This window comes from Xenopus laevis, chromosome 7S, assembly GCF_017654675.1.
Source record: "Xenopus laevis strain J_2021 chromosome 7S, Xenopus_laevis_v10.1, whole genome shotgun sequence".
NCBI lineage: Eukaryota > Metazoa > Chordata > Amphibia > Anura > Pipidae > Xenopus > Xenopus laevis.
Window position 1 is genome coordinate 26,227,012 of NC_054384.1, and position 144,179 is coordinate 26,371,190.

At 39.6% G+C, this 144,179-nt stretch overlaps 3 protein-coding genes across 7 annotated transcripts; all 3 read left to right on the forward strand.

Annotated features, from left to right (window-relative positions):
* Positions 1–55,545: 55,545 nt before the first annotated feature.
* Positions 55,546–66,010, forward strand: got1.S (glutamic-oxaloacetic transaminase 1 homeolog; the record flags this gene model as incomplete). Its single annotated transcript, NM_001087074.1, is given in 9 exon segments — positions 55,546–55,695; positions 60,339–60,520; positions 60,643–60,766; positions 61,238–61,350; positions 61,808–61,912; positions 62,584–62,734; positions 63,311–63,476; positions 64,960–65,102; positions 65,200–66,010. Coding segments are annotated over 9 exon segments (1,236 nt in total). The 5' UTR covers positions 55,546–55,583.
* An 8,246-nt stretch (positions 66,011–74,256) lies between these two features.
* On the forward strand, positions 74,257–83,086 carry LOC121396246 (aspartate aminotransferase, cytoplasmic-like). The gene is made up of 7 exons (XM_041571025.1): positions 74,257–74,458; positions 74,582–74,705; positions 78,878–78,982; positions 79,662–79,812; positions 80,387–80,552; positions 82,036–82,178; positions 82,276–83,086. Exons 2-7 carry the CDS (start codon positions 74,655–74,657, stop codon positions 82,413–82,415), a joined length of 756 nt encoding a protein of 251 aa, XP_041426959.1. The 5' UTR covers positions 74,257–74,458; positions 74,582–74,654; the 3' UTR covers positions 82,416–83,086.
* Positions 83,087–92,867: 9,781 nt separating this feature from the next.
* hps1.S (HPS1, biogenesis of lysosomal organelles complex 3 subunit 1 S homeolog) lies at positions 92,868–112,247 on the forward strand. Of its 5 annotated transcripts, XM_018227522.2 has the most exons (20): positions 92,869–92,991; positions 93,562–93,755; positions 94,979–95,131; positions 95,806–95,916; positions 97,106–97,240; positions 98,167–98,309; positions 98,476–98,584; positions 99,260–99,420; positions 100,744–100,843; positions 103,236–103,305; positions 104,445–104,506; positions 104,686–104,853; positions 104,994–105,173; positions 107,096–107,163; positions 107,881–108,012; positions 108,338–108,403; positions 109,039–109,183; positions 109,560–109,673; positions 109,951–110,033; positions 111,038–112,247. In XM_018227522.2, the coding sequence occupies exons 4-20, from the start codon at positions 95,806–95,808 to the stop codon at positions 111,198–111,200; spliced, it is 2,010 nt and encodes a 669-aa protein (XP_018083011.1). In that variant the 5' UTR covers positions 92,869–92,991; positions 93,562–93,755; positions 94,979–95,131; the 3' UTR covers positions 111,201–112,247. The 5 variants fall into 5 exon arrangements, with proteins under 5 accessions (XP_018083010.1, XP_018083014.1, XP_018083011.1 ...); XM_018227521.2 differs by lacking the exon at positions 93,562–93,755 and having other exon boundaries at positions 92,868–92,991; XM_018227523.2 differs by lacking the exon at positions 93,562–93,755 and having other exon boundaries at positions 92,908–92,991; positions 95,019–95,131.
* The last annotated feature ends 31,932 nt before the right edge of the window (positions 112,248–144,179 follow it).

Consider the following 144,179-nt stretch of genomic DNA (forward strand, 5'->3'; position numbering starts at 1 on the left):
TTCTATCCTCAAGCCTAATTTTATATCTATCTATCTATCTATCTATCTATCTATCTATCTATCTATCTATCTATCTATCTATCTATCCATCCATCCATCCATCCATCCATCCACCCACCCATCTATCATCTATCTATCTATCTATCTATCTATCTATCTATCTATCTATCTATCTATTATCTATCGAACTATTATCTATCTATCTATCTATCTATCTATCTATCTATCTATCTATCGAACTATTATCTATCTATCTATCTATCTATCTATCTATCTATCTATCTATCTATCTATCTATCTATCTATCTATCAATCTATCTATCATCTAATCTATTTATAGCTCCCCCCTCTCTTTATCTAATTTTCCCTATCTGCATCTGGGTACATAATTATGTCTGTACACTGCATACCTCCCTATCTTGGTCTTTTCTGACACAGATATAGAAAGCAACAATATTTTGCAGAATGGTGCAAAAGAAGAATTTAAATTACCACCATTTTCCATATTATTTAATAAGAAATGCACATTTCCATTAATAAATTGAATAAATTATTGGACAAATTATTTTCCATGTCATTATGTCATGTCAGTCATTAATAAAGTGAGCTCTCTCTAAACACAGGGAAGAACAATACAATTACATATTTAGTGGCTATAGATTTGCAAAGGACTTGGAAAAAACCCCAGAAAACTTGTTTGCCTTGCTAGAATACTTTTAGCTGGGATGGCTATTTAACCTTGTAATGTCTGTAATGTCTGTAGAAGATTTATGCAATAAATAGAAGTGAAGAAATAAATGTTATTAAAGCACCAGAGGGATTCCAGAAACATGAAAAGGGCACAGTGCTAAGTCAACGAAAAAGCAGCAATGGCTAGTAGTAAGGACAAAGCTGGAACTAGGGCTAGGCCGGCAGAAAGTTTGGGGGCGCCAGGCACGTGACGTTCCTCATATGCAGCCTACCCCTAGTCCGGTAAGTGGGTGCGCTCTCTGAAGTCAAAGTGCTTTTTACAACTTGGTTTAATTCGTATTTTCCTTCTACTTTAAATATCATGTCCAATCAATCTGTGTTTCTGGTGTATTTGTATGTTTATTATAAATAGATGATAGATAAATTGGAGACAGGGGTTAATAATAATGCTGTAGATAGATGGTAGATAGATAGATAGAAAGTAACATGGTATGTTACAATGTCATATACAGAGACAGATACATAGAGAATACATTCATACTGATGATATCTAGTAAAAGAATATAAATACTTATAGATACAGATACATGTTGGAATGGATAGATGGATAGATAGAATGACAGGTAGATATACTGATCTACCTCTTTAGAGGAGTGAGAAAAAGGCAAATATATTTATGTCCTAAATAACAGAGGGGAACCTTGCTCTCCTTTGGGTGATCAAAGCTAACTGTTTGCAGTGCTTTACTATATAGGGGTACAGTTCATTTATGGCACTTAAAGACACCCTGACACCGGTGAAGATAATGTGCTATGAGTTTTTTTCTGTTTAAGCCTGAAACATAATTAGATTTTTTTTATCCATTTTTTCATATGCACTTCTTCCTGGTTTCATTATGACATTGGGCAAATTAACCAATTATAACTATAAAAAAAAAAAAAAAAAACTACAATTAAGGCATATGGCACACTGCTGATTTACTTTACTGGTGTAAATATGTAGTATAATATCATATTTGGCATATAAAATGTATTATTCATATGCCTCAGGCCTGGACTGGCAATCTGTGGGCTCTGGCAAATGCCAGAGAGGGGCTGCTATAAGGTGCCACAGAAAGTCAGTATTTAATGGGCTGGTGGGGTCTGTTTGGGCCTCTGAGTGGGCTGATTGGGCTTCTGTGTACCTGAAATGCCAGGGCCTATTTTAATTCTCAATCCGGACCTGATATGCCCTGCAACATTTTTGGCTGCTGCAAACAGTATCATCATGCAGTTCAAGAGCTTGGCATAAATGGCTTTTCACCCGCACTCCTCCTTCCTCAATTCTCCTGTGGTGGGAGCAGGGTTGGGAAAAAACCCAGTGGGCCCAGACCCTCATGGGCCCCAGCCAGGCCAGACCCCATCTCCCGATATGGCGATGTGTGCGCATTCGCTCCCAGCGGTTCCTTCGTGCTCGGTGCGTCACAGTAAGGGAGCGGGAGGGGGCCCTGGACAGCAGTCCCGGTGGGCCCCGGCACCCCTATTCCGACCCTGAGTGGGAGCAGAGGCGTATCTACAAAGGAATCAGACCCTGTGGTTGCATGGCCCCCCCAGAAAGTATAAGGGGCCCCATAAGGCCCAAATACAGAGCCCTTTCCCCTTATTTTGGTAAAACAGGACAGCCTCTGAATATGTTTGGAGCCCTAAAATTAATTTGTTGTGGGGCCCAGTAACATCTTGTTACACCACTGTTTGGAAGGGTTCATTTCAGATCACTGACTAAAGATGGCCAAACCGTGCAAGACCTGATCATTTGGAGATGTTGTCAAATGAGCAGATTTTGGCCTGATTCGGCCAACCACACACACTGGACCAAATTGGGCTGAGCCAATTGGCCATATGGAGACTTGTTGAACAAGAACAACAGCAATGTGCCAGTCTGACAGGATTTTGAAATCTGCACAATTTATATCTGGTCAATTTATAGCCAAATATCGGTTGGGCAGGCTCTAAAAACTATAATAAAATCATGACAGTTCACATTTATTGGTATTCTAGTTTCCCATTAATAAGAATTTTAAAAAAAACATGATTGGTATGCATTTATTTTCTATTTGTAATAATATTCAGTAAACATACTGGCACTGGTATTGACTAGTTCAAGCATAAAGATGGCAGGCTAGGTCTATCTAAAGTTGGCCATGCACAAGCACCTTCAGAATGAGTTGTTGTCAGCTTATCTGCACGTGTATAGGGCCCACTTTTTTCTACAACGGGCTTGAATACTTACAAGAATACTAATTTGGAGGTATTACATAAAAAACTCTCTTTATATGATCACCAATTATATCGCAAAGATTCAATACAAAGCAATATAATACATACTACCACAATGTGAACAAAGTAATCAAGTATATAAAGATGATACACTAGCCAAAAATGAGAATTACCCTGATGTTTTGGTGCAAAGCCTTTCTCAAGGGAAATTCTGATGGACCTGCCTGTTGATATCAAGTGGAAAATGATCTAATATAAATTAGGCAGGTTTAAAAACCCATGAAACGAGGAGCAGGTCAGACCATGGAGTTGGTCCTCGTCCAATGAGCCCTAATGGATGAACATATTATTGGCCTTTTGGATCAGTCTGATGGGCATATTGGTGCATTTCTTTAAACATTAAATCAAATCCATAAATCCCAATGAAACAGTGCCCTTAAGTGGTCCGAATGTCATGAATAAATTAAGGATATTTGTTGGCTTTACCAAAAACAACCTTTGAACTAAGCGTCTTTCAATCATGGGTTCAGTCTTGACACAGAAAAATCCCATTCATAATTATTGTTTAGGGCAGTATATTTGGTCCCTGTAATAATGAACTCGAAGTTCCCATGTAATGGCAGACAGGAGATGCAAGCTGGTGGAGCTATATTGTGCTTGAGCAGCAGATCAATGGCCACTAACTAAATATAGACATAAAGGAAGTGTTCTAGTGTTTTGAATACGCAACTCCTTTGTAACTGAGTCTATCTTAAAAAAACTAGCCATGCGGAGATACTAATGCCTCCATTAGTCCTAGGGGTGTCACCTATTGCTCCATAATTGCAGTTAAAAGAAGCCTTTGTAAATTAGCCATGCTAATGCCTATAAACAAACAAACCAAGCCCTGAGCCTGCCTTCAGCTTTCAGCCTTGACTTTTTCCCATACTGTGTTCTTCCTGCCTTGGATCAAACATTGCTGTGCCTTGCTCTCTGTCTGCTTCATGTATAATCCCCACTGCAACACTTCCTCAGCTCCACTCTATCTTCTGCATTATCTGCCCTTTAGCCAGAAGCATTTCGTTTTCACTTTAACCCTGCTGGCTCCAAGTGGCTTTACCTTTTGTTTAACTCACCATTGCAATGAAAACACCTCAATGGGGATTTAAATGATAGATTAACAAACAGAAAACAAACTGGGGGTGTACAACTACACCATTGAGCTATTGTAAACATGATTTCAATCTTATGAGTCAGGAACACAGGCACCAGCCTAGACAACACACTTCAGTGGGGAAAAATGGGGTAGGAAGTCACTGGCTGAGAATTCTGGGAGTTGTAGTTGATATCAGCTGGAGGGATGGTTTTATTCCCCTGTCCTCACCCACATATATTTCTATAGGAAAGAGCATAATTTAATTTGCAATATTTTCTAATCCTTCAGTTGCTACTTTTTTCATTCAAGTCTTTTAAATATAAACACTGATTTTAATGGGAGGCAGGGTTAGTACAATCTGAAAATGTAGTGATATACCTAGTAAAAAGGTAATACATTCTACACCCCAAACAGAACCCATGCAAATTTGTTGTGAAATGATTTATGAGAAATAACCAAAGAAAAGCCAAAGTAAAACAGTTATATTTACCATTTAGTGTATAACATTTCCTCGGTTTTTATTTGTTAGTTTAATGAAACTGATGAGACTCTTATAATAATGTTTTGTACAGAGAGAATTCCTAAGGAAATTGGAGTTTATTTATTATCTCTCTGCAGTGGAAATATGTTTTGGTTTTCTCTCTCCTCCATTTCTAATTGCGGAAATCTTCACATTGTTAATACCCTAACAAGCAGTTTTGACAAATAATGGTGTTTACTTTACAAGCCATAAAGTAGTCTGTGGGCAGGGGGAGAGGTGCAGGCTTTCAGGCCTCCTATAAAGTATTTTACTATGTAAATCTGGACAGCTGGGTGTGTCATCCTGCGTTTCCCTTGTCCTGGAGAGCAGGGAAGGAGCTGCCGGACTAACTCCATTTGCTCTTCTTTGCTGAGTTCCCACATAAATCAGGGAATCTGCGTTCCCTGTAAAAAGGACATTTTTCATCCCGAGCTGGGGCAACTTTTGACAAGGAACGAGAAACAGAAGTTGGCTTTAGATAAACCATTAAACAAAAGCATTTACACAAGAGCAGCCTTAGACATGTTAATAGTGTGTATGGAAGTTTTGCTGAGTGCTGCTTTTCTGTCACCTATGACCCCTGCTGAATTTTACATTGGGTGCATATAGCCATTATACAAGAGATGATTCTTATTGTCTCCCATTATGGCACATTCTGAGTCAAATCATCTTGCATCATGGAAATCGAATGCAATCACATTAGAGCTGATCAATCATAAAGAAAAATAAACTGTAGCACAGCCTATTTGCAACATGGCTTTTTGTCTACTCTACTCTTAACTACATTATCCAGAAATCCCATTACACAAGCCATAACAACCAAAGCAACCAGACAATACTTTGGAAAACCCAAGACAGGGTCCTAATAGTTTGGTATGGCTTTGTGAATGCAGGGATATTCCCCAGGCTCCACTTTTTTTAAATCTTGGAGCCCGTGATTAGTATAAAAAATACTCGCCCCCTCCCTCCCCCTTTTTCTCCCCATTTCCCCCCCATATGTTATCAAATGTAGGGGGGAAAGAGGGTACCCCAAAAAAAAGTTTCTATCTTTTTCAGCTTATCACCCTGTAAAAAGGAAAAGACGCCAAAAAATTTTCTATCTTTTTCAGATTATTACACTGTAAAAAGGAAAATACGCGTATTTTTTTTTCCACAAAATTTCAAGTAAGTCCTATCTACTCTATTGCACTTCACCTGGTCTGAGGTGGCGAAGGCAAGTTGGGCGATAGAGGTAACGGCCAGTAATATCAAAAACGTAGTGAATTTGCGCAGTAACGCTCTTAATCCAGAGCGAGGAGGAGAATGATTCCTAAACACAAGGTCAAACACATATTGATGCTGCTAAATAGCATTATTCAGGGGCGTAACTACCGGGGGAGCAGGGGGTGCAAATGGGCCAGGGCCCGCACCCCCGCAGGGCCCCTCCGGAAGATCGTGCGCGCTGCAGCCGGCTGGAGTCGGCTGCATTGGCAGAGAAAAATCGTGCAGACGAGGGTGGGGGCGGGCCCGTCTGCACGGCCCGCACCCACCAAGTTACGTTACTGGCATTGTTAAAACAAATTTTACATTTTTAAAACAGGTATGGGACCTGTTATCCAGAATGCTTGGGGCCTAGGGGTTTTCTGGGTTCTTTCCGTAGTTTGGATCTCTGTACCTTAAGTCTACTAAAATCATTTGAACATCAATTAAACCCAGTAGTGTTTTGCCTCCAATAGGAATTAATTATATCTTAGTTGTGATCAAGTACAAGGTACTGTTTTATTATTACAGGGGAAAATGTAATAATTTTTAAAAAAATTTAATTATGGAAAATGGAGTCTATGGCCGAATTGTAATTTGAAACTTTCTGGATAAGAGGTTTCCTGGATAACCAATCCCATACATGTATCACAAAAAATGTGAGTTATTCATTAAGATAAACATTGGGCAAAGGTTCTGAATACTTCTACAATCAGCTATATTTATATAAATATGTGTCATTTCATTACCATTACCCATTAAGCTCATCATAGTTTTTCAGCCTTTAGCAGCAGATCTTCTCAACCAAAGTTTTTACTCTTGTACTTTTATATCTATTATTCTATAAAGACGTTTTTGCTATACAAAGGTCACTTGTTTCAAGTGTACTATTTTTATGAACAAAAAACATTGTTTTTTTTTTTTTTTACTTTTAAACAATAAGCAGACACAAAGCGTTTGGAAACTATCCCTTTTACTGCTTGACTGCCATAGAATGTCAATTGCATGGCATCAACTGCCTATGATATAGAATTTACATTTCCAGGTCTCTCTTTGCTCTCTGCTGTGTATTTACTGGCAACACACACCAAGGCAAGATCAAAGTGACCCGACTGTTATAAGCACAGGTCTTTTTTTTTTTTTTAATTTTTAAACACGGCACTAAAGAACCCCCTGCCATGGAGATAAATGTGAAATGTCTAAAGTTACCCAAATACTTGGCTTTTAAGCCTAAACATTTTTGTTGCACATTCCCTTATACAGAAAATATCTACTGGCAAATGCCTGAAATCAAACCCATGTGCCATTGTCTTAAAGGAGAAGGAAAGTTACCAAGGCAGTTTATTGCCAACAGATTAGCCACAACAGTGCACGCTAGAACACCATTCTTATTCTTTAGAATGCTTTTCCATACCTGAGTAAATAGCTCTAGACACTGTCTCTGTTTGTTAAGATAGCAGCTGCCATATTAGCTTGCAGTGACATCACTTCCTGCCTGTGTCTCTCTCTGCTCACTCATAGCTCTGAGCTCAGATTACAGCAGGGAGGGGAGCAGGGAGGGGACGAGGATCCCACTGAGCATGCTCAAGCCCAAGCCCTGGAGGTTTAAGTTGAAAACATGAAGTCTAATACAGAAGCCCATGTGTACACAATAGAAGGAAAGAGATGTGGTGTTTCTTTTGACAGAGGACTCAGAGCAACATTACTTTTAGGGTTTACTGGTGTATTTATACAGACCTTTCTGATAAAGCTTACTTTGATTAAGGGTCAGGGCACACGCTCAGATTCGCCTGGCGACAAATCTCCTCTTCTTTGGGGCGACTAATCTCCCCGAACTGCCTCCCGCTGGCTACAATGCAAATCGCCAGTCGGATGGCATTAGGAGCAATTTGTTTTCCGAAGTCGCCCGAAGTTTCCTTGAGAAATGAAGTGCTGTGAGTGCCATCCTTACAACGATTTACAATAATTGCCGACTGGAGGCAGTTCGGGGAGATTAGTTGCCCTGAAGAAGAGGAGATTTGTCGCCGGGCAACTAATCTCCCCGAATCTGAGCATGTGCCCTGACCCTTAACCTTTCCTTCTCCTTTAAGACCATTCAAACTTAAGGGAAAGTTTTCCTGGCAAAGGTCCTGGATAGTTATTGAATCAGGTATGTTTTAAGACAAGGCAGTGTATTCCTATTATAAATATTATAGAAAGAACAAGTATTTGTAAAGAGTAGAAGAACTTTTATTTGTGATACCCAGGGTAGAATGTGATGCATGGAAAAAGACCTGTTATGTCCTGGTGCAAAGGTCCACAAATTACCTTAATGCCCTCCCAATGTCCAATTACGGAAGGCACATTTTTCTGCCGGGCTGAAATGGTACCTGAAGGGTTAACAGTTCAATATTCCTGGTCCACAATATAGATTTTGTATGTCCTCCAAATGACCTTGGACTGCCTTTTCCATTTTTGTATTTATTTACTTATTTTTTAAACAGTCAATGGAAAAAGCTTGTTCATTGTGCGTTGTGTCCCCTTTTCAGGGAAATAGCACAGGAGAATTAGATGCCAGTGAAAGGCGTGTGTGTCACTTCCCTCTCCACTGTTGGACCATTCAATGCGGACACGGCAAGAGTGACAAGTGTGTTTGATGGATGGATCCAAAAAGTGGCTGTGAGATGTCAATGCCGTTGGTCAGTGACCTAACTGTATGTTTATAAAGAGGAAGGGACTGTTTCCTGCTGCTAACAAAATGCTGGTCTAAATTTGGCAGGGAAATACATCAGCGGAGGGATCAGCAATGGGTGTGTGTATTAGAAGCTGCATCCAAAAACCAAATTTTAGGTCAAGGTGCCTGTTTCTTTATTGGAAGCGTGCGTGACTGCTCCTCAACATTTCCTCGGTGGCCGGAGCAACTCAAGGTTCAGTGGAGGATGTGGTGGATCTGTGCAATCCATTTTCATCTTTCTGTCCATAACATGCCCTTATAATGCTCAGATCTTAAGAAGATGTCATTACCCCCTTTTACTTGCTCAGGTTTAACTGCAATAAACAAAAAAGGAGAAAAGCCTTGTTGTACTTTATTTAGTTTAAATTTGTGCCTGGGTTAATCTGGGTTAAGTAGGAACCAAAGGTTTAACCTCTGGAACCTGAGAGACAGGTAATCACAAGAAAAGATATTCCATGAAGCCCCCCCCCCCCTTAATGACATACCTCCATCTTTTTCTGCACATGTGCATAGGTTGGCTTTGCTTGCTTCTCCTTCTGAAGATTATCAGGGTCTGATTATGCACAGAGTGTCTCATATACCTCAGTATAGGTTATGCCTGTAAAACTTTCAAGGGTGCTGTAAGTCTTTTGGGGTTTTCTATGTGCATTAGGATGTCCCTGTCTTCTATGAAGCTGGGAAAACGACAGGTACATACTGTATGACCACTCATGTTGGGGCAGGTTTGTGGCAGCTTAAAACTTCCCCCAAGGCATATTAGATGCCTATTGCAATTTTAGCCTAAGCCTTAATAACAGTGAGGCAAACTCCTCTGTCACTATCTGCCTATTGAGCTATTGAGAGCCATATTATAGCTTTAGACAGGTAGTCATACCTTTTAACCATGTCTGAGATTCAAAATAGTCCCAGGCATTTCAAGATCGTGGCATTTCAAGATCATGGCATTTCAAGTACCAGGAGGATCAAACAGTCCCACACAGGCTCCATTATGTATGACTGGCATCTTAGAACAGCTTCTCTGGCATTTGCCAGACTTACACCAAATATATGACATCTTAGTAGATTGTATTTTCCTGCCATAGTCTCAGTTAATTTCTTTTTGGTATATTGCTTCTCATTGTGGAACACTTTCATGTGATCAAGGGGGAAGTGCAAAAATCTTATCATACCTGCCTTCATTTTTGCTCCTAAAATGTTATTAGTATTTGAGGGGGATGTCTTTCATTTTTGTCTATATTGGATTGTCCAACACATTGGTAAATACATATATATGTGTGTGTCTGTAAACATTGACAGCTGGATTCCATTCTTGTCAATAGGGCGAAAGCTCCATTGTCTCCACATTCAGAAAAACACTGTTTGTAACAATATCTATATATATGTATATGTATAAATCCATGGAGTAAAGCAATGTCTCTGAGAATGTAGAACCTCCCTTGGTAACCACCCTTACTTCATTTGTATATGTATATATATATATGGACTGCCATATTGTTTTCCTCTGATAAAACCTCCTTATAAATTGAACTTGATTCTCACAACATAGTGGTTTAATTCTATATATGAAATCATTGTTCACAATGAGAAGAAGAATGACAGCTCATCAGTTTTGCTCTCCAATTTTCTCTTTCAATTCTTGTGGATCCAGAGAAAGGCAATCCACCATATGGTATGCTTGTACTTTTCTCTATTATCTAATTATCCCCCATTCCTTTATGACTTGGTACTTCCAAATAAATAAGTGAAAGTACACTGGTCACTTACATCCCCTACATGGCTTCATTTGGTGGTGCAGAAATAGAGGAGGATCAAGTATCTCTGATGTTCTTGGCAGCTGTGGTTTTGGTTTGTAATACCATGGATTTCTGCCAGAGGCTACTAATATGCTGACAATTGAATCTGGATGGTTAATGTGCCTAAAACTAAGCTAATCCTTGGCCTTCCTCATAGTTTTGTACTGTGCTGGATCCGTCACTGCAAAATGCTATACAGAATTGCGTGCAAATACATAATAACTGGGACTATGAATTTCTTTTGACTTTAGAAGCTTTGCATGACTTAATTTGTTTGCAGCAATGTTTTATATGGCATACAAACATCAAGTTATCACAAATTACATCTACAGAGAAAAAAATGTTCCCCTTTAATCTGGCGGCCTCATGCAAGATTCTGTTAACATTTCAATGTCAGTCTCTCAAAACTAACGGGATAAGCAAGATCATTTTTTCCCCAGCGTTTGTTGTGGGGCGGGAGCCAGAGAGACACATGAAACAGTTGCTTGATTAGTACATCCATCGAAACCCTTGAGGGAATAGTAGGGAATTATCAACATATATTAACCCATGGGGTATTTGAAACATATTACACAAATAGGTTCTGAGTACAAGAGCGCTATTGGAATGCTAACTTTTGCCCTTTAGGACCAAGACTAGACTGGCAATCTGCAGAATCTGGCACATGCAAGAGAGGCTGGTGTAAAATGCCACAGACTAGTATTTATTGAGCTTCTCTGGACCTCTAAAAATCCAGCACAAGGTACAGAAGGCAGCACTGTCACATTCCCTAGTCTGATGTCTACATCCCACCTTTCCCTTGCCAAAAGGAACAGTAACAAATAAAAAAAAGAAAGAGTTTTAAAGTAATGGAAATATAATATAGTATTGCACTCAACTGGCAAAACTGGTATGTTTGCTTCAGAAACACTACTATAGTTTATATAAAAAAGCTGCTGTGAAGCCGTGGGGGCAGCCATTTAAGCTGGAAAAAGGAGAAAAGGCACAGGATACACAGCAGATAACAAATAAGCTCTGTAGTATACAATGGGATTCTTAAGAACTTGTCTGTTATCTATGGTCTATTCTGTGCTTGAATTGTTTTGAATTGTTGCCTCCATGACAATAAAGCAGCTTGTTGTTATAAACTATAGTTGTATATCTAAGCAAATACACCAGTTTTACCAAAGTGGGGCAACAGTACATTATATTGTCATTCCTTTAAAAGACTTTAATTTTTTGTTGTTACTGTTCCTTTAAGTGCAGAGTAGCAAAATTAGCATAGGGGAATGGTGCAAGAAATTGGTGCACTTTGTACCATTGCCCCATAATAATAAATGAGCCCCAAAGTGAGTTCATCTATTTAATGTCTCAGTAGTAAGAGAGGAGTTAATGAGCTGATATGCGTGGCTTGAAAAAAAGGTAAAATGAAACACAGGTGAATCATCAGAAATGAACAGATACTTAAAATGTTTTCATTTTGTAGTATTTCTTTGAAGTGGGGATCAACAGAAAGTTCAGCGAACAGGAGCTGATCATAGTTAAGGTATTCAAAATATTTGTTGTAGGATTTCGATTTTTCCACACTCAGTTGAACTGATTTAATAATACAAGATCAATCAGCTTACTTTTATGTTTATGTTTATGGTACACTGAAACAACTTTGCTAAGGTCCGGAAGGTGTACAGAAGAGTTCATTGAATGTTTTCAGCAAGCAATACAGTATATTATCATATAAATATTCATATATTCAGGTCTACCTTTGATTCAGCCCAGAATTTTTAGCATGAGTGTGACTATAGGAAGCAGACCCTGATATGTTTATGAAAAACAACTTTTTACCAAATATTGTGGAGTCGCTAAAATGATTCTAAAGCAAGACCACTAGTAAGAAAAGCTTACTCATAGAAGACACAGATAATCCAACTCAGAAAGCAAAGGGAGGGATCAAATTTGAGCCTTGAATATTTTAGTAAATATTGAACAAAGAGATAAATGGGGTATACTGCCCTGTTTACAGGAGTGGTTCACCTTTATGTTAACTTTTAGTATGTTATAGATTTCTAACCAACTTTTCAATTGGTCTTCATTATTTATTTTTGATACTTTTTGAATTATTTGCCTTCTGTTTCAGACTCTTTCAAGCTCTTAAATGGGCCCCATTAAAAGACAAATGCTCTATAAGGCTACACATTTATTGTTATTGATAACTTTTATTACTCCTCTTTCCATTCAGGCCCTCTCCTATTGATATTCCAGTCTGTTATTCATATCAGTGCATGGTTCCTAGGGTAATTTGGAACCTAGCAACCAGATTGCTGAACTTGCAAACTGGTGAGCTGAATAAAAAGCAAAATAACTCAAAAACCACAAATAATAAAAAATGAAAACCAATTGCAAATTGTTTTTTGAACATCACCCTCTACATCATACAAAAAGTTAATTTAAAGGTGAAGTCAACGGCATGAGGCACTGGCTATTGGGCAGCATTGGCAAACCCCACCAATATTGTTAAAGATAAAGCTGGTGCCTAAATTGGTTTCGCTAACTGAATGTACCTTGCATAATGTTTAATACCATAAATACAATGCTGGTATGTTCAACTGTATGTCATGTTTTATCTTTGCAATAAAGGTTATGATGTTAAAAAAAAAAGATAAAGCTGGGGCCTCATGTCATTGCTTTCAATTGGCAAAATCTGCACTGTATCTGCAGTGAAAGGGTTCAGATACTCAACTAGGTAGCTAGGCTGGTTATTTGCTTTAGGGCTATTCCACACGGGGAGATAGCCACGCGTTTGCGGTCGCGGCGACAAAGCGCCGCGCCAGTGTGATGCCTCGCCAGGCTTTTTCAGGCGACTGTTGAAAAGCGCATCGCCTCGTGTGGTTAGCACAGGCGTTTTTACATAGGCGCCCATACAAAACTGTCGCCTGCGCCGGTCGCGGCGACTGGCGCGGCGCTTTGTCGCCGCGACCGCAAACGCGTGGCTATCTCCCCGTGTGGAATAGCCCTTAGAAACAATGCAAGGCTTTCTTTTGTATTCTACCATCAAGCTTTAATAAACATGTTGTAATTGAGTGCTAATCAGGTCTTGAAGCAAAAGCAACAGAAGAAAATAATGAGGATGCCATTCCCCTTAAATGCAAAGCAAATTTCCTCTATAATGAAGAATGACATCCCTAACTCATCAGGAGGCCATAACAAGTAACACACAAACAATCTTTTTCACGGAAGACAGACTCGTCATGCTCAGCTAATACTTATTATAACAGTGATGCTGGGCAGGGGTTAACAACAAACAGGCCGATATGGTAAAGTGAAACGTTTGCTCCAGGTCTAAACACCCACAGCAACCAGTCAGCAGGTAACATTTATTTTTCTGCTGTATAAAAGGGATCATAATGGGCTCTCAGCTCCTGTGCTCACCACCGGGCATACTGACCTCTTTATCAGCTCAGAGAGACTGCTAAGTAACAAAAAGAAATATAGGGATAATTGCAATTTGCCTGGAGGCAGAGGAGAACAGGATCAGTATTGAGCCGCAGTAATATTTGTGATGTTGTGATGACAGGCAAACCAGAATGGAGCCCAAAATAGCGGTTGCTTCACATATCAGGCAAATATAATGATTGATATATTTTTCCTAATCTATGGCAAATTTTCTTAAATGGGTAAATTCAGGTAAAGGAGTCAGAAATAAATTTTCATTTTACCCGTCTCATTTTTGCACTTTAGGGCATACTGCAAATGCTACAGCTTAAAAACAAGTGCACAGTCATTTTATAATTTTAAAGGGATCCTGTCATCGGAAAACATGTTTTTTTTCAAAACGCATCAGTTAATAGTGCTACTCCAGCAGACTTCTGCACTGAAATCCATTTCTCAAAAGAGCAAACAGATTTTTTTATATTCAATTTTGAAATCTGACATGGGGCTAGACATTTTGTCAATTTCCCAGCTGCCCCTGGTCATGTGACTTATGCCTGCACTTTAGGAGAGAAATGCTTTCTGGCAGGCTGCTGTTTTTCTTTCTCAATGTAACTGAAGGAGTCTCAGTGGGACATGGGTTTTTACTATTGAGTGTTGTTTTTAGATCTACCAGGCAGCTGTTATCTTGTGTTAGGGAGCTGTTATCTGGTTACATTCCCATTGTTCTTTTGTTTGGCTGCTGGGGGGGAAAAGCTAGGGGGCGATATAACTCCAAATTGTAGTACAGCAGTAAAGAGTCATTGAAGTTTATCAGAGCACAAGTCACATGACTTGGGGCAGCTGGGAAATTGACAATATGTCTAGCCCCATGTCAGATGTCAAAATTGAATATAAAAAAATCTGTTTGCTCTTTTGAGAAATGGATTTCAGAGCAGAATTCTGCTGGATCAGCACTATTAACTGATTCATTTTGAAATTTTTTTTTCCCCATGACAGTCTCCCTTTAAGTAACTTTTAATTCTGGGTACTATTTTTGCAGCAGATTCAGTCACCACTGTTATTAGATTCTGGGCCAATCCATATGATGTGCCGTCCTGAGGTGGCTCCTGAGGTGCTGTCCCCGGCGCTTACCTTCTTGCAGCAGAGAGGGTCTTGGGATGGAAATTCTGCTCTTTAAGTTACCAGGAGCAGCTTTTTGCCCCTGATTATATTAGTATTAGCTTATAGTGGCACAAGTCAGCTGACCATTACCATACTGTCAAGGTTTTTAATGAGCAGACCTTTGACCAATTGCTCCACCTATCTGATCATTATGATCTGATCATAACAGAGGCCTATGCAGGCCCAATATTCAGGCAGATGTCTGTCAGGGAGGGAGTTGGAAAGGGCCCCCGCATGATGAAGACTCAATCTAAACGTTTAAATCTACCCATGTTTGGCCAAGCCCCATGCACAATAGATTCTTACATTATGTATTTGAAATGGTTGCTGGAGTCTGTGATTGCTGGAGGCACCCAATAATGCACAGGAGCCTTAGACAGTTAAATATGCTGATTGAATAATTGCAGCAAGCTGGTAGTTGTAGCGCGTACAATTGAATATACCAATAATAATGCCAATAAGTCTTTCATTTCTGGACGCACATGTAATAGTTTGGACACACATTAATGACTATGAGATTTGGGGACTTTATACCCAAAGTAATGCCTTTACATGTCAGACAATTTATCCCACATAGACTATAAAACTTTGGTATGTAGATTCATTAAGCAATACTCAAGATTCTTGCTCAGTCAGACCCACCCAATAATGCCTACCATTCTCCGACTCAACACGCAGGACTGCCTATAAGTTTTAATTAACCAGGCTTAAGGTGGCCATACACGAAAAGATCTGCTCGTTTGGCGAACGATCGTATGGCCGAACGATCAGATTACGATGAGAGCGCAATGGGCTCCGGCGGGATCGGTCGGGACAAAATCAAACCTGTCCACTCGACCGTGACCGATCTCCGCCGGACGAATAATGTCGGGACTCTCCACACGGTCAAATATCGTACGAATCCTCGATTCGTACGATAGGATCTTTGCGTCTATGGCCACCTTAAATAATCCCTGTCAGTCATGGTAAAAAAACATATTACAGTTATCCATTTTAGCATCAATTACCTAGGAAGCTAAGAGAGCAACGGACATTGCAGAGACATGCTTAATTCTAAAGAAAATTTAAAATATTTGTAAAATCAGCTCGATCATCATAACACATTAATCTTTGTTTCATGTTGACTTCTGAAACATCAACAATCATGAAAAGAAATATGAAGTACAATTATAAATTAAGCAAATGAAAGCCTTATGTGCATAGTGTTTACTTTTCATTCCACTAATACCAGTTATTATTTGCCTACTCTGTCTCAGTACTGTCTTGCCTCTGGGAAAACCTTGGATAAGATTTTAGTGGTCCTGAGCACAAGCGCTTTTATTCCACCAGGACTGGCTGTGTGAATACAGGAAATATAAAGCTTAAGGTCCATTTTTCATTTGTAGGTGTTAGAGAATTTGCGGATAGGAGCAGATATACAATCAGCTCTTTATAACTCAGAGTCATAGTTTATCACTTGTTAGGTTTCCGGAGTCAATCTCCACTACTGTCCTTATCAGCAAACACAGGAACAAATTACTCCAAGACCAGACAGATGTTCAAGCCGCCCAGCGTTTTCCCCTTAATACAATAGGAAAAATTAATGTGCTCCTATGTCGGATTTTAAAAATAAAAAACAAGACTAAAAAAAAAAAAATTTACTTAGGGCATTGGTGCCACTGGGAGGCCAGACTGAAATTAAATTTGTATTTGGGGTCATTTGTTAACATTAAAATGTATGCTTTAAAATTTTAGTTTGGAGTAGGAAAATAAAAATTCAGCATCAGCATTTGGAGAGTCAAAGCTAATGTTCAATTTGAGATCAATTTGAATGTGGAATTACTGCAGTTGAGTTGCTTTTATGTTATTACATGAACAAGTATTTGAAAAACAAATGAAATCAAGAAGAAAACTCAAAAATTAGATTTGAGATAATCTGCTGCTGTTGCTCCCCTGGCCTCCTTGAATGTGCTTGTAGATCAAACACCCATAAACTCTAAATTTGACTCTTGGGGGCAGATTTACTAAGCTCGAGTGAATAAATTGAATCAAAAAATATTCGAATTTCAAAGTAATTTTTTGGGTACTTCAACCATCGAATTGGTCAAATTCGATCAAATCGAATGATTTGAACGATTCGAAGTAAAAATCGTTCGGCCATTCGATAATCAAAGTACTGTCTCTTTAAAAAAAACTTCGACTTCATACTTCGCCAAATTAAAGCTACCAAAGTCCAATGTACAAGCTACTGTGTTATTATTACAGAAAAAAAGGAAATCAATTTTAAAAATTAGGTCGAGGAGGCCCTAGCCTGTGACAGTTTGCAGTCCAAAGCATTATTTATAATGGAACAGATGGAAAGTACAATTTTTAAAAATTTTTTTCCAAAGAATTGTTTATTAAATGTTTTTTTTCCCCAGAATGTGTTTTGCAAAAGATCCAGTGATATTTTCACTTTAAATAATTATGGGCTTTCTTTTTAATGAAGAACAAATAATTTTGACAGTAAAATAAAACACTTTTCTAAGTTTTTTTTGGTCGAATAAAAATCATTTGATCGATTGCTTAAAATCGCTTGAATCGTTCGATCCAAGCTTTTGCACTAAAATCCTTTGAATTCGATATTCAAATTTGAAGGATTTTACTTCGAGGGTCGAATTTGAGGGGTTTTTAACCCTCGAAATTCGACCCTTGATAAATCTACCCCTTGATGAATCTGCCCCTAAATAAACCCAATAGGCTGGTTTGGCTTGCAATAAGGATCAATTATATATTAGTTTGGATCATGTACAAGTTACTGTGTTATTATTACAGAAAAAAAGGAAATCAATTTTAAAAATTTCGATCATTTGGATAAAATGGAATCTATGGGGTATATTTATCAAAGAGTGAAGTTAGAGATCACAGTCCTCTAGAGTGAAGTCCTTCCGCCACTCTCCATTCATTTCTATGGGATTTTGAAAGGATGAACTTTCACTTTCATCCATTGATAAATATTTTTTTAAAAATCCCATAGAAATAAATGGACAGTGGCGGAATTTCACTCTAGAGGACTGTGGCGACCTCTAACTTCACTCTTTGATAAATATACCCCTATGGAGATGGCCTTTCCATAATTCGGAGCTTTCTGGATAATGGGTTTCCTGATAACAGGTCCGATACTGTTATTAGAATTTTTAGTTTTTTTATACTTATAATATCTTATATGATATCTACGCTTACAATAAACATCACATTTTTGTGCTTTATAGTAATTAGTCCAATAAGCGATTTTTAGTGTTAAAAAAATTCAGGGAAACGAAAAAAAATAGGAACGTTAATAAATCGGCCCCGTAGTATTATAGGTCAGTCAGAAATCACTCCACCAGTTCCTCGGCATTGATACATTTAGCTTACCTTTAATTAAGTGTCTACATGTAGCTGCAACTTATATCCATAGTCATTTATAAAAAGAGAATATAGTAATAATACATTTAGGGGCACATTTACTATGGGTCGAATATCGAGGGTTAATTAACCCTCGATATTCGACCATCGAAATTAAATCCTTTGACTTCGAATATCGAAGTCAAAGGATTTACCGCAATTCGTTCAATCGAACGATCGAAGGAAAAATCGTTCGATCGAACGATTAAATCCTTCAAATCGAACGATTCAAAAGATTTTAATCCATCGATCAAACGATTTTCCTTCGATCACAAATTGCTAGGAAAGCCTATGGGGACCTTCCCCATAGGCTAACATTGGTGTTCGGTAGGTTGTAGGTGGCGAAGTAGGTGGTCGAAGTTTTTTTTAAAGAGACAGTACTTCGACTATCGAATGGTCGAATAGTCGAACGAATTTTAGTTTGAATCGTTCGATTCGAAGGTCGAAAGTAGCCCATTCGATGGTCGACGTAGTCAAAAAAAATTCGAAGTATTTTTTATTTTAATTCTTCACTCGAGCTAAGTTCATGCCATATTTTTCTGAAAACTTAAATTTTTTACGCGGTGATCTGTTGAAACGGAATCAGATAAGTATTTATGAATTATTAAAATATTACGCTTCTAAAACACCAACTTATTCCATGGCCATGTGCAAGAGTAGGACATAGAAGAAAACCCACCTACAAACAATTCCAAGGTCGAGGAGGCCCTAGCCTGTGACAGCTTGCAGTCCAAAGCATTATTTATAATGGAACAGATGGAAAGTACAATTTTTAAAAAAATGTTTTCCAAAGAATTATTTATTAAATGTTTTTTTTTTCCAGAATGTGTTTTGCAAAAGATGCAGTGATATTTTCACTTTAAATAATTATGGGCTTTCTTTTTAATGAAGAACAAATAATTTTGACAGTAAAATAAAACAGTGTTGAAAAACGTTTTAATCTTTTCCAGGCTTTATGGACAACTTTGCAAGATTTATACGGCGCTCCCACGCCACTGAGTAATGTAAAAGCACTTAACCAGTGATATCTCCTCAGACCTTTTACGACTTACCCTGTGTAACTGCTTCTCTAAACAACCTCAATAGATGATGGAATAAAAAAAATGCTGCATTATCTTAATTAGCTTCATTTCTATTCAACAATAATAATTTTAAAAAGAACTTCTCACATAAATTTTCAGGGACAGCAGGACGGCTCCTTTACTAAAGAGGCACTGAACTTGTATTTATACAAAAAAAAATCCCTTTAGCACAAATCACTATTTTTTAACCCACTGCTAAGTGCAATCGACCCTACTTAAAAGGAGTCAGAATGCTTCTCGTGTGCTGCTTATCAGTAACATCATTGTCAGGGTGACCATCACTGTGTCGGAGATAATAGGTGGAATGGAGGATCACATTTAGGGCAGAGAATATCTTACTACATTTAGGGCAGAGACACACACTCAGATTCGGGGAGATTAGTCGCCCATCGATAAATCTCCTCTTCTTCGGGGGGGGGGGGCCAATCTCCCTGAACTGCCTCCCGCCGGCTAGAATTTGAATCACCGGCGGGATGGCACTCGGAACTCATTTTCCGAAGTCGCCCGAAGTTGCCTCACAAGTAAACTTTGGACGAATTCTGAAAACGAAGCGCTCTGAGTGCCATCCCGCCGGCTATTTAGATACTAGCCGGCGGGAGGCAGTTCATGGAGATTAGTCTTCCGCCGGGAGATTAGTCATCCCAAAGACGAGGCGATTTATCGCCGGGCGACTAAATCTAAATGTGTGTCTCTGCCCTTAGGGACCTATTTATTATGCTATGTAAAACGAAATTTGCCAAAAAAAAACCAGTGTAAAAAGCTATGTAAAATTTACCAAGGTATGTTGTATTTTGCAACATTTGATTGCCTATGACTAAGTGCTGGGTAAGCATGAAACGCGTTAAGGTGGCCATACACTATAAGATCTGCTCGTTTGGTTAGGTCGCCAAACGAGCGGATCTTAACCCGATATGCCCACTAACTGCTGGGCAATATTGGATGAATCCGAACGTTTGGCCCTGGGGCCAATACTACGAATGGGCTCAGACGGGTCACAGAACCGCATCAACTAGTCGATGCGGCCCTGGACCGTACGAAAAATCAAACTTGACCGATCAATATTTGCCCAATTTTTGGTCTGATATCGATCGGGAGGACCCAGGGCCGCCATCAGGGGGGGACAGGGGGGACAAGCGTACCGGGCCCGGGCATGAAGGGGGGCCCGGCAGCGCTGCATTTTTTTGAAGATCCGGGCCCCCCTTACGAGCGCCCGAGCCGTACGTCTTGCCTCTTCAGTGCCGAATGCGGAAGTGCCGAAAAGCCGAAGCCGATGCGACGAAAAGACCCGAAGTCACGGAAAAAGCCGAAGTCCCGAAGTCACGAAGCGCCGAAAAGACCCGAAGTCACGAAAACAGCCGAAGCCGAAGTCCTGAAGCGGTGAAAAGACCCGAAGTCACGAAAGGAGGCGAAGTTGAAGTACTGAAGCCATGAGTTCAATTCTACTGAACACCAGTTTGTGTTTTTTTTTTTTTTTAATCCCCTGGCCACCAATGTATTATTTTAATATTCTATAGGCCCCTGCCACCAATCTTTTTTTTAAAACTTTTGTTTTTGGGGCCCCAATTTTTTTTTTAACTCGTAAGGGGCCCCTTGCCACCATTGTTTTTTTTGGGTTTTTTTTTAAAAAAAAAAATTAATTTTCTTTTTGGTGGCCCCAAATTTTTTTAACTTGTAAGGGGGCCCCTGCCACCAGTTTTTTTTTTTTTTCAAAAAAAAATTATTTTTTTTTTAAATTTTTTTTGGGGCCCCAATTTGTTTTTAACTTGTAAGGGGGCCCCTGCCACCATTTTTTTTTTTTTCAAAAAAATTTTTTTTTCTCCAAATTTTTTTTTTGGGGCCCCAATTTGTTTTTAACTTATAAGGGGGCCCCTGCCGCCAATGTTTTTTTTTTTTTTTTCAAAAAAAAATTAATTTTTTTTCAAATTTTTTTTTGGGGCCCCAATTTGTTTTTAACTTAGAAGGGGGCCCCTGCCACCAATGTTTGTTTATTTTTTAGTTTTTTTTACATTTTTTTTTGTTGGGGCCCCAAGTTTTTTTTAACAGGGGGCCCCTGCCACCAATGTTTTTAAAAAAAAAAAAATTTTAATTTTTTTTTTTTTGGGGCCCCAATTTTTTTTATAAGGGGGCCCTGACCATCAATAGCTTTTTACAACTTGTGTGTGGGGGGGGTTACTTTTTTAGCGCTGATGTCTGTGTGGTCTTTTAACTGCGATGTGGGCGGGATATGGGGCGGAGCTTGGTCGTCAGTGTGGGCGGGGCCCAGGGGGCCCCAAAAATTTTGTTGTACGGGGCCCCGTGATTTCTAATGGCGGCCCTGGGAGGACCCCTTGGGAGCCCCCTCACATGGGCAGATAAACTGCTGAATAGGTCTAAAGGACCGATATTGGCAGCTTTAATCTGCCCGTGTATGGCCACCTTAAAGGAATTGTTCAGTGTAAAAATAAAAACTGGGTAAATAGATAGGCTGTACAAAATAAAAAATGTTTCTAATATAGTTAGTTAGCCAAAAATGTAATGTATGTAATGTATGTAATGTATGTATGTATGCGTTTTTTGAACTTTGATGCATTTTCAGTACACAGGATATGATGTAAGTGACAGAAGATTGAGGAAGATCTAGCTACTTTAATGCACTTCGCCTGGTCTGAGGTGGCGAAGGCAACTCTGGCGAAAGAGGTAACGTTCAGTAAAATCCGCATTTTAGTGAATTTGCGGAGTAGCGTCCGTTCGCCAGAGCAAAAAGTCGCCTGATGATAGAGGGGCAAATTTACTAAAGGGAGAAGTGGCTAATTCGGCAGCGTGACGTCATTTTGGCACTTCGCCGATTTACTAACGGTCCCTTGTGTAAATTCGCTAGCGAAGTAGACAGACTCTAGCGGTACTTCGCACCCTTACACCAGGCGAAGTTGCGTTCTGGCGAAGGGACTGAACTACGCTAATTCACGGATTTTACTGAACGTTACCTCTTTTTTTTGGGGGGTACCCTCCTTCCCCCCTACATTTCCTAACATATGGCACCTAAACTATACAGTGGGCACATGTATAGGGCAATATAACAACTTTATTTTATTTTATTAAGGTTTCCCAGGCTTGTGTAGTGTAATGTATTTGCTGCAACATATACGTCCATTGTACTTTAACTTGGCGCTGTATGCAAATTAGGCAATTAGCGTAACTTCGATTGACGAATTAACGCTAGTGCAACTTCGCTACCTTTCGGCTCCCTGGACGGAACTTCTGAATTTGCGCTGCCCTGGCGAATCTACACCTGGCGAAGTGTTGTGAAGTGAGCGAAGCTGTCGCAACTTTGAAGCTAAGTAAATTTGCCCCAGAGTGTGAATGACCGATAGCGACGGTCTGTTTTGCTAGCGAATTGTCGACTGCGCCTGTTAGTAAATTGGTGATGTCCCTGCGGGTGGCAACAATGGTGAAAAATTGCTAATGTTATCCACTTCGCTCTTTATTAAATCTACCCCATGGGGTGGAGACTGGTGGGAGGGTTTGCAAGCAGAGGAGCTTCTGGGGGGGCTGTGGTGGCAGCCCTGGTGTGCCCCAAACACCCCAGTTAAACACTGTTTAGTTCTCATGGAGTGAACTTACTAGTACTCTAAATCAGGCCTGGACTGGGAGTCAAAATAGGCCCTGCCATTCCAAGTACACAGAGGCCCAAACAGCCCCCTACCAGCCCACACAGCCTCCTACCAGCCCACTATATGGTAACTTTCTATGGAACCATACAGCAGCCCCTCTGGCATTTGCCAGAACCCACAGATTGCCAGTCCGGGCCTGCTCTAAATCCTAGAGGCCCAACAAGTTGAAGGGGTAACTTTTTGTTTGAGAGGCTAGTAGAGAAGGCCAATCATGTATCATATATAATTTGCAGGGGGAGGGAGGACTGAAACTACTGCAGCTATCCTAGCACTCCCACTCACTATGCCAGCAGAGGCCATTTGGATTTCTGTAGTTCTTTCCTTCGAAATGCCTCGCAACGCTGTGCTCTGTGCCTGTACCAAGATAACATACTGTATCTCTGAGTGCAATCGCTCAACCACAATTTTCACAGGTCAATTCAAGATTATGGAACCTAAAAGGGGCAGTTTTGTGTGTATGGTGGATCAGCATGTAATAACATGGTATTCATGTGAATGAAAAATTCAGTTTCTCATAGAAAACAGTTGCTCCTTTTTTAACCTAGTGGAGAGCAACCAGTTTGGACTCACTCATAAATCAAGATTTTTGGTTACTTTGAGGGCTGTATCAGAAGTGGCATTTGCCTTATTTGAAAGGCTTTGAGAAACATGGCGTTTGGACTGAGACAGGACGACTAATCTACTCTTCTTCGGGGCGACTAATCTCCCCGAACTGCCTCCCCGCCGGCAAGAATGTAAATCGCTGGTGGGATGGCACTAGGAGCTTTTCGTTTTCCAAAGTCACCTGAGTTTCCTCGTGAGGCAACTTCGGGCGACTTCAGTAAATGAAGCACTCCGGGTGCCATCCTGAGGCGATTTACATTCTAGCCAGCGGGAGGCAGTTTGGGGAGATTAGTCGCCCCGAAGAAGAGGAGATTTGTCGCCGGGCAACTAATCTTTCCGAATCTGAGCGTGTGCCCTGACCCTTAGGGATCACCAACTGAGGTCTAGTTGCGACACTTCTCATTGCACTCAATGTGACAATTCCCATGTGTGCCATTGTTTTAAAGAGGAAACAAGTGGACGATAACCCCTACTTACAAATAGGCTTTAATTCTCCTTTAATGAGGAAGACAAATAACTTGTACTTGTTAATTAAACAAATGTTTTCGTTTAAATTCAGCTTTTGCTGAACTGTTGCTCTGCATCTGTATTTGATATAGTACGTGTGTTAAAGCATTTTATATACCAGAAATCTGGGTGGGCAGCAGATAAGTTATAAGAGCTGTTTTCAAACATGCCACAGGAGATCTGTTAATCTGATAATTACAACAACAAGAGTCATTTAGACAAACTCTGACCTGACCCCAGAGCTCTGGAATGAAAACATCAAGTAGCCTGGCCTTCTCTCTTGAGTCGATCCTTGCACATCAGAGCTGCATGAAACATCTGCCTTTTCTCTGGATGGAGCACTGTACATACTGTCTGCGCCAGACTGGGGAGAGGATCTACTTATATGAACAAAACAGAAAAGATTTACTGTTACTGTTACCCAGGGCCTGTACAGCAAGAACAAGAAGCCTCTGTCCTACCAGCTTTTGCACAAATGCAGATGGCAACATTTATCCACAACTAGGCCTGACACCTTGGTGGTATTTATAAACCCAGCTTGGTGCCAATATTATTAAATTGCTGGTACACCTTTAGATTAACTTTTAACATGTTATTGAATGTTTAATTCTAAGCAATTGGTCTTTATTTATTTTTTTTATAGTTTTTTAGTTATTTGCCTTCTTCTGACTGTATACAACTTCCATATGGGAACCCATTGACCTCATCTAAAAAAACGAATTTTCTGTAATGCTACAAATGTATTGTTTTTGCTACTTTTTAATTACTCATCTTTCTATTCAGTCCCTCTCCTAATCATATCTCAGTCTCTTATTCAAATCAATGCATGGTTGTTAGGGTAATTTGAACCCTAGCAACTAGATTGCATAAATTGGAAACTGGAGAGCTGCTGAATTAAAAGCTGAAAAAAAACCTCAAAAAACACAAATAATAAAAAATGCAAACCAATAGCAAATTATCTCAGACTATCACTCTCTACATCAGTGATCCCCAACCAGTAGCTCATGAACAAAATGTTGCTCCTCAACCCCTTGGATGTTTCTCCCAGTGGCCTCAATGCAGGTGCTTATTTTTGAATTCCTGGCTTGGAGGCAAGTTTTGGTTGTATAAAAACCATGTGGACAGCCAAACAGTCTCCTGTAGGCTCCAAGTCCACATAGGGGCTACCAATAGCCAATCACAGCCCTTATTTGGCACCTCCCACGGACATTTTTCATGCTTGTGTTTCTCCTAAACTCTTTTACATCTGAATATTGCTCACGGATGAAAAAGGTTAGGGATCACTGCTCTACATCATTCTAAAAGTTAATTTAAAGGTGAACAACCCCTGTAAAAGGGAATAAATATAACAGAAAATGATGGAAAGCAGAATTGCAAAACTTACAAGGCTATTTACTATGTTCTTATGTTTTTTCCTTTTTTTTTATTGTTTTAAGCTTTTTATATTTTTTATGTGCCTATAGTGAGCACATTGCCCTAATTATCTACCTATTTAATACATCTTTTTTGTTATAAAAAGTTACTCTCTGACTATGCATTCTAAATTCTGTGTTTATATGAGCTCAATGTAACTATGAAACTATTTATTACAAAAAATAAATAGACCAAACAAAAACTAAAAATTCCTGTACATTATGTTTTGGGGTTCTGTATTAGCCCAAGGCAACCACAGCCCTTTAGCAGGGAAGATCTGTGTCTCTAAAGATGCCCCAGTAGCTCCCCATCTTCTCTTCTGCTGATCTCACTGCACATGCTGTCACTTACTGAGCTTAGGGACAAACTGACAATGTACTGTATACATTAAATACACAATATGCTGTGCACTGTGTACTGAGTATAAAGGAGGGCAAACAAGAGGTATATTATTTTTTTTTATTTTAGGGGGTTATTAACTAAAACTCAACTCACGCACATTATATTCATTTTGGGAGTGTATTTATCATATGATGAGTTCTAATTTTCACCTATTGCTTTTGTTTATTAAAATCTGAACTCACATTTTGATAAATCTGACCTCCGAAATATAGCTTTATAGTTTGCCTAGGACAACTCCCATTGAATTCTACATGAACCTGCAAGCTTATAGATGACGACATTTTATGTTCGAGTTTTTCAAGTTTTTAGTGCTTAATAAATGCCAAACTTTCGAGTTTTTGAAAATATAATTCTAATGTGTGAGTTTTTGTGGCAAACATTGATATACAAACATTATTAAATCACCCTTTAGTATTAGGAAGACAAAAAAACTCTGTCTGGCTCTATACAGCTCCATTAACAGAGCTTATCCTAGACATATTTACAGTATGTAAACTTCCTGCCATGAAAGTATTTTCGAATGAGTTTTTCTGCCTGGCATTATACGTAAAATTTCCTGCAGCAGATATATTTCTTGTAGATCATATATTACAACTTCTATCCACTGGAGACTGGTTACACTATCTGCACTCATGCAAGAATAAACAAGTATTATCATTCCTGCTTAATTGTGTTCTGTCTCAATGAGAATCACTCCACACACCTCATTTATGACCTTTAACTAATCTATAGGGGTAGGGTATTGGGTGGAGTAGTGTGAGCCAGTGGGACGGCTATCTGAGAAAGTCACCTCATGGGCTACATTTACTACAAATGAATAACCCTGTAGCCCTATGTCATATAGTGCAGTGTTGTTTTAGGAAGCGTTGAAATGTTTTGAGTTTGCTGAGGTTTAGCTTTCTCTGAGGTCAATGATCCACAATAAGGAACAAAGCAGGTGAAATCTGTTCTTTAAAAACATAAACTGCTACCCTAAAACACAATGCACAGGACCATAGTCACAAAATATTTCCCCTTAGCAAACCTTGACTTTGAGTAGCCACCCATATGTGTGACATCACAAGTGGTGATTCAGCACAAGTGATGTCACTGGCATGTGAACCTTTCTAGAGCTGATGGCTGCTTTCAAAGTGACTACAGTGTAATACACCACGAAGGTGGAAATTAAACCAATTAATTTACAGATCTTTTTGTGTGTGTTGTATCATAACATTTTGGTTTCCCCTGGACCACACTCCATAAAAATTAAAAACAGGGTTCTAAGTTTCTTCTCCTTAAATTGAATCTCATCCACGAGTTTTCACGTGATAAACCTGAGATGACTTTTTCTTGCTGAATTGAATCTGGCATATAGTTGGATATCATGGCTCTGTTACTCCAAGCTGACTGTGCTCTGACAACCATACTATGTCCCCAAATCCTACATTTAGTACATAATTATTTGTCACCACCATACTTTTAGAATATGGGTAGTATATAACAAATAGGTGTTTATCTCACTGATGTATAAGAAAAAGTGAAAGCAATTGTATTTAACTAGACGGTGGTTTCTGCAAAAAAAGGGAATGAGATACTATTACCCAAGAAAGATAGTTCGTGTAGAACTGAATCGTCAGATATACAGGTAGAAACAAAAGAATTCTACCTGTATCTGATGATTCAGCACTAATAATGGGCGATGTTTGGGTGCCGTCAGAGGCACCCAATCAACATTTTCCATCCAGCGATGAGCTCGGCTCGTTTACCACCATAAACAGCCGAATATTTCACGAAAATTTGTTTTGTACGATATTATCTGTGCGTCTATGGCTACCTTAACTCTAATGAGCCTAACATGCACGCAGTGTGCGTTTTACTCTGGAACACACAGCCATCTTTAATTTTTATGTACTGAAGAGAAGTGTGGGGTAATGTTATCAATCTATCTATTTTCTGCAGTGACCTTAATAGCATGTCTGGGGTTAATGTGTTGATTGTCATATACACCTTTTCAGGTGGAGGGCTCATCCTTACTGTCTAGGTCGGGGCTGGAACACTACCAAAACCTACTAAAGAACTTCCCTTAGCTCTCCAACCAGTTTGGAGGAAAAAAATGAATAAATGGAAACCAACAACTTCAGCTAACCAATTGGCTATACCCCCAAATCCTATACATGTTGATCCTGATCTCAAAAAATTAGTAGTAGGACACTAAAATTGCTGTTCTCATACTTACTGTATAACCTGATATTATCCAGCTCCAGACCACACAACTGATGCTGCATTTTGCACAAAAACATCAACTTAGCATTTCTGGTCTCCATCTAAGGTTCTGCTATCATTTAAAATGGTTAGATATACCTATTTTAGTGGAGGCATATTGCTTATATGGTTGTTTTACTTTTAATTCCTTTTTAATAAGCTATGTGTTGACATAAGCAGACACAACATCACAGACTTTACCCTTATTAGTGACCTTGTACTGTGTATAGTGTTTTTTTTTATGATATTCAAGTATGGAGGTCACTATTGCCTCCAATAATGTAAAGGGTCTTAATTCCCAAGATAAAAGGAAAGTTATATTATCTTAGATAATGCACAAGATCATGCACCAGATACTAATATTTATTGTTTATCATTTACCTTTTAGTCACCCGGCAACAAATCTCCTTATCTTCAGGGCAACTAATCTCCCCGAACTGCCTCCCCTGCCTTCGATGTAAATCGCTGACGGGATGGCACTGGAAGCACTTCGTTTTCCGAAGTTGCCTGAAGTTTCCTTGTGATTTAATGAGTTTCTTTATACATGTTAGTAAATTCTGAGTTTAAGGGCAGAGACACACGCTCAGATTCGGGGCGACAAATCTCCTCTTCTTTGGGGGCGACTACTCTCCCCGAATCTGAGCGTGTGTCTCTGCCCTTAAACTCAGAATTTACTAACATGTATAAAGAAACTCAGTAAATTAGGTTAAATTGTCACAATAACTATTCTCTGCCTCATATATGTCAGCTTCAGACTTTTCCCCAACACAACAGGGTTTACTTTATTGGCATAATAACCAGTTGTGTAAGTAGAGTGTGCCAGGCACTGTGCAAAAAAATCTTTAGAGGGCATGGCACACTACAATAACCCAACCACCTGCACACTCCTGAAAGTAAGAGATCCGCTGGAGAGTGGAGGTTCCATGTAACTTAGAGGAAGCATACCCTGCAGTTTAGGTCACTGGGTCTGCTTTCTCTATAGATACACCACTGTTAATAACCTCATGTGTTTTATAGTCTATCAATCAATTACTGAATTTGAAATTAATGATTTGAAACCCAAAACTGTATGCTTCTAAAATATGGGAAATTGAAATTGATGGACTTTAGAGGCACTCCAGGAAATACTTTCAACCACTATAAAAATAAATTCAAAGGACCAATATGTACTTCCTAAAATGAAGCTTAAGGGTAGGGACACACTGGGCGATTTGGGGAGATTTAGTCGCCTGGCGTCTAATCGCCGCGACTTTCCACGACCAATCTTCCCCGAATGCCTCCCCTCACTCTGCGCCTGGATAAAATGAAAAATCGCCTGCGCTAATCACACGCGGCGATTTGTTTTCCGAAGTCGCCCGAAGTTTCCTCGTGAGGCAACTTCGGGCGATTTCGGAAAACGAATCGCCGTGTGTGATTAGCGCCGGCGACTTTTCATTTTATCCAGGCGCAGAGTGAGGGGAGGCATTCGGGGAGAAAAGTCGCTGCGATTAGTCGCCAGGCGACTAAATCTCCCCAAATCGCCCAGTGTGTCCCTACCCTAAGACTATCCATGGAAAGGCATTTTTATAAAGCCTCCCAGTCGTTAATTTTATGCTTTTCTTGTATATTCTTTATACAGGTTGATCTTGTCTGTGGAGATTTCCCATCATCAATCTTGATGGCTCCCCATTTCCATGGCATGATTTTGTGATGTTTCCATATTCTTGTGGTTAAAAAGTAGGCCTATCAAAGTTTTAAAACTCCTCTTTGACAAGTTTCAAAGGTTGCTTAGGTATGTGAGTTGACATAAAAACACTTTTATTTATGATTCCCTCTTTGGGAATGAATCGAGGCATTATTTAATTCCCAAAGTTTAATTTCATTAAAGCAGAATATAAATTTTGATGACTGTTGTTAGTAATGTTACTATAACAATATAGGCAAGTTTGAACCCCAGAATCAAGTATCCAATGACTATATTTTGTTAAAAAAACGAAACACGAAAATATTCAACAATTTGTGTCACAGTCATGTGTCTCACAGTCATCTATGCACTGATTTATTTTTGGTTAATGCTACCTATGATTTCTAAAATATGAACATACCCAAAAGCTGTAATCCCCAACCAGTGGCTCATGAGCAACATGTTGCTCACCATCCCCTTGGATGTTGCACTCAGTGACCTGAAAGCAGGTTCTTATTTTTCATTTCCTGGCTTGAAGGCAAGTTTTATTTGCATGAAACCCATGTGTACTGCCAACAGAGTCTCCTGTAGGCTGCCAGTCCACATAGGGACTACCAATAGCCAATCACATATTTGACACCCCCAGGAATCTTTTGCATGTTTATGTTGCTCTCCAATTTCTTTTACTTTTATAAGATTGAATGTGATGGAAGTGTGTCTTTTTTCAACCTAACTTACTATATTGCTATGTAAATGTGGCTCATGGGTAAAAAAGTTTGGGACCCCTGTCCTAAAGAAAGCACATTCCATGACTTCTTCAGCATCTTGATTACATGGTCCAAGACACCTGCTAGGGTCTTTATTTAAGAGCTCTATAAATAAAAATATACATATATATATATTTAATACACAAAAGCCATGAATATGTTGTAAATGATATCCTTATAAACGGTAGAGTAGTGATGTCATCAGTTATAAACGGTGAGTAGTGATGTCATTTTTGTCCCATGACACACTAAAACTTGTGTATTAATAAATAAAGTACCCCTTGTTGGAAAATATGATGATATTAGAAATAACCCCGGAGTTCCATTACCTGTATAAAAGCACTCGGCCGAATTATATGATCACGCAACTCCTCTGTGACTTATAATATCCTTTTATTTTTATAATAGGGGGTACTTTATTCACTATATAAATAGTCTTTAGGCAGCCGCCCTCTGATCCCAATTAAAATTTAAATAATGTTGTGGGTGCTGGATCAAACTTTTTTACATAAATCTACACATAGACCCGCACTCAAATATATATATATATATATATATATATATATATATATATATATATATATATATATATATATATATATATGTATATCAGTGATCCCCAACCAGTAGCTCGTGAGCAATATGTTGCCCTCCAACTGCCAAGTTAGAGCCTCCTGTAGGCTGCCAGTCCACATAGGGGCTACCAAATAGCCAATCACGGTCCTTATTTGTCACCCCAGGAACTTTTTTCATGCTTGTGTTGCTCCCCAACTCTTTTTACATTTGAATGTGGATCACGGGTAAAAAAAGGTTGGGGACCCCTGATGTATATATATATATATATATATATAGTCCAGAAAGTGCTGTACTCAACGCATAGGGTGGATTCTCAGTTGCTATCAGAAAAATAAGTATCCATATAGTGGTATAAAAATCTAAGAAGTAAGGTGAAATAAGATGAATTTATCCCCATAAGGGGACCACAACGTTGACACATACATACATATGGTTATTCACACAGGTGCACAGATGTTACCTAAATCAAGTAAACATTTATTACAATGTGCCTATTTAAAGGGAAAGTCCCCTAAATAAACCTTATTACTTTCCAACTCGTTGCATTGATTTCTGTGCTCTAGCACAAAAGGCATTTATATAAAAATTTCTATTTTTTATTAAAGCATTCATAGCTGTTGTAAGTTCATTTAAAAATCTCAGCTGTCAATCAAATATTGTCTGCCCCTCCTCTATGCCAGTGGCATAGAGGCGGGGCAGACAATTACTTTCACTTTCCATTCAGCACTTCCTAGATGTCACTGCTCTCCACATATTCCCCCTTTCTCTTTACCATTTAATTGTGTAACCAGGGCATGGGGATGGAAATCGGGTCCCCCATTCTGGTGCACAAACAAGATTGTGAGATGATGCAAGGCTTGTCTTAATAACAGTGTCCACAAAATGGCTCCTGCCTGCTTGCTATAATTTTGAAATCCCAGACTGAAGGAAGCAAGAATTAAATAATTTATATAGTGTAATTAAAGTTCATTTTGCTTGACTAATGTGATAAAATAGGATTTTGAATAATTTTTTTGGGTGATGGGTCCCCTTTAATATCATAATATCTGAGATGCGGAAAAAACCAAATTACCACGAACAGAGTTTGCTCCTTACAAAAATTATTTTTACTAGCTCTGGTCCTGTAAGCAGTAAGTAGTATTAAAGCTGGGAATGTCACTAAGTTAAGGTTCAGGGTTGAGTCACAGAAGGTTCCAGTATTTGGGAAATGTAGTAATGAGGTTCTGGGATAATAGGATAATATTTTTCACATTAAGAAAAAAATTGAAATTAAAAAAAAAAAGTATTATATACTAAAACGGTAAAAACTGTACCTTGAGGGATTTCACCTGGTCTTTTCCGAATTATGTTGTATGCATTAATTATAATAGCAGATGAACCACTACTATCTAATTCATCACTTTGTTCTTACTCACTGCTTGTGTCCTGGAATTCGTCTTTTTCACTAACCACTTCTTTATTATTTTCTTTTGCATCTTCCAACTTTATAATTGTTTCTTTCTTGATGTCTGGTCCATTTCTAATGCCTCGTTGTCTGACCCTTGAGACCTTACAAGAGGAGCGTCACGGCTACTGGGCAACCATAAAGATAAAATAACTCATATAAAAAATATTGTACAATTATTTGTATACACAAATGCATTCAAATGCTCTGTCCACTATCAAAGGCCACTCGGACAAACATCACTTTGCAGAATATGAATCTCTATCTCTCCCTCTGTTGGATTCAATTTAACCATGCAGTTATAAATTACCTGCATCATATCATAGACAAGAATTCTTAAAAAATGAAGAGCTGCTTAAATATGGCGTATTTTTAGTTTCAAATATAGCAACTTTTGCAAAGCTACCTTAAATATATTCGCACAAAAAAATTATATTTTTGCATAAGTTTAATTACATTTTAATGCCATACCAAAGCTACATGGCACAGTGGGTTCTCACTGCCTCAGTGTATGTTATTAAAGGGGAAGTTAACTTTTAGTATGTTATAGAATGGCTTATTCTAAGCAACTTTTCAATTGACCTTCATATTTTCTTTTATTTTTTTTATAGTTTTGAATGATTTGCCTTCTTCATCTGAGTCTTTTCCAGCTTTCAAATGAGGGTCACTGACCCCTTCTAAAAAAACAACCTGCACAGTCAGGGAATCAGAGACTTTCCATTTAACAAGACTGCTTGGTGTGTATTCAGGCACCTGAACTAATGCAGGTCTATACCACAATGTCCAACACAGATTTCAATACAGGGATGTTATAATGCAACATTTTGGAAATGCAGCGGTGTTCTGAGAAATATAAAGAATAGAGCTTTGGTTCGTCTTCTTTATACAGAAAATACTTCTTTTTTTTATACAGAAAATACTTCTTTATTTTCCTATTGAAAATCCCCACATGTGTGTAACCGGAACGGTCACACACATGTGGGGATTTTCAATAGGAAAATAAAAATTGGTACCCACTACTGCAGCTTTAATAACAATTTGTACAGATTGCCAAAAAACTTGCACCCACACATTGAGGGGGTTATTTATTAAAACTCAAATTTCAAGTTTGAGTTTTTTCACTCTGGCTTTTGATGGAAAACTCAATAAATTTGAGGTATAATAAGTTTATAAAAGTTTTGAGATATTTAAGCATATAAATGCGAAAAATTTGAGATATTCATAAAAACTTGAATTTGTTTGATGCGAGTAGAAGCTGCCAGATTGCTTTCCTCTTTTCAAGACAAATATTTTTGACAGTCAACTGTAATAGAACAGAATCAAGTGGCGCTTGTAAATAGATAAATTATCTAGTTCAAGTGCTATAGAGCGTACAAAGGTAACAATGAAGTGACTAGTGCGTGCTAGGCAGAGTTCATATACTATGCAACTTGCTCCCTCTGCAGGTCAAATTTTGGTATCACCATTGTTTTTTTTGTTGCATAGCCATACTATAAAACACTGTGTTTTTGCATATGGAATAACATTGCCCAGTAGAATAACTAGAGGTCCAAAGGATTTTTGGAGGATTGGGCTCCCCAACCTGTCTTCAGTGCCAACATTCAACACTTGCTTCTTACTCCTACTTGTCTATCCCCTTCCTTTTGCTCAGTCCTTGCCATAATGGTTTTTAAGTCTAGAATCAAAAGTCAAATGTGTTCTGCCTGTTGGTTCCCAGCACAGTTGCACCCACTATAGTTATATCCCAATGTACAAGTTTAGGTTTTAATACCCAAGCACCCATTAGGCTTAACAATAATTCTTCATGCTCACGGTTTTTCTTACTATAGGTATCGGATCTGTTATCCAGAATGCTTGGGGTTTGGCTACTCAATAATAACTATTTAAACCCAATAGGATTTGTTTTCCTCCAATAAGAATTAAATATTACAGTAAGTACAAGGTAGTGTTTTATTAGGGAAAACATTTAAAAAAATCTGAGTAATTTGATAATAATGGAGCTTATGGGAGAAGGCCTTGCCTTCTCCCTCAATGCGTTTTCTATAGTCGCCCGAAGTTGCCTCAGTGAGGCAACTTTGGGCGACTATTGAAAACGCATCGCCGCTTGTGCATTAGCGCAGGCAACTTTGCATTGTAACAAAATCTCCCCGAATCTCCTTGTGTGGACTAGCCCTAAGTAGGAGAAATAAAAGCCTGCCAGCAAGTAGTTCCACCCTAAAGTGCAGGCACAAGTCACATGACTGGGGCAGCTGGGAAACTGACAATATGTCTAGCCCCATGTCAGATTTCAAAATTGAATATAAAAAAATCAGTTTGCTCTTTGAGAATTGCATCTCAGTGCAGATGTCTGCCGAAGTAGCACAATTAACTGATGTATTGTGGAAAAAAAAAACATGTTTTCCCATGACAGTATCCCTTTAAGTCAATTTCAGGAGATCTGATGCCCTGGAGTAGGGAGAAAATCTAACACGGACCACAAATTATAAAAAGTGCAGGTTTATCTCCCTAGATTTGTTTTTTTACTCATTTTGCTGGCACATGGCTTGGAAATTATAGGGGGATGTGTAGGATGTTTTTGCCTGGCCTGATATGTGAAATATGTGAATGCACCACAGTTAAGTATCAGTTGGGAAGGAGACTTTTTTGGTTCTGTCTGAAAGATGATTGGTTGCCAATACAGTCCAGAGTGGCAGAACACGCATGGAGAAAAGTAATGATCTAAGCAAAATAAGTTATTTCACTTATTTCACTTATTGCAAAATAAGTTGTCTAAGGGAATAGTAAATGGATAAACAGTTATAGGGTGTATTATATGGAATGCTTGGGTTTAGGGATTGATTTGTAATTTGGATCTCCATAACTTAAGTCTGCTAAAAATAATTTAAACAGTAAATAAACCTAAACGGATCATTTGATTTTGTGACGCCAATAAGCAGGGATGGAACTAGGAGTAGGCAGAAGTAGCACCTGCCTAGGGTGTAACAATATGCTGGGCAGGTACCTCTTAAAGGGTTTTCTGCCTACCTTTAGTCCATGTTTACTCTCCCCTCTCCTCCCTTCTGCTACTCTACTCTCCCCTCTGCCGCTCATCCCTGTGTTACCGGCCCCAGTGTGACATCATCAAGCATGTGTCCACATGTTCATAGGCAGGCCCAGATTTGTGACGGTGAGGGTGGTGGCTGCTAGGACCGCGCGGCCTAGGGTGCCCGCGGCTGAGATCCGGCCCTGTTTGCTTCTGCATACAGGGGTGGGGGGGGGGAGCAAGGTTGATGGCCGGCAGAGGAGGGCCAAGCCAACCAAGCTCCCTGGGAGCAAGGGAAAGTCAATAGGTAGGCAGAAGACCCTTCAAAAGGCACCTGCCCCCTTTGTTGCACCTTAGGAAGGTGACTCTTCTGCCTAACCCTAATTCTGGCCCTTCCAGAAGGGTTGCCTAGGGTACCCAGTCGACTTGGCTAGGCCCTGCCAATATGGATTTATGCAGCTTAATTAACATAAAGTACAATGTAATGTTTTGTTATTACAGAGAATAAGAAAATCATTAAAAAAAATTAATTAACTGTACTTGAAATGGGCTAGATGGGAGATAGCCTTCATGTCATTTGTAGCTTTCTGCATAAAGGGTTTCTCGATAAGGAATCCCATACCTATTCACAGTAACTAGTTATAAACAGGGTATATGTTTGTTCTTTTTTTTTTCAAATTACTTTCCTCTAACATTGGTTTTAGCATCTCCACTTAGACTTAGAAACCCAACTATCCCATTATGCAGAAAACAAACAAATGATCAAGTTTAGTTACCTGAACTATGAATTGCTGTGTTGCTCTTGGTTTAATTCGCTCTTTGAAAGCACATTATGATTCACAATGATTGAGTGACAGAGGAATGCAGCTCTTAGGTTTCTGGCATGCAAAGTATCGGATCTATATATCCTGACAAAAGAGAGGGCAGAACAAAAAGCTGGGGTGGGGGAGATGAGATTCCATTATTGCATTTTGTTTATATTTCTAGCAAGGCTGATGTGCTTTGATTTCTTGAACAATGCTTTTAATACATTTGACTGTAACAAGGATGATTTCTGTAGGGTGAAATAACAGTGCTTTTTGTATTTCATTTGCAAGATGGTGCACACAATAAGCAAGGCTGAAATGTGAAAACTGCAACATGGAGCAGCTGAAGGGATAACAAAAAAAAATCTCCAGGTAGGATTAGTGGTGAGATACCCACGTGCCACAGTAGTCACTCATTGCTAGCCCCAGGGAATGGATAAACTATCTGGCCATATATCTGCACATAACTGCATAATATAATATGTGATTGCATATAATATTAGAGGCCAGTAAATTATACCTAGCATTCAAAAGACTTTAGGGGGTATTTATCAGACATTGACTTGCCTTTGATACAATTCATTGCAAAAAATACTGCTTAGGTATCTCTTCTTGGCTATGCTGAGAGGGTATCTTAGGTAGACCTCATCTTCCATAAACACATGCTGTACATTTACTTAAAATCATATAGTAAAGCTATTAATAAATATGTACAATGCACAATCTCTAGGACACCAGGTCCAGGACATATAACACAAAAGGAGGATGAGATCATCCACTCAACACCCATTATTTATTCCTGGCCCAACCCTTTCCAGTGAGGTTCTCACATGGGCTAAGGTGGGAAACATGACAATAATAAGGATGTCACAGGTACAGCCAATCAGGCCTGCAAAGGGAGCGGGAAGGAAAGGATTCAGAAAGCAGTACTACCCCTGCTGCACCATTATCTATCCAAGGAGAATTGGATCAACCATAGGAGAATGAAAGGGGGTTAGAAAACACAAAACACCCACACCCACAGTCACAGGCATTTCTTTAGGCAATTTGGCGCTCATTTGGTTGTTGAAGAACTTCCTTGTTAGGTATGTACATATATTTTGTTCTACTATGTGGCTTTAATGATTTATATGTGTGCTTGGTCAAAACCTATATGCGATGGCTTAATTTATATGTCGGTTGAGTCATTGTGCATTAAATAATTAAATATTACAATTACACTGACACCAGTACAGTATGTGATTATGACTTTCACAAAACTTGTGCTTCTACAAACAATGGTTAATCCACATGGCTCATTTTAACTCACAATGCAGCAGTTCCCCAGCATTCCAAAGGGGATGTAAAGGTAAAAAAAAAATTAAATCGCATTTTTACTTTCTTTAATGAAAAAGAAACCTATCTCCAATATACTTTCATTAAAAAATGTGTACCGTTTTTATAAGAAACCTGACTGTATGCAGTGAAATTCTCTCTTCATTTACTGCTGTGGATAGGAATTGTCAGATGGTTCCTTACTGCTCTGCAGGGAAACAATCATACTTATGAACATATTTTTGCCTTTACATACCCTACTGCAGGGACAAAGATCATGGAGCCAGATTTAAACAGATAAACTGGGATTCTATTTGGAGGATTATTTTGCTGCAGCCACTGGTTCTGCAGAGTTGGAGAAAGCTGCTTAGGGATCGTCATAAATTATCAAAACAGCACAAGTCAAATAATATCTGCCAGAAGCTGATTCAGCAAGACTGATTAATAATCAGAATAGGCAGACTGCACTGGGTCCTGTGTTGTCATGAATCTAATGTGGATTTAATCGTTTTCGTATTGTTTAATACAGTCTGCCTATACTGATTATTAATCAGTCATGCTGTATCGGCTTCTGGCATATATTATTTGACTTGTGCTGTTTTGATAATTTATGATGATCCCTAAGCAGCTCAGACCACACTGAGCATGTGCATGGTCTTGGTCTTGCAAAGATGTTTAACAAAGTTACAAGATAGTGACCCCCTGTGGCCAATTTTGAAAGCATAAATCATTTGTTTTATTAGGCTTGTGGTGCAGTAAGTGATGTTTATGTTTAGTATACAAAATACAGCATTTTTAGCCTTATTCTATTTTAGACTTTACTTCCCCTTTAAAAGCGAATAGGTAGTAACTAGAGTGAGACAACATTTGATTTTCATTTAAATAGATTAATTGGGGTTTGAGCCCTTTTAAATACACAAATATTTAATTTTCAATTTGCGCCAGTAAATGAGCCATTATTTCTGTTCATGAATTGACATGGCTTCATTTTACCAGAGTACAGCTTTATTCTTTGGGTTAAACTTTTGCTTACGGCCAATAGAAGACTTTGAGCTTAATAAGCCCATAAGAACAATCTCACGGTCCTTGAGATTTTAACATAAGCTTTGCAAAATTACCAAAACCCAAACTAACTTATGAGATGAGTGAGATGCAGAGAAGGGAGGGACCTTTTCCTTTTATCTCTGAATATGTAAAGAAGCCTATTATTTTTTGCTCAAGCTCAACAATCCCTTTTCACAGCATGGTTACATTAGCTCTTGTCCATTTGGGTGCGGAGAGAAGTCTCAAAGGCCTTCAACTGCTATGCCCTAATGGAATATAATAATGACCCAGTAACATCCAGGAATATTTTTGACTCACTCACCTCAAAAATAAGGAAATTTTACGTCTAATGGCAAGAGAAACTTACTAGTCTTTTGTTAGGATGAAACGCTGTGCTTACAGCTCTATTATTTTTGCTGTATTTTCTATATTTTTGTTAAAAAAACAGTATTGGTAACACTTGTCCCAAAAATAAATACCCCTTTTGGATGCTTGCTGGCAGTGTAGTTTCAAATCCTGAAATACTAATGTTTTTTATTTTTATGAACCCAATGTTAGTCCGTGGTGAAAAAAGTCCAGTGATCTGAAAATGTGCTGAAGCCCTGAAATTTATCAGCCAGGAGATGCCCAACTACTCCTCCCAGAAGTACTTCACTATTGAATATATACCTAAGTATTAACCCATTAGTAACCAACTGGTAATACTAATGCAAATTGCTTGTCTCGACTCCTTGTTTATTACATGCTACTGTCTACATTTTAAGATCATTTTTCATTCATACTAATTGGAAGTGCATGCAGATTTAGAGTTTGACTACTGTTGTACTTCCTAAAAGCACCTCAGTATTCAAACAACATGTTAAAGGGGATGCATACCTTCTCTAAAAATAACTATTTTGTGCCCTCTAACTTTCCAATGTGGGCACTCTAAACTTAATTATAGTGTCAAGAGAATTCTTCAGTGTCAGTAATTCCTATCAGTGCTAAATAAGTAATTTCACTGTTATGTAACATACACTGAGAGTACTGTGCAATTTGTACTTGCCAATATTATATTAATCAAATTCAAAAGGCTGATATATTTCTGTTTAGAGCTTCAGAGCTAGAAAGAACAATTATGTCAAAACATGTAGAGTGTAAAGGTTTTTCTGTCCTTTACTTTGATCAGTCCAGTTTCCATAAGTAGCCAAGGGCTGGGCTTAGCCCACGGATGGGAGGGCAAACTGTTCCCCTTTCCAGTTTAAAGTGGTCCCTGGTAGTTCTGTAGTATACCAGGAGTGTCATGTTTCCCTAGTCATTAAAAGGGAAGCCACCTTGTGCTTGATCTCTTTGGAGCCCCATTGATGGAGGTGGTGGAGGAAAAAGGACAAAGCTATAATAGTTCAGATGGGTGTGTACCCCCACTGTGTCACCTACCAGTATAGGAACACAAGCAGTTAGGGTAAGGTCACACTGAGCGTTTTCGGGGAGATTTAGTCGCCTGGCGACTAATCACCTCGTCTTTGCGGCGACCAATCTCCTCAAACGCCTTCCCTCACTCTTGCGCTGGCTAGAATGAAAAATCGCTGTCGCTAAGCACACGTGCCACTTCGTTTTCCGAAGTCGCCCAATCTCCCCGAACGCCTTCCCTCACTCTTGCGCTGGCTAAAATGAAAAATCGCGGCTCTTAGCACACGCGGCGATTCGTTTTCTGAAGTTGCCCGACTAATCGTTGCGTCTGCTTAGCACTGCTGATTTTTCATTTTAGCCAGCGCAAGAGTGAGGGAAGGCGTTCGGGGAGATTGGTTGCTGCAAAGACAAGGCCATTAGTCGCAAGGTGACTAAATCTCCCCAAAACGCTCAGTGTGACCTTACCCTTAGACTCAGGAATAGGAGGTTACTGGAGGAAAGCACCACTAGCCCTAGGAATAAGTAAGTTCTACCTTTGGATGTTGCTAATACAATACCTGCGAGAATACCATCTTGGGAATGAAATGTCTCTATGAAGTCACTGCATGTGTACTATCACCAATAGTCTTATTAGATCCAGCAAATAAAAAGTTTATCATTTGTTTCAAGAACACTGGAACCCAAGTTATTGAGAGATCTGTTCTTTGGGGTTAATTCAGTGCCGTTAACCCTTCCTCCACCAATACAGTTATGTTATAAATGGTTTCAGATTAGATAAGGGCCTGCACACAGAATCTCAGCCATAAAGCAAGATATACAGATGTTTGTGAGCTACAGTGACCATAACTTAAAATTGAAAAAAAATATAAATTAAAGATTATAAATTAAATGTTTAAAATTAAACATTAAAGGCACGATTTAAGGCACAAACTTAATTTTTGATGATTATCTTTTTATTTTAGAGAATTTATAACTGATCAATCACACACATATCCATTTCCACAATACATAGTACCATTTTGTAGTGACAGGTAACAAGGCAATTTGTGTTACATATATATATATATATATATATATATATATATATATATATATATATATATATATATAAATACAGGTATGGGACCTGTTATCCAGAATGCTCGGGACCTGGGGTTTTCCAGATAACGGATCTTTCCATAATTTGGGTCTTCATGCCTTAAGTCTACTAGAAATTCATTTAAACATTAAATAAACCCAATAGGCTGGTTTTGCTTCCAATAAGGATTAATTATATCTTAGTTGGGATCAAGTACAAGCTACTGTTTTATTATTACACAGAAAAAGGTAATCATTTTTAAAAATGTGGATTATTTGGATAAAATAGTGTCTATGGGAGTCAGCCATTCCGTAATTTGGAGCTTTCTAGATATCGGATTTCAGGATAAGGGATCCTATACCTGTATATATATATATATATATATATATATATATATATATATATATATATATATATATATATATATATATATATATATATATATATATACTGCTTTATGTTTAATACACGGCAATTGAAATAAACAAAATAAAATAAAACATAGATCCAGGGCCCCACCACCAGAAATTTTTTTGGAGGGTCCAGCACGCATAGGCACACCTGCTCGCACCCCCCCCCCCCGCACACTCGCTGAGGCTCGGGTGCGTCAATTTATAGAAAAAGAAAGTGACGGGAGGGGATTTCAACACTATAAAGAAAACAAACCTAGCGGGCCAGGCCCACATTTTCCCCCGGACCCCCCTCCACAGGGTCTGTTTTCTCTATAGTTACGCCAGTGCATAGATCATAGTACATAGATTTATTTGAATAATAAAGTATTCAAATTTTAATAATTCTGAAAGAAAATATGGGTGTGTATATTACATAATTGCAAATTTCAGAGGAAACTGAACTGTTAAGCGGCCTTATCATAAGTAGAGCAACTGGAATATTATATGTTGGAAATACAAAAGGAAATGTTTTGGACATACCAATCTAGTACAGGTATGGAATCTGTTATCCGCAAAGCCGTTATCCAGAAAGCACCAAATTATGTCTCCTAGAGACTCAAATAGTCAAATGATTTCCTTTTCCTTTGTAATACTAAAACAGTACCCTGTACTTCATCCAAACTAAGATATAATTTATCTTATTGGAAGCAAAACGAGTCTATTGTGGTTTTTTAATGTTTACATGATTTTCTGGTACACTTGAGGTATGAAGATCCAAATTACGGATAGATCCAATATCCGGAAAACCTCAGGTCCCAAGCATTCTGGATAACAGGTTCCATACCTGTATGGATTGCAAAAACCATTTCACAACTGAAAAAGACATGCTTTAAAGGAAAACTATACCCCCAAAATGAATACTTAAGCAACATATAGTTTATATCATATTAAGTGACATATTAAAGAATCTTACCAAACTGGTCTATATATTTAAGTAAATATTGCCCTTTTACATCTCTTGCGTTGAACCACCATTTCGCAATGCTCTGTGTGCTGCCTCAGAGATCACTTGACCAGAAATACTACAACTCTAACTGTAACAGGAAGAAATGTGGAAGCAAAAGACAGAACTCTGCCAGTTAATTGGCTCATGTGACCTAAGAAGTCAAGTTTGTTTGGTATGTTTGTGTGCACCGTGAATCGTACGAGCCCAGGGGGGTGGTCCTTATTTTTGTCAGGTTTTCTATGTATGATTACCCAATGGCACATACTACTAGAAAAGTTTAATGTTATGAAAATGTTTTTTTACATGAAGCAGCGTTTTTACATATGAGTTGTTTTATGCAATATCTTTTTATAGAGACCTACATTGTTTGGTGGTATAGCTTTCCTTTAAACAGGCTATTTGAAGAAGCTGTAGCAGTCAATGTCATGCATATGGAGCTTGGAGTTCATTCAGGTCATGAGACCAACCAGCTGACGCTGGTCTCACACTTTGAGAAGCACAGGACTACAGCTTCACTCAATGCACTACACTAACATTCTATAACCATGTACTCCCTTCAGTCTAATGGTAGGGCAATGCTGGGCCTATATAAACCGGACACACTTGTCCAAGGTTATTTGCCCTTTGCCTTGATACCTAAATTAACTTTTCTAGAAGTTGGGGAAATAAAAGGTGTTTTGTTGCCAGTTTGCAGTAAAACCTCCTAGCTCTACAGCATGGCCCGACTTTGAATGGGAAACTATACTTTTAACAGCTCATATGTAAAACATAATATATAAATAAAGCCTTCTCATTAAAAATATATGTTTCTAACAGTGTGTGTCACTGGATAATCCAAAACTGAAACACTGGCATTTTAGGAACTGAAATCTTTCTGCTATATTAGGCATTACACTCACACACAAACCATAGGCACTTGTCCATTCTAGGTCCTATTACCCAATGAATGGACTCAGCCATGTTTTTATTCCCACACTTCTTCCTATCAAGTAATACCTGCATGTTCTGAATATCTCACGTCTGGAATGTAACTGTTATCTAGTTGCTAAAACACCAATAATCCTATGGTTAAACAAAAAAGACAATATCATCAAATGTTTTGATATTGTGCATTGTGAAGGCTGTTTCCCTGTAGCCTTTCTAATGCTTGATGTATACAGTATAATGTGCAGTATCCATGCTTGGCCAAAGAATACCTTAAGAAGTTGTCCTTCTGGTTTCTGCCATAACTATTATATTTCCCTGCAATGCAAAAAGTACACGGCTCATTAGGACTATTTTATGTTTAAACCATCTGTGTCATTGTTTACAAAAATGTAAGGAATCTGAGATTTCAACTGTATTCCTGATTATGCTTTGTAGTATGATTAAGCCACATGTGCAAGAATGTTCATTGCTTCTGCCTTAATCTGATTGGTGATTACAAAAGTGATACTGGCTGTCCATTTTAGTAACGGCACTCCACTGCCATCAAGTGGATTTTTCATAAGATTTCATATAATTCCTTATACAGATATAAAAAAAATATCCTAAGAAATGTTCTGCCACATAATGTAATGAGACTTCATAAAAGAATATAATTTAATAGTTATGTTATAATGATTATGTTGCTTCCATAGTGTGAAAAACAAGTAATCAGGCCCAGAGTTTAAGAGAACAAAGGTTCCAAAACATCATTTATTATCAGATAGCATTGCTCACATACAGACCCAGGCAAATAAATGAACAGTGCAGTCGGTATATATTGGGATACAGTACAGTTGTAAGGGGCTGAGTCATCTCTAGGCCTTCAAAGCCATTTTGAGATACTGGGTGCTGAAATTTTTTCAGCTGTGTCTAAACTGTTATAGGTAGGCAGCATACAGGGACTAACTAGTGGCATAATAGCATGTTCTTTATTAAAGACATTTTATATACTGTACCTCTCTACTCTGTATCCCTATTAGTATATTGGCTACACAAGAAAATAAGGCCTCAAAGAAAGACAAAATGCTCCTTGCATGAATGGTCATGGTCTTGATATGTCCTGGACATATTCAGAATATGAAAAACATTGCCCATTAAGCAAGCAAACACCACCCACATCCCCAAAGACCCTTCAAGACTGGTGAATTGTGCTTTTTCATCTCTGGTCCCCTGCTTTGCCATGGGGCCTCCTGATTGCACTACACTGTGGACCCCGTATGGCAGCCCTGCCTGCAAGTGCATAGGTACTCAGCAAATATGTGGACATCCCCAACCACATTCTTAAAGGGAACCTGTCATCAGAAAACACATGTGCCTGCACTTTAGGAGAGAAATGCTTTCTGGCAGGCTGCTGTTTTTCCTTCTCAATGTAACTGAATGTGTCACAGTGGGACATGGGTTTTTACTATTAAGTGTTGTTCTTAGATCTACCAGGCAACTGTTATCTTGTGTTAGGGAGCTGCTATCTGGTTACCTTCCCATTGTTCTTTTGTTTGGCTGCTGGGGGGAAAAGGGAGGGGGTGATATCACTCCAACTTGCGGTACAGCAGTAAAGAGTGATTGAAGTTTATCAGAGCACAAGTCACATGACTTGGGGCAGCTGGGAAATTGACAATATGTCTAGCCCCATGTCAGATTTCAAAATTGAATATAAAAAAATCTGTTTGCTCTTTTGAGAAATGGATTTCAGTGCATTTTGCAGGACTATTAACTGATTCATATTGAAAAAACATTTTTTTCCATGACAGTATCCCTTTAACTTGCAATGCCCCCACTCATCCTGTACACATACTTTTTTTTTTTGGGGGGGGGAGCAGTATGCACATACATTTCGGGGGAACTTTGGCCCTTACCAGGCCCCCAGACCAGTGTCCCCTGCAGCAGTTCATACATTGGTACATTCACAGATGATTTTGTTTTTACTGCATTGGTCTATAAAATGTTGTCACAGTAGTAGAGACTGAAGTTAGTTTATCCATCTGTCACATGTAAATGAAATATTGCCTAGGGACCTAAATGGTCTTAATCTAGTTCTGCTGTGCTATGTAAAATATAGATACAGTAAAGTATACAACTGTATAGTGCCCAGTGTGGTATTTCAAAACAATCAAAACAAATCTGCCATTATCATACTTCAAAATAAGCCGTTAATTGCATATATATAACATAACTGGTCAGCAATAATTACCTTGAAACCGTGGGATGGTAACCATACGAAACTAGAACACCAGAGGGATAATATACAGTATTCAGGGCAGGGTGCAAAGAGCAAGGTAATTAGCCTGTGTTTGGTAGTACAGTAACAAACAAGTGAAAGTTGTGCTCACCACTAATCTTTAAAACCATTAAGCGGGGGTGAAATGAGGCTGTGACCACAAAATTCATATAGACAAATACAATCAATATATCTAGGACATTGAGACATTTTGTGCCTTAAAGGGATTTTTATGATGTAGTTTTTTTTTTTTTTTAAATTTCTTTATTTTCAGTTTTCAAACCGGGGTACAAAAAAAAGGGAAAATAAAAGGGAAAAGTAAAAAGTAAAAGGTGATGTGGTTACACTTACATATATCTGCGCATATACATTATATATTACATATATCTAAACATATGGTTCAAGTAATGCATAATCAACACTTTGCTCCTTTAAATTGCCATTTATTCTCTCCTTAAATAATCCTTCAAATATCTATGCCAGGGTGACCATGTTTTCCAATATTTCTTGCTATTATTGTAAGATATGTGGGTTAACTCCTCTAATAGACTTATTTCTCTCACAGCTCTCACCCAGTCCTCATGAGTCGGAGGTTGTTCGGACTTCCAATTTCTCGGGATTAGCGATTTTGCCGTCTGGATTAAGTGAAAGGTAAGGGGGTCTTCTAACATAGTTTGTTTTTCTTTATTTATATTGAACAATATCAATGTACTATCCCCCCTCCGGATTCTTATCCCCATGATATTGTATACACTTTCCAATATCTGTTTCCAGAAAACATCCAGTAGTGGGCACGTTACCCATATATGTAAATGATTCCCAACCCATTCTTTGCATCTCCAGCATCTATCCGATGTTTGTGGGAACATTCTATTAATTTTACTAGGGGTATAGTGCCACTTAGTTATCAGTTTGTAAATAGCTTCTTGTGTTTTCGAGACCTTTGTCATCTTATTATTATACTTTAGTATCTTATCCCACTCTTGTTCTGTAACTGTAACTCCCAATTCCTTCTCCCATTCCTGGCTGAGCAGGGAAAAATTGTGTTCTTCTCGCGTTGTTAAAATGTTGTAGATTTTTGATAGAGGTTTCTCCATCTCCCTTTCCAACTCCAAAAGCTGTTCCCATTGGGTAGGGGGTCTATCCCAATTAGACTTATCTAACCTGCTGATATAATGTACTAATTGGTTATATCTCCAATGATCTCCCAAATGGTACCCCCACTGATCTTGTATTTCAGAAAGTGGGACCGTTTTTCCGGACCTGATAAATTCTCTCATTCTGGTCAAGTTTGTATCTTTTCTCCCCCACCTCTCAAAAGCTCCCTTTTCCATGCTAGGAGGGAAATTCCGATTGCCTAATAGTGGTTGTAATAAATAAGGTGTCTCTGTCAGCTTCAAAGCCTGTTTGTTTTTGTGCCATATTTTAAAGGTCGGTGTAATCAATGTATGCGGGTCCTGATCCAACTTCATCCTTGCTCCCCAATCCTCCCATAATGCACATTCTAATGGGTAATTTCCCCATCCCTGTTCTAGTACACACCAATCTTTTTTCCTACTCTTCCTTGTCCACCCTACTATCCTCACCAAATGTATCGCCACATAGTACATATATGGGTCCGGTACTTTCAATCCCCCCTTTTCTTTAGGAGCAGTTAATAAGTTATATTTTAACCTCGGCTTCTTGCCGTTCCATATAAATCTAGAAAACATAGATTTAATTGATATAAAGAAGGAATTTGGGATTTCCACCGGTAGTACCTGGAGTAAATACAGAGCTTTTGGCATTAATACCATTTTTATAGCTTGGATTCTACCAAACCAAGATATTTTAATATTTTTCCAATTATCTATTGTTTGTTGCAAAATGGCTAATAAGGGTATAAAATTGTCCGCATAGGCTCTATTTAATTCTCCACTCAGCTTCACTCCCAGGTATTTTATTGATGATCTGGCCCATTTAAATGGAAAATTTTGTTTAATCTGTTGTATTGTTTTACCGTCTACATTGACATTTAGTATCTCTGATTTAGTATAGTTTATCTTGAAATTTGATAGCTCTCCGAAGGTTTTCAACAGTTTCATTAAATTTGGAAGTGTTATTAAAGGATTTGTTATATACATTAACAGATCATCCGCGAAAGCGGCACTTTTATATTCGTTGCCCTTTATATTTATCCCGCTTATGTCCGGATTATTCCTTATATGTGATAATAGTATTTCCATAACTAGCAAAAATAGTGTTGGAGATAGCGTGCATCCTTGTCTCGTCCCATTAAATATCTGGACACTTTGTGATAATGTGCCATTGATTTTGATTTTCGCTGTTGGTGTATCATACAAAGCCAAGATCCTCTCCTTCATTTTATTTTTTATCCCAAAATTTGAGAGTGTCTTGTCTAAGAAGGGCCATGAAATTCTATCAAATGCTTTTTCAGCATCTGTGGTTAACAGACAGATAGGAAATTGTAGTTTACGTGCATAGTGAATTATTGAGATTGTTTTAGCAATGTTATCTTTTGCTTCTCTTTTAGGTACAAAACCAGTTTGATCTTCGTGAATAATATACGGTAAGTATTTTTTAATTCTTTTCCCTAGTATACTAGCATATATTTTCATATCTATATTTATTAACGATATTGGTCTATAACTAGAGCATAAAGTAGGATCTTTATCCATTTTTGGTATTATTGTAATCTGGGCTTCTTGTGCCTGTTTATAAAATCCCTCTTTCTCTGATATATTGTTAAAATAAAGATATAATATCGGGACTATCTCCGCTTTGAATGTTTTATAGAATGCAGCTATGTATCCATCTGGACCTGGACTTTTTCCTAGTTTCAGCTCATCTATCCCCTCCTCTATTTCTTTTAGTGTAATTGCTAACTCCATCTCTTGAGCTTGTTCTTCAGTTAATAAATTCACTTTGGCCTCTTTTATAAACTGCTCCATTGATGCTTCCTTTTGTAGAGAAGGTTTATCTTTTTGTATTTTATATAGCGTTTGATAGTAATCTTTAAAAGTTTCTGCTATCCCTTTAGTATCGTAATGTGTAACGTTATGGCCATTTTTAATTGCAATGATGTTATTCTGACCTTGTATCTTTTTTAGTATTCTCGCAAAATATTTATTTCCCTTATCCCCAAGTTCGTATGCATTCTGTTTAGTTCTAAGATAAGCTTTATGTATTTTATGATCTAATACTTTCTTAAGCTAGTCTCTCTTAATCTCCAGTATCTGGAAAGTTTTTATAGCTAGTGTTTCTTTATGTGCCTGTTCTAATTGTGTAATATCAACCATTAGATTGTTAATTTCCATTTCTCTCTTTTTTTTTAGGCTTGTCCCCAGGGCAATTAATCTTCCTCTCAATACGCACTTGAGTGTCTCCCATAATGTTCTTGGGGCTATATCTGTCGTGTTGTTCTCCTTTATTATTTGTATTATCCATTCCCGTATCTTGTCTTTATTTTCCCTATTATGAAGTACGTATTCGTTTAATCTCCAGTTAAATTGTGCTTTACTCACCTCCGGAATTAAATATTTTACTAGTACTGGTGCGTGGTCTGAAACTATTGTTGTGCCTATGATTGCCTGCTGAAACAAATGTGCCCACTGTTGTGATACCATTATATAATCTATTCTTGAATAAATTTGATATTGTTTAGAAAAATATGTGAAATCTTTTTTCTCCGGATTCAAAGCCCTCCATATATCAACCATGTGTATTTCTGCGAATTTTCTTTTTATATCTTTCAAATTCTTATACGATAAATATGTTTTACCCGTGGATGTATCTGTTAGTGGATTTAAGGTTACATTAAAATCACCTCCAATTAATATTAAGCCTTCGCTATACATTTCTAGTACATGTAAGAAGTGTTGTAAAAATTTTGTGTTCGGGACATATACATTCGCTATTGTGCAGTTCTGATTAGCTAGTTTACCCTTCACTATTATATATCGACCCTCTTTATCTATTTTATAGTCCATCGTATCAAATGGCAAATCTTTGTGAATTAAAGTCAAAACCCCCGTTGCTTTCTTAGTTGGATTATTACTCAAAAATATTTGAGGGTATTCTTTGACCTTTAAACTAGGAACATGATCTTGTTTAAAGTGGGTCTCTTGTAGCAAAACTATTTGCGCTTTACTCTTCCTACACTCATAGAACACTTTTGCTCTTTTTAATGGCTCATTAATCCCATTTACATTAAATGTTAATATATTACACTCCATTGCTTAGTTTTATTCCATTTTCCCTTAATATCTTTCCGTTAACCTTGAATTTCCAACTAATATCGTGTATATATGCATGTATCCCTTGTCTTCCCCAATCTTTATGGTCACCCTTCACATAGACATATAATATGATGTAGTTTTTATTTCTTAATTACACTGCAAATAATTCACTCTACAATATAAAATTTAATTCCTGAACCAGCAAGTGTATTTTTAGTCGAACTTTTGGTGTGTAGGCAGCCATCTCAGGTAATTTTGCCTGGTCATGTGCTTTCAGAAAGAGCCATCACTTTAGGATGGAACTGCTTTCTGGCAGGCTGTTGTTTCTCCTACTCAATGTAACTGAATGTGTCGCAGTGGGACCTGGATTTTTGCTATTTAGTGTTATTCTTATAACTACCAGGGAACTGTTATCTGTTTACCTTGCCATTGTTCTGTTGTTAGGCTGCTGGGGGTGATATCACTCCAACTTGAAGTGCTGCATTAAAGAGTGACTGAAGTTTATCAGAGCACAAGCCACATGATTGGGGGCAGCTGGGAAACTGACAACATGTCTAGCCCCATATCAGATTTCAAAATGAAATATATAAGAATCTACTCTTTTGAGAAACGGATGTCAGTGCAGAATTCTGCTGGAGCGGCACTATTAACTGATGAGTTTTGAAAAAAAACTTTTTTTCCCCCAGTATCCCTTTAAGCTACTAAAAAATGCCTTACCCTTTTAACAAAACAGGGATTGTTTGTCCATATATTGCAATATATTTGAGCTGGCCAACTATGTCAAAGTCATCCCTGGTATGGCTAGTCCCACACTTAACTTTCTGATTCATTAAGAAAGACAGGTCTGGACTGAGAATTAAAAAAGGCCCTGGCATTTCAGGTATACAGACTCATTAAGAATTCTATTACTTCGTTATACATTTTACACAGGGACTAAGTTTTACCTGCAGTTAGTACAGTATTCATGGGGGGGCAGGCTTGGGGCTGCATGTAAGTTCCCCCAATCATTTGCCCCCCCCCCCAACTTGTGTGCCATTCAGTTGAAGTTGGGGAACGCTGGTGAACCTGTGCCAACAGCTGTAGCTTTATGCATTAAGCAGTATTCAGCGCACGGTGCAGGTTGTGTTGAAATCCTCTGTAGCAAATTCTACAAAGCACTAAGGGGCACAATTTCCTACTGGTACAGGAGATCTCATAAATGAAGCCTCAGGACTTGGACTATTGACATGTAGAGCTGTATAGTATAAGGCAGTCAGCCAACCTGCTATAAACTACCCAGGGCTAATGTGATTTTTAAAGAAGCTGAGTGCCGACTTGGCATATGTAGACAATTAAAATTGTGTGGCATAGGTAAACAATTAAAATCATAGGGGGCTGCCAAATCAAATTTTCTTTTTCTTCTCCCCTGTCTGTTTTCCCCAAGCGTCTCTCCTGCTGAGTGATTTTATGTATTGAGGTGCTGTATTTTGCAAGCAAGAGCCCGTGCTCTGTAATCCTGTTCCTCAGCAGCACTGAGAAGGTTGTTTGAGGATAATTTTAACTCTGGCCTACAAGGAATGTGTCCTTGGCTGGGTCACACATCGCTAAGAGCTAAGGTAATTATTAGAATTCTTTTTTTTTTTAAATTTTATGGCTTTGAGCATTATTTTTCTCATTGCTTCTCTCAATAACCTCAGCAAGGGCCTTTTCTGTGGGAAGCTGCAAGATGCAACTCCCATTTAAAGATATTAAAATGTTTTCAAAAGCTCCTAAATTGTTCACCCAATGGGCTGAAACTTGCCACCCAATTTTCAATTACAGACAAGGAAGCAGTATAAAACCACTATTATTTTCTTTATAAATAATCCTAAAATGTATCTTCAGTCTATATGATATTACATACAAAAAACAATAGGCATAAAACATGGCTTCCTTTTTAACTAGGGATGCACCGAATCCAGGATTCGGTTCGGGATTCGGCCTTTTTTTGCAGGATTCGGATTTGGCCGAATTCTTCTGCCGGGCCAAACCGAATCCGAATTTGCATATGCAAATTAGGGGCGGGGAGGGAAAGCGTGTGACTTTTTGTCACAAAACTAGAAGTAAAAAATGTTTTCCCCTTCCCACTCCTAATTTGCATATGCAAATTAGGATTCAAATTCGGTTTGGTAATCGGCCGAATCTTTCGCAAAGGATTCGGGGGTTCGCCCGAATCCAAAATAGTGGATTCGGTGCATCCCTATTTTCAACATAAACTGAAATTGAAGTAAACAAATATTATTGTAGTTTTATTAAAGTTAAAAAGAAAGTCATATTCTCAAATGCCTTAATCCATTTTGTGATAACTGCATTTTTATTAAAAAAAAAACTGGAATACATTGTATCAGTGCTAAATTCACAAATATTTTATTCCAATTTACCTCCAGATTAACTTTTGTTAATACCCACCACCAAATATGTGCTTGTGGAACTTCTTTAGCTCAACATATTATACTAATCAGAACTCCCTGGGCTACACTGGTAAACTAGTACAAGGTCAATGCTGGTCTTTAGTTGGGATCTGATCAGCAGCTGCAGTGGCTGTACTCTAAAGTATACCCACTTTTTCAATGAATAAGACTTTTGCTGAACATACTTTTTGTCCTTAATAAAAGATATAAATCACTTTTATTATTTCTTGCACTAAACACTGCTCTTGAACTGCGGATGTTTTAATTGTGCTCATAAAACCAGAAAATATAATCTGCCCTTACTTTCAGTTTCAGATCTGGCCTTGTTTAGCGCAAGAGTAACAAAGACCATACACATCTAAATAAAACAGTAGGCAAAAGTTACAGTGAGAGCTGTGAAGATGTAGAATTCTCTCCATGAATCAGTTGTACAGGCTGATACATTAGATAGCTTTAAGAAGAGGTTGGATGGCTTTTAAGCAAGTGAGGGAATACAGGGTTATGGGAGATAACTCATAGTACAAGTTGATCTGCCTCTGGATCAACTGGCAGTTAGGCAGGTTATAAAAAAGTTAAAAGGTTGATGGACGTGTGCTTTTTTTCAACCTAACTTACTATGTACTATATGTTCACCACATAGTTGGTTATGCCTTACGGTAGGCAAATATTAATTCAAGGATGCATTTTTAATGAAAAAAAAAATTCCTTTTTCCCTGAACTCATTCCCCCCATCCAAGTTAACAGAGCACTCTGTTCAAATAGAAACAATGAGCTCTGTATAAACAAACCCTCCCTCCTCTTGCTATTCTCTGAGATACGCAGCAGCTCATTATACAGAGTTTATCTGAGGACTGCTAATTTGTTTTACAACGCATTCCCTACTCAAATTTGCTGTACACTGAACAGTTTAGTAATCTGACCATGCAGCACTACACTGAGCCCTGTAACTAATGATACTTTTGCTCCCTGCAACAACAGTGGTCTAGCCACAAAGGCAGAAGGTCTGGCATTCCATCCATATGGTCATAAAGGCCCATCATGCCAAAACATTCAGATTGTTCTTTATTTTAAAGGAGAAGGAAAGGCATTGTGCACTTGGGGTGCCAAATGTTAGGCACCCCCAAGTGATTGTATTGACTAACCTGAAACCCCTCTTTCTTCGATTGGTTGCGCATGCGAAGAAAAACGAAAGCTGGAATTTTAACTAAATAGTTGGCTATTTCGTTCAACGTTTGGCCACAGAAATTTGAAGAAAGAAGAAGATGGAAGAGGATTTCTCCGTGGTGCTCACTGGTATAACCCCGGGCCGGTGCAGTTTTCTGCTGATAGGAGCACCGGCCCGGGGTTTTAGGTAAGTCAATACAATCACTTGGGGGTGTCTAACATTTGGCACCCCCAAGTGCACAAAGACTTTCCTTCTCCTTTAAACCCAAGACATTGTTTGCTGCAGAATCTAATGTACTAGCACATTACATTTTGGGATTTCCATTCCTTCTGTTCAGCTAGCATCTCGGATTGATGACTTTTAGGGTAAGGCCACACGAGGAGATTCGGGGAGATTTTCTCGCCTGGGGACTAATCGCCTCGTCTTCGCGACTATCTCCCCAAAATGCCTCAGCGTGTTTTCCCATAGGCTATAATGAAAATCGCCTGCGCTAAACCACACACGGCGATGCGTTTTCTATAGTCGGCCGAAGTTGCCTCACTGAGGCAACTTCGGGAGACTATGGAAAACGCTAAGGCAACTTCGGGTGACTATGGAAAACACATCGCTGCGTGCAGTGGCGTAACTAGATATTACTGGGCCCCACAGCAAATTATTTTTCAGGCCCCCAAAATGTTTAGGTTGACTTGTTTCTCCAATATTTATTGAAATTGTATATGAATTAGGGCCTCATGGGGCCCCTATACCTCCTGGGCCCACCTGCAGCCGCAGGGTCTGCTTCCTCTATAGTTACGCCCCTGGCTGCGTGTGCTTTAGCGCAGGCGACTTTTCATTATAGCCTAAGGGAAAACACGCTGAGGCAATTCGGGGAGATTGTCGCTCAAAAGACAAGGCGATTAGTCGGCGACAAAATCTCCTCGTGTGAATTAACCTTAACCCTTTCAGCAGGCCCGGACTGGCAATCTGTGGGTTCTGGCAAATGCCAGAGGGGCTGCTATAAGGTCCCATAGAAAGTCAGTATTTAGTGGGCTGTTTGGGCCTCTGCGTGGCCTGATTGGGCCTCTGTGTACCTGAAATGCCAGGGCCTGTTTTAATTCTCAGTCCAGACCTGCATTTCAGTACCTTTCCTGCAATAGGATACCAGATAGGGCTGCACCTGTCCAGTTTGGAACTGTACAGCTTTATTTGTCTACATTGCACTGCTGTCCGGATTTCAATGACCTGACCCCAATGCCCACCCATAATGTCACCGCAGCTCCTCCCACATCAGGGCTGTATAGGAAATGCCCCCTGAAGGAACACAATACAGCTTGATAGAACATGGCCAGAGCCAGTCGAAATTAGATCTGTGGGTTGTGACGTATAAGTCTCGATCTCAAGCTTGATTGCACTTCAGAGGCTAAATTCCAAGCTGGAGGCGAACAGAAAAACATACTACGAAATAAATCACAAACACGAGAAAAAACAGACACTGCCCGCTACAACCTCGTTACTGCCTTCAATCACTTGTGGAAGAACGCTTCGCGAGTCACTGCGCCGTAAGACTAGGCACTAGACGCTTCCGCTATCTACACCAATAGCAACACCAATACCCTGAACCGGTTCACTAATTTCCGTCAAGAGAGCAAGCGTCGCCTCCATAACTTTTATGTATTCTCCGATGTGATTGGTTACCCCAATCTAAGAGCGTGCGCTACAACCAATTCACTTTTCGGCTGGGTGGGCGTCTGTAGGCTGTAGCGTCGCAATTGGCTACTGTTCTCCACGCCCCCTATATTTAGCCGGTGAAGGTGAAAGCGAAGGTGACAGTCTCAGTCAGTACGGTTCTGTAGAAGGTAGTTGCTGATTCGTGATGGCTTCCATCTTCTGCTCCGTTCCTCAGGCTCCCCCGGTGGCTGTCTTCAAGCTTACTGCAGATTTCCGCGCCGACTCTGACGCCAGGAAGGTCAACCTTGGAGTGGGAGGTAAAAATGATGGCGAGGGAATGGCAGGGGCTGGGTGACTGGGCTGCATGGTTCTGGCATTGCAACCTGATACTTTACACGTATGGAGCCACCATAAGAGCATGACTGCGCCCAAATGCACCCACATGTATGTGCTCTTCCATGCACGTGTTGCCACACGTGCATGGAAGCTGTATGTAGCTCATACTCGTTTTTGTTTTCACTCTCAGTGCAGTTTATATGACCTTCATGTATCTCTGTGCTCTTGATGGGTCTCTGTGCTCTTGATGGGTCTCTGGTGCTCTTGGTGGGTCTCTGTGATGGGTCTCTGTGATGGGTCTCTGTGCTCTTGATGGGTCTATGGGTCTCGGTGATGGGTCTCGGTGCTCTTGATGGGTCTCGGTGCTCTTGATGGGTCTCGGTGCTCTCGATGGGTCTCGGTGCTCTCGATGGGTCTCGGTGCTCTCGATGGGTCTCGGTGCTCTCGATGGGTCTCGGTGCTCTCGATGGGTCTCGGTGCTCTCGATGGGTCTCGGTGCTCTCGATGGGTCTCTGTGCTATTATGTACGTGCTATTATGTAAAGCAACTGCTCTAATGTAGTGTAGGTTTTTTTCCACACTATTGTTGCATGTATTTTCCCTTTCTGGAATCCATTGGCCAGTTCATAGGGCCTTATGTTCCTTTCACAGACCCACGCAGGAGAATTGTGCATTCAGCATTTTCCAGCACCTTAAGCAATTCGGTCTTTTCATGCAGCCGTGGCAAAAGTGACTTCTTTGATTTAATAATACTCTCCGATTCCTTCTACATTGCATGTATCCAAAATATTTTCAAATAATTGCTGAAGATACAGCATGAATTTAGTTTATGAATTACAACACATAACACAGGTTGTCCATATGGTCCCCGTTAGGAAACTAGACTAGCAAACCGACTAGTAGCTCAAGCAGCTGACTGGATTCCAATAGAGAGGAGATGAAATGTTTATATTTATAAGTATATATGCAGCTTTTCTGATACAGATATAAATGAGAGAGAGAACAATTCTTTGACTGAGATACTGAGAGCTGTAATAAGTGTAAATACACCTTAGATAGCGGCTATCTAATTTGCCTTAAAATTTAAATATTTACTTTCACAATATGAATGGTATCATTACCAATTTGGGGATAATGTTTGACCAGGATCATTTAAAGGGGTTGTTCACCTTTAAATACATTTTTAGCCTTGAAAAAAATTGGAATTTCAGCAGCTGCCAGGGTGCAAATTACCTTAGCCCCCAAGAATTGATTTGAATGAGACTGGAATATGGATAGGAGAGGGCCTGAATACGAAGATGAGTGGTAACTCTGCTGTTTCCTCCAGAAGCAGTAATTCCCTCAGCTTGTTCTTGTTAAGGTGAATCCCTGGGAGTTGTAGATCTCCTGGAGTGCTAAAGACTGCCTAACCCTCCCCTGTCACAGATAGTTGTTGAAATAAAAGCAGAGGTTCTGCAGCAGCTTGCAGTTCTTCAGACTTTGCCACACTGAGACTTTCTTTTATACCTTGAGAAAAGGTACTTTTGACCATTCAGGTTTTGAAATACTTTATAACTTGTAAGGACACATTAGGGCTCATTTATAGACACTGGGCAAATTTGCACTTGGGCAGTAACCCCAGCAGGTTGAACAATGAAAGCAAGCATTTGATTGGTTGCTATGGGGTACAGCCCAGGTGCAAATGTGCCCACTGTTTATAAATGAGCCCCATTCTGTTCTAGAATTATAAGCTGTGTCAGATAATTGTCAGCAAGGAACCCTTCTAGACAAATACCCTGTAATTAGATCTATTTGCTTGATGCCTCAGAGACATCTGGTCTAAAGTGACATCAAGCAAGTGCTTCTAGATGGACAGTTGAGCTGGTCATTTATGAGCGATGAAGCCTTGTTATTCCAGCTCCTATTTATTCTTTACATTATATATTTACCTCTGTCTTTAGCTTCTGAAAAACACAAACCGTTATATACTTAAAGGGTTGTTCACCTTTAAGTTATAGAATGTATGCAACTTTTCAATCGGCCTTCATTATTTTTTTTTATTTTTTTTAATTTTTGAATTATTTGCCTTCTTCTCACTCTTTACAGCTTTCAAATGGGGTCACTGACACCATCTAAAAACAAAGGCTACTTATTTATAAGGATTTTTTTATTACTCATCTTTCTATTCAGGCCCTCTCCTATTCATATTCCAGTCTCTTATTCACATCAATGCATGGTTGCTAGGGTAATTTGGATCCTAGCAATCAGATTGCTGAAATTGCAAACTGGATTTCTGCTGAATAAAAAAGCGAAATAATTCAAAAACCGCAAATAATTAAAAATGAAAAACAACCACCCCTCCCTAAGCTAATACTTTCTGTAGACTTTATAATTGTTAATTTTTTCCTCCCTGCTAACTGGTGAAAACACAAGATGTAGAATTGCAGTGTACATGAACTATGAGCATGCTGATATACAACTAAATCTGCATGATCTGCCCATTCAGAATGCAGTGATCCCCTTCTACACAAAGAATTACTGACCTCTGTGCATGGGGCTCTGACCTTTGCTTATATAACCTTCAGAGTGTCTGTTAATCGTGTGCATACAGCTAGCCTTGCCCAACAGTGTTATGTAACTAAAAATTAGTGGCAGACATTCAGTGTGTGTTACACCGCAGTATTTATTTGAGTCTATCATAAACACATGTTGAAGAAAAATAACAACCGTGTGCTGGAACAAAAATGGATATAGTTTCATACAGTATGGACAAAAATCAAAAGAAAATATAAATATAACACAGCAAATTGATTATGACAATAATAACCTGGAATTCTCCAGCTTGGTGCAAGTGATATAAAAAAGGGCATTTGCTATTTGGGGCCTCAGTTTGACTCCTGTACATTTAAATTATTACCAGTATATCCTGCATTCTTTCAAATAATTGAGAAATTTGGACTTTGGCTCCAAAATGACAGGCATTATATGGAAAGGGCATGAAGAAAATCCAGATATTGTTGTATGAGATAGCACACAATAAATACAACATATTCTTCTTACATTTAAGTTTTAAAAAAATGCTTGATTTTCCTCCCTGTCTTTTTAAGGCAGGGAGCTGACATTCTAAACAGTTTTTTCCTAACCAGAGGTCCTCAGGTGTTGCTGAAATACAACCCCCAGCATGCATTAACCTTTGAGTATGTGTTGAGAAATGCTGGCAGTTGTAGTTCAGCGTGGTTGTAAACCGTTAACATTTGATTCTGTAGTTGGTACATATCTCAGAAGCATAAAATAAATAACCAGAACTGTTGTTTCAGTTGCTCGGTGCCAGACTACAGACATTAGTAAAGCTCATGGAACATGCTCAGTAAGGAATGAAGGTGTTTTAGCTGAGCAATGTGGGAACCGATTAATCCAGTTGTAGCCGTATGTAAAGTCAATGGTTTGCAGATACATGTTGTGCAACTTCTAATTCCATGTACTTTGGATTGTACAGCTATAAAATGTAATCTTGGACCATGACCTGATCAGTGTTGCACTAGGACTGAGCTCTAATTTGATATTGTAAGAAATTCTTAAGAATCTGTTACGGTTTATATCCCACTGTAAATAAAGGAAGAAAACCCCCAAATCATAGCAGTGACAGTTACTGAAGCCTCTCCCAGAAGCTGCAGGTATCACGATTTTCCTGCTAAATCATGTTTCCTACAGGGGTGGATAAATGTTGGCATAACTTGGTATCTGTCATTACATGTTGGAAGAGAAGGCGTGTATATTTCCCTGTAATATTTTAGCAAATTCCAAGTAACGGATTTTAAAGTGTCCCTTTATGAGATTTTTCCCTTTGAAGGTCACTTAATAAACTAAATCATTTTCTTTGCCAAAGCAACTTTATGAATGGCTGCTACTGATTGATAGAGATGAAGCAATAAATAAGTGCAGAATAGCACAGCCAGCACATTTATATAAGGAAGAGCATAAACCATGACCAAAGCTCCCCACCTTGTTTATACAACATCCCCATAACCCCTTAACCTTGGTTTTTAGAGATGTATTGTGGCTTGGTGGGGTTTAGGAGTTTAAATGAAAGTGGAAGATCTACTTGCTCTGCTCTTTGTAATTGTATTCTAAAGAAGCACATGGCTTAAAGGAGAAGGAAAGCTACCAAAGCAGTGTATTGCCAATAGATTAGCTGCAATAGTGCAAGCTTTAAGACTACAGATTTATTCTGCAGAATGCTTTACTATATCAGAGTAAACAGCTCTAGAAGCTCACTGTTTCTATAGGATAGCAGCTGCCATATTAGCAATATTGTTGTGACATCACTTCCTGCCTGAGCCTCTCCCTGCTCACTCACAGCTCTTAGCAGGGAGGGAGAGAGGAGCAAACTGAGCATGCCCAAGCCCTGGAGGTTTAAGATGATAACAATAAGTCTGATACAGAAGCCCATGTGTACACAATAGAAGGGAAGAAATGCTGTGTTTTTCTTTTGACAGAGGACTCAAAGCAGCATTACTTGAGGGTTTTCTGGTGTATTATATAAACCCTAACCCTTCTGATAAAGATTACTTAATGATAGCCTTTCCTTCTCCTTTAAGAAATTTCTTTGGGGGTTCTTTACTGTACTGTCTTTTTCTGTTCTCCAGCATATCGTACTGATGACTCCCAGCCATGGGTCCTGCCAGTGGTGAAAAAGGTAGAGCAGATGATTGCAAATGACAACTCTCTGAACCATGAATATCTGCCAATTTTGGGTCTGCCTGAATTCCGCTCTAGTGCTTCCAGAATTGCTTTGGGGGATGACAGTCCTGCATTTAAAGAGGATCGGGTAGGTTGGAATATGTACATGTAAAACAAGTTTTGAAAGCAATTTGTTTCTGAAGAGAGAAACATGTGTTTCCAATGTATGTGTATAAGTATTATGATGGACATTTTACTGTATTTTTCAAGGTAGGTGGTGTGCAATCTTTGGGTGGAACTGGAGCACTGCGCATTGGAGCAGAATTTCTGAGGCGCTGGTACAATGGAAACAACAACACCGCTACTCCCATCTATATTTCTTCTCCTTCATGGGGTAAGATCACTGGTTTTGGGCACTTTAGTGCTTACAGTGTTAGTCTTGATTCCAAGTAAGTGAGTATTTATCTGTACAAGCCTGCGTTAACCACTCTCTACAAAGGAGGATATTTTATAATAGGTGCTAAGTTTGCCCTGGAGCAGTAACCCATAGCAACCAATCAGCAGGTTGGCTTTACTGGTCACCTGTTCAAAAGAAAACATCTTATTGGTTGTTATGGGTTACTGCTACTGGGCAAACTTAGTAACTTTTATTACATATGTTGGACATGTCTTTGAAAAATATCAGTGTGAATTTGTTACATATTTCAAAGCACTTTATCATTATTGTTGGATTATTATCATGTATTGATAAAGCGCTAACATATTCAGCAGCTCTGTACAATAAATACATTGGACAGCTTTTTACTAGATGGTATTGTGGATATTACCTTGAATTAATTACAATTTTTTTTTTTTTCCAATAAAGAAAACCACAATGCTGTTTTCATGGATGCTGGATTTAAGGACATCAGAGCTTATCGCTACTGGGATGCTGCTAAAAGGGGCCTTGATCTCGAGGGATTCCTGCAGGATTTAGAGGTGAGCTGTGTTATTCATAAATGGGTTCAAGCTAGCTGCTAGACCCTTCAGAGGTGCCTTCATTTAATATTAATGTTAAGACGTTGTTAGAGGGACGTTTAGAACAGAATTATATAATCCGTGTTTTTGAAGCCTAGTCTGATTGAGCATTTGTCTGAACACCACGCCATCCAGGCTATTTTTTTATTGGTTTATGCAAAAAGAATTTTGAATGGAAATACATAACCTAGTACTTATTTACACATACAGCTTTTCTAAAATTTTGCTCTAAAGATCATTTACTTACTGACATCCATAGTGTAAAACATATATGTGAAATAAGGCAAACTGGTTACTAAAGTATCAGAGTGAAGTATTTATGCATATTACTGATTTGTTAGAGAACTCAAATAGATTTGCTGCAAATGCCTTTTTATGTTCGCATTTTTAACATGTATATATTACTGATTTCCAACAGAATGCCCCCGAGTTCTCTATCTTTTTGTTGCATGCATGTGCGCACAATCCCACTGGAACAGACCCCACTCCCGATGAGTGGAGAAAGATAGCTGATGTGATGAAGGTAAGTAGGAGCATGTCACCCTGTTTTGCAAACCCAGTGATAACGGTGATCCAATTATCAGTAATTGCCCTGACCGTACAGTAGGTAATGACTCACAGGACATTTTGTTTCCCAGGATAAATTTCCTTGTAGCATCTAAAATCACCACTGGTGAAACATACACAATGCTTTGGCTATCTGAAGTCACCCAAAGCTTTCTTATATTACCCTAAACTTACTGACAAACCATTTTTCTTTTTAACGGGATTCCTCTCTCAGCATCTATTTCTCCTATTTCTGCCTTCATGCAGGAGTTGGGTGTCAGATGATCCAATATATCTTATAGGGGGGGCTCCTTTTGCCTAGAAGATGTAATAGAGCTCATAGAAATCTTGTATGTCTACATTCACAATTTGTGCAAAAGGCAGTGTTTTTGTTAGATTTTGTTTGTACTGGAATCCGTTGTTTGTGCAACCACAACTCTAAAGAAGATATTGCATGGGATTGTACTGAACTCTCCACAGTTGTCGGTGTAGTCCCATGCAAGATGCTGTATTGACACAATAAAAATTAAGCGTATATTCCCTAATTTTAAATCCAGGGAACAAGGCACTGTATATTTTCACTGCAATTGATGTGCAAAAGTGTAATGTTTTTTCTTTCCTTCCTCCCTTTTATTTTTTTTACACCAGAGGAGGTCTCTCTTTCCTTTCTTTGACTCTGCCTACCAAGGATTTGCCTCTGGCAGCCTAGACAAGGATGCATGGGCTGTGCGCTTCTTTGTGTCTCAGGGTTTCGAGCTGTTCTGTGCTCAGTCATTTTCCAAGAACTTTGGCTTGTACAGTAAGTGGAACACTTTAATTTAAAGTATTGCTGTTTTGCTACTCTTTAAAAGAAGACCCCCCACCCGTAATTTTTTTTTATATGATAAAAGAAAATATCCTTCAAGGTGTCATGCATGCACTTCATTATGAAGCCGAAGTCGAATTTCGAATTCATGCGAGTTTTTAATAATTCCCTTAAATTCTCATTAATTCGAAATTCAACCAAATTCAAATTGAAATTTATTTAAAAAACTCGATTTGAGTTCGGAATGTCGGGAAGGCTGCAAACAACTCCAAATTGATCCCTGGATGTCTCCCATTTACTTAAACAGCGATTCAGAAGGTCTTGGGCGGAGAATAAGAAATCAAATTTAATTGAAGGACTGGAGTATGATACATTGAATAACTCCCTATCTGAACTTGACCGTTTTCACCATAAGAAGATTTGAAAATTTTCAATTGGACCCTAGATAAATCAGCCCCTATTTGTTAGGGAGGATCAGTTTATAGATCATTTGAAGTAATGCAACCTATGTGATATGTTTATTTCTCCTGTTTATAACACATTTACTTTTTTTTTTTTTTCCTTCATTAGATGAGAGAGTAGGAAACCTAACTGTCGTAGGTAAAGACGGTGATAATGTTGCACATGTCCTCTCTCAGATGGAGAAAATTGTTAGTACAACCTGGTCCAATCCCCCATCTCAAGGAGCTTGTATTGTTGCAACCACTCTTAACACTCCTGAGCTATTTGATGAATGGTAAGATTATGGGCTTATACTAAACACTTGTACTTCAGTGCTATTACTTCTTTTTTTTTCTGCTGTACCTACAGCAAATGCTGCCACTTCTGCTTTGCATTATAACCTAGAGCTTTTTCCATTGTAACCAGGTCTTGTTATAACTCAATACTTGTACTTCTGTGCTTGCCTGAGCAACAATCTCCTGACTCTCAAATCCAGGTGATTGCCATTGAAATCAGGAGGGAATGATCCCAAGCATTTTACTCCAACTGAGCTAGTGATCACTCATGGCAACAGTATTCCCAGAATAGGACCAAGGCTCGCTGTCTTTAAAAGGAAACTATTGTCAAAATGAAAAGTTTATATAAGCTTCAGTGTACTGAAATAAGAAACATTACATTCAATTAAAAATTCTGTACCGTTTCAGAAATAATCAAGTTTATCTTCACTAATCTTCTCTCTGCATCTTTTTCTCCTCATTCTGTCTTCATTCAGGAGTTGGGCGTCAGATGAATGATCCAATATATCTTATAGGGGGGCTCCTTTTGCCTAGAAGATGTATTAGAGCTCACTCTATTAAAATCACCAGACATCATGTTTCTCTACATGCAGAATTTGTGCAAAAGGCAGTTATTTTGTACTGGAATCCGTTATTTGAATGAGCTTTAATACATCTGCTAGGAAAGGAGCCCCCATATAAGATAAATTGGATCATTCATCTGACACCCAATTGCTGCATGAAGACAGAATGAAGAGAAACAGATTCTGAGAGAGGGATAGTGACGAGAAACCTTATTATTTGAGAAACAATGCAGAATATTTGATTGTATTTAGAAAGTTTCTTCAGTATGATGTAGCTTATATTAAATTTTCATTTTCACGATAGTTCACCTTTAAACAAAAATATAATACCAGCTGTGATGTCATTTATTGGGGGCGGTGACATAAGGGATAAGGCCATAAGAGGTGGGTATATGGCAGGTAGTGGAAGGAGTCTAAAAGATAGTAGATAAGCTGGCTGTGATAGGAACAGGGATTCTGGAAGATTTGGGGTGTAACTGAGCAGGCTAAGGAGAGGATATTACAAATTTACATTGTAGATTGCAGGTAAATGTGTAATATTGGTGCAAGTCTTGGCTGGTGAAAATACTGGCTGAGTGGCAACCAAGCGATTGACAAATATGATACAGTTCACTGATGATTTAGTCTTGCTCTAAATAGCCAGTCTCTGATATCTTTATATGAAAAAAGCTAGTGAATATGGGCCCTGCAGCCTTATTTCAATGCACAAATCTTATGCCCAATTATATGATATACTGTACAGTATAAGGGTGTTAGCAGTACGCTCAGAGCTCTGTAACCTGTATTAAAACTCTCAGGCCTCGTGCATTTACATTGGTTTGCATTATCCCTTATATATTATGTGTGTGTTCATATTCATGTCCTCTTAATGATCCAGTGCTGTAAGGTAAAACCATTTCTTTCTATTGTGCATATTAAGGAGAGATAATGTTAAGACCATGGCAGAGAGAGTCCTGTTGATGAGAGCAGAACTGAAATCACGACTGGAGGCGCTTAAAACTCCCGGGACATGGAACCATATTGTCAACCAGATAGGAATGTTCAGCTACACAGGACTTAACCGTAAGTGAACATACACAAGAGTCGTAACAATACTGTTGCATTTATATTGCTTTATATTTGCACTTGGTTTTCCAACATTCTGTATCTGTTTCCACAGCTAAGCAAGTGGAGTATCTTATAAAAGAGAAGCACATTTACTTGATGGCCAGTGGACGTATAAATATGTGTGGGCTGACAACAAAGAACCTTGACTACGTGGCCCAGTCTATTTATGAAGCATCAACCAAAATCCAGTAAAGGAAGTCCAAACTTTCAGTAGATGAAATCGCAACGTAATTATGTGTAGTAGTATGTGTCCCCACGTCCCCATTGTTAACATGGCTTTAACAGGAACAAATGAAGCTGCTGGGAGATGTGTTACAAATGCAAAGCATGTGGGACTCCATGCTAGATATTGTCATTCTTTGGGCTTTTACCTTGTTTTGCACTCAAGTTGTTTAAATTTCTCCTAATGAATGCCTTGACCTCCTAAATCTAAGGGATTTTTTGGTTCTATATCATCATGTAACCCAGTAATTATATAGCAAATTAGTTAAAACCTTAATCTTTAGGGACAAAAATGTATGTTTATTTTGTGTCTGTAAAACCCCACATCAAGCTTTAATGACGGGCAATATATCCCAACTAAAGTCTATTTGCTTGCAAGTAATAACTAGACAAAGAGCCCAATTTGCTTATACTGGAATAATACCACTTGCAAATATCCAGATACTGTATAAATAAATCAACATGTGTGAGCCCATTCTCAGCTTCTCAGATTATGCAAAAATGTGCAATACAGATCTTGCAACTAAGGTCTCCAATTCTATTCAATATTGATAGAAAGAATGAGTGTAATGGAAAACCCAAACCTGTTGTCTTAAATTGAAAATGCTAAAGCAGTTAATGTAATAAACACATTCTGTTGAGTGCCGTTGTATGTGTGTGTTATTTTGCATTGGAGCTACACTTTGCTTTGGCTTATGTTTTATACCGGGGGTGCCCCTGGGATCGGGATCTATCAGTAGATCTTTATTTGGGGATCTCAAGACACTGTCAACAAACAGCTTGTCTACATCACCCTCCTGTTTCATAGGGCCCAGAATTGCAAATGAAGAAACACAGGGTTTAATGGATTTGCATATACAAGATCAGATGTGATTATGTAAGAGCAAACGGTTCTACCCATTTTACAATGTATTGTTTTCTCTTTTATCATGTACTTACTAGAGTAGAATTATTAGAGTTTTACTTTATTGTGCATGTACTTGGCCCAGGGCAGCTACAAGAGAACGAGGACAGAAGCCAAGATGGTGGCACAGAGTTTACTTGAATAGTAGAGCAGGACAGTGTTTTTCAGTGAAGAGGAGATTATAATCACTTCTAGGTATGTAACAAATTGGCACCCCTAGTGATTAAGTCCCAGACATTCCCTCACACTGGCTAATAAGTCACCAACTGGAAGGGCAGCGTTGGCAGTGTGAGTTTGGCCAGATAAACACTGAGCATGAAAAGGTTGTGTGTGTCAATGAATGAGTGTTTGCACTGGAGTGAAGATATGTGGCCATGAGTATGAATAAGTGAGAATGACTGTGAATGTAAAAGAGGTTTGTTGTCAATGTATCTAGAGTTTAAATGCACAAGTGTGAATGTGAGAGACATTGTAGGAATCACCATGAGTGTGAAAGTGCATGGGAGTTTGCTGATGTGCCATAGAAACAGTTTGGCTGACCATGAAAGAGGGAGTCTATACATTTGGGTGAATTAGTGCAAGAATGTGCACTAGGAAAGTAAGAAAGTGTAAATAAAAATGAGAGTGACAGTGAGTACATGTGCCTGTGCTATTGTGAATATGAGATGGAGTAGGATAAGCTGAGAGCCTCTTCCACCTGCATTCACATTACTGACAGCCACCTGTGTAAAGTCACACAGGCCAAAATCTACCTATACATTTGTGAAGAGGTGTATAGATTTTGGTATTGCCTTGCATTAGTAGTCAGATTCAATAAATTGCCTTAAAGAGTGTTTGAGTCTAAAACAATAAAAATGATGACCAACTGCAATTGTACCAGAATATAACTACATCTACTGACATTTGATGAATTCCTTTAAATGAATGTTAAAAGCTCAATATTAAATCTGAGACACAATGTAGACCTAGATAAATGTAGTATTCAACAAAAAAGACTAAATTCCTGTCAATAAACAACACATCACAGTCACACTGCACTGGTTGAATTAGCACATGTTTATACATGTGAGCAGTAACGCCACGCCAAGGCTTCAACCTTGTTACCGGCACGCCGGGTGTAACGCCTCACACAACAGGACAAACGTGACAAACAAAGACAACAAACGAGGTTTTAACTGCACGTGTCTATGACGTCCCACCCTTTGCTCGTTTAACAACTTAACAGGACAAGGTAAAAAAAACCCCATCTTACTTCAGATAGGGAAAAAACCCTTGCCATTAATTTCTACACAAATTTGAGAACTACAGAAATATATACAAAACTAACAGGGTATTGGGGTCTATAGACATGATGTGCAGGAAGACAAACAGGCTGTGATCTTAGACTCTGTTTGCCTTCTGTTACACCCTTATCCTTTCATATCTCACGTTCACTCACACATTCACACACATATAGATACCCACCTTATTACTTACCAGATGAGCCACTCCAGGATTCCAAAACCTGATTTTACCATGGAATCTCTGAAGGATGGTGACTTAGAGTGAAGATGGAGCTGATCGTGTGCCCGGGAAATGCAGAAGATGGAACGGCTTTTGTGCAGCAGGTGGAGCTGATCTTGAAGCCTTCAGATATGCCCACTATCCTCTGATCTTATATGCCTATTCTAGATGGAACAGCATGTTATTATGACTGGCTGGATTACTCACTCTCATACATACTTACTCCAGCCAGGAGGAATTTATGAATGAAAGGCCAGAGACGATATTATTGTCCGTTGATGTGGCTTCATTCTCCTGGGACTCGAGGAACGACAGATTCCCATCGTATGGGCTGAAAAGCTTTGCTGACGGCTGTGTAAAAGGTAAAAATAATTTTAGTTCAGATGTTACAAAACATGTTATGAGCAAGAAAACAATCTCTGTATTTGCTTTTAGATTTTTTTTAGATTTTTTTTTTTGGTTATAAAAATAGCAGTTTCTCTGTGTCTCTGCCATGTATTTCATATCATTGTACAATAAAGATTACAATAAAAACATCGAGCCTTTAAAAATAGCAGTGCAATAGTGATGTTTTTGCAGAGACATCTTCCTTATGTGTATAGATATTCATGTCTGTGTGAATATGGTGACTTATGTGTTTAATGTTTAAATGACTTCCAGAAATGAACCCACTGCTTTCACATTCATCTGTCACAAATCATGTACTTACTGTGCCTGGCTGGAAAGGGGGCTCTGCTCCTTCCTCTTCCAGCACCACCCAGTCGATGGGCTCAAAGAACGGGTGGCACCTGATGTCTCCTCTGGCCCCGAGCCGTCGCCTCGGCTTCTTTTTAAGGAGCTAAAAGTTCAAAGGGCAATTATTTTAATACCACAGATTTTATACTCACTAAAATACCCATCAATGAAATCACTGCATATGATTGATAGGTTTGCAAGTTAATTATTCAAATTGCTAGTAGGTTAGTTGGAATTAAATTGACAACAGTCATTCAGTCCAGGACAGGTTTTTATGATACATTATAGAACGTGTGGTTTCAGAATGTGACATAAAACTCTTGTAGCTCATTCAAGTTGTTGTATTACCCTATAAGAATGCAAAGGTGATACAATGTTTTAACTAAGGCAATGCTATGGAAATGGGGCATAAATACATTTTTGTTAAATACTGTACCTCTCTCCCTCTGTTACTACTACCCACCTTTTTCAGCAGATCTATTAGATCATCATCCAGCCAGTTGGGTATTTCAGGCTCATCGTTGATGGTGGAATCAATGTTGTTGTTAAATGGGATCTCTCCAGTGGCCATATCACAGATGGTAATGCCAAAGGACCACCAGTCGACTGCTGCATTGTATGGTTTTTTCTGCAGGATCTTGAAAAGAAAGGAGAGTTATAGCTTAGGAGCAGCATGGCATCCTCTGTGTATGTTTACTGGGATTATGTTAACAACAGAATTCAATAGATTTAGCTGTCCATCACATTAAACAACCTATCACACACAGTATGGATGATGCCTGGCAAAACATGGGTGGCATAAACTAAGCAAGTAATATCATTTATCATGTAAGTAATGTAATATATGAAAAAAAAAAAGTTTTTGCTAGTCTAGTCGCCAATATCAACCAATCAGCTTGAAATATTTGCTGGTCACCTGTTTAAAAGCAAACGTCTTTTTTGGCTGCAGTGGGTTACTACTCCAGTCAATTGTTCTGCCTTTTATGACACATAAGGGTTGGTGTTTTGATGTGCTATTTATGCTTTCTAATTTATTAGCCTGTGAAAAGCCGTAAATACAGACATGCAGATATATTCAGAGATAAAAAAAAAAACAATCTAGATAAAGCCAAAGTTGCCTATTTGTATAACATTTATGTATATAAAACATCAGCTAGAAATAGTTTTTTTTGTCCTTGCCATATTCTCCTTTACTTCTTGTTTTAACTCAGTTTCTACTGTAAATATACTGTAATTCCATGTCTTACCTCCGGGGCCATGTATTCCATAGTTCCGACCCGGTCCGTGATGGTATCACCTTCGAACATGTTTTGTACAGCAAGGCCGAAGTCTGAGATCCTAACATGGCCTTGGTGATCCAATAAGATGTTACACGGTTTGATGTCTCTGTAATACAGAGAATAAAGGAGTTACACAGAAGAAGACAAGGGCTGATGATCTGCAGAGCAACCTGTGTGTGGCCTCTGCTGTAGAAAGTTACAGAGATGAAGAAATCTATACTGACCGATGGATGATCCCCTTGCTGTGCAGGAATTGCAGGCCACAGACCATCTCTGCTGAATAGAACCTTTTAAACAAAGAAATAATGGTTAAATCCATAACGATTAGTCTATAATATGTTCCCATTCATTTATTTCATTTCAGAAAATGAAAAATAATTGACTATTACATTTGCTAAATGTGCTTTATGGAATGAAAAAGGAGCAAATATATGGGGTGCTGTAATAAAAAAGTGCTGTCTGTTTAATAGCTATTAGCCAAGTTGCAAACTTTAGGCCATTTATTAATTTCCTCCCATATGTTTAATTGGTATAAAAACAACTATTTCTTAGTGATATTATACTATTACAATTTACCACATGTGCTACTTACAGGACTCTGTCCATGTCTAGGCTGCCTTGTTTTTCCAACTGGTCTTCCAGGCTTCCCCCGCTCAGGAACTCCATTACGAAAAAGGCATGCCGCTGGTTACACAAACAAATAACACATACAAGTTGGTACACATACATATAAAACCAATTAAGAAGGTAAGTAGGGACCTCGATTCTGGGATGGCAGTGGATGTGATCTACTTAGGCTTTGCTAAAGCATTTGATACAGTGCCACACAGAAGGTTACTGGTTAAATTAAGGAATGTTGGCCTGGAGCATAGTATTTGTACCTGGATAGAGAACTGGCTAAAAAGATAGACTACAAAAAGTAGTGGTAAATGGCACATTTTCTAATTGGACTAGTGTTGTTAGTTGAGTAACGCAGGGCTCTGTACTAGGTCCCTTGCTTTTCAACTTGTTTATTAATGTCCTGGAGGTGGGCATTGAAAGTACTGTTTCTATTTTTGCAGATGATACTAAATTGTGCAGAACTATAGGTTCCATGCAGGATGCTGACACTTTGCAGAGTGATTTGTCTAAGCTGGGAAACTGGGCAGCAAACTGGAAAATGAGGTTCAATGTTGATAAATGCAAGATTATGTACTTTGGCAAAAATAATATAAATGCAAGTTATACACTAAATGGCTGTGTGTTGGGAGTTTTCTTAAATGAGAAGGATCTTGGGGTTTTTGTAGATAACAAGTTGTCTAATTCTGGGCAGTGTCATCCTGTGGCTACTGAAGCAAATAAAGTTCTGTCTTGCATAAAAAAGGGCATTAACTCAAGTGATGAAAACATAATTATGCCTATTTATAGGTCCCTGGTAAGGCCTCATCTGGAGTATGCAGTGCAGTTTTGGACTCCAGTCCTTAAGAGGGACATAAATGAGCTGGAGAGAGTGCAGAAACTAAGTGCAACTAAACTGGTTAGAGGTGTGAAAGACTTAAATTATGAAGGTAGGCTGTCACGGTTGGGGTTGTTTTCTCTGGAAAAAAGGTGCTTGTGAGGGGACATGATTACACTTTACAAGTACATTAGAGGACATTATAGACAAATAGCAGGGGACCTTTTTACCTATAAAGAGGATCACCGTACCAGAGGCCTCCCCTTCAGACTAGAAGAAAAGAACTTTCATTTGAAGAAATGTAGATGGTTCTTTACAGTGAGGTTGTGGAATGCACTGCCGGGTGATGTTGTGATGGCTGATTCAGTTAATGCCTTTAAGAGTGGCTTGGATGATTTGGATAGATATAATATCAAAGGCTATTGTGATACTAAACTCTATAGTTAGTATAGATATGGGTATATATAATTTATGTGAAAGTAGGGAGGGGTGTGTGTATAGATGCTGGGTTTTCATTTGGAGGGGTAAAACTTGATGGACTTTGTATTTTTTCAACCCGATTTAACTATGTAACTATGTAAATAGAATTGGACAAGGAGTCCACTGGGTTTTATCAGTAAAAAAACATTGCTGTACATGTTACACAAAGTGAATTAAATATCCAATATGAATATATTGCATCAGTTTATTAATATTGTAGGTAGTTGATGGGTAACCTGGCTGGGACTAACCAGGAGATCCTCTTCTAGTCTGGCAGACCAATCTGTCCCTACATCTATGGGACTAAATGGTAATACTGAGTCAATGTTGTACCTGGGTTTGAAAAGCGGCATAGCCTCCGCAAAGGAATTCACAGTCCCTTGAGATCTTTAGGACTTGTGCCTCGGTCACAATGCTCTCGTATTCTGTCTCTGATTTTTTGATGTATTTTAGAGCAACATATGGCTTCCTGTCTTTTATCTTGGCCAGTATTACCTAAAAAAGGCAAGAAAAGAGTTAATCAATACTGAATTTAGAGCTCTAAGATTAAATACAGCACCGCCTCTGCCCCCTTATAATTACAGCACCGCCTGTGCCCCCTTATAATTACAGCCCTGCCTGTGCTCCCTTATAAATACAGCACCGCCTGTGCCCCCTTATAATTACAGCACTGCCTGTGCCCCCTTATAAATACAGCGCCGCCTGTGCCCCCTTATAATTACAGCCCTGCCTGTGCTCCCTTATAAATACAGCACCGCCTGTGCCCCCTTATAATTACAGCACTGCCTGTGCCCCCTTATAAATACAGCGCCGCCTGTGCTCCCACATTGATATATTGGTGGAAATATTATTCCGTTTTGCATTTTATTTCTTTTGTACATTACACCAGATTCAATTTAGCAAGAAAAAGGTTTATTGTGTAAAAATTCAATTTGAGATGCGATTAAATTCAGAAAAACGTATGTAACTGTTTATAACATGAATGCTATGGTACAAAACTCTAATTGAATCTCACCTATAAGTTTTCATGTGATAAAACACAAAATAACTTTTTCTTCACCAGAATGAATCTGTCTCATTATTCGAAATAGTCCACAGAACACTCATTCCTATGTCTTCCTCCCGCATTTAGGATTTAGAACTTACAAATGGAAACCAGTCACTCACTTTGCCAAATCCTCCTGTTCCCAACACAGAGAAGAAGTCGTAGCTGGAGGCACTGAGCGGGTCAAGCCTTGAAGACTGAGCTGGTCTCACGTTGTCAGTTCCTCCTGGTGACAAAAAGAGATGTTATTTATAGCACATGTAATCATCTATAGTAAATATAGTATTACTATGATTCTTTAGACACGGTTGCATTATTTATGTATAATATTCTACCATACACTTAAAACACCTTAAAATGTGTCTGTTCCTTTAATAGAATAAAAGAACCTTAGCATTATGGAAGGCATTTCCATGTAGTGCTTAACCCTTTGAGCGCTAGCTGATTCCCCCAAAACATGTACATTTTAATATTTTGAGCTTTTACAATATAGACCCATTTTGTAGAAGAAACTTTTAATTTACCTAAGAAAACTATTAATTTTAAGACAAAATAAGCTTTCTAAATCTGCCTGACAGCATTATAAACTGTGACAGCATCTAGTGTTCCTAGTGCATAATGTTACATTTATAAATTTCTGATGTGTAAAGATCCAACCCCAAATGAGCCCAAAAGACGATTTTCAAAATACATGGCAAACTATGGCCCATGGCTTGTATATGGTAACAGCACCCGACTGATATGAAACTATACATAAACAATAGCGTTACTAAGGAAGGAAAGTAGAAAAAATACTAAAATAATAAAATGATAATGATAAAGTCCTAAACAGCAATTGTACTGGTAAATTTTTGGCAGTTGGAAATCATGTAGGCTGCTCCTTTTTGCAATTTAGTGAAATATGTAGTCAATTTAAATATCGTATAGGCACAGACAGACCCCTTTTGGTTTGGGGGCTGATACATAAACATATGGGATTATAAATTTCAATTGGCACAGGTCTAAGAACCTATAGCAAGCAATCAGCAGGTAGCATTTACTGGTCACCTGTTTACAGACTGCTTGACTGATATTGGTTAGTGCTCATGGGCAAACTTGGTGCCTTTTATTACATATGGGGAGAAGTGTTAATTGCACCAGTGCAATTACCCCAAGCAGCCAATCAGATCATTCTAGTCATTTCATGTTGAAATATACTGTTTCAAGCTTCTTCATGATAAGTTGCCATTGACAACTCCACTTGTGCAATTTAGCAACTATGTTAGTAGCTAAGCTCTAAACATGATTGTCCCAATAAATTATAGGCAGCTGGCAATCATGTGGGCCTCCCCATTTCCCAAAAACAATGTTTTCCTTTACCTTCATCAATCTCCTCCCTTCTCCGTTTCTCCTCCCTGCAGCTCTCATCTGGTAACCTCTGCTCCTCCAAACTCCTCGCTCTCTTCTTCTTTCCATCTTCATTCTCTTCGCTTCCTGTTCTTCTTCCTTTCTTCTGTGGTTGTCCAGGGTCCGAAACGCCGAAATTTGGATAAATCCGCTTCATTTTCTCTCTCAAATTGCACAAATCTCTCTCCTCTCCTCTCTCTCTCTCTCTCAAAGTCTCCTCACCAACGGTCACTTTCCAACGGTTGAGGTCTCATGCCCTCACTTCATGACATCATCACCTGGGCACAGGCTGGAAGAAACCATTGCAGCACAGAGGATCGGGTAGGTTTGAATATGTACATGTAAACACAAGTTTTGCAAGCTATTCGTTTCTGAAGAGAGAAACATGTGTTTCCAATGTGTGTGTATAAGTATTATGATGGACATTTTACTGTATTTTTCAAGGTAGGTGGTGTGCAATCTTTGGGTGGAACTGGAGCACTGCGCATTGGAGCAGAATTTCTGAGGCGCTGGTACAATGGAAACAACAACACTGCTACTCCCATCTATATTTCTTCTCCTTCATGGGGTAAAATCACTGGTTCTGGGCACTTTAGTGCTTACAGTGTTAGTCTTGATTCCAAGTAAGTGAGTATTTATCTGTACAAGACTGGGTCACCACTCTCTACAAAGGAGGATATTTCATAATAGGTGCCGAGTTTACCCTGGAGCAGTAACCCATAGCAACCAATCAGCAGGTTGGCTTTACTGGTCACCTGTTCAAAAGAATACATCCTATTGGTTGTTATGGGTTACTGCTACTGGTCAAACTTAGTAACTTTTATTACATTTGTTGGACGTCTTTAGAAAATATCAGTGTGAATTTGTTGCGGTTAAATACTGGCTTAAAAACAACTATCTGTTTTCAGATAGATCACCAGAAATGAAACTTTTTCCAATGACTTTCTATTTTCTACGTGTGACGTTTTTTTTAATATTGAAGTGTAAAGTGTAATTTTTCACTTTCTGAAGTAGCTCTGGGAGGGGGGGTCGCCGACTCTGTAAACTGTTCTAAATGGATACATTTAGTTGATACATTTCTTATCTTTGTCCCTGCTGAGCAGAATCCCTGAGTTTCATTACAGGCAGCTGTTAGAATTGATACAATAGTTGATACAATAGTTGCTAATACTCCAATACTGAGAAATGTATCAACTAAATGTTGCAAAATTGTAACAGTTCAGAGTCTGCACCTGAATTACTGAGCTGCCAGACTCAAACGTTTAACTTTACACTTAAGTTTTGGAAAAACAGTAAAAAATAAATAATGGAAAGTAATTTGAAACAGTATTAATGAAAAAAGTCTTTATTTCTGGGGAACAATCTAAAAACATCTGAATTGAAAAAAGTGTTTGGAAGGTGAAAAACCCCTTTAAGTGGATGTCTAGATTCCTTTCCCTTCATCATTGTAGAGTTTTTATGTTCCATTAGTTGCTATAAGACCTTTAAAGTGTATATATCTCCTTGGTTCTGATATATCGGCATTCTTTTCTTTTCTGTAAGTTAACTCTTAAAGCCGCAGTCTCATGCACAACTTTATTTTTGCAACCAAGCCACATTTATCCAGAATAATACATTGTATCTTTCAAGCCAGATTGCATGGGTTATTGTAGCCCCTAGAAGTGATGTGCGGGCCGACCCGATACCCGCGGGACCTCGCTGTGCTCCTCGCGGGTGCGGGTTGAGCTCTTCTCCTGCTCTCCCCGCAGCCACCTTCAAATATAGTGTCGCGTCTGCTCGCCCCGCCCCCTTTGTGACGTCATTGCGACGACATCGGCGGGGCAGCGCAGTTGTAAATAAGGTCCCCCAAAAGCGGTGCGGGTGGGCGCGGGTATTAGCAGGGCGGGTTAGGGTCGGGTCAGGGAAACCCTGATCCACACATCACTAGCCCCTAGCACTTTTATATAGCGATAACATATTTAGGGGGACGTTTGGAACAGAATTATATAATCCGTGTTTTTGAAGCCTAGTCTGATTGAGCATTTGTCTGAACACCACGCCATCCAGGCTACTTTTTTATTGGTGTATGCAAAAAGAATTTTGCATGGAAATACATAACATAGTACTTATTTACACATACAGCTTTTCTAAAATTTTGCTCTAAAGATCATTTCTGTGAAAATAGCCAACAGGAAATCAGAGGGAACATTGGCTGTGAGCAGGGCTGCCATCGGGGGGGGACAGGGGGTACAAGTGTACCGGGCCCTGGCCTGAAGGGGGGCCCGGCAGTGCTGAACTTTTGAAAGAGCCGGGCCCCCCTTGACAGCATCGAATGGTACAGCTGTAGCAGCCCCAGCATCCTTTGCCACTCGACAATGGTCGTGACGGAAAGCCCAGGCATAGCGCTCTGAGGATGATACGGAGAATAGTCCCGGGACATGCTGTGCAGCGCTGCTCCGGTGGCTCAAACAGGGCAGGGACGCTTCGGTGCTCCTAATACAAATGTGAGTAGGGTCAGGGCTACGGCCACTCTCTGTTTACTTTACTTCTTGCATAGTCCTCCCCGCTGCGGTCTCTGCGTCTCCCAGCCCAGCTGCCAGAGTACGCCATGCTAGCGTTTAGCCGCACCTCGCTATTCACCAACGCAGCTTATGCACAATGTGCTGCCGCCTGCAGGCCAACAACAGAAGCGCCCAGCCATGGAGCGAGCCGGCACAGGGCAATGCAAAGGAACAAGAGGGCGAGAATGCTCTGCAGAATGGGCAAGTTCAACCGGCTGCTCGTAACAATACAAGTCCGAGCATCCCTGCATAGCACTCCTTGCTTTGCCCACAGGTTTATAGCCATGATTCCAGTATAAGTAATACACAGTCATTTTATTAGCCTTTAAAAATTCTTAAACTAAATGAAAACCTGGCCCGCCAGGACCCCAATCAATCAATACCAATTTATAAAAATAATGGTAAATTATATCAAACAGCAGTAATCAAAATCTAATCAATTTTCTTTTAAGATGAATTGTCTCTGTATGATCTTCCCACTCACCAATCTGGAATTTAGTCTTTGGGGCAGATTTATCAAAGGTCCAGGTGAATTTTCGAAATTCAATAAATTCGAATTTCAAGCTATTTTTTGTATACTTTGACTAGGGAATAGTCCAATTTGATTTGAATTCGAAAAAAATGTGAAAATTGGAATGTCGAAATTTATCATGTACTGTCTCTTTAAAAATTCAACTTCGACCATTCAAAAATAGCCTACTGGGGACCTCCTAGAACCTATTTGGAGTCAATTGGTGGACTTTGAAAAAGTTTTTTTTTTACTCAAATTCGATCGAATGTGCTATTACTTCTATTCGTACGATTCGAATTTGGCCGAATACAGACCTATTCAGCCAAAAAAAACTTCGACTTAATTTCGGTTGGTCTTTTTCAATTCGAATTTCGAAGCTTTTCAAAATTGAAATTCGACCCTTGATAAATATGCACCTTAATGTCCGAGTTATAGTTCTCCAAACCCATCAATATCCAAAGGGCTCCAATTTTTTTTTTAACTTGTAAGGGGGGCCCTGGCGCCAATGTCTTTTTTAAAAATATACTTTGGGGCCCCAATTTTTTTAACTTGTAGGGGGGGGCCATAGCACCAATGTTTTTTTAAAAAAACTTATTCTTTGGGGAACCAATTTGTTTTACTTGTAAGGGGGGGCCCTGGTGCCAATGTTTTTATTTTTAACTTATATGGGGGCCCTGGTCACCAATAGCTTTTTATAACTTGTGTGTGTGTGGGGGGGGGATTACCTTTTTTAGCGCTGATGTCTGTGTGGTCTTTTAACTGTGATGTAGAGTGGGCAGGATCTGGGGTGGGGCTTTGGGCCTGGGTGGGCAGAGCCCAGGGGGCCCCAAATATTTTGTTGTACGGGGCCCCGTGATTTCTAATGGAGGCCCTGGCTGTTAATATAACTGTATTTATTGTAATTGGCTCAAGCAATCGACTTCTTTCCCTGATTCACTCTCTGGTCCCAGAGACTTAGGGGCAGATTAAAGCTCACCCACTTTCTATTCATTCATATGGGAGTTTTAGAAGTGTATTTATCAAATGGTGAACTCTAACTTTCTTCACTCATAAATATGCTTAAAAAATCCCTTAGTAATAGGCAACAGAAACTGTGCTTTTCTGTGGTGAGATCTTAATTCACAATATAATAAATCGGTCTCTTTATGTTCTGCCCATGTTTGGTCCAAAGCAAGCTCCTTCTTTGATTTGTTTCTCTGCTGCTTAGAATAGCTTACTTCTGTGTAATCTAGTGAGAGCTGCAGTTACACTATCCAGCAAAGGCTGAATCAGAATCCTGCTGAAACAGGCCGAATTCCGAACCTAATCCTTGATTCGGTGCATCCCTTTTTTCTAGTAGACTTAAGGTATGAAGATTCAAATTGCGCAAAGATGTGTTATAGGAAAGCCCCAGGTCCAGAGCATTCTGGATAAAAGGTCCTATACCTGTATAATAATTGTCCTTTAAACATATTCCTTGAGTTCAACTGTAACATCCCCTAGCTGCAGCACCTGGCACCCACAGCATACTTACTGACATCCATAGTGTAAAACATATATGTGAAATAAGGCAAACTGGTTACTAATGTATCAGAGTGAAGTATTTATGCATAGTACTGATTTTTGTTAGAGAACTCAAATAATTGATTTGCTGCAAATGCCTTTTTATGTTCGCATTTTTAACATGTATATATTACTGATTTCCAACAGAATGCCCCCGAGTTCTCTATCTTTTTGTTGCATGCATGTGCGCACAATCCCACTGGAACAGACCCCACTCCCGATGAGTGGAGAAAGATAGCTGATGTGATGAAGGTAAGTAGGAGCGTGTCACCCTGTTTTGCAAACCCAGTGATAACGGTGATCCAATTATCAGTAATTGCCCTGACCGTACAGTAGGTAATGACTCACAGGACATTTTGTTTCCCAGGATAAATTTCCTTGTAGCATCTAAAATCACCACTGGTGAAACATACACAATGATTTGGCTATCTGAAGTCGCCCAAAGCTTTCTTATATTACCCTAAACTTGCTGATAAACCATTTTTCTTTATAACGGGATTCCTCTCTCAGCATCTGTTTCTCCTAATTCTATCTTCATGCAGGAGTTGGGTGTCAGATGAATGATCCAATATATCTTATAGGGGGGGCTCCTTTTGCCTGGAAGATGTAATAGAGCTCATAGAAATCTTGTATGTCTACATTCACAATTTGTGCAAAAGGCAGTGATTTTGTTTGTACTGGAATCCGTTATTTGAGTTGTTATATTTGACAAGTGTGGAGAGTTCAGTGCAATCCCATATAATATCTTCTTTAGACTTGTGGTTGCACAGTGTAGTCCCATGCAAGATGCTGTATTGGCACAATAAAAATGAAGTGTAGATTCCCTAATTATAAATCCAGGGAAGAGGGCACTGTATATTTTCACTGCAATTGATGTGCAAAAGTGTAACGTTTTTTCTTTCCTTCCTCCCTTTTATTTTTTTTACACCAGAGGAGGTCTCTCTTTCCTTTCTTTGACTCTGCCTACCAAGGATTTGCCTCTGGCAGCCTAGACAAGGATGCATGGGCTGTGCGCTTCTTTGTGTCTCAGGGTTTCGAGCTGTTCTGTGCTCAGTCATTTTCCAAGAACTTTGGCTTGTACAGTAAGTGGAACACTTTAATTTAAAGTATTGCTGCTTTGCTATTCGTTAAAAGAAGACCCCCCACCCGTAATTTTTTTTTATATGATAAAAGAAAATATCCTTCAAGGTGTCATGCATGCACTTCATTATGAAGCCGAAGTCGAATTTCGAATTCATGCGAGTTTTTAATAATTCCCTTAAATTCTCATTAATTCGAAATTCAACCAAATTCAAATTGAAATTTATTTAAAAAACTCGATTTGAGTTCGGAATGTCGGGAAGGCTGCAAACAACTCCAAATTGATCCCTGGATGTCTCCCATTTACTTAAACAGCGATTCAGAAGGTCTTGGGCGGAGAATAAGAAATCAAATTTAATTGAAGGACTGGAGTATGATACATTGAATAACTCCCTATCTGAACTTGACCGTTTTCACCATAAGAAGATTTGAAAATTTTCAATTGGACCCTAGATAAATCAGCCCCTATTTGTTAGGGAGGATCAGTTTATAGATCATTTGAAGTAATGCAACCTATGTGATATGTTTATTTCTCCTGTTTATAACACATTTACTTTTTTTTTTTTCCTTCATTAGATGAGAGAGTAGGAAACCTAACTGTCGTAGGTAAAGACGGTGATAATGTTGCACATGTCCTCTCTCAGATGGAGAAAATTGTTAGTACAACCTGGTCCAATCCCCCATCTCAAGGAGCTTGTATTGTTGCAACCACTCTTAACACTCCTGAGCTATTTGATGAATGGTAAGATTATGGGCTTATACTAAACACTTGTACTTCAGTGCTATTACTTCTTTTTTTTTCTGCTGTACCTACAGCAAATGCTGCCACTTCTGCTTTGCATTATAACCTAGAGCTTTTTCCATTGTAACCAGGTCTTGTTATAACTCAATACTTGTACTTCTGTGCTTGCCTGAGCAACAATCTCCTGACTCTCAAATCCAGGTGATTGCCATTGAAATCAGGAGGGAATGATCCCAAGCATTTTACTCCAACTGAGCTAGTGATCACTCATGGCAACAGTATTCCCAGAATAGGACCAAGGCTCGCTGTCTTTAAAAGGAAACTATTGTCAAAATGAAAAGTTTATATAAGCTTCAGTGTACTGAAATAAGAAACATTACATTCAATTAAAAATTCTGTACCGTTTCAGAAATAATCAAGTTTATCTTCACTAATCTTCTCTCTGCATCTTTTTCTCCTCATTCTGTCTTCATTCAGGAGTTGGGCGTCAGATGAATGATCCAATATATCTTATAGGGGGGCTCCTTTTGCCTAGAAGATGTATTAGAGCTCACTCTATTAAAATCACCAGACATCATGTTTCTCTACATGCAGAATTTGTGCAAAAGGCAGTTATTTTGTACTGGAATCCGTTATTTGAATGAGCTTTAATACATCTGCTAGGAAAGGAGCCCCCATATAAGATAAATTGGATCATTCATCTGACACCCAATTGCTGCATGAAGACAGAATGAAGAGAAACAGATTCTGAGAGAGGGATAGTGACGAGAAACCTTATTATTTGAGAAACAATGCAGAATATTTGATTGTATTTAGAAAGTTTCTTCAGTATGATGTAGCTTATATTAAATTTTCATTTTCACGATAGTTCACCTTTAAACAAAAATATAATACCAGCTGTGATGTCATTTATTGGGGGCGGTGACATAAGGGATAAGGCCATAAGAGGTGGGTATATGGCAGGTAGTGGAAGGAGTCTAAAAGATAGTAGATAAGCTGGCTGTGATAGGAACAGGGATTCTGGAAGATTTGGGGTGTAACTGAGCAGGCTAAGGAGAGGATATTACAAATTTACATTGTAGATTGCAGGTAAATGTGTAATATTGGTGCAAGTCTTGGCTGGTGAAAATACTGGCTGAGTGGCAACCAAGCGATTGACAAATATGATACAGTTCACTGATGATTTAGTCTTGCTCTAAATAGCCAGTCTCTGATATCTTTATATGAAAAAAGCTAGTGAATATGGGCCCTGCAGCCTTATTTCAATGCACAAATCTTATGCCCAATTATATGATATACTGTACAGTATAAGGGTGTTAGCAGTACGCTCAGAGCTCTGTAACCTGTATTAAAACTCTCAGGCCTCGTGCATTTACATTGGTTTGCATTATCCCTTATATATTATGTGTGTGTTCATATTCATGTCCTCTTAATGATCCAGTGCTGTAAGGTAAAACCATTTCTTTCTATTGTGCATATTAAGGAGAGATAATGTTAAGACCATGGCAGAGAGAGTCCTGTTGATGAGAGCAGAACTGAAATCACGACTGGAGGCGCTTAAAACTCCCGGGACATGGAACCATATTGTCAACCAGATAGGAATGTTCAGCTACACAGGACTTAACCGTAAGTGAACATACACAAGAGTCGTAACAATACTGTTGCATTTATATTGCTTTATATTTGCACTTGGTTTTCCAACATTCTGTATCTGTTTCCACAGCTAAGCAAGTGGAGTATCTTATAAAAGAGAAGCACATTTACTTGATGGCCAGTGGACGTATAAATATGTGTGGGCTGACAACAAAGAACCTTGACTACGTGGCCCAGTCTATTTATGAAGCATCAACCAAAATCCAGTAAAGGAAGTCCAAACTTTCAGTAGATGAAATCGCAACGTAATTATGTGTAGTAGTATGTGTCCCCACGTCCCCATTGTTAACATGGCTTTAACAGGAACAAATGAAGCTGCTGGGAGATGTGTTACAAATGCAAAGCATGTGGGACTCCATGCTAGATATTGTCATTCTTTGGGCTTTTACCTTGTTTTGCACTCAAGTTGTTTAAATTTCTCCTAATGAATGCCTTGACCTCCTAAATCTAAGGGATTTTTTGGTTCTATATCATCATGTAACCCAGTAATTATATAGCAAATTAGTTAAAACCTTAATCTTTAGGGACAAAAATGTATGTTTATTTTGTGTCTGTAAAACCCCACATCAAGCTTTAATGACGGGCAATATATCCCAACTAAAGTCTATTTGCTTGCAAGTAATAACTAGACAAAGAGCCCAATTTGCTTATACTGGAATAATACCACTTGCAAATATCCAGATACTGTATAAATAAATCAACATGTGTGAGCCCATTCTCAGCTTCTCAGATTATGCAAAAATGTGCAATACAGATCTTGCAACTAAGGTCTCCAATTCTATTCAATATTGATAGAAAGAATGAGTGTAATGGAAAACCCAAACCTGTTGTCTTAAATTGAAAATGCTAAAGCAGTTAATGTAATAAACACATTCTGTTGAGTGCCGTTGTATGTGTGTGTTATTTTGCATTGGAGCTACACTTTGCTTTGGCTTATGTTTTATACCGGGGGTGCCCCTGGGATCGGGATCTATCAGTAGATCTTTATTTGGGGATCTCAAGACACTGTCAACAAACAGCTTGTCTACATCACCCTCCTGTTTCATAGGGCCCAGAATTGCAAATGAAGAAACACAGGGTTTAATGGATTTGCATATACAAGATCAGATGTGATTATGTAAGAGCAAACGGTTCTACCCATTTTACAATGTATTGTTTTCTCTTTTATCATGTACTTACTAGAGTAGAATTATTAGAGTTTTACTTTATTGTGCATGTACTTGGCCCAGGGCAGCTACAAGAGAACGAGGACAGAAGCCAAGATGGTGGCACAGAGTTTACTTGAATAGTAGAGCAGGACAGTGTTTTTCAGTGAAGAGGAGATTATAATCACTTCTAGGTATGTAACAAATTGGCACCCCTAGTGATTAAGTCCCAGACATTCCCTCACACTGGCTAATAAGTCACCAACTGGAAGGGCAGCGTTGGCAGTGTGAGTTTGGCCAGATAAACACTGAGCATGAAAAGGTTGTGTGTGTCAATGAATGAGTGTTTGCACTGGAGTGAAGATATGTGGCCATGAGTATGAATAAGTGAGAATGACTGTGAATGTAAAAGAGGTTTGTTGTCAATGTATCTAGAGTTTAAATGCACAAGTGTGAATGTGAGAGACATTGTAGGAATCACCATGAGTGTGAAAGTGCATGGGAGTTTGCTGATGTGCCATAGAAACAGTTTGGCTGACCATGAAAGAGGGAGTCTATACATTTGGGTGAATTAGTGCAAGAATGTGCACTAGGAAAGTAAGAAAGTGTAAATAAAAATGAGAGTGACAGTGAGTACATGTGCCTGTGCTATTGTGAATATGAGATGGAGTAGGATAAGCTGAGAGCCTCTTCCACCTGCATTCACATTACTGACAGCCACCTGTGTAAAGTCACACAGGCCAAAATCTACCTATACATTTGTGAAGAGGTGTATAGATTTTGGTATTGCCTTGCATTAGTAGTCAGATTCAATAAATTGCCTTAAAGAGTGTTTGAGTCTAAAACAATAAAAATGATGACCAACTGCAATTGTACCAGAATATAACTACATCTACTGACATTTGATGAATTCCTTTAAATGAATGTTAAAAGCTCAATATTAAATCTGAGACACAATGTAGACCTAGATAAATGTAGTATTCAACAAAAAAGACTAAATTCCTGTCAATAAACAACACATCACAGTCACACTGCACTGGTTGAATTAGCACATGTTTATACATGTGAGCAGTAACGCCACGCCAAGGCTTCAACCTTGTTACCGGCACGCCGGGTGTAACGCCTCACACAACAGGACAAACGTGACAAACAAAGACAACAAACGAGGTTTTAACTGCACGTGTCTATGACGTCCCACCCTTTGCTCGTTTAACAACTTAACAGGACAAGGTAAAAAAAACCCCATCTTACTTCAGATAGGGAAAAAACCCTTGCCATTAATTTCTACACAAATTTGAGAACTACAGAAATATATACAAAACTAACAGGGTATTGGGGTCTATAGACATGATGTGCAGGAAGACAAACAGGCTGTGATCTTAGACTCTGTTTGCCTTCTGTTACACCCTTATCCTTTCATATCTCACGTTCACTCACACATTCACACACATATAGATACCCACCTTATTACTTACCAGATGAGCCACTCCAGGATTCCAAAACCTGATTTTACCATGGAATCTCTGAAGGATGGTGACTTAGAGTGAAGATGGAGCTGATCGTGTGCCCGGGAAATGCAGAAGATGGAACGGCTTTTGTGCAGCAGGTGGAGCTGATCTTGAAGCCTTCAGATATGCCCACTATCCTCTGATCTTATATGCCTATTCTAGATGGAACAGCATGTTATTATGACTGGCTGGATTACTCACTCTCATACATACTTACTCCAGCCAGGAGGAATTTATGAATGAAAGGCCAGAGACGATATTATTGTCCGTTGATGTGGCTTCATTCTCCTGGGACTCGAGGAACGACAGATTCCCATCGTATGGGCTGAAAAGCTTTGCTGACGGCTGTGTAAAAGGTAAAAATAATTTTAGTTCAGATGTTACAAAACATGTTATGAGCAAGAAAACAATCTCTGTATTTGCTTTTAGATTTTTTTTAGATTTTTTTTTTTGGTTATAAAAATAGCAGTTTCTCTGTGTCTCTGCCATGTATTTCATATCATTGTACAATAAAGATTACAATAAAAACATCGAGCCTTTAAAAATAGCAGTGCAATAGTGATGTTTTTGCAGAGACATCTTCCTTATGTGTATAGATATTCATGTCTGTGTGAATATGGTGACTTATGTGTTTAATGTTTAAATGACTTCCAGAAATGAACCCACTGCTTTCACATTCATCTGTCACAAATCATGTACTTACTGTGCCTGGCTGGAAAGGGGGCTCTGCTCCTTCCTCTTCCAGCACCACCCAGTCGATGGGCTCAAAGAACGGGTGGCACCTGATGTCTCCTCTGGCCCCGAGCCGTCGCCTCGGCTTCTTTTTAAGGAGCTAAAAGTTCAAAGGGCAATTATTTTAATACCACAGATTTTATACTCACTAAAATACCCATCAATGAAATCACTGCATATGATTGATAGGTTTGCAAGTTAATTATTCAAATTGCTAGTAGGTTAGTTGGAATTAAATTGACAACAGTCATTCAGTCCAGGACAGGTTTTTATGATACATTATAGAACGTGTGGTTTCAGAATGTGACATAAAACTCTTGTAGCTCATTCAAGTTGTTGTATTACCCTATAAGAATGCAAAGGTGATACAATGTTTTAACTAAGGCAATGCTATGGAAATGGGGCATAAATACATTTTTGTTAAATACTGTACCTCTCTCCCTCTGTTACTACTACCCACCTTTTTCAGCAGATCTATTAGATCATCATCCAGCCAGTTGGGTATTTCAGGCTCATCGTTGATGGTGGAATCAATGTTGTTGTTAAATGGGATCTCTCCAGTGGCCATATCACAGATGGTAATGCCAAAGGACCACCAGTCGACTGCTGCATTGTATGGTTTTTTCTGCAGGATCTTGAAAAGAAAGGAGAGTTATAGCTTAGGAGCAGCATGGCATCCTCTGTGTATGTTTACTGGGATTATGTTAACAACAGAATTCAATAGATTTAGCTGTCCATCACATTAAACAACCTATCACACACAGTATGGATGATGCCTGGCAAAACATGGGTGGCATAAACTAAGCAAGTAATATCATTTATCATGTAAGTAATGTAATATATGAAAAAAAAAAAGTTTTTGCTAGTCTAGTCGCCAATATCAACCAATCAGCTTGAAATATTTGCTGGTCACCTGTTTAAAAGCAAACGTCTTTTTTGGCTGCAGTGGGTTACTACTCCAGTCAATTGTTCTGCCTTTTATGACACATAAGGGTTGGTGTTTTGATGTGCTATTTATGCTTTCTAATTTATTAGCCTGTGAAAAGCCGTAAATACAGACATGCAGATATATTCAGAGATAAAAAAAAAAACAATCTAGATAAAGCCAAAGTTGCCTATTTGTATAACATTTATGTATATAAAACATCAGCTAGAAATAGTTTTTTTTGTCCTTGCCATATTCTCCTTTACTTCTTGTTTTAACTCAGTTTCTACTGTAAATATACTGTAATTCCATGTCTTACCTCCGGGGCCATGTATTCCATAGTTCCGACCCGGTCCGTGATGGTATCACCTTCGAACATGTTTTGTACAGCAAGGCCGAAGTCTGAGATCCTAACATGGCCTTGGTGATCCAATAAGATGTTACACGGTTTGATGTCTCTGTAATACAGAGAATAAAGGAGTTACACAGAAGAAGACAAGGGCTGATGATCTGCAGAGCAACCTGTGTGTGGCCTCTGCTGTAGAAAGTTACAGAGATGAAGAAATCTATACTGACCGATGGATGATCCCCTTGCTGTGCAGGAATTGCAGGCCACAGACCATCTCTGCTGAATAGAACCTTTTAAACAAAGAAATAATGGTTAAATCCATAACGATTAGTCTATAATATGTTCCCATTCATTTATTTCATTTCAGAAAATGAAAAATAATTGACTATTACATTTGCTAAATGTGCTTTATGGAATGAAAAAGGAGCAAATATATGGGGTGCTGTAATAAAAAAGTGCTGTCTGTTTAATAGCTATTAGCCAAGTTGCAAACTTTAGGCCATTTATTAATTTCCTCCCATATGTTTAATTGGTATAAAAACAACTATTTCTTAGTGATATTATACTATTACAATTTACCACATGTGCTACTTACAGGACTCTGTCCATGTCTAGGCTGCCTTGTTTTTCCAACTGGTCTTCCAGGCTTCCCCCGCTCAGGAACTCCATTACGAAAAAGGCATGCCGCTGGTTACACAAACAAATAACACATACAAGTTGGTACACATACATATAAAACCAATTAAGAAGGTAAGTAGGGACCTCGATTCTGGGATGGCAGTGGATGTGATCTACTTAGGCTTTGCTAAAGCATTTGATACAGTGCCACACAGAAGGTTACTGGTTAAATTAAGGAATGTTGGCCTGGAGCATAGTATTTGTACCTGGATAGAGAACTGGCTAAAAAGATAGACTACAAAAAGTAGTGGTAAATGGCACATTTTCTAATTGGACTAGTGTTGTTAGTTGAGTAACGCAGGGCTCTGTACTAGGTCCCTTGCTTTTCAACTTGTTTATTAATGTCCTGGAGGTGGGCATTGAAAGTACTGTTTCTATTTTTGCAGATGATACTAAATTGTGCAGAACTATAGGTTCCATGCAGGATGCTGACACTTTGCAGAGTGATTTGTCTAAGCTGGGAAACTGGGCAGCAAACTGGAAAATGAGGTTCAATGTTGATAAATGCAAGATTATGTACTTTGGCAAAAATAATATAAATGCAAGTTATACACTAAATGGCTGTGTGTTGGGAGTTTTCTTAAATGAGAAGGATCTTGGGGTTTTTGTAGATAACAAGTTGTCTAATTCTGGGCAGTGTCATCCTGTGGCTACTGAAGCAAATAAAGTTCTGTCTTGCATAAAAAAGGGCATTAACTCAAGTGATGAAAACATAATTATGCCTATTTATAGGTCCCTGGTAAGGCCTCATCTGGAGTATGCAGTGCAGTTTTGGACTCCAGTCCTTAAGAGGGACATAAATGAGCTGGAGAGAGTGCAGAAACTAAGTGCAACTAAACTGGTTAGAGGTGTGAAAGACTTAAATTATGAAGGTAGGCTGTCACGGTTGGGGTTGTTTTCTCTGGAAAAAAGGTGCTTGTGAGGGGACATGATTACACTTTACAAGTACATTAGAGGACATTATAGACAAATAGCAGGGGACCTTTTTACCTATAAAGAGGATCACCGTACCAGAGGCCTCCCCTTCAGACTAGAAGAAAAGAACTTTCATTTGAAGAAATGTAGATGGTTCTTTACAGTGAGGTTGTGGAATGCACTGCCGGGTGATGTTGTGATGGCTGATTCAGTTAATGCCTTTAAGAGTGGCTTGGATGATTTGGATAGATATAATATCAAAGGCTATTGTGATACTAAACTCTATAGTTAGTATAGATATGGGTATATATAATTTATGTGAAAGTAGGGAGGGGTGTGTGTATAGATGCTGGGTTTTCATTTGGAGGGGTAAAACTTGATGGACTTTGTATTTTTTCAACCCGATTTAACTATGTAACTATGTAAATAGAATTGGACAAGGAGTCCACTGGGTTTTATCAGTAAAAAAACATTGCTGTACATGTTACACAAAGTGAATTAAATATCCAATATGAATATATTGCATCAGTTTATTAATATTGTAGGTAGTTGATGGGTAACCTGGCTGGGACTAACCAGGAGATCCTCTTCTAGTCTGGCAGACCAATCTGTCCCTACATCTATGGGACTAAATGGTAATACTGAGTCAATGTTGTACCTGGGTTTGAAAAGCGGCATAGCCTCCGCAAAGGAATTCACAGTCCCTTGAGATCTTTAGGACTTGTGCCTCGGTCACAATGCTCTCGTATTCTGTCTCTGATTTTTTGATGTATTTTAGAGCAACATATGGCTTCCTGTCTTTTATCTTGGCCAGTATTACCTAAAAAAGGCAAGAAAAGAGTTAATCAATACTGAATTTAGAGCTCTAAGATTAAATACAGCACCGCCTCTGCCCCCTTATAATTACAGCACCGCCTGTGCCCCCTTATAATTACAGCCCTGCCTGTGCTCCCTTATAAATACAGCACCGCCTGTGCCCCCTTATAATTACAGCACTGCCTGTGCCCCCTTATAAATACAGCGCCGCCTGTGCTCCCACATTGATATATTGGTGGAAATATTATTCCGTTTTGCATTTTATTTCTTTTGTACATTACACCAGATTCAATTTAGCAAGAAAAAGGTTTATTGTGTAAAAATTCAATTTGAGATGCGATTAAATTCAGAAAAACGTATGTAACTGTTTATAACATGAATGCTATGGTACAAAACTCTAATTGAATCTCACCTATAAGTTTTCATGTGATAAAACACAAAATAACTTTTTCTTCACCAGAATGAATCTGTCTCATTATTCGAAATAGTCCACAGAACACTCATTCCTATGTCTTCCTCCCGCATTTAGGATTTAGAACTTACAAATGGAAACCAGTCACTCACTTTGCCAAATCCTCCTGTTCCCAACACAGAGAAGAAGTCGTAGCTGGAGGCACTGAGCGGGTCAAGCCTTGAAGACTGAGCTGGTCTCACGTTGTCAGTTCCTCCTGGTGACAAAAAGAGATGTTATTTATAGCACATGTAATCATCTATAGTAAATATAGTATTACTATGATTCTTTAGACACGGTTGCATTATTTATGTATAATATTCTACCATACACTTAAAACACCTTAAAATGTGTCTGTTCCTTTAATAGAATAAAAGAACCTTAGCATTATGGAAGGCATTTCCATGTAGTGCTTAACCCTTTGAGCGCTAGCTGATTCCCCCAAAACATGTACATTTTAATATTTTGAGCTTTTACAATATAGACCCATTTTGTAGAAGAAACTTTTAATTTACCTAAGAAAACTATTAATTTTAAGACAAAATAAGCTTTCTAAATCTGCCTGACAGCATTATAAACTGTGACAGCATCTAGTGTTCCTAGTGCATAATGTTACATTTATAAATTTCTGATGTGTAAAGATCCAACCCCAAATGAGCCCAAAAGACGATTTTCAAAATACATGGCAAACTATGGCCCATGGCTTGTATATGGTAACAGCACCCGACTGATATGAAACTATACATAAACAATAGCGTTACTAAGGAAGGAAAGTAGAAAAAATACTAAAATAATAAAATGATAATGATAAAGTCCTAAACAGCAATTGTACTGGTAAATTTTTGGCAGTTGGAAATCATGTAGGCTGCTCCTTTTTGCAATTTAGTGAAATATGTAGTCAATTTAAATATCGTATAGGCACAGACAGACCCCTTTTGGTTTGGGGGCTGATACATAAACATATGGGATTATGAATTTCAATGGGCACAGGTCTAAGAACCTATAGCAAGCAATCAGCAGGTAGCATTTACTGGTCACCTGTTTACAGACTGCTTGACTGATATTGGTTAGTGCTCATGGGCAAACTTGGTGCCTTTTATTACATATGGGGAGAAGTGTTAATTGCACCAGTGCAATTACCCCAAGCAGCCAATCAGATCATTCTAGTCATTTCATGTTGAAATATACTGTTTCAAGCTTCTTCATGATAAGTTGCCATTGACAACTCCACTTGTGCAATTTAGCAACTATGTTAGTAGCTAAGCTCTAAACATGATTGTCCCAATAAATTATAGGCAGCTGGCAATCATGTGGGCCTCCCCATTTCCCAAAAACAATGTTTTCCTTTACCTTCATCAATCTCCTCCCTTCTCCGTTTCTCCTCCCTGCAGCTCTCATCTGGTAACCTCTGCTCCTCCAAACTCCTCACTCTCTTCTTCTTTCCATCTTTATTCTCTTCGCTTCCTGTTCTTCTTCCTTTCTTCTTTGATTGTCCAGGGTACGAAACGCCGAAATTTGGATGAATCCGCTTCATTTTCTCTCTAAAATTGCACAAAGCTCTCTCCTCTCCTCTCTCCTCTCTCTCTCAAAGTCTCCTCACCAACGGTCACTTTCCAACGGTTGAGGTCTCATGCCCTCACTTCATGACATCATCACCTGGGCACAGGCTGGAAGAAACCATTGCAGCACAGAGCCAGGTACATAGTTCTATATACAGTTACAGATTCAACGTCCTGTATTCTATATATTCGATTGGTGTATGGGAAGTCATTTCCTGTCATTTGTTTATGTGGGAGCTGCCATAAACCCAACATGCATGCTCTCTTTTCCCTACAGTGTAATCCCTACAGTGAATAAGGGATACCCACCCATTAAACTCTAGTTCTACTTTTTTCAAATGGATCTTCCCCAGACACGCACGCACGCACGCACGCACGCACACACTAGGGTAAAGAGCTTAAACAACATTCATTACAGGACTTATTTATATTCCGCTTTCTGGGGTACACTATAGAGCAACAGTGCTGGGGTCCAGATGTGGTGGACTTGCTATTTGGCCCTGTTCTCTCACAATTTGCCCCCATATCCCTCTATTTCATTATTTCATCTGCTTTTATTTAAATAAATGCTGTGCAAAGTTACGTATGTCTCTTTATTTCTCTCTCTCTATACATACAGTAAATTTGACCCAAGGCTGGGCCAAGCCTTGAAGGTCTATGCTAATCACCTTCTCTGTGCAAATGAACCTGCACTGCCTAGGAGACTGAGTTAAATGAAGGGATAACGTTTCAGGGTAGGGGCAGGGCGATAGAAGAGGTATGTGCTTGTGCCCCCATAGCCTCTTCTGTCAACCCTTCAGTGGTACACTACCAGAGGTGCCCCTTCCCTGAGTTACCTGAGGGGAAAGATGGTGACCCTACAGAAGTTTCATATATTCGCCAAATCTGCAGGATCTTCACTCAGGGCCCGATGGATCTTCACCTACTCTGGAGCAAGGATCATGTCTGCTCATCCTACAGCCGGGCCCTGCCAGCAGTATTTACGTTACTGTAACCCTTAGTTCCATCAGTGATACGACTAAATGATTAATTTGATTTCTTCACACAGAACCTCCATCAAGCCCCTCTTTTCCTTCTGAGACAATATATAAGTGTAACATAAGGGCCAGTTCACCTGGCTGAAGAAATTATATTTTGTAATAGGACACATTCGTGCATATCTTCTAAGAAAAAATTTAAAAAGTATTAAAAAAAAATGAGGTTGGTTTGTTTTGCCACCAATGTTACCAGTATGAATTCATGCAGCTTATTTACCACCATGTACACAGTACTTTATTGGAACTCATTTAATAAAAATATAATTCTTTGCTAAAAATGTTCTTAACAGGAGATGGCTCAGAGTTTGTGTATAACAGGTACCCAGATAATGGATCCCATAGCATTTCCTTTAGTGGGTGAAATGATAGGTGTAACCTTGTACTTGTCTCTACATCATATATGAGAGAAGAATAATGTTTTATGCACATGGAACACTAGACGTAATACGTAAATCAAACAGCAACATAGAAATGGCATTTCTGCTGGGACCCAGGGCTTAGAGTTCACCACAGAATTTCAAAGCACAGATTCAAATCAATCTCTTCCTTATTTCTCCCCCTTTCTCTGTCACATGCTGCTGGTCACATGGTTTGCCAGTCACATGTACAATGCAGGAAGTGTTTGCTGTGTGAAGTGGTTGCAGGACTTGATCGCAGTTGTGAGGAGGAAGGTAGGATATGTACATGTCTGTCTGTGCACTCCTGTGGCTGGGGGGCTGCTGCTCTCTATTGCATACGTATGACTTTTATACAGTACAGAGAGGATATAACCATTGTAGACACGGGGGGAGCACAGAAGGATCCAACATGCACAGTGGGGGGGGGAACTAATGTTGCATAAATGAAAGCTGTGAGGGGGGAAGAGTCCTGTATTGTGTTTCTGACTTGTTACTAATTCATGTTCAGTCTTTCCAAAGACAGACTTAGTATGATTATCCATGCTACACTAGAAGTGCAATATATATGTTATTTTATCTCTTATGCGGCTCCCTGGATTCTGTGTGCCTTGCTGTAGGTTAGACAGAGATGTTGGCCTGGAACACTGTGGCATCGCTGCTCCTTGCTGTATCTTGTTCTTCCTCCATGGATGTTTGGGGGCCGACCCACAAGCCCCCAAATGAGAAACAAAACCTTGCTACTAAAACCCCCTACCATTCATAGACCCCCATTTCTTGCTCCCCCCCAGCCTAGATGGTACCTTTGCTAAATGCCCCTAATTCTTTACTTACCCCTCGGTGCAGATTCTGTCCAGCGGAGTAACGGACGCCATCTTCGGTAATCTTCGGGTCTTCTTCCGGCGATTCTGCACTTTCTGCTACTTTCTCGCGAGGCAGAAACTCCAACTGCGCATGCGGTGATACGGCACTTAGTTCACGAAGATTACCAAAGACAGATGGCTGCCGTGAACTCCGATGCCCTGAATCTGCACCGAGGGGTAAGTAAAGAGTTAGGGTCATTTAGCAAAGGTACTACCTAGGCTGGGGGGGGAGCAGAGAGGGGTCTATGTAGGGTAGGCCATGGCCAAAAACCTACCACCCTGCATTATCATTTAATTGAGGTAATGCCTTATTATTTCATTGAACCCTTGAAGTGCCCACAGTGGCTCTTCAAGGGTTAACTAGCGATTGGTGGGCCCTTGAAAGAATCATACAGCAGGGCATTTAAAGCTCACTTGCTTTGAAATTCCCCCTTGCCCTGCTGCCAGCAGTAACACTTAACCACCCCCTGCAGTGTCTAGTTCTGTGTAAATATGAAAATAAGTGTTGTAGTATTTGGATGACAGCTAAACATAACACAGTTCATTTCAGCACACGTGGATGATCCTGCAAGGGTTTTCAGCAGTCAACATGCATATCGTGTTATTATCCAGCTGAGGATTCTGGGAGATGTAGTTTGCAGCAAATGGATGGCCTGCCTTAGGCTGTGTGATGTTACACTGCAGTGAGAGTTGTTTTGTTTAATAGTGTGTACCAGGCCTTATTGTTTGCATCCAAGAAGGATTCATTTTATCGTTGGTATCAAGTACTAGGTACTGTTTTATTATTACAGAGAAAAAGGACATAATTTTTAATGAATTATTTAATTAAAATGCAGTTTATTGCAAATGGCCTTCCTTTAATTCGAGCTTTCTGGAAAATGGGTTTCCGGATAACGGATCCCATACCTATAGGAACTATGCATGAACAGGGCCCAAACTTGCTAACCCAAAGTACCCATTCAGCTGTTTACTTTTTCTGATCAAATACAGTTATAAAAATACGAGCAAATATCTGATTATAGTGCTTCACCCAATATTCCTTGTAGCATGTGTAATAACATGACAAATCCAGTATCCTTGAGGGTGCAGGCAAGGGGTCTTGTAGGCTGGTGCCAGTACATATCCAGTGGATATTTGGCTACTGTATTTACCTTTGTTTGTAAATGTTATATTTTTCTCATATAAAATGAAATAATGTTGCAAGATAGCCAAAGCCTGACAAAGTAGTAGAAGTGCTACAGTATATGTTATGGAATTACAGTCTCCCCCCCCATAGGTACAGCAGCCAATGAAAGTTATGATTAGGGATCATCCCTCTCAGGGTAAAAGGCTAGATAGTTTAGAAAATATCTTTTTGTGATAAAATAAATTATAATACTCTTGTATGGTTGCTTCTTTAGTTTCTTCAGATGTAGACTGAAACATTACAACATTTTTTAGCTGAAAAGAAGATGAGTGAATGATAATGAGCTACGAGGGACCATCCCCATCGATTATCCTCTAGTGGGCCACATTGTTTTGCAATACCTGTGACGCTAAGCACTGCATTAAAAGTAAGTCACAGGGGAGCATAAGCCGTTGTTCTTATTGCTGGCCTTGAAATGCACATTGTAGTGCCCTGTTTCCTACCCTGGAGTCCCTAAATGTTGCTGGACTGCAGTTGTCAACCAGATAATAGACAATTTGCAATTGGTTTTTATTATTTGTGGTCTTTGAGTAATTTAGTTTTTATTCAGCAGCTCTCCAGTTTGCAATTACAGCCATCTGGTTGCTAGGGTTCAAATGACCCTAGCAACCATGCATTGATTTGAATAAAATTCTGCAATATGAATAGGAGAGGGTCTGAATAGAAAGACGAGTAATGAAAAGAAGCAATAATAATACATTTCTAGCCTTACGGAGCATTTGTTTTTAGATAGTGCCAGTGACCCCCATTTGAAAGCTGGAAAGATTCAGAAGAAGATGGCAATTAATTAAAAAAAACTATAAAAAATAAATAATGAGCATCAATTAAAAAGTTGCTTAGAACTGGCCATTCTATAACATACTAAAAGTTAACTTAAAGGTGAACCACCCATTTAATCAATGTTTTGTGGAGAGTAATTTACCATTAATAATTAATTAGAGAGTGATTGCAATTTGTCCAACGAATTCTGAAAACCATGATTGTAGATAAAGCCATTAATAGAAAACCTGGCCACTACTGACATGTTTTGTTCAACGACAGATGAAATGTGTACTTATTGCCTCCGAAGGAGCTGAAGTCCTGTTCTACTGGGCAGATGAAGAGTTTGAGAAGAACCTGCAGAGTAAATATGATTATACTGAGGAGCAGCAGGTATGAATGAATGTATTATGAAATCCCATCCGAAGAATTCTGGCACATTGTATAGATCCACAATATAAAGCCTTCAGGTTATAATAAAATCACACATGATGTAGCTTTCTTTGTAACAATACAACTTTAAAGGAGAAGGAAAGGCAATTTAAATTGGGGGTGCCAAAAGTTATGCACATCCAAATGATTATATTTACTTACCTGAGCCCCCGGGCCGGTTCTCCTATCGGCAGAAAACTACACCAGCCCGGGGTTATTCCAGCGAGCACCACAGAGCGATCCTCTTCCTTCTTCTTTGGGTTTTTAAATTTCCCGGGGCAGGCGGAAGCGCAGTAGAACGGAATAGCCGTCTTTTTCATTAAGGTTCGGCTATTTGCTGTACTGCTCATGCGCAGCCACGAGAAGATCGAGGAAGCAGGAAGAGGTTCACTGTATGATGCTCACTGGAAGAACCCCGGGCCGGTGCAGTTTTCTGCTGATAGGAGCACTGGCCCGGGGTGTCAGGTAAGTAAATATAATCACTTGGGGGTTCCTAACTTTTGGCACCCCAAGTATAATTTGTTTTTCGTTCTCCTTTAAAGAGGACATAAGCCCTATGTTAAACTTAATGTCAAATTTCTCACAGCACTGTTCTGAGGACTTTTTAATTTTTATTCGTTTTTACGTGTGACAGGAGGACTGCCTTCTGTTATGCCTAGTAAAGGGCTGGGCACCAAAACTTTACTGCTCAGATTTTAAAAGTATGTTTCTCGTTGATTTGAGATTGATATTTGACTACTTCAGCCAGGGTCAGACTGGGCCGACAGGACACCAAGAAAAAACCCAGTGGGGTTAGCACAGATAAGATATTTGTCAGCAACACACAACATCAATGTGTTGGTTGCAGTCAGAAAATAAAACAACTGAAATGAAAAAACAATAAAAACTATCTGAGCAACAGATTTGTGAAACATCCACAACATACACTTTGGTGGATTTTTATAATAGCAGCCATTCCCTTTTAAGGATTTCTGTCGCAAAAGCTATTATTAATGTCCATTTTAACATCATAAAAGCAAAGGGATACGTTAAATTAAATAAATAAGGTTAGTTTTCATATTAATGTATTATTGTATTTTTATTCCCTAAAAATTAACTTTTTCATCATTAACTATTCATTTATAATCTAGTTTGTGTTCTTTATTTATAGGCACCAAACTTAGGCGATAGCATCAATACACTTTTTGCTCCTCTTATCATCTCTTGTGTTACAATAATAGAGAAGATCAATGATACCTATACATGTTTCACCACTGAAAAAGGTCACCTCTGCGTCCTTCACATGGTATGTCCCTAGTGCCTATGGCTGCTTTACGGAACTCCTCTATCTCCTGTGCTATGTGTTTTCCTACAGCCTTTTCCAGCTACCTAGGGGTTGAATAACCCCATAAGCAACTGTAAAAACGTTGAAACTTGCTGAAAAGCATATTTAAAAAAAAAAAATATATATATATATATGTTTAATTGCAGCTTATCTTGAACACCAGCTCCATTTGCTTTTGACCATTATATGGCTTGTTATATCAAAATGTGTGGGCCATATTTTTGCCTATAAGAATGGCAGCTCCCCTCACATACTCTATGATTTTACTGATTTAATATGATCTAAACTCCCTGTCATATATATCCTATGATGATATAATCATCATCAGTATTTTACTCGAAAAGCATTGCATGTATTATTCATGCTTCTCTAGATATAGCCTGCCCAAAGTGAAGAAGCAAATCTTTGGCCAATAAATATATAGCATAAATCTCCATGAGACTTTGGTAGTTTCATTTGATTTTAAAATGATTAAGGACATAGGATAATGAGAAATATATAATAATATAAAATAAGACATTATTATTGGTGCTAACTATAAAGTTCTTTTTCACCAACCAATTTATATAATATGGCAGGTATTTGCAGTGGGCAGTGCAGTTGATTTGCAATTTAAAAATTTTACTTCACTATAAATGTGCCGATTCAGCTGAATCAGTTCTGATCACTTAAATTCTTGTGACTATGAAGTCCTGGACACCTGAATGCAGCCATTTTCTATCCATGAACAATGCATTTTTTTATTCATCCCAAATGTGAATTTCCAAATTGAGATTTGATCCTGTATCCAGCCAAATCGCTAATAATTTGTTTTTCAGTTCTTGGGAGAACAGTAATCCTCATTATTTTCTTCTCCATCTAATGATCCTTCCATTTTCTCTTTGCAGTTTGGAGAATGCCTGTACATTGCTGTAAATGGCGATGAAACGGAAAACGAGGATGACCTGCGCAGGAAACTGTATGTCCTAAAGAGACTCTGCGAGGTGCATTTTGGCCTGGTCACGTTTGACAGTCATTTAATTAAGAAGGAGTAAGTTAAATTGCACTCCTGAATAATAGCAAAGATATTCTTTCTCACTCCTCTGTAAGGTCCTCATATTCATTATGTACAAATATATATTTATTTAGTCATGAAGATCTTCTCTTTAGCTAAATCAATTAGCAAGTGTTCCTGTTGTATCCTCTCCTTCTTGCAGACTGCGCCCTGCAGATTCTGATCAGCGCAATCTCGTATGGAAGACATTTCAGAGCTTGCTTCTAACATACAACCGACTGCGAAATGAGGACCAGAGCTTTGCTGTTGAGGTGATTGATGTGCAGTATTTTACTTTGCATTTCATTCAAAAGGGTAGAGCTTGAAAATTAAATCTAATAAATGTAGGAGATGACTCCATATGAACTCTCTTACAGTTGCCTTGCTTGCTTCTAGTGCAGAGGCTTATTGAACAGTTATATATCTAAAGTATGAAAGTGTGACACAGTTTCATGATTGTTGAGCTGTATTCATATAGTATAAGGGCATCATTTTAACTTTCCCTTAACTTTGGGCTTGTGCCACATTCAGGTTGACATGAACTTCTGAAGTAGTGGAGAAATTTCTTCTACCAGTGCCAGTGGTATAGTGCCCGCCAAATTCCTGCCTTGCCACAGAGTATCTTTGTCAATCTGAACAGTTTTCCTTTGAAGTAATAAGAAAAGGTTAATTGCTGGTGACTACAATTCTTCTCAAAAGTTAAAACCCACTATTGGCATTGTGTGTTTGGCCTTGGTTCTTTAGGGTGAAGGGGTTGTTAACTATTACTATAGCAACATTCTCCTTAGCGGCTTAGCCCATACATGCTTATGAGTATGCATGACCAAGGCAGTTATATGGGGCTGGAAGCCTCTGCCTCCATTTAATTAACCCTTATATGTGCATTATATTTGTAACGTATACAGTATGTGTCTTTGAGAATTCCATAATTAGACCTCTCTATCTAGGCTGTGGAGCGGCTAATTCACCCAAAGCTCTGTGAGCAGTGCATCGAGTTCTTGGAGAAACAGATTGTCAATTTCATTAACAGCAGCAGTGAGCGGGGGGGAGAGGAGGTCCTGCATGCTTTTATACTGGTCAACACCAAACTTCTGGCTCTTTTCTCTAGGTGAGTGATGTATGATGTATTTGAAGTTTGTAAATATTATTTATTTGTTATTTAAAAATAATTATAAAGCTGTTTTTTTAGTTTTTGGTTGTTTTATTTGCCCCAAAAGTAATCTACCAAGAAAAGTAGGGAGATTTATTGATTGCTTAATAACAAACTATACAATAATATTCTTCAGTAAATGTTGAATAAGAAGGCCCAATTCTTTCACTACCCCTCTTATATAGTTTGCCATTAAGGCAAGTACACTTTTTTTTCCTGGTGCAAGATGCAGGGGTATTATCTAGTTCTAGTCCATATCTAGGTATTATCTAGTCCATAAATGTAAAAGTGAAGCACTGATTGTAAAAAATGGATAAGCATAGGACAATGGCATATGATACTTTTTGAGCATTTTGCTTCCCATCTAATTCCCAGATAAGTGGGGCTTAAATTTGGAAATGCTCCCTGATGGATTCTCAAGCGGTAATCACCTGACCCAAATGTGCACCAGCAGGTTCAGAGCATTTCCCACATTAGTTGACCAAGAGGCAAATCAAAGATGGAATGGGAACCATGTGCCAGAAGTCATACAAACTACAGTGAAGGTACTAGAAAGGCAGCAACATAGATGGCATGGCTCTCGGTTACACCTTGATGTTTGCTGCACTGTGTGTTTATGTAGCGAAGCATGATCAGTGCTTCAACATATTCATACTTCCACCTCCAGGTGCAGAAAGAAAGAACACCGAGCCAGGTTTACATAGATTAGGTGGAATTATTATTGGGCTATGCTAAGGCCTCTGGTCCCGTAGAGTAGACAAGATTTTACTGGGCAATATTGCTTTAAGGATATAACCCTGATGTGTCTGAATTATAGCATGCATTAACCCTTGATAATATTAGAAGTATTTGTAGTACAGCAAAAATCAGCTCCCTTTCAATTTAATTGCAATTTTAAAGATGCTTAATTCCGTTATCCAGCAACCCGTTATCCAGAAAGCTCTGAATTATCAAAAGACCATCTCCCATAAACTCCATTTTATCCAAATAATCCAATTTTTTTAAAAATATTCCCTTTTTCTCTGTAATAATAAAACAGTACCGTGTACTTGATCCAAACTAAGACATAATTAATCCTTATTGGATGCAAAACCAGCTCATAGGGTTTATTTAATGTTTACATGATTTTCTAGTAGATTTAAGTTCTGAAGATCCAAATTACAGAAAGATCAATTATCTGGAAAACCCAAGTACTCTGGGAACAGATCCCATATCTGTATTGTTGTTCCTTGTCTGTATATTCTCTGCTGTTTATAAAATATTTTGTTTTATTGCTCTTAGTCGAAATTCCAGTTCTTTGAGACCTGCAGATCTCCTCTCCTTAATTCTCATAGTCCAGGATTTGTATCCCAGTTTCAGTACTCAAGACCAAAATGTGGAGGTAAACTAGACCATTTATTTTCCTGCAACTCTTATCTGGCAATCCAATTTCCATAATGGGAAATATTTTCCAGTGTTCAGAATTAACCAATTTTATACTGATGAATGGGGGCTCAATTACAACTCAAATGTAGTTGCTGTTGATGTGTGGAAAAAATCCCATCCATTTAAAGGTACTGGTGTCAAAAGGTGCTCCATGCATTTCAGTATAGTTCGTTAAAGGGATAAAATAGTTAAAGGGATGCCATTCGAAGCAAATTTCCACTGTACTTTAATTAAAACTTTTCAATTCTATTTTCATTGATTATCATCTTAAAAAACGAAGGTATTAATATGACTATTATTAATATGACTAGAATGTTTTACTCTTTAAAAATAGGATCACATTCTGCTGACCCTCAGAAGAAAAGAGATGCAAAGTAGGGGGTCATTTATGACTGCAAGTGCACTGAGCAGAGAACAATATGAAGCACTGTCACCATGTTTTTCCCCCCACAATGCAGCATGTTTCATAGAATTCAAATGTCATTGCAGTTGCAGGACACACCTGATGCACTTTTCAATGCATTTGGACACAAGTTTATGAAATTTCTGCTTTCCTAATTTAGGGATTATTTTGACCACTCCCTCCTTACCAATCATAAAATTAGTAAGCCATACTAGGTTTGAAAAATAACCTTATATATATTTGTTCTAAGGAGTTGTTTTTGCGCCATGTCCAGGACACTGAAAGTTGTCATGATCAGTGTATTATAGTAAATACAGTGTACTGGTGGAAGATAGCAGTAGTTACATGATACAGTATATCTGTGTTTATTGGCCTATGGCACTTTAGATGCTGTTATAGTATAACTTCTAGCATCCAACAAGAAGAATTTTACTTTTTTAAAGACTTCAGTAACTTCATTTCAAGGTTAGAAGGTAATTTACTGTACTGCACTGTATTCCCTACAAATTGTCTTAACAATACCTGTCTGCAAGAGTCATCTACCTGCAGTGGTCAGTAGTAGTGCTGTAGCTTGCCAATGTATATTGGCTGATAAAATTCAAGTGAGTGAATACAGTGAGACCTACATCATCAGATCATCCAGAAAGCTGGAGGCCTAAACCTATTTATATCCAGGATGGACAGTGAGGCAGCTGATCACCATCAGGATAGAATCACTGAGTTAATATTCAGAACAGGAAAAGTGAATAACACAAATAGAGTAAATATCATGGAATCTATTGTTGAATGCGTTTTGCACCCAAACGTGTTTTGACGTGCATCAAATGCATAAAAAATGCAGGAAAAAAACTCCAGTGTGCAAGAACCCTTAGTTACTCGTTGCTGAATCTTTCACATTTGAATTATGTCGTTCTAATTGCCAGCTATTTTACTATCCAGCAGAATCAAACCAGCATATAAATTCAGCATTGTGCTGTAACAAGCTGAAATCGGTTGGTTAAAACATTTTTCTAGCAATGTCTGTGTTGTCAGCTAGTCTCAAAATGGTAATCAGTGAAATAGCTATAACAGAAGAGGTAAGGTAATTCTCTGTGTTATACCCAGGCTGAATATCTGGCAGTCTGACGATAAAATTGGTCCTGTAAGAGAGAGATCACATAATGGTCTGATAAAACTGCTGCATGGCTGATGGTAAAGGGAGAAAACTGAAAACAAGACAATTTCCCAGACCAAATCTGCCCAGATTGTAATAGTATTTATTGGGGTACTTTAATTCACAAGTAAAGGTACTATATAGTGTTTGCTGCAACGTCCTGCCAAAGGCAGAGAATACACAGAAGTCGGTCATTATTAGAGGCCACATGAGGTCTCTGCAGGCATAATTATTACAAATAAAAAAAGAAATATACAGTTTGTAAACAGTTTTTTTTTTTTTTGAAAGGAGAAGGAAAAATACTGAGGCAATTTATTGCCAATGGATTGGCTACAATAGTGCAAGCTAAAACGCTATACTTATTTTGTAGAATGCTTTACCATACCAGAGTTAACAGCTCTAGAAACTCTCTGTTTGTTTAGGATAGCAGCTGCCATATTAGCTTTATGTGACATAAAATCCTGCCAGAGTCTCTCCCTGCTCACTCATAGCTCTATGCTCAGATTACAGGAGGGAGGGGGAAAGGTATGGGAAGAGGAAGAGAGGCCTCAAACTGAGCATGCTCAAGCCCAAGCCCTGGAAGTTTATGCTGAAAACAGGAAGTCTGATACAGAAGCCCATGTGTACACAATAGAAGGAAAGAAATGCTGTGTTTCTATTGATATTGAGTAGCATTACTTTGAGGGTTTACTGTTGTATTTATATAGTTAACTTAGTTTTAACCGTTCCCTTTCCTTTAAGTCCTTGATGATTGTACATATTGGAGGTAAAATAACTGTTTTGATATGACAGGAAAATGAAGACAATGCACCTTTAGATGAGTATTACACCCCAGACCCATCACCCAATAACAGGAGCTTAAGTGAGTTGTTGATATTTGTATGTATATCCAGGGCTTTTGTAAATGTAAATGTCTTATATGGATACGTATGGTGGATGAGGATTTTAAAGCTGATACTGGATCACAGTGGATTTCTGCTTTCCAAAGAATCTGTGCATCACCCACCATGGAAAGCAGAAGTACTTCCAGGTCCCAGAATCCATCACTTTATAATAAAACAAGGTGAGGGGGTGCATTACTCTGTCTGTTGAAACATAGTTTTACAAGTATCATGGGCTTTTATTAATCAGTGGAATCAGGTATAAGGTTTGCATATGTGTTAATCTGGCAGTTTAGAAACTATTTACTCGCCTCTTCTACATACTGTAACCTCATCTGAAAAGCTTATGTCTAATTGGGGGGTATATTTTGCCTCTAAAGATAATATACAAAAACAAATTCAGAATATACAGTTACAGACACCGCCAGAGATAGTACATTGGGATCTTTAAGGCAAGCTTAATTTAGCTTATTTACTGTACACCTCTTTTCTGAATCTGGCAAACAAGATCATTTTAATCATTTCTGCCAAATGGGCCGGATTGTTGCCAGTCTTCTCTGTAATTAATAGTCTGATGTTTGCAATGTCCAAGCATTGTCATTAGTTGTACCCGTGCACCCACCTGCTTTGTGCTGGAAATAAGGGTTAATCTCATGTACTCAAAGCCAAATCTCAGGTGTAGAGTCTGGCACAACTGGTTTCTGATCTATGTGCTATATAGCCCTCTCTCTGACTCCTATGTGTAGAAATATTTAAGTGCACATCTGATCCAGTCCAGGAAGCACTCTTCCTATCCCTCTTCTACAGATGCGGTGCACACTGACATACAGCCAGTATCCACATATACCTGGCAAGTAATCATCTACATTACTAGTCCCCCATATGCCTTGCAGGAGCAAAAGCTTTCCAACACCAGTGCAACACGCCACATAACTTATTAACCCAACTGAGAAATGACTGGTCTCTGAGTAGATGTACTGTTCATTTACATAGAGCATGTTTTCTAGGGTCTTAAGATGAATAAATTATATGTACATTCAGATAAGGGAGTTATAGTGTGTCTTTTACCTTATTCATAGTTTTCACTTCTGTCACTTTCTAATTTATTTGTATTCTGTAGGTGCTGGAAGCTGGGTGGATGACGATTCCCCTGCATTTGGTTTTGTTGATCCTGAAATCCAGGTAGTGTTGTTAAAAATCAGCAGAAAAAAAGTTGCTATAGGCCCTGAAACATTCTGTTCTGCCTCCACTGGCATTGTGTATCAGAACATATCATCACCATTAAACCTCATAGTTTAGAGTTGCCCTGTCCACCTGAATCCATAAGCTGCATAATATACCCATATCCCTTTTATTTCAAGATTGCTGAAGACAGTTTGAAAACCCTTGTGGGGGACATCCCTGAATCTACTAACACAAGAAGAGTTTTTTTGGATTCAGCTCTAAAAGAAGGCTATTGTCCCATGTTGCCACATTCCATGTACTGCCTACCACTTTGGCCAGGAATATCCCTGGTCCTGCTGACTAAGGTGATCGGTTTGCACAATCTTTATAAAACATTCTCTGTTTAACCAGATTTCACTCGGTGAGTCTGATATGGATAATCCCATCAGATCCATCTTGAAATGACTAATGCAATTGTGCATCTTGGCTCTCCTTCTTACTGCAGTTGTCCGGTAGCACCATTGCCCTCTCGCTGTATCAGCTCCTAGATGGGTTCAGCATGCTGGAGAAGAAGCTTACAGAGGGAGGAGATATCCACCAGATTTTACGGTCTCACCCCATTGTGGCTGACTTGAAACAAAGAACAGACAGATTTTTGAAGAGTCTTGGTGGTCGTGACTCACAGGTGGGTAGAATAAAGAGAGCTTCAAATGAATATGAACTTAATACATTTACTTGCCTGTGAGGAGTGATTGATGGTTGAATAAGTCTGCAGTAGCATCAAATAAGTTTAATGTATCTGCTCACTTATGTGTGATGGCCCAAAGACAAAAAATGATCTACGGCAATAGAACCAATGATGTTTTTATGTCAGATAAGGCCATCAGAAGACCACTTGCTTTGAAGACCTTGAATCAAGTGGTATTTTATAGCAAACACTTTTCCATTAGCATTTTGAAGAACTAGTTCTTTCCTCTTTCCCTTTTTTTCCTACTAAGGCTATAAAGAGATACCTGTTTTGGCTAAATTCTAGGCTTACATAGCATGTGAAATCAATTGAGGTTATTAAAGATGCTTCTGTGTAGATCATCTCTGAAATATTGTCTGGATATTACTTTGTCGTAACCGAACCATTCCTAAGTCAATTAATCATGGATCCACTTGATGATGCATCGACTTTGGGCCTTTAATTAATAAGCTTATATTTTCTGAGAACAATAAAATTGATCACTGCAAAATGTTTTGAAAAACTATGCTACATACAGTATAAAGGAATACAATTGCTGATCAGGGGAGATGGGCTGCATCTTCTAAACCAGGGGTGTCCTTTTCTCTCTCCTTCAAGCTGGGCCGCATTCATATCCATCCTGGGCCGCATGCAGGTTGGACACCCCTGTTCTAAACCCTGACTTTTCAGTTCCAGATGGTTCATGAATCTGAGCTTGAAATTAACTGTGTGCTTTGTTATTGACTCCAATATATATGGTGAAAGAAAAAAGTGATTTCAAAAACCCCTCTGACTCCAATGCATTTGGGTTATAAAAAATGCTAGAAAAAATGTCAATTGAAGATAATGCGCCTGGTGACTTGAAATCATATGGCGAAATATCAACATTTTTCAATGAAGTAAAAAGCACCAGTTTCTCTCATCACTAGTGGCAACCCTATTTCTGCTGTCCATAAGAGCACATTTAAATGCAGCAGGACTGACTGAAGGCTAAATGGTGAGCAAAATACCTACCTGAGGGTGCCCTAAGTGCTTATTTGTATTTGCTGTGTGGTAGGTAGATTTTATATTTGCTCCAAAACATGGCAATTACATTTGTTTTCACCATGCCCTTGGGTACGTACCCATGGAGACACTCAGATCAGCTCATGCCTCAAACATGAAAAATCTAGCACAGGGTAAATGCGGATACAAAGACACATGTTAAGGCTAGGGTGGCCACCTTGTTTGGAAAAAAAATACTGGCCTTCCAATATTTTTATTTTTCCTCCCTATTAATAAACTAAGCATTATTTTTATTGGCCAGGTTGACATACAGTATTTGCAGCCAGAGGGTACTTTATGATAAACATCAAAAAGGACTTAAAAAGTCAATGAAAGGTTTACTTAGTAGGTGGGGATTTTTTAGGTTCACCCAGTGAGCCAGAATACTAGCCTTCTGCCTAGGACTGGTGTGTCTGGCTACTTGGCTGTGTTTTTTTTTGTTTTTTTTTTATTTAAAAGAGTGACACCTTGCAGTGATTTAACCTTTCACAAGAGCTTGTTGGAAAAACAACATATTTAAAATTCCATCACTTTTTGCCTCTATGAAAGAATGTATTTAGATACAAAAACACTAGTGATTGCTAAATAATTACTACCCTACTTGCTTCTGAGCTGTGAATACCATTAAATCCATGAAGGGAATTTAAAGCAATTGTACATGGAGGTAAGTTCTGCAGAGAAAATACTGCTCTTATGATAATTTCCTTTTTTTGTGAAATAATGGTAGTTTTTGAGACTGCTGCGCCTCTTTTTGTATTTCCCTTGCCCAGTATTAATGATACACATTGCGCCTTCACCAAAAACTGACTGTAACCTGATGTGTTCTGTTAATCTAGTTACAGAATTGCTGGCTGGAATTCAAGAACAAAGCATTCTCAAGGCATGAGACTGGGACTTCACCAGAGTAAGCTTCTGATCATGTGACTGCTCATGCTAAGGGGGCTAGCGGTTTTGGGAAACCACACCATGTTACAGTATAATTATGTGCCTAGAGGGGAATTATGTTTGTGCCCTCACTTGTTGTAATGATCTGTGGGAATATTAATTCATTAATTCTCGTTAATAGAAAATGTTTTGTATTGACTTTTCATTTGTGATTTAAAAACAGCACACACTCCCAAAAGCTTCAGCTGGGTCTTCAATTGTATTGCTTTCCCCGAATAATGATTCTAATTTCCTAGAAACTCATTGTGTAGGAACTCTGCTCTATAGGGTTGGACCCCTTGGTAAGGATCAAAACCTCTGTGTGGGTCACGGAGGGGGGGGGGGGTCTGCCTGAATTCCAGGTAAGAGTTAAGAAGAGTGCTGATTTTCCCTTTTAGATAGAGAGCCAAATAAGGCCAAAACATCAGTGCCATAAAGGTATGGGCATGCTGGCAGGTAAACCGGAGTGACTTCCAGTCATATCATAGCATGTAAGCCAGCATAGTCTTCAACCAACAGTAGCTGTGTTCCATTTTCAAATATTAATTGCCTTTGCTAACCCAGTGCACCTCATAAGTGCATAAACATCTTTAGCATTGGCATGACAGTTCAGATACAGTATTGTATTGTGACACCAGTTGAATCCAAATCTGTAAGCCCAGTTCCTTGCATTGCTTTTAATATATTTTCTTTACAGGCTCCTCAATGCATGTAGGAACATGAACCGGCAGCTTTGCTCTGTGTATCGGCAGCTCTTTCTAGTGTCTCTGATGAGTGGAACACATTCCCTCTCCTTAAATATGCAGTCCAAGGTCCGGAAACTGGTCCAGTAAGTAGATCTCCTTATATCATGAACTTTTGCTGGAATAAACCACTAATTTTGGAAACCCTGGCATGTTGGCTCAATACATTACTCAACTCTGCATTTAATGGTTGCCACAGATTAGTACAAAATGTCTATATGACTTTCAGCAAATTCTTTTGCTTATAGACCTCCAGCCAATCCCAATCTAACATGCAGCATAAGGTTGAAATATTCTTGGCCGTGTCAGATAAGCTGCATAAAAATGAAACAACAAACATGTAGAAGATAATCTTTAGCATGTATAAGAATTATTGAACTAATATTTGCAATATGTTCTAAAATATTACAGGGGGAAGTTGGCAGACTGGCAGGAGTTTCTGCTGGTGAAGAGTAAAAGAAACACTACGATGGTTAAATATCCTTTCAACTGGATTTGGCTTGCAAATGGCAAAAGTTGCAAAGGGATAATATTTGGGGTACAGCAAACAAGCATTTTGCTTTCTGTTCGGTTACTATGAATGTATAATTTCTTCAGCACCTGCTGTAGGTAGCTATATTGTACCATTTGGTACTTTATTCCCGCTTAATAATATTCAATATATTTCGGATATTTCATATTTTTATATTACCTACCTACCTGATGGCCCCATTTGCAACTGTCTCAGGCCTGCATTGTTCTGTACAATAATGCAACAGACCAGTAGAGTTGCACTTTGCGTGTCCACACTCGTGGCCAGATTGAACGAATATCACTTTGCTTTGCTCAATTTAATCAGATCTCATCGAAAATGGGCTGTTTCAAGAAGACCAAAACATGGGAAACTTCGATACCTCACAGTTCATTAGTGAATTCCACAAAACACTAACCACTATTTTCAAACAATCAAACTTTGGCTACGTGTATGATCATTTTGACTTGTTGCAGCCCTCATGGACTATCCAGTGCAGCCATGTGCTAGCATTTCCTGGGATCACTTGTAAAGTAGAATAAACAGATAAAGTCGCCCATCCATTGCATTTCATTTTCATTTCCTTAACCTGAGGGTCTACTTACTTGGAAGATTTCCCAGGCTTGATACATTTCATCTATGTGGATCGGACCGTAGGCCAAATGGTGGCTCCTTCTATAAATATTGATGGTAAAACTTCTTCCGAGCTGGGAACTGGATTGTTGGCCAATTTTATTAAAAATAAGGTAATTATATCCTTTGTCATATGGGGAATGCTAAAGATGGGCTTTCTATTGCAATACTCTATCTTTCCATTTCCTAGGAAATGTTCATTCTAGAAATAACCATAATACACAACATGTTTAGCATTTGTAGATATATTCATTTAGTGCAAGCCAAGGACATTTTAAGAATCCCATTATTCTAAGCCACTTCACTTCAGCAGGTCTAACACTTCCAGTATCTCACTTCCAGCAAGAGGGAAAAACTCAAGGCCCAAGTAGAGTAACCATTTTTTTGTTTATATTTATACCTAGGGCTGCTGTACAATGCCACATAGACATCAGTCCTTTGGATAAGCTGAAAGTGTATACCCTCTCTTTCATTTAAACATTTTTATAGGTTTGGTCCTTCATTGGTTTGTGTCGGCGATACCTTCAGAAAGGATACACAACTTTAACTCTGCGAGACGGGGACTATTATTGCTGCTACTTCCTCTGGTTTGAGAACGAAGCAGTGAGTGTTCCTTTAATTCTACTGATCAGATTCAATCAGGCTGAATAATACGGTGGGAAAGAGTACACAATATTGGTGATGGGCAAGTTTAAATATACACATTTTATGTAAATGTAATCCCTATTTTGGGGCTTGGTCATTGTATATCCCCTTAGTGCTATGGCACCTGGAGCATGCTGTATATCTAATACCTAGCAGGGAGGGGAAGGACAGAGCCCATTCCATGCTCTTCTTTCCCCTTGTTTTCCAACATTATCTCTACTCATTTTTAAAACAGGGTGATAAACTGGAAGTCATTGAGGTTCCTGTCTTAGGAGATGATTCTGCTCCTATAGGAATGCTAGCAGGCGAATATTACAGGTAATTGTCTGTGACTTGCAATAACAATCCTTCACTTTTAGAAGTGCACCTAATGCTAAGGAAATGTTCATGTTCTGTCATTCCAGCAGCCATTCCAATCTTAGAGGACATGTAAACCCTCCCCACAAAAATGTAATCAGTGAATAGTCTCTTTGAATAACTGTTACTCTAGCTGTCTCATCCTATTTTTTTCTCCTAACCACTTCTCCTGAGCTTAGCTTAACCATTGCAGTGCTAAACCCCAGCAGAACTTTTTTTATCAAAATATGTTGTGCCTGTGTTAACCTGCATTGCATTAACTTTATAGCATATATGTCTCAATGTTACTGATGATATGTCAGAGGGATAATGGCCACCGGGTAAAAGCTGCTATTTGTTTTAGGAAAATTTGATGGCGCTGGCAAATGCAGGCGGTAAATGCAGTGATGTGGCTTGGGTGGGGAAGATATGCCCAACTTATATAAATGGTAGGAAAAGTAGGCTTTCCTTTTCTTTTAAGCTATTTAAAAATGATGGCTTGAGTTGCCTGGACTGAGATTGAAAATCTGCTCTGGCATTTTAGAGGCCCAAATACCCTCCTGTTGACCCAGTAAATAGTGCTAGTCCATGACCGGTATAACAGCCTCTCTGGCATTTGCCAAAATGTACAGATTGCCAGTCTGGGGCTGGTGGCTAAAAAAAGACTATAGGAGCTATAGACAGCTGTCATCATGGTCTCATTTATTACGTGCAAAAAACCACATAACATTAATTGACACTAGGATGCTGCTCCTATGTGTTTTCATGTATTTTATAGGGTTGATTTTAAAAAGAAATTTTCATCCCTATCGGCCTGAAAAACTTTGCAAGCAATTCATCAATTATGCTCAACCGGCACATGTAGCACTAGACATACTACATGTGTATAGTTGTAGAATAACATTTTAGCATACACAGTATTATGTCTGATTCTGTGCTGGACAATGATCAGTAATCCTTCCCCTAACCCTCTCCCATCTGTTTAGGAAACTGCTTCGGTACTACAGCAAAAACCACCAGACGGAGCTGGTTAAATGCTATGAACTGCTCACCCTGCACTTGGGCATCATCCCTTCCGAGTTTGTGATCCAGCAGTGCCATGATCTTGCCCGCAAGCTATGGGAGCCATCACGGATCCCTCTTCTATAGAGGAACAAGAGAAGCCGTCTGTATTGTAGTCCTGAACATATACAAAGTACAGGCACTGGATCAGTGTCGCCTTATAGTGCCTACATACATAGTATTTGTCAAATGAAGAGAGTTAGGTTTCAGTTGTAGTATTAAGTATAATCAGGTGACCAATGTTATTAAATATGGAATTGCACTGAACTGTACTGTAGCCAAGTATTCACATAGTTGCTTTGTGGCACAGTATAGATATCTGGAAGTTCCTTATCTTATCTGATACCCCAGGCCAGTGCTTCTTTTAGCAAAAAAACAGCACTAGCTTGTGAGCACCACTGCTTCTTCAGTACCCGGGACAGAAGAATGCACAGTAGAGTAAAAAAGTCTGTGTTTTTTTGTTTTTTTTACGTTTTTGCTCTATGGGGCATGTGTACCCCCTGAAAAAGAAATAAGAAGCAGGAAGGAGATTGCTTTGTGGTGCTCACTGAGAATGGGTAAGTGATTACAGTCAAAGGAGGGGGAGCACATTTGGCACCAGCCAATAGTTTACACTTTCCTTTTCCTTTAATTTCCTTTAAAATTTAAAACATTGGACCAGTGCAGTTGTTAGTATGAACAAGTCTCACAAAGCAACAGTGTTTTTGTCACTGGGGTCAGTGACCCATGAAAACCAGATATAATTTTAACTTGTACCTTGAAATTGGCTGAACTGGGAAGCAAAAACTATAAAATACTGGATAGTTCTTTAAAGGTGAACAATGCCTTTAATGGATTTGTTATCTGGTACTCCAATATGGCACGTTAGGTGTCTGGTTTCAATTGTTAGATTTTTCATTTTCCTTCCCCTTGCCATTATGTGCCTGGTTTCTTATGTAAGCTGTAAGAGAGGGATGAATGTAAAACTTTCAGACCTCCTTTAATATATCATCCTCGGAACTAACACCCAAGCTGTATTTTTGTAACCTGCAAAAATTGTGTAGATAGAAAGAAATTTATATAGAAAATATTCATTTTGTACAACAAATTCTACAAGTTTTGTCCGATACTATAAAATGACAAGTTTATACATCATATTTGCCTCGCTCTGCTTTTTCGATCTCCGTTTTGTTTACTTAAGGAATCATTTGTGATGTTTATACAAAGGAACAATGTGCAGAGATTTGCGTGAAAAAGCAAATTTGTACAGAAGGTAAAGCTCAGAGAACTCACTGTACTAATATGTTCATCTTTCTGCTTCGTAATGCCCCTCTGCTTATTTCCAGCACCTAATAATAAACACTGCAAACACTCAGCATGACATTGGCCCCAGATTGGTGCAGAAACTGCCCTCCGCCTTTCTACATGTTCCTATAACCACCAATCCTGTCTGCCTCCCAATTTCCTAACTAATGTTTGCTCCAAAATGTTTGTTACAGTGGTGCACACTCTGACATTGGCAGGTTTCTTTCTGGTCTCCAAACTAAGCATTGAGTTGAGATCATGGGAAATAGAGGGGGTAGTGGGTGTATGTAGTGAATAATGTAACCCCTATAGTAAAATAATGAATAATGTAACCCCTACTGTAAAATGGATAGTGAATAAAGTATCGCCTATTGTAAAATATTAGGATATTATAATGTCACGAGGAGTTCCGTGACCATATTCCAAGGATATTCATGACTGTTGTGTATTATATAGCTATAATATCAGTGTGTCACCATAACTTAAAGGGATCCTGTCATCGGAAAACACGTTTTTTTCAAAACGCATCAGTGCATAACCAGGCATAAATGCACACAATAATTTGTTAGAAGGCTCTGGTTAAAGGGATACTGTCATTGGAAAAAAACATTTTTTTCAAAACACATCAGTTAATAGTGCTACTCCAGCAGAATTCTGCACTGAAATCCATTTCTCAAAAGAGCAAACAGATTTTTTTATATTCAGTTTTGAAATCTGACATGGGGCTAGACATTTTGTCAATTTCCCAGCTGCCCCTGGTCATGTGACTTGTGCCTGCACTTTAGGAGAGAAATGCTTTCTGGCAGGCTGCTGTTTTTCCTTCTCAATGTAACTGAATGTGTCTCAGTGGGACATGGGTTTTTACTATTGAGTGTTGTTCTTAGATCTACCAGGCAACTGTTATCTTGTGTTAGGGAGCTGCTATCTGGTTACCTTCCCATTGTTCTTTTGTTTGACTGCTTGGGGGGAAAGGGAGGGGTTGATGTCACTCCAACTTGCAGTAAAGAGTGATTGAAGTTTATCAGAGCACAAGTAACAAGACTTGGGGCAGCTGGGAAATTGACAATATGTCTAGCCCCATGTCAGATTTCAAAATTGAATATAAAAAATCTGTTTGCTCTTTTGAGAAATGGATTTCAGTGCAGAATTCTGCTGGAACAGCACTATTAACTGATGTGTTTTGAAAAAAATGTTTTTTTCCAATGACAGTATCCCTTTAACCAGAGCCTTCTAACAAATTATTGTGTGCATTTATGCCTGGTTATAGGAAAGGTTTGATATTTTCAATTTGTAATCCTTTAAATAATGTAGCTGGCTTGGATTTGGATTATCCATCCACCTAGTGGTCTTTAGATCAGTGGTGGTTTGAATGTGTTTGGTTCCAGCTCCACTTGGAATTTGAGCCTTTGTTAAGGGTCCCTTTTAGCAAGGTTACAGATATGTCTATGAGCATATTTGTGTATCAGCCTATTGGCCATAGTTTCAACAAAATATAGAACATCATATAAGTGTTCACCTCCGTCCACCAAGTGTATCTGAAACATCAGACAGATATTCTCCTCAAATCTAACTGGATGGCCCCACACACGGGCCAATAACAGCTTTTATCAGTCCATGTTTGGCCACCTTTTAGGCAGCTAGATTGGGTCCTCCATTCTAGAAGGGAAGCTGTCTCCTTTTTCCTAAGTGAAAGTATTGTGCTGGCAGTTCAGTGACTGGCCAGTAGATGTCACTATTATATAATATAAAAGGGTAAGGGTTTTCTATACCCCATGGATTTAGTTAGCCAGCTAGGCTGGGTCCTTTATCCGAGAGGGGAGGGGGAGTAGATCCCCAGAGGTTATAAAAAGGTATGCCCACACTTCCTAGAGAAGGGGCAATGGTGCTTCATAGAGGCTGGAACAAAAGAAGATTCCAGAATAGGTAAAGTAATTGCAAGTGCAGATCTGTTATAGTCAGTCTAGGAGTGAAAGACAGGATGAGGATTTAGTTAGAGAGCGCCTAAGGCTGCAACAAAGAGACCAGGAGGGTTAGTACTTTGTGGTGACAAGGCCGTCAGCTTAGGGACTCAAGTAGTCAGGCTCAGGGACAGAGAGATCCTTGGAGCATGGGACTCTGGCGAGATTCGCTTTCAGTAAGGATTGTGAACCAAAGGCAGGCAATACTACCCTGGGTGCTGGGAACACTCATCCTGTAAAATTGTGAGTATATACTGGATGATCATTGCACTTACTGTTCATTTGTGTGGTTACAAACAGCACCATTAAAGAGAGGTCCATATGTCTGCATGTATTTAAAGTTATGTGTTTTACAAATAAACATTTCAACCATATCCCTATGTGTGATTGTGGATCAGAAAGAATTTTCCCAGGGAGGGGTATAAGAGTTCAGTCTGTCCTGACCTTGGGTGGAGACTGGGGCAGCCTGCTTGGCCCTGCAAACATAGATAGATTGCACTGGGACCGACAAAGATTTTTTGACCTGGCTGATCAATTTCCTGACAGATGACGGCCGAAAAATCGTAAGATGTACAAACGTTCGAATCCCACTTACCGCACGATAATTTTGAAGGATTGGTCGGACTTCCCTAAAATTGGTCGTTCGGCAAGAAGAATCGTCGCGTCTATGGGGAGCTTAAGTTCTCAAATGTTACCCACCTTGGGTATAGATTTGCTAGATAGCTAGAGGGTAATGGCACGTATACTGATTTGTATAAATACCAGGAATTGTCTCAATTATCATTTACCATTCAGTTAGCACTGTGTATCCTGACGGTGCTATATAAATAAATGATGATGATGAGTTAGCTCAGTGATCCCCAACCAGTGGCTCATGAGCAATTTGTTGCTTCCCAACTCCTTGGATGTTGCTCCCAGTGGTCTCAAAGCAGGTGCTTACTATTGAATTCCTGGTTTTGGAGGCAAGTTTTAGTTGCATAAAAACCAGATGTACTGCCAAACAGAGTCTCCTGTAGCTGCCAATCCACATAGGGGCTACTAAATAGCAAATCACAGACCTTATTTGTCATTCCCAGGGATTTTTTTCATGCTTATGTTGTTCCCCAACATTTTTTTACATTTGAATGGTGCTCATGGGTAAGAAAGGTTGAGGACCCCTGCACTAGCCGTTTCTATAGGGAGGAATAAAAAGTTGCAGTGACATAATGGAACATGTGTAATGATACAACATACAGGAAGACAAACACACAGCCTATTATGTATGAAATATGTGCTCACTTTGGGCAGTAGACTTTGCTTCTGAGATTTTATTTTAAATGAATGTGAAGCATATTAGAAGGACACGTGTGCACCTATATCAGCGGTGCAGCGTTCAATAAAATACAACTGTCACCATTGCTTTCCTGGGGTTGCAAAGAAAAAAACTTTAGAGATTGGTGCCATAAGAGCTAGGTTTCATAGATAATCAGTAGATAAACAAATCTTTCCATAATTTGGATCTTCATACTACTAGAAAGTCTACTAGAAAATCATGTAAACATTAAATAAACACAATAGGCAGGTTTTGCCTCCAATAAGGATCAAGTACAAGCTACTATTTTATTATTACAGAGAAAAAGAAAATAGTTTTTAAACATTTTGTTATTTGATTATAATTGAGTCGATGGGAGACAGCCTTTCTGTAATTCAGAGCTTTGTGGATAACGGATCCGATGCCTGTACATTCATTTACATATTTCAGTGTTTAAAGTTATTTGTAAATGTAACTGTTATTGAAAGCAGTGCCTGACCCTTCTTATTTTCTGTAGTGGTGGCTTTTGAGATCAGGCCAACTGAATAACAGAACTGTCTTTACTACAGAAGAGACATCTGCTTCATTGTTTTAAGTCATAACTAAGAGTGCTAAAAATTATAGATAGACTGTTTTAATTGCAGATGCATATATAAATCATTTAAAATTATTGAATATGTTTAATTAATGGATAATAGAAAGTTCGAATTACATTTATCTTCAGGCAATATTTTATTTTTGGCATTACATTGCCATGCTTTGCTTCTTTACGCCATAACCTGGCACTTTCTTTTGGTCGGTTTATGGACCTCAAACCTTATATTTGTATTTCCTGTTTTCAAATTTGTGGCCTGAATGAAAAATAAAAAAAAGAAAGACAATTGTCAAAGTGTTTATTTAAATAAAGCACACAGCCAACAATACGTTTCACATGGAGAAAACAAACTCTAGATTATACATATAGGAATAACCTTTGAAATAAAGCTCTGGGGATCTGATAAGGAGGAGTGAAAGAAGGGAAGGAAATGAGGAAAAAGAGAATGATAAAAAGGGAAAGGAGTGGTAAGTCAAAGATTAATAAAAAGAGGAGTCAACATATTTGGTCCTGACGATGAAAAAACCTTCACGACCAGTACCAGATGCCTTAAAATTGTGAGCAATTCAAAGGGTTGGTTTGTTCAGTCTATTGAACATTTAAATATTGCTCCCTGTGGTGCTGGGAGTTAAAGGGATCCTGTCATCAGAAAACATGTTTTTTTCAAAACACATCAGTTAATAGTGCTACTCCAGCAGAATTCTGCACTGAAATCCATTTCTCAAAAGAGCAAACAGATTTTTTTAAATTAAATTTTGAAATCTGACATGGGGCTAGACATTTTGTCAATTTCCCAGCTGCCCCAAATCATGTGACTTGTGCTCTAATAAACTTCAATCACGCTTTACTGCTGTACTGCAAGTTGGAGTGATATCACCCCCTCCCCTTTCCCCCCCAGCAGCCAAACAACAGAACAATGGGAAGGTAACCAGATAGCAGCTCCCTAACACAAGAAAACAGCTGCCTGGTAGATCTAAGAACAACACTCAATAGTAAAAACCCATGTCCCACTGAGACACATTCAGTTACATTGAGAAGGAAAAACAGCAGCCTGCCAGAAAGCATTTCTCTCCTAAAGTGCAGGCACAAGTCACATGACCAGGGGCAGCTGGGAAATTGACAAAATGTCTAGCCCCATGTCAGATTTCAAAATTGAATATAAAAAAATCTTTTTGCACTTTTGAGAAATGGATTTCAGTGCAGAATTCTGCTGGAGTAGCACTATTAACTGATGCGTTTTGAAAAAAACATGTTTTCCGATGACAGGATCCCTTTAAAGTGATTTATCTAGAGGGAATTTTCTGCTCAAGATGACCCCAAGCCTACCTGAGGCAGAGATCTATGACTTGAGACCATAACAAGTTTCATGTACAGGGCCAGAACTAGGGGTATTCAGAAGAGGCACCTACCTAGGACACAAAGGTAAAGGGGTGCCAAGCACGTACCTCTTCTCCCTGTCTGTCCCTAGTTCCTGAAGAGGTTTGCGGCATAAAACTCCTTCTTCCCCCTCCTGGTGCACATTACTGAAGTGGCCAAGTACAAGTTAGCACGCACCCGTATGCACGCCGACACAAAACGCACATGTAGGGGGAGGGCGGCTTGCGATGATGCTCTGCTTGGTACATAATATTGACTTGGCTTAGACCTGTTCATGTATTATTATTACTCGAACAGTGATCTTTATATGTTATATAACAATAAGATGGCTTGATATAGTGCTGGTAAAAAGCATTCTCATTAATCTCTAATTACGTTTTTTTGTTAATCCAATTTAGAGAACTAGAGGGCGCAGTGGAACAGTTTTATGAAGGGTTTACAATATCCCCTTTAAGGTTTGTGGGAGGTGGTATTCAGCTTCCTAGTAACATTAAATATACAATCAAAAATTGGCCTTGCTGCCTATTGGGTAGGAAACCTTCACAAGACTGTGTATATTTAGTAGTACTGCATCAAAATAGAATTTATTTCCTGAGGCTATTTAATTTGTGTCCTGTCCTACTCGAGAAGCTTTGCAGGTTTGTTTCTTTGTATTCCTGTGTGATCTGTAATTTTAGAATTAACATTTTTATAGCTACTAAATATATATTTATACATTTCCTAACTCTATATAGCCCTTAATAGGAGTGTCTTTTATTTATTGCTTATACTATATTCACAAAAACATTTCAATGTTTCCAGAATGCAGGCAGCAGAGAGAGATGCATCTTCTATGGAGTTTCCACCTGCAAAGCACCACCGAGCCACACACCTTTGACCTCATCAACCTGGTAATCTCGTGTCAGAGAATAGAAATATATCTGAAGCCTAATAAAGATTAATGGGAAGGAATCAAATATCTGCTGAGGTAACACACTGTTGCTTTTATAGGGCAGTATATGGCCACATTAAGGCTTTCCTTGTTGTTTAACAATGACACACAGACAAGAGCTGCAGCTAGGGTTGCCACCTCACCCCTTTAAAACTGAACACATATGGGGGCAAATTTACTTACCTCCGAAATTGCGCCAGCGTTGGCTTCGACAAACTTTTCCAGGCGTAGATTCGCCAGGGATTCGCAAATTCACGAAGATCTGTTGCTGCGCTATCGATATTACGATCAGCAGTCAGAAGTTGCTCTATTGCAAATTTGCATACGGCGTGCAGTTAAAGTACAATGGCCGTATATATGCAGCAGCAACACATTACACTACACAAGGCCAGGGAACCTTAATAAATGTATTCTAATGCCCTACACATGTGCCCACAGTATAGTTTAGGTGTCATATGTTATCAAATGTAGGGGGGAAGGAGAGTACCCTAAAAAATTTTTTTGATCTTTTTCAGCCTATCACCCTATAAAAAGTAAAAGACGCCAGCATTTTTTTGGGACTTGCACTTCGCCTGGTCTGAGGTGGCGAATTAAAGTCTGGAGATAGGTGGGGAAGGTTAATTAAAATAGAGTTACAATAGTCTAGACATGATATGACGAGAGAGTGAATAAGAATTTTGGCAGCATCTTGGGTGATAAATGATCGTATTTTGGATATGTTCCTTAGGTGGAAGTGACATGATTTAATAAGTGACTGGATATGAGGAGTGAATGATGGCAGAATCTAGGACAGGGGTCCCCAACCTTTTTAACCCGTGAGCCACATTCAAATGTAAAAAGAGTTGGGGAGCAACACAATCGTGAAAAAGTCCCTTGGGGTGCCAAATAAGGGCTGTGATTGGCTATTTGGTAGCCCCTGTGTGGACTGGCAGCCTACAACAGGCTGTACTTGGTACTATACTTGGGTTTTATGCAATTAAAATTAGCTTTCAAGCTTGAAATTCAAAAATAAGCACATGCTTTGAGGGCCCTGAGAGCAACATCCAAGGGGTTGGAGAGCAACATGTTGCTCACGAGCTACTGGTTGGGGATCACTGATCTAGGATAACCCCAAGGCACTGGGCCTGGGGAGGTGGGGTGATAGTGGAATTGTTAGCTATGATGGATACTTCCGGGATATTACTGGTGTTAGTTGGAGGAAAGAGAACCATTTGATAGAGGAAACCATACGAGCTGATTAAACTGCTTGGCAGTAGATGTTCACATTTGGAACAAATCAGCTGGCAGTGAAGGGGTTAAATCCATATGGTTCCTCCTCCCCTGTGGATAACACAGCTCCCCCAGCACATGATTTAACACCTTAAGGGCCCCTATCAATAATGTTCAAATGCTAACAAACCCCCAGAACATATACCAGGGATATGTTCCACAGGCAGACTGAATGAAGCAGAAAAAGGGGCAATTGCAAGGGTAACACAGTGGTTCCTGGCACACCAGGAGTTCAAGTTTATAGTACAGACCTGGAAAACAGCACCTGAATGCTGATGCTCTTTCCAGAATCCAATGTTTGGGCTCTTCTGATGCATCCACCTCCCCCAGGTTGAGGCAGAGGGGGGATATGTACTAACCGGAGGGGATTTATTGTGGATAGCAGATATTTATCCCCAGTATTTAGGTTTTAAAGTCAACCCTTTAAGAGATACCAGAGGGTTAACCACCCAGAGGTGGGCTGGACAACCAAGGGATGTTTAAGGAGGTGAGCAGCAGGTGAAGACAGTTAGGGCTCTTACTCATGAGCGTTTTTACCTGCACTCCCCTGCGTTCCGTTTTTCTGCGTTCAGCCGCAGGGGAGCGCAGGAATAGACGCATTTCATTTTTTCAAATGGGGCTGTACTGACACAGGCGCATGTAGGCGCCGAACGCAGGTTGAGACGCAACATGCTACATTTTTCCTGCGTTCGGCACCTACATGCGCCTGTGTCAGTACAGCCCCATTTGAAAAAAATGAAATGCGTCTATTTGGCTGAACGCCAAAAAACGGAACGCAGGGGAGCGCAGGTAAAAACGCTCATGAGTAAGAGCCTTTAGTGAGAAGGAGTTCACGTGGTTGTAACTTGCTAGTGAAACGGATTCTCTGGAAGCAAGATTATTTACTTCATGCAGACTGGGCACGGTACTTGGCTGAAGTAAACTTTTTTGTATTTTTGGACTTATGTCAGTGAATTCAAGCATATCTTTCTGTTGTCATTTTTCTGCTGCTGGTAAAGCTCATTTGAGTGACCTGCATTTATGGTGCACATCCCAATGTTATCCCACTAAACATCACAAATGTAAAACAATGTAATTTAATTCTGAAGAAAACAATTGCTATTAATCAGAATTTTGCTTTTATTAGTCTTACGGCAACCGACAGATTAAAGCCAACTGCTGATTGGTCAGAATCAGTTGTGGTTGACTTATGTGTTTAATGTTTAAATAAATAACTTCCACAAATGAACCCACTGCTTTCACATTCATCTGTCACAAATCTTGTACTTACTTTGCCTGGCTGGAAAGGGGGCTCTGCTCCTTCCTCTTCCAGCACCACCCAGTCGATGGGCTCAAAGAACGGGTGGCACCTGATGTCTCCTCTGGCCCCGAGCCGTCGCCTCGGCTTCTTTTTGAGGAGCTAAAGGTTCAAAGGGCAATTATTTTAATACCACTGATTTTATAATGACTAAAATACCCATCAATGAAATCACTGCAAATGATTTTTTAGGTTTGCAAGTTAATCATTCAAATTGCTAGTAGGTTAGACGAAATTAAAATGACAACAGTCATTCAGTCCAGGACAGGTTTTTATGATACATTATAGAACGTGTGGTTTCCGAATGTAACATAAAACTCTTGTAGCTCATTCATGTTATTGTATAACCCTGTAAGAATGCAAAGGTGACAAAGGGTTTAATTAAGGCAATGCCGTAAAGTAAAAATATTTATGTTAAATAGTCCGGTACCGTCTGCCACTCTAGCCAGCGCTCGCTTCCTTGTTGTGCATGTGCACATGCCCTATTCTCATGCGTACCCTTTTCACTCGTGCGCGAGTTTTCTCGCATGCGCATGGCCGGACTGTCCTGGCGCTGCATATGTATCTTCTTACAGTGTGATGACTGCCTTAATGACCACTATACAAGAATATTCTTCATCTTCAGTAAAAGCTGAAAAAAAACCTGTCACACTACCCCTCTTGTATAGTTTGTCAATAAGGCAGTTGGCGCACTCATTATTTTCCTGGTGGAAGGTTCAGGGGTATTATCTAGTTCATACATTAGTGATGTGAGGGTTGAGCAAAACTTGCACCCGCCCTCACCCAACATCCGCCCTCTATTTATTGACCCACGCCCGCCTGCCCGCTGATGATGTCACAAAAGAGGCGGGGCGCCTATAAAACCGGAAGCCGGCAGTGTAAGTTCACGTGTGAGGAGAGCAGCAAGAAGAGCTCAACCCACACTCGCAAAGGGCACAGTGAGGTTGGGTCAAACCTACCCGACCTGTGGGTTTCCAAACCCCCCGACACGCAACTATCAGGTCGGCCCGCAAATCACTACCATGCATGTAGCCCAACTGGTCATTTAAAAGTGGTGCACTGATTGTAAAATAGATGAGCACAGGACAATAGCAAATGGTATGTGTTTGAACATTCTGCTGCCCCCATAATTTCCAGCAGTGGGGGTCAACTTTGCCAAATCATGAACGAAACATGAGTACTGTCCTTACCCTTTTGATGTATCTGTGAGTTGGAAACCCTCCCTAACTAATTCTTAAGCAGTGACCTGACCCACATGTGTACCAGCAGGTTCTAATTCCTGCATAAATTGATCAAGAAGTAAATTTTAACTGGAATATGCGTCACATGATAGAAATCTTACAATCCACATCCAGTACTAGTATGGCTGCAACATTGTATGGCTCCCGGTAGCACCTGATCTTTGCTGCACATCATGCAGTGCAGCAAGATCAAAATGCTTTGACATTTTAATGCTTCCACATCTAGTTGCAGAAACAAAAAACTCAGAGACAGATTTACATAAATCAGGTGCAATTCTTATTGGACAATTCCCATGCATTTTAGAGAGATTGATGGTCCTTTAGATTATAGAAAATTGTTTATTTAAGGATATGACCCATATGTTTCTAACTACAGTAGGAGTCAGATGTTTGACTCTGAGGAAGGAATACTAAGGAATAAGTGTGAGTGCCCTGGAGTGTTGGTTGTATATTTGGCAAGTTGAGAATATCTGTAGGCGACGTCTCATACTTTAGACATTAAAGGTAGCAAACAAGCAGCACAGGCCAGTAAGTCCTGCCATTGCATGGATGAGGTGTACAAATACAAAGTTACTACTCAGCTTGTTCTCTTGTGTGTCTACAAACATGTAAACATATAAACATTTGAATGACTCAAATGTGAAAATGAATATAAGAGGTTGTTCCAATTCAAAATATTTAGTCAGGCACTAGATGTCCCAGTACAATGTCCGGGCTACTACTTGTTTGCAATGGAACCATGAAGAAGCTGATACATTAATTTGCCTTTTTTTTGGGTTGTAATGTTTGTGGCCTGGTGTTTACAGTCCTGCAATGTTTATAATAATGTTTACCAGGAAAAACACGATGAGTACCAGCTAGGTGGACTCTCCTGTTCTTTACCAATTTAAAATGCCTTACTCTAAAACAGGTTCTAAAAGTGACCTTATTCTATTCTATTTATTTTTGAACAACAGCTAAATGCCAAAATTATAAAAAAGCTATTAATTATAAAGCCATTACTTTATAAATTTGTTCTTAGGAGCTTTTTTTTCTGGCATGTCCAGGACAATGAAAGCTGTCATTACATGGGAACAAGTAGTAACAACTGCTCTAGGCACTGTATGGTTTGAGTCTCCACAGGTTGTAGGAGTGTGTTATAGTAGATATCATCATCATCATCATCATTTATTTATATAGCGCTGTCAAGATACGCAGTGCTTTACTGCAGTTATAGCAAACAGGGAATAAATGGTGGCTAACAGACAAGGATTACAGAGTACAATGGGGTTTACAAACTAAAAGGTTAGGGTACAATTGAGACATTAGGATTATATAAACACTTTGTCATTTTTGATACAGCAATGATTAATTAAGGTACAACGAATAGGCCTCTTTAAACAGATGGGTCTTTAAGGAGCGCTTGAAAGTTTGGAAGGAAGGAGAAAGTCTGACAGCTTGTGGCAGAGAGTTCCAGAGAAAAGCAGAAGCCCGAGAGAAGTCTTGTAGACGAGAATGGGCAGAAGTGACCAGAGGAGAAGTGAGGCGAAGATCAGAAGCAGAGCGTAGGTTTCGTGAAGGAGTGTATTTGGAGATTAGAGATGAAATATAGGGAGGGGTTTCATTATTAAGGGCCTTGAATGTGAGTGTAAGTAATTTGAATTTGATTCTAGAAGAGATTGGGAGCCAGTGAAGGGACATACAAATGGGAGCAGCTGATGTTGAGCGGCGAGCTAGATGAATGAGTCTAGCGGCCGCGTTTAGAACAGATTGGAGTTGTGAAAGGTGACTTGTTGGGATACCTGTGAGGAGTAAGTTGCAGTAATCAAGGCGGGAGATGATGAGAGACTGAATCAGTGTTTTAGTTGATTCTGAACTGAGATAGGGTCGTATTCGAGCAATGTTGCGCAGTTGAATACGGCAAGATTTTGCAAGTGTTTGAATGTGTGGTGAAAAAGACAGATGAGAGTCTAAGATAACTCCTAGGCAGCGTGCCTGTGTGGTGGAATGAAAGGTGGTGTTGTTTACGGTGAGTGATATCTGAGGGACAGGGGAAGATCTTGGAGGAAATATGATGAGTTCTGTTTTAGAAAGGTTCAGTTTCAGGTGGCGCTGTGACATCCAGGAGGAGACAGCAGAAAGACAGTCTGTGACTTGGGAAAGGACAGAATTAGAAAGATCAGGAGTAGACAAGTAGAGTTGGGTGTCATCAGCATAAAGGTGATACTGAAGTCCAAATGACTGAATGAGTTTTCCTAGTGAAGTTGTATAGAGCGAGAACAGCAGGGGGCCAAGAACAGAGCCTTGAGGAACTCCAACAGAGAGTGGGAAAGTAGTAGAAGTAGAGTTAGAGAAGGAAACTTTAAAGGAACGGTCAGACAGATAAGATGTAAACCATGAAAGAGCAGTGTCCCGAATGCCAGCTGAGTGTAGAATGTCAAGGAGGAGTGTGTGGTCAACTGTGTCAAAGGCTGCAGAGAGATCTAGTAGAATTAGATATAGGTATAGTAGAATTTAGTTCCACTCCTATGTAGTTTTCTCAGCTCAGCTTCTTATCCTGTGGGCTTACCTTCTCAGGTCACACCGTAAAGACCAGAAATTCGATAATTCACATGGAGCGAAGGAGGCCACAACAACTGCAGTATTGTGCTGCTACTTTTTTATTCCGTTTTCCACAACATGTTTCAAGTCAACAAGGACCCTTTGAAAAAGGCACTTGTGGATAATAAATAGTACTTCTATGGAATTGTATAGACAAGTGTCAGGTAACACATTCCCAGAAATAGCAGATGTCTTACCAAGATGCTACAAGTCCATAGACTAGCAAGGTACATCACCCTGATGGAGTGATAAGCAGCCGATCACATTCAGGCTACTAATCTTCCAAGAGTCATCTCCCTACAGTGGTCAGCAGTAGTGCTGTAACTTGCCAGTGTATATTGGCTGACAAAAGTTTCCAGCATTAGGATTAGTGATACTTATTATCATCGGATATAAAGCTGGAGGCCTATAGAGACAGCATTATTTTTACTTATTTGTATTCGGGATGAGCAGTGAGACAGCTTATCATCATCAGGATAGAATCACTATGCAGAACAGGGAAAGGGCCTATGAGCATTTTCAGTGACTCGTTGAATCTGTCACATTTGATTTATGCAATTCTAACTGCCAGCTATTTTACTATCAAGCAGAATCAAGGCAGCATTTATCAACTCTGATACCTCCTTCTAATTCAGCATTGTGCTGTAACAAGCAGAAGTCTGCTCTTACAAATTGATCCAACATTGGGGTATGCCAAGTGATAATCTTTGTATTCAGGCAAAGAGAGTCTTAGTTGGCCCAGGCAAGAATACATTGTACTTAATGGCATGGGATTCATAAATTACTTTGGCCAGTCCTGTTGGCTGGAGCTAAGTGTAGTCCAGCAGTGGTTGAAATATTTTCTATGTCTGTGTTGTCAGCTATCAGTAAAATAGCTATAATAGAAGGGACAATGTAATTATGTGTGTTTTTTCCTCAGGCTGTTGTGTTCTATGGTTTTTTTTTTTGCTTAGGAAACAATTATAGATCACATAACGGTGTGATAGAACTGCTGCTTGGCTGATAGGGGAGTCGACAGAAAAAAACCCTCACTTCCCAGACCAGATTTGCCCAGATTTATTATTTTTATTATGGTACTTTAATTTATGAGTCAATGTTCTATTTAATGGCTGCTGCTTGGTTCTGCCAAAGGCAGAGAATATACGGAACTCAGCATCACCTTTGCACCTATGTTTGAATTATTAGTGGCCACATGAGGTCACTGCAGGCAAAGTTATAGGGAACAAAAACCAGTTGAGCATATGAAATATCAAAAGATAAATCCAATTTGTAGTCTGGCATCAAGGTCTTTGATGATTGTACATTGTGGACGTAAAATAACTCTGTTTTTGATAGACTGTGAGGAGGCATGTGCTTATTGTGTAGCAACCTAACACCTTAGCTGTTAATACACTTAACATATAGAAAAATCACGCTGAGACAAAACTTCCTTTATGTGGGTGAGGGTCGGCCACAGCTTTTATTTGAACAGATTATTATTCATAACGTAAACAGAAAAAGCTTGCCATTACATCACTAACCATTAATCTCCAGATGCCAGCCAACGCAGCCGCGGTGGGCATGTAGGTTACGCCAACCAGATACAATATAACCAATGGCAAGGACACTTTTTACCCCGCTGTGACAATGAAAAAGGAAAAGCAAATGGAAAGAAATGGATATATATATAAATATATAATTTTTTTTTTCTTTTTTTATAAACAACAGTAGAAAGATATAAATGACATAACAAACACGGAGGAAAAAGACGGGAGGGTGGGAGGGCAGCTCCACCAGCGCTCCAGGATCCAGGGGGGAGAGGAAGCAGGTAAGCAATTTTCAGTATATATACACACCCTCCCCTTCTACCCCAACCTATCCTGCTCTAACTACCTCCCTGGCAACCAATCCCCAGCTCTGCCATCCCTCCTCCCAGTCACTGGCACCCTCGCTACACCCTTTGGTGCCCTCCAGACTGTGAGGAGGCATGTGCTTATTGTGTAGCAACCTAACACCTTAGCTGTTAATACACTTAACATATAGAAAAATCACGCTGAGACAAAACTTCCTTTATGTGGGTGAGGGTCGGCCACAGCTTTTATTTGAACAGATTATTATTCATAACGTAAACAGAAAAAGCTTGCCATTACATCACTAACCATTAATCTCCAGATGCCAGCCACCGCAGCCGCGGTGGGCATGTAGGTTACGCCAACCAGATACAATATAACCAATGGCAAGGACACTTTTTACCCCGCCACGGAGGAGTTCATGTAAGCCTACACTGAACTCCGACCCCCACCCAGACGCAAAAGAGCCTCACCGATACCATCCTGCAAACCGGAAAGAAAAATGTCCATGCCAATATCGTTTAAATGGACACCATCACGCAACATGAGGCCTTGATCAATACCTTCTAACTGACGGGGCCGGACTACAACACCCCCCCTGTCGCGAACAAAACGGGAAATTCTAGCGTTAAGAAGACGCCGGGCTCTCTCTATCGCGTCTGGATCCCTGGCGCCCCGCCAGGATAGCCGGGGAACAATTTCGGACCAAACCAGTACCATTTCAGAGAAAAAGGCTTTAAATCTGGCCATATCGGACCTAAGCAAAGACAAAAGTTCCGCAATGCGCACTTGTCCGAGGTCATTCCCACCTGCATGAATAACTAGCACAACTGGGGGGGGAGTAATTCTGCTGATTGCCACCACCTCTGGTGAAACCTGTAACCAGCGTAACCCACTAACTCCGCGCCATTGAAATTGAACCCCTCTAAAGCCCAAGGTGTCTCCTCCAGGACGAACGGACACTCTTTGTTCAGCCCGACGGATATAGGAGTGCCCGACCAGCCAAACCGTCGCTGTTGGAGGCCCTGCAAAAAATTAAAGCGTCAGTAAATCAGGCCGAACATAAGTCGTAAAACATGCTGATTTCCAGCGACCTAACTTTTTGATATGTTCATCGTTGAGACCGCTCAGACTCGCTTCCGTCGCCGCTCCAATGCGGAACGAGTGAGTTCCGAAATCAACTGGGTTGAAACCAAGTCGAGCCAAACAACGTTTAAATATGGTCGCGAACTGAAAGCGGGTCAAAGGGGAACCATCAAGATGAGAAAGGAAACAGACACTAGGAGCCCTAATTGAAGAAAAATTGGAAACTAACGTGTAAGGACATGCCGGACCAGCTATAGCTGTTAACGGGATCCAACACCCCTGTCCCATAACATCCGTCTTGGACCTTCGAATGCGTAAACGAATGGTGTAGTTATGAGTGAGAACATCATTAGCTAGCAAACCTCCCGGTTTGAACTTACTCTGCGGGACCAGTTCGCCAACCCGCAACGCTGCAAAGAATGCCAGAGCAAAAGCTGTTCGTAAAAGGGAGACCTCATAACTGGACGTACACACGTCAGGCAAAACCGCCAACAGTCGGCACAACAGTGCAAAAGATACAGGTCTCCTGGACTCTTTCCGAACATAACTCCTCCTCCAACCTTTCATAGCTTGCAGAATGGCAAATCGTTTGGTGACATCTTCCACCCCCAGAAGTTTAAACAAAAAGGCTAAAGCCGACAGGCGTTTCCTTGCGACAGCTACTGAGTGGCCTTGTCCCCGAAGCTGTAAAATGTACTCCACCGCAACCGTAAAACAGGTTTCGGACGCCCAAGCGGCGCCATCTGGAAACAAAGAGAACCACTCAGCCCAAGCCTTACCATGCGTAGCCCAAGTTGCTGGGGCCACTGAAGATCGAATCAAGCTCATAAGCTGCGCTCCACTATCTCCCACAAGGAAATTGGGCATTCCTGACCCATGGAATCGGCCTCCGGGACTAGGTCTCTGAATTTCTGCCACTGTGAACGAGAAAGAGCATCAGCTGCTGTATTGTCAACCCCTGGCACGTGCTTTGCCCGAAACCAAATGTTATGTGTTAAGCAAAGCAGGACCAGCCGCCGTAACAAAGATAAAACAGGTAAAGATGAAGATGTTAAGTTGTTAATGGCAAACACAACACTCAGATTATCAGTCCAAAAGCAAACTTTTTTATGAGACATGGCTGCGCCCCAGAGGTCCACAGCCGCCACTATGGGGAATAGTTCGAGTAGGGTTAGATTTCGACAAAGGCCAGCCTCGACCCAGTGTTGTGGCCAGGCGCCGAAACACCATTGGTTGCCGAGGATAGCGCCAAAACCTATGGAGCCGGCTGCATCTGTAAATAGGGCCAAGTCGCTATTAAGGACTTCGTGACTCAACCAGCAAGACCTCCCATTGAAAACCCGTAAAAATTGTTTCCAAACTTCTAGGTCATCCTTCAATTGTCGAGTGATCCTGATAAAGTGGTGGGAAGATTTAGCACCCTTAGTGGCCAGGGACAATCTCCGGGAAAAAACTCTTCCCATGGGCATGATTCTACAAGCAAACACCAGTAAACCCAAAAGGGACTGGAGTTGTTTTAAAGTAACTTTGGATGCACCTTGGACCAGTTCGACCAGAGCTAGCAACTTAGCCATTTTATCGCACGGAAGACGGAATTCCATCTCAATGGTGTCAATCTCAATTCCGAGAAAAGTCAGCACAACTGTAGGGCCTTCAGTTTTAGTCTCGGCGAGAGGGACACCAAACTTTCGAGCGAAAAAACGAAAAGTGGATAGCAGGTCCGTACAAATGCTACTGGACGCTGGGCCAACAAAGAGGAAATCATCCAGGTAATGAGTTAAAGAATGGGAGCCTGACTCTGTTTTAACCACCCACTCCAGGAAAGAGCTAAAAACCTCAAAATAGAAACACGAGATAGAGCAACCCATTGGCAGGCACATTTCGTAATAAAATTGTTCTTGGAAATAGCAGCCCAATAGATGAAAACAATCTTTATGGACAGGTAGGAGCCGGAATGCGGATTCAATATCGGCTTTAGCCAAAAGTGCACCCCTACCCGCCTGCCGAACCAATGCGATTGCTCGATCAAATGGGGGATACGAAACCGAAGCATCTTCCTTGCTAATCCCATCGTTAACCGACCCACCTTTGGGGTAAGAGAGGTGATGGATCAACCTAAATTTACCCGGTTCTTTTTTGGGAACCACTCCCAAAGGTGAAACCCTCAAATTGGGAAATGGTAAAGCATCAAAGGGGCCCGCTATCCTGCCTAGCTCTACCTCCTTTTGTAATTTGTCTGCTACCACACCCTGATGTACTTCAGCTGATCTGAGGTTAGTGGCAAATAATGGCTTGAATTTCAATTGAAAGGGAATAAAAAATCCAAAAAGAAAACCACACCTAAGCAGGGCGGCTTCCCGTTTCTTGGGGTACCGATCTAGCCAAGGTGACATTGCTAGTACGTTCACTGGGGTTCTCCGTCCTACCTGGGAGTTGGGGAGCTGAGAGGGGTTTACCCTTTTTAAAGCACCTAAGGGCTGAGTGGGCTCCCCCACAAATGGAGCATTCATGCTTAAATTTGCAGGTGCCGAAAAATCTGCAGTGGCCCTCATTAAAGAGCCAGCAGACCCCGGGCCGTCTGGGGGCCGCAGAGCTAACCTGTGAATGCCCAGCGGCCCCCGCAGAAAAGGGGGGGGGTCGTTGGGCCATCATGAGTCTGATCCACACATCTGTAGCCTTCATGTCCCAACCTAGGTCTGGACTAAGGGCAAGCTTCCTCCTGAACTCTTCATCATATCTCCACCAGGCTGATCCCCCATGTACTTTGCAAGCCCCATAAATAAGGTCCTGATAAACAAAGAGCTGAGAACACTTCTGCGGATGCTTCTGACCAATAACGCCCGCAAGCACAGAAAAGGCTTGAAGCCAATTACCAAATGTTCTTGCCACTCTAGGCTTCCTGTCCTCGCTTTTGTCGAAACGCCTCTCTTTGTCCACTGTCACTTGATCAGGGGAGATAAGGGACCAAATATCAATAAACTCATTTTTCCAAATTTTGTGCGCACTGCTGGTACTATAGCAGGGGGGAGGTGTGGGGACGCGAGCAGCTGGGCGTTTGGCTGCCCGTGCTCTGGTGCACCTTTTAGGCAGGGGAGGCGCGCTAACATCCGGAGGGGCTCCTGCCTCCTTGTTAGCCGCCTTGCTCCTTACTGTTGCGCAGCGTGCGGATGTTCTTTTCCGTGCGCTGCGTGTGTTGGGCCTGGGGGGACTAGGACTGAGGCGGGAGGGGGGGCGGGAGCGGCGCGCAGGCCCCTCTGCTGTGCGCCTAGCAGCAGGCCTGCTGCGTCTTGTCCCTGGAGTGGAAGAAGAAGGGGGAACAAGCTCAGCTAAGAGCTCTTCCACCCAACCTGACCCTTGCTGCAAAACTCTGTCCCTCACCTGTGAGGCCAAACTATCTGCCATGATGGGGACTGGACACGCTTCTGGCAGCAGCTCCACCAGCGCTCCAGGATCCAGGGGGAAGAGGAAGCAGGTAAGCAATTTTCAGTATATATACACACCCTCCCCTTCTACCCCAACCTATCCTGCTCTAACTACCTCCCTGGCAACCAATCCCCAGCTCTGCCATTCCTCCTCCCAGTCACTGGCACCCTCGCTACACCCTTTGGTGCCCTCCATGACAGGAAAATGAAGACAACACACCTTCAGATGAGTAATACACCCAGATCCATCACCCAATAACAGGAGCTTAAGTGAATTCTCAATATTTGTATGTATTGTGCTGTATTCATTATGAAAGGTCAGATATAAATAACTGATGATGATGATGATGTGGGAAGGCACTTATGTGTCCCCATCTCACTCCCTAACCATCCCCTAACTTGCTTAAGTGCCAATGTGTGCAGGGTGCTACTAAGGAGAGAACTGATTTACTCTTAGGGAATCTGCGGCCTTGTGAATAAGGCACCCCATTGGTCTTTTTTAGGCAGTGTTGCTGCAACAGGAATCTAAAGACAATTATGAAACACTGGATTTACATTTATAGGCATCTGATAATACATCAGAAAGCAATGTGTAAAGTTGCAGGCATCAAGAGACAATGCATAAGGACTTGAAGTCCTTCTACTTTCCAGAGAATCTGTGCACCACCCATTATAGAAAGCAGATGGACTTCCATCATATCACATCATCAAAGCTCATGTCAAATAGGGCTGTATATTTTCCCTTTAAAGAAGTACTAAACCCCCACTACCATAAGCCCCCCTAAGCTGCCAGACATTGCCCCCCCCCTGCGATGTGCTTTAGTGTAAAAAAAACACTTTAAAAAATTCTCACATTTAATTGCAGAGAAGCACATCGGAGCTCAAGGTCTCCATCTTCCTGATCTTCGTGTAGTCTTCGGGTCTTTTTGCCATCGCAAAGCCTGCCGGCACATCCGCAGTTGGGCCAAGTCAAAAACTGGCTTCAACTGCGCATGCGCAAATAGGTGTTGAGACCCGAAGACTTCATTAAGAAGTGACCAGAAGCTCAGCTGCGCTTCTCTGCATTTAAGGGTGATAATTACTAACTAACTAAAGCACATCGTGGGGAGGGAAAGGGGGCCAATGCCTGGAAGCTTTGGGGGGTTTAGTTTGCATTTAAAGTCAATATGCAAAAAACAAAGGCAGTATATACAGTTAGAGGCATAGCCAGCAGTAGTACATTGGGATATTTAAGGCAAACTTGACCCCTGCTGAAAAAGAAGACATAGAACAAGCTGTGACACAGCAATAATAATATGGTCACGTGTGGTCTATGGAAGCTGTAGGTTTTTTGTGTATATGCTGCATTGTTACTTAATTTGCCTTATTTACTGTACACCTCTTCTCTGAATCTGGCAAGCAAGATCAAGCTTTCTGCCAAATAGGCCGGATTGTTGCCAGTCTTTTCTGTAATCAGTAGATTGTGTTTGCAAGGGCCCAGCTGAAACCGTGCACCCACCTGCTTCACAGTGGAGATATAGGTTAATCTCATGTACTGGAATAGCCATAACTCTGGCACGACTGGTTTCTGATTTCAGTGCCACAGACCTCTCTCTGTTTTTTTCAGACCTTTAGAGCACATCTGATCCAGTCCAGGAAGCACTCTCCCTATCTCCCTTCTACAGATGTGATGCACACTGACATACAGCCAGTATCCCCATATGCCTGGCAAGTAATCATCTACAGTACCTAGTCCCCCATATGCCTTACAGGAGCAAAAGCTTTCCAACACCAGTGCAACACGCCACCTAACTTGTTAACCCAACTGAGAAATTACGGGTCGCTGAGTACATGTACTGTTCATTTATGATTTAGATTTGTAATATGACTATATATCAGGTACATTCTTATAAGGGAATTATGTTGTTTTTTTTACATCACCTATATTTTTCACTATTTATTTGTATTCTATAGGGGGTGGTAGCTTGGCGGATGGTGATTCCCCTACATTTAGTTTTGTTGATCCTAAAATACAGGTAGTGTTTTTTCTCAATCAGCACAGGAAGGTTGCTATAGGCCCTGAAATATTCTGCTCTGCCCACACAATATCCACTGGCATTGTGTAGCAGGGCATACCATTACCATTAAATATTCCTTTATTTCCTCATATGTTAACGTTGGCACCAATCCAACCTGAAATTGAATGAGTCTATTATATTATCCAGTTGTGTATAATATATAATATACCTATATCCATTTATTTCAAGATTGCTGAAGACAGTTTGAAAACCCTTGAGAGGGACATCCTTGAATCTACTGACACAAGAAGAGTTCTTTTGGATGCAGCTTTAAAAGAAGGCTATTGTCCCATGATGCCACATCCCATGTACTGCCTATAGCTTTAGCCAGGAATATCCCTAGTCCTGTTGACTAAGGTGATCAGTTTGTATAGTCTTTATAAAATATTCTCTATATAAGTAGATGGATAATCCCATCAGATATATAATTTATTCTTGAAATGACTAATGCATTTGTGCACCTCATCTCTCCATCTCCTTACTGCAGATGCCAGCTCCTAGATGGGTTCAGTATGCTGGAGAAGAAGCTTACAGAGGGAGGAGATATCCACCAGATTTGACAATCACACCCCATTGTGGCTGACTTGAAACAAAGAACAGACAGATTTGTGAAGAGTCTTCGTGGTTGTGACTCAGGTGAATATGGATTTAATACACTTACCTGTCTGACAGGAATGATTGATGGTTAAACGAATCCACGGCAAAAATAGTTAAATGTATCTGCTCGCTTACTAATATTTTCCTGACTTATGCGCTGGTGGCCCAAAGCCAAAAAAATTATCTAAGGCCACCTGAAAACCACTTGCCAGCAGTCAATTTGAAGACCTTGAATCAAGTGGTATTTTTATAGCACACGCTTTTCCATTAAGATTTTGAAGAGCTAGTTCTTTCTCAGTTCTTTGTTCTTCTTCTTTTCTCCCAAGAATATAAGAGATAATTGTTTAGGCTAAATTCTAAAGTTTACATTGCATATAAGATACAAATTGAGGTTATTAAAGATGCTTCTGTATAGGTTATCTCTGAAATATACATGCAAAAAACAGATATCATTTGGATACTACTTTATCATATTCAACCTGTTCATACTTCAAGTAATTCTGAATCCTCTTGGTGACACATTGACTTTGGCAGCAACATAACTAGAGGGGGCAGGCCTTGACGCAGGACACGCAGCCGGGCCCCCAGCCCCCCTCCATACGCCCGGAACTGGCCGGAATAAGTGGCGCCAGCAACATAACTAGAGGGGGACGGGCCCTGGCACATGACGTGCAGCCTGGCCCCCCACCCCCTCCATACTCCCGGAACTAGCCAGAATAAGTTGTGCATGAGCTGCCGGGGGGCCCTGCGGGGGTGCGGGCCCTGGCACGATCACTCCCCTGCTCCCCCGGTAGTTACGCCACTGGACTTTGGGCCTGTAATTATTCATCTTAGATTTACCTTTACTCTACTCCTGGAACTCAAACTGGCATTGCATATAGGAATATAAGATTTATTTTCCTCTTATCACCAGTAAAAACCCCATGTTCATACAAATTGTTCCTGTGCTTTCAGAGACAGTTTGGAACTGAGCAATGAGTGTTCCTACGGAGCATTTCAGATGCAGAGTCTGGATATTTTTTACTTAAAATATGACTGGTTGCTTTGGCCATATAATGTATTTCTCAAAGATGCACCTGTTACACTTTTCCAGACTTGATGTCCAGGTTAAGAGGTAAGCCTACTCTAGACTGCTGGTGGTAGGGATGCACCAAAGTAATTTTTAGAGTAAGCCACATACTATATCTATTCCTTCACAAATGATTCACCGGAATACAGGAATCCAAAACCTTACTTTGCAATACATTGCATTTGGCTGAAACATAATCTTGTAAGGATTACCGGAATCTCACACTTGGTGGATGCAGAGAATGGTTTGGAGAGTTCTGGAGGGAGGCTCATATTTACAATGGTGTTTAATATATATATTTGTGTTATCAGACTGTGACAGAAGCAAACTTATATAGAAATTTATGGGAGACATTAATTTTTCCATCCATTTTCGCTCAGTTATCCGATTATTACTCCCAGCATCTCTTCCTAACCTGATGATTCATGGGTGTTTTGCTCAGAGAACTAGTGGAAGGCGGCAAGTTAGACCTTCTCAGGTGTGTCTGTGACCGGCTTCCATGATGAGGCTACCTACCAGTCGTAGTAGTAGTAGTAGTATAAGGAGCTGCCATGGATCTGCCTGCAGGGAGGATGGTGTCTCGGCTGTACATGAGAACTTCCTCACCCAACAACTCGAACAGCAGGGAAGAGCATAATTAAGTACAAGTACAAGTGCAAGTGTCAGGCTTTCTCTCCTGGATGCTTCTATACAAGTTTATTGGAACTGGCTGGTAGAAAAGGTCCCTCAATGGCTGGCTGCAATAATTTCACCAGGGCCATCATCAGTGGGGGACAGGTGGGATCACATCGGGGGGTACAGCAAACAAGCAATTTGCTTTCTCTTAGGCCAGTATGAATATATGGCTTTTAGTTTATTCAGCACCCACTTTAGATCATATTGTGATATTTGGTAGACCCAATACCCAATTATAATATTCAATACATTTCCCATATTTGATATGGCATACCTGATAGCCCCATTTGCAGCAGCCCAGAGCCCAGTTGTTTTACAGTAATGCAACTAACCAGTCAGATCTAGGCCCAGACTTCTAATCTGTGGATTCTTGTAAATGCCAGAGGGGCTACTGTAAGATGCCATAGACAGTCACCATTTATTGGGCATGTGGGGCTGTTTGGGACTCTTTATACTTGAAATGCCAGGGCCTACTTTAAATCTTAGTTCAGACCTGGCCAGTGGTATTTGCTTATTCACACTTGTGGCCATATTGCTTGGCTCAGTTCAATCAGATCTCAGTAACGATTTCTTATTTGAGGAAGACCAAAACATGAGATCCTGTATGTCACAGTTTATTACAGCAATTGAAGGTAAACCAACACTTGAAGCATGGAGATGGGGTATGTGAAAGAAACGGCAAAATATAGTGTAGTAGATTTGGTTTACTGACTTGTGATCATATTTTTAAGTTTATATATAAAAAGTTTACAGATATTTACTATTTTTTGTGGTTGGTCATTTTACTTCTCCTTTGTGCTATGCACATGGAGCATATATCTAATCAGTATTGGTTTCTGAGAAATCTGGACCATTTTGCTGCTTTTAGGGATCTTCATCGTTGGGTCCAGTGCTGAGCTGGGAAATTTTAATTCTAGTTACAAGAGACCAGTTGGAGCAGAGGTTGCACCTACTGTGAATGGCTATTTGCTCTGACTTGCAGAATCTCTGACTGAACCTTGGTTTATGGCTGACACAATATTAGAGCCAGTTAAGAACTATATTTGCACTCCACAAGGTACTTTGCATGCCTCCTTCTAAAACAGTTTGACAAGGCTGTGGGGGTTGCCAAGTAAAGCTGGTAGTGCTCCAAAGCAGTTTGCCAATGCATTCTACTGAATGACTCTGCAAAGTTGCCTTTGCAATGTGCACCAGTTCCTAGAATGCAGTGTCTGTGTGGTAGTACATTCATTACAGAGATTAAAAGAGGCCTTTCATGTTGTGCATCTCATACATTGCAGGGGGGGGACAGATATCACAGTTATCTCTACATATTTTTAAAATTGAGGTTCATGTGTTTGGAAATGATTCTTCACCTATAGGAATGCTAGCAGGCGAATATTAAAGGTAATTGTCTGTGACTTGCAATAAGAATGCTTCATACTTAGCCGTCATCTCTGGATGTTGATTTTCCATCTGTTTAGAACTGACCTCTTGTGCTACATTACCAGCTTCCTTCCCTGGAATGTGGAACTCTCCTTGCTAAGGAAATTCTCAATTCTGCAAGTTCTGTATTCCAAGCTCCTAGCTTGTGTCTGACTTACAAGCACCTCAACAAAAACCTACATGGGTTAATACTGTCTACAAATGAACATTTTAGTCATCACATCTGTGAGATATAAGAGACATTTATACTCAGCTCAGTGTTGTCTTGTATATTATAGGGGCTCATTCACACCATGTGCCAGTGCAAAAAAAGGTGTGCATTACTTTTTTCCACAATGCTTTCCCAGAACTTCAGCATAATTGTGGGCATTTTCAAACAGTGCTGGGCCAGTTAGGTATGGGTGCCCAAGGCAAATCACCTTCCCCCGCTTTTCATCTAAGTAAGTTGCATCTGGCCCCAAGTTGGGGGCAGTTTGTTAGACTAGGTTGGACCTAAGGGGCAGAAGAGGTATGTGCCCCAGCTCTGTGCATCCTAGACAAGTGTCTCATATCTACCACTAGTTCCAGCACCTGCTTTACCAGTGCATGCAAAAATTTGCAGCTTGAAGGGCACCAAAGGGTGTAGCGAGGGTGCCAATGACTGGGAGGAGGGATGGCAGGCCAGGGGATTGGTGATTGGGGGTTTTAGGCTGGAGTATTATTGGTGGGAGCAGAAGGGGAGGGCAGATATATATAGCAAGGAGTGCCTTACCTGCTTCCTCTTCCCTCAGGATCCTGGAGCGCTGGTGGAGCTGCTGTCCTCAGTGTGTCCGGTTCTCCATGATGGCCGATTCCTTAGAGGCCCAGGTGAGGGAGAGATTAAGGCAGCAAGGGACAGGCTGGGTGGATCAGCTTTTAGCTGAGCTGATCCCCTCTCCGGCTGCAGCGGTGACAGGTCGCAGCAGGTCTGCTGCTAAGAACACCTCTGCGGGTCCCGCTCGTCGTTCCCGCCCCCCCTCCCGGCTCAGTCCAAGTCCCCCTAGGCGGAAGTCCAGGAGTGCGGCTCGAAAGGCGCCCGCCATTGCCGCTTCTCCTAGGATTCCAGCGGGTAGCACGCTTCCTCCTGTCTCCACGCCTGTTAGGCCCCCGGTCATGCTGATGAATTGTTGTTGCATGCATTATACCATTAGTGTATGATTCAGAAAGCAAGCTGCGTGCAGGGCTACAGTAACGGAAATTCTGCCTGAAAGCAGTGGGTTTATTTCAGGGTTTACTTTTATCTGGGCACTTTGTACTTTATATTTTGTAAGCAATCTGTCACAGAATGCTGAACCTGCATATTTGCACTAGACGTACTTCAAGAGTATAGTTGAAATAGCTTCGTAAATAACATTTTTCGCAAACACAAAATTGTGCTTCAGAATGATCAATAATCCTCTACTCATGCTTTGCATCTGTTTAGGAAACTGCTTTGGTACTACAGCAAAAACAACCAGATGGAGCTGGTTAAATGCTATGAACTGATCACCCTGCACTTATGGCATAATCTCTCCAGGGTTTGTGATCCAGGATCACAACTCAGGATCTCTCTGGTGATCCAGTGTTTGGAAGAGAGTTAGGAATCAGTTCCACTAGGACATATTCTGTAGTATTAAATATAAGCAGGTGACTAAAGTCACTAAAGTCACTAAAGTCTAGAATTGAAATTAAGGTAAATGTTCCCAATTCCTTTCTGTCACAGTGCAGCTGCCTGGGAGTAACTGCTGCAGTCTCCTGATCTTGCTCCATAATGGTATAGTGTGTACTTACATTTCACCCTCACAACTGCTTCAAAGGCATCAGTGGGGTTTAAAGAAGGATAGTGTAAATCACTGGAGGTGCCAAATGTTAGGCACTTGATACCCTGGGCCAGGACTCCTGTTATCACAAAACTGCACTGGCCAGGGACAGGGTACTTTTGTTTGAGCACTACAGGCAATCCTCTTCCTGTTCTTCATTATTTGCACGGATGCACATATGCAGTAGAGTTAAAAGCCGAACTTTAATAAAAAGCAGCCTTATTACTCTACTGCACATGCTTCTGCCCTGAGCATTAAAGAAAGAAGAATCAGATTGCTCCATGGTGCTTGCTAAGAACCCTAGGCTAGTACAGTTTTCTGACAACAGGAGCATTGGCGGGGTATCAGGTATATGATTACAATCACTGGGGGAGTCTAACTATAAAGTTGGACCAGTGTAGTTGCTAGTGTGAACAGTTTTCTGTTTCTGGGATCATTGACCCCCAAAAAGCAGATTTTTTCTTAAAGTGTACCTGGAAAGTGGCTGAATTGGTAGGAAAAAATTCCAAAACTATAAGACCAATTAGATGCTATATTATGTTCTATAACATACTAAAAGTTAATTTAAAAAACGCCTATTATGGGCTTAGTATTGGTACCCTAGTATGGCAAACTAGGTGCTGTCTGGTGGAGTTATGAGATTTTTCTTTCTCTCTCCCATTGTCATTATGTATCAGTGTATAACTATTAGACCTTCTTTATATATTGGCCAAGGAACGTACAACAAATGGGTATGACTATACCTGTTACGTACCCCAAGCTGTATTTTATAAACTGCAGCAGTAGTGTAGATATTAAGAATATATATATATTTATATATATATATATATATATATATATATATATATATATATATATATATATATATATATATATATATATCTATATCTATAATATATATAATATATATTAGGGATGCACCGAATCTAGGCCAGTATTCTGCCTTTTTCAGCAGGATTTGGATTTAGCTGAATCCTTCTGCCGAACAGAATCTGCATCTTAATTTGCATATGCAAATGAGGGATGGGACGAGAAATCCCACCCCAAATTTGCATATGCAAATTAGGATCCGGCCGAATCCAAAATAGTGGATTTGGTGCATCCCTAATATATATATAGAAAATATCCATTTGGTACAACAAATTCTACAAGTTTTGTCAAACATTTTGAAATAAAATTACATGATTATAAATCATATTTTCCTCACTCTGCTTCTTGTAAGTGGATACAAATTCTATCTCAGTTTTGTTTACTGAAAAAATAATTTGTGAATATTTATACAAAGGAACAGTGTCCAGTGATTTGCCTGAACAAGAAAGAACAAGAATAACAAATTTGTTCAGAGAGCAGAGCACACAGAACTCACTGGGATGGGCGAATTTTTTCGCCTTCTTTCGTTGCAGAAATGACGCCCATAGACTTGTTGTATGGTGTTGTGCGATGGCGCGCGACAAAAAAAATTTTTGTCAGCAAAACATTTTTTTTGACACCCATAGACTTTAATGGGCGTCTGCGACATTTTGCCGCTGGCGAATTTTTGGCGAAACTAAACGGGGCAAATTCGCCCATCCCCCTATTATAAAATATATAGTGTATAAAGTACCTCCTATTGCAAAATAGATTGTAAATAATGTACAATCTATTGTCAAATATAAGGCTTCTAGTGTGCCTTGTTGCCTACTTTTTTGTTAAGATGTAAAATCTGTAAACTTTTAAATAATGTAGCTGGCTAAAATTTGGGTTATCCATCCTCCTAAATGGTCTTCAGATAAGGGTTTAGGGTCTCTTTTAGCAAGGTTGCATCAGCATATTGGCCATAGTTTCAACAGTATATACAGAACATATACAGAACATCAAAGTGTTCACCCACCCAGGGTATATACAACAGCAAACAAGTGTTCACAAAAATGTAACCCCCACTGGTCTTCAGGCTGACAGCCACCCTACCACCATCTCCAGGCACTGTCTGGTGTTGGGGCATCCCCACCAGTTAGATAATACCTGCAAAATGATAGTGATCCTTATATCTCCCTCTCACAATTCTGTTAATTCTTACATTTCTTATTATGAATTTCCACATTTGTTGTGTTTTTGTTAAATTATTACATAAATTGCAACTGCAAGCAACCATTGTCTGACCTTTCTATTTTCTACATTGCTGGATCTGATGCAGAAGCCAGGCAATTAGCAGACTTATGAAGAAACATGCAAGGCATTGTGGGAATTGGAATCTTGACAAGCAAACACTGCTTTCAATTGCAATTATATTTACAGATACGATCTACTTTGAATACTTTAATAATACTTTTTAAACCATTGGACACTTTTTAATGAATGTATACTAATTTTGTTGGAAACTTACTTAGAATTACATTTTCTTTTATTGGGCAAAGACTGTTGAGGTTGGAGTTGCTATTGAGAGGCCAGTTTTCATGCTTCCTAGAAGATGTGAGTGGCTTATTGGATTTATTATTGAGGTTCATCGATGTAGACCAGTTATAATGAAGGTCTGATGTAACAGTTCACTTTTGGCAAGACTAAAGATATCTAGTCTACCGCTGCATGTAATCTCTGAAGAACAAAGTATAACTGCCCTATGCATTTCTTTTATGTTCAATCCTCCATACAAGCACCATTTCTCCATAGTCAGCCATAGCTGAGCCTGATTGGATGGAGAGCATACAAAGAGCCACACATGGGAAAGAAAAGTACACAGTTATATATAAAGTACAGGGGTCAATGACTCTGCTAACCAGAAGGCAGACTAAAGCTAACCATGCTCTGGACAAAACACATTTTACAAAGTTGCTAAATGAGCAAAAATCTGATAAATGACTGTGCATGTGGAGGGCATAATCATACCGATTCTTTTGTAAAGAAAAACAGTGCAGACCAATTAGGAGAGGACCATATCATGGGATTTTCAGACTTGCCTTATAGATAGGTTTTAAAGGAGTTTATTCAAAGTAGAGAAAACCTGTAACATTACACACATTTTAATTTTGGTAAATAATCCCAAGGGTGTGCCAATATACAATTGTTTATATAGGTCCATGAACTGAGCAGGGTATGTAAAAAATCCCAGTACTGTAAGAATAAGAACCATAAGGGAGAAATCCCTTATGACTGGGCTAAAAGCCACGCGTTTTTGCAAATGTTTAGCGATGCACGCAATATAAATTCAGTCAGCAAGAAAGGTGCGCTAATAACCTTATAGATCCTCAAACAAAGGCACCTAAAAAGAAAAGAAACTACACATAGAGTAGTACGTTCAGCTCTTCTTAGAAATAACTCAGATGTTAGAACTACTCACATTCACGATCAAACGAGAGCGTGTAGATTATTCTTTTTTTAGCAGGGTATATGCTGTATTACAGCTTGCGATGTTTCTAAAGGGAAGAGACGCTACAGATGGTGAAGAATCGTCAGAGATCCGACTTAGACCCTGCGGGTCCTATGGACTTACCAGACTGCCGTCAGAAGAGAGCGTTGGAAGACTCACAAAGAGATCGCTGGATGCCGGCGTGTTTCCCAGGCGCTGTTTAGACACCGCTTCCTAAGTTCAAACAGCCTCGCTCACACACTTCGCGTCCACAAACACTGCAGTATCTTCTCACACAGTCAGTCCGCTCGCCTCCGGTGCCGTGCAGAGGATAAATAAGTGATTCCAAAGGGGATTAAATCTATAGCAAACTTTTATTTCATTAGCGACGCAATATAAATGAATTCGTTGGCGAATATTACATTGCTCATTAGTGCAAAGCCAATCTTAACATTAACAACTGCTCTGGAGTTAAGTTAAATATTTTGTCTCAAAACGTTTTGCAATTGCGAAATCTTATTATATACACTGCGCATTTTCACAAAAGCCATTCGTTTGCAAACTTTGCAAGTAAGTCTAAAATCAGTCAAATGATAATATAGATAATGAAAATGTTTGCAAACGTGTTTAGAAAGTTTTTATTCTGCTAACGAAACATACAGTATTACATTCCCCCAAAGGTACCTTATCTACTTTTCTGCCTTTCCTGTGCCGCTGCTTTAATCTCCTTCTATCTTTCCGAGCTCCTCCCATCCATACTTTTTTATGTTTTAACAATCCATCCATCTTCTGTTGTATTTTTCCAGTGGAATTTTTTCCCTCTCTTTTTTCCCTTTTCTCTTCATACTAAAATATTGTCTTCACTGCATTTTTAACTACCTGTTCCTTCAGTTCTTTATGAAGGAAGCATGCCATATGCAGGTTATCAGGGAATAACTCTAGAAGCTTTCCTCATTCCCAGTAAAGTGTTTAGAGATGTCCAGTGAGTCATAAGGTTGGTTTATTTTGGTGCCCCTGCTCAGGAGCATGACTTTCTTTGACTGGAGAAAAGGTTCAGCTCCTTCAGTGGCTTATGTAAAGCGGCAAGAACCATGGTGCTTCTGCAGTTAAGTGCAGTCTGGTAGATTAGAGCAGCCATTGAACCATTTACTGCCACCCCCCTTTATAGATGTTCAGGATCTGTGTTCTTAAGGGCCTTTACATATGGGCGGTTTTACCTGCCCTCCCCTGCTTTGCGCTTTCTTCCGTTCAGCCGGAGGGGAGCGCAGGAGTATATGCACTCAATTATTTTGAAGGGGGCTGCACTCACACAGATGCATGTATGCACCGAACGCAGGTGAAATGTAACATGCTGCGTCCCACCTGCGTTTGCCACTTACATGCGTTTGTGTGAGTACAGCCCCCTTCAGAATAATTGAGTGTGTCTACTCCTGCGCTCCCCTGCGGCTGAATGGAAGAAAGTGGAACTCAGGTAAAACCGCCCGTGTGTAAGGGCCATAAGAGTTCTCTAGAATTCTGGAATCTATAGGAATGGCCAATTTGCCAAAAAAATAAATCTCCCTCAAGAAAATTCACGTTACGTTTTGATTAGTCTTCCCCGAAGAGTTAGCGCAAGTATAACACAAAAGTGTGTTTCATGGGTGCCTTTGTATACATTTTATACATATATCCATATATACATTTTGAATGCAGGGAAAGGGGAGTTGTTCACTGTAAATATTTAAAAATATTTATTAATATAAATGGTAAATACAGATATGTAAGTCAGGAAAATGTAATTCTTTAAAGGGGTGGTTCACCTTTTAGTTAACTTTCAGTATGTTATAGAATTGCCAACCGCAAATTGTCTCAGAATTTTACTCTCTGCATTATACTAAAAGTTCATTTAAAGATGAACAACCCCTTTAAACAGTTTAATTAAACCAGAGCCCGTAGGAAGGCCAT

Coding starts and splice junctions, on each gene's coding strand:
- LOC121396246 (XM_041571025.1), top strand. CDS start 74,655: ATGGAAACAACAACACTGCTACTCCCATCTATATTTCTTCTCCTTCAT. Junction 80,553..82,035: donor CCTGAGCTATTTGATGAATG/GTAAGATTATGG, acceptor GTGCATATTAAG/GAGAGATAATGTTAAGACCA. Junction 82,179..82,275: donor CAGCTACACAGGACTTAACC/GTAAGTGAACAT, acceptor CTGTTTCCACAG/CTAAGCAAGTGGAGTATCTT.
- hps1.S (XM_018227521.2), top strand. CDS start 95,806: ATGAAATGTGTACTTATTGCCTCCGAAGGAGCTGAAGTCCTGTTCTAC. Junction 95,917..97,105: donor ATTATACTGAGGAGCAGCAG/GTATGAATGAAT, acceptor CTTTATTTATAG/GCACCAAACTTAGGCGATAG. Junction 108,013..108,337: donor AAGGTCCGGAAACTGGTCCA/GTAAGTAGATCT, acceptor AAAATATTACAG/GGGGAAGTTGGCAGACTGGC.